Below are 144179 nucleotides of genomic sequence, written 5' to 3'. Positions count from 1 at the left end.
ACCACACCATGACCAGACCACATATTACCACCACAAAGTGACCAAATAATAGCACATACAAGGAAAAAAATACCTCCACACCATGGCCGGACAACATATTACCACCACATTGTGACTGAATAGTACAATACTGATCATTAATAAAAAAAAAATACTATCACCATAAGTGCCATTATACACAGGAGATCTGTACTTAGTATGCAGTGTCTGTGTACAGGTAACCTGTAAAACCTGTGTACAGGTTTTTTCCTAAGTCATATTGCACGACTCATTAAAGGGTTGATTGTGACTTGCAGGATCGCTACTTCCAACAGGTGGCGCTATAGAGTTTAAGTCCTCTTTTTCTCAGAAGAGGCACTTTGCATATTATATTTCCCAGAGGAGCATTGCACGGCGAATAAGCCTCCTTACCTTGACAAGCCAGAGATGGTATGTCACTCTCCATAAGGAGAAACAATACCCCTTAGACCCCAGTCCAGAGCCTCTCACCTAGCCAAATCAGTTCTCATGCTTCGCACTGACGAGGGCCAACAGCCCGAAACACCGTGTCTGCAAATTGAGATATTGATTTGGCTTTTATCCTAAGTCATATTGCACAACTCGTTAAAGGGTTGATTGTGACTTGTAGAATCGCTACTTCCAACAGGTGACGCTATAAATTTTAAGTCCTCTTTTTCTCAGAAGAGGCAATTTGCATATTATGTGTACAGGTAATACAGTGGTCACAAGTGCCATTATACACAGGAGCTCTATATATACAGTAGTGTCAGTGGACAGGTAATACAGGGATCACCAGTGACATTATACACAGGAGCTCTGTATATAGGGTACAGTGTACAGGTAATACAGGGATCACCAGTGACGTTATACACAGGAGCTCTGTATATAGTGTATAGTGTACAGACAATATAGTGATCACCAGTGACATTATACACAGGAGCTCTATATATAGTATACAGTGTTTGGTGTTGTGAATTCTGTTGTCAAGCTCCCTCCTTTGGTCATGAATGGTACTTCGGCTGGTTCTGTCCATGGGCTTCCTCTGGTAGTTGTGAGTGGGGCTGCGGCTTCTGAGGTTACTTCCACAGGTGACGAGGTTAATTCGTTAGCTGGCTGCTCTATTTAACTCCACTTAGATCTTTGCTCCATGCCACCTGTCAATGTTCCAGTATTGGTCTTGTTCACTCCTGGATCGTTCTTGTGACCTGTCTTCCCAGCAGAAGCTAAGTTACTGCTTGTTTTTCTCTGGTTTGCTATTTTTCTGTCCAGCTTGCTATTTTGATTGTTGTCTTGCTTGCTGGAAGCTCTGGGACGCAGAGGGAGCGCCTCCGCACCGTGAGTCGGTGCGGAGGGTCTTTTTGCGCCCTCTGCGTGGTCTTTTTGTAGTTTTTTGTGCTGACCGCAAAGCTGCCTTTCCTATCCTCTGTCTGTTCAGTAAGTCGGGCCTCACTTTGCTAAATCTATTTCATCTCTGTGTTTGTAATTTTCATCTTTACTCACAGTCATTATATGTGGGGGGCTGCCTGTTCCTTTGGGGATTTCTCTGAGGCAAGGTAGGCTTTATTTTTCTATCTTTAGGGCTAGCTAGTTCCTTAGGCTGTGACGACGCGCCTAGGGAGCGTCAGGAGCGCTCCACGGCTATTTCTAGTGTGTGTGATAGGATTAGGGATTGCGGTCAGCAGAGTTCCCACATCTCAGAGCTCGTCCTATATTATTAGTAACTATCAGGTCATTCCGTGTGCTCTTAACCACCAGGTCCATTATTGTCCTGACCACCAGGTCATAACAGTTTGGTGTCAGTGTGCAGGTAACATACTGACTCACCAGTGACTTCTCTAGCTGAAGTCCTTCGTCTTTGCGTTTCTTTTTAATCAAGTGCAGATCGCCATCACTTCTTTCTGCTAGGATTTGTCTCTGCATAAAATAACACAGTTATCTAGAGCACCGCTTCCAGAGCACATTCCCCACGATTTCCCTTTCTTCTACACTACACATCTGAATACAGACGTGCACTCACCATTAATATATAATTGGTTATTATGCAACCCACCGTTCCAAATACAAATTATAATCCGCCACTGTGCCCCCACTATCTGTACATAGCCACTTCCCCATTTAATGTATAAATTAATTAGCACCTCTGCTCTTTCCCCCAATTTATTTCCAATCACTTTATCCTCAACGACCCTACTATATACCTCCCACTCTAACCCTTACCCCGATTCATTATAGTTACATGCCCCTTCTGCCTCAATTCATTGTCATGTCTTCTCTATCTCCCACCCTCTATTCATTATCAACTGCTCTTCCCCATCCTCAAAATTCATTATTTGCTCTCCCCACCTTCAATACGCCATTTGCTCTCCCCACCCCCACCTTCAATTCAATTGCTGTCCATCGTCCCTCACACTCACTTGATGTGCAGTCCCCATCACCCCCCCTTAACTTCATCTGCAGTCCCCCTTACTTCATCATTTGCAGCCCCCTATCATTTCATCATGTGCAGTACCCCCTCAAACACAATTCATCATCTGCAGTCTCCATCACTCCCACATCATCATTTGCAGTCCCCATCACCCCACTTCATCATTTGCAGTCCCCATCATTTGCAATCCCCATCACCACCCCATCCTCATCATTTCCAGTCCCCATCACCCCTGCATCATTTGCAGTCCACATTACCCCCACATCATCATTTGCAGTCAGCATCATCATTTGCAGTCGCCATCATCCCTGCATCATTTGCAGTCCCCATCACCCCCACATCATCATTTGCAGTCCCCATCACCCCCACATCATCATTTGCAGTCCCCATCACCCCCACATCATCATTTGCAGTCCCCATCACCCCCACATCATCATTTGCAGTCCCCTATCCCCCTTCACTTCATCTGCAGTCCCCCTTACTCCATCATTTGCAGCCCCTTATCTTTTCATCATGTGCAGTACCCCCTCAAACACACTTCATCATTTGCAGCCCCCTATCATTTCATCATGTGCAGTACCCCTTCAAACACGCTTCATCATCTGCAGTCTCACTCCCCTCCACCTCACCCATTTAAAAAAACAAAAATGTTTTTTATACTTACCTCAGTCCCGTTTACAGATATGAAACACTTAAAATTGAGGAAACCGTTCCCCAAAAGGATATCCAAACCAATGTTCAGTAACATAATAATGATATGGTAGCTTAAACAAGAACCACAGAAAAGAATACTGGTCAGGAAAGGAATATCTAAAGCTATCAATGAAACCATGTCAAATGAAAATTTTTAAGAAAAAAAGAGAATCACAAATCCTAATAAATTTGCAAGAGATGATAGGTTTAGTAGACAGGGGAGGAGGCATTTTAGCCCAAGGAGATATGCAATCACAATGCTTTATGTATCTTCATGGACAATAAATAGTCTAATAAATTGAATTATAAACTCGTGAACATACATGCCAGGTAATATTTGTCTCTTTACAAGCGTGTTTTGACAATAGACAAATTTCTATTACATGTTTAAAGTGCATAAGGGTAAAAGTAATCCCACAGTTAGACCAATCACTGGATTTTTTTGTTGACTTGCTTTTAAATTTCATAGATCTGTTTCTACAGAAAATTCTAGTCTAATAACTGTTATACTCAGAGACTCAATAGCACTTAATGGTTATAGAAAAAGTGGTGTATGTGAGTACAGTGGGGAAAATAAGATTTTGATACACTGTCCAATTTGCAAGATAATTATCGCCGGTTAGGGTGCCAACTGCTATAAGCGGCGGTAAACAGTTTACCTCCGGTCATAGAAGCATAGGCTAATGAGAGAGTATTACTCCCATCAGCCTATGCCTGCTGATGCTAATAATAGCAGGAGCAGGCACCACTGATGGGAGTATTCATCACCCAGTGCCTGCACTATAAATAATTTTAAAAAAATGGCGTGGGTTCCCCTCTATGTTTGATAACCAGTATGGCAAAACTGACAGCTGCAGGCTACAACCCTTAGCTACAAGCTTTATCATGGCTTGTTATCAAGAATAGAGGGGTTCCATCTGTGATAAGTAATTTTCAACCTGGTTGGTTCCAAGATGCGACCGTCCAGGCTGAAAACCATGGGAGAATGAGAATGAGTAGCATCAGTGACTAGCAGTGACATCATCAATGTTACCACCGGTCACTGAGGCTGCATTCCCAGATCACTTCACTGTGATTCGGGCTGATGAATTGTGGTGACTTCAGGGAGATCACTGCTAATACCATGAGATGAAGTCTCATGGTGCAGTGCTGAGCTCAGTGAGTTCACTGCAGTTCATCTTGAGAAATTTCTTATGACAGCGTGGCAAGCAATGGATGTTTGGGCCCCCCATTCATCCGAATGGGATTCAGTTACTGTTTCGGTGCCTAAACTGAACAACTGAACTTTTTTACACTGTTCGTCTGAATCCGCCGGACCCGAACATACAGGGTTTTGCTCATCACTACCTAGGACCCCAGCACTGCAAGGCTGCAGTGCTAACCACTGAGCCAACGTGCTGCCCATACATGAGGACAACCTAGAAAATGCCTAGAAAATCTGGCATTTATAGAGAACCACAATATTTGTATCTATTATAAAATATTTCAATATCAAATGCAGGGGGTTGTAATGGGGATCCCGATCCCGCATAGTTATGCAAATTTATTCCATATAACAAATACATTGTAAACAACTTGTTTTTCATCAGGAGATGTACCAATAACCCAGCACCAATCTTTGTTAATCACCTCAATGACAATACTTGGGATTTTGTATTCACCTCTGATATGAGCAGATCAATGATATTTCTTGATTTGGGTTTGGGTCGTAAGCGAAAAAAGAAACTATAAAAATAGTCACATAATATTCCATCCAGTCATTACAGAAACATTTATAAATACTGTATCAATACAGCTGAATTGAAATTGCAACTCGGGTTAGTAGATCAATGATTTTCAAAAAATGTATATTCTAGAAAAAAAAATTAAAAGGTGCATTTTGTAAAACCCATCCATAAGTTTAAAAGATTATTTACAAACAATTAGATCAAAAGAAAAAAATTAATATTCTAGACAAACCTTTTGACTTTCAGTAGCGTTTGAATAATTAATAATATCAAAGCCCATAAAGACTGAAAAAGAAAAAATCTCAGAAGTTAAAAGGTTTGTACAAATAAGTACAGAAGTGCTGTCTCTGCTGTCGAACATAAGCAAGGTCTCTGCTGTGATAAAATCACTCATATCAAAAAAGGTATATGTGAGGGGGTGGGCAGGAGTCCTGTCCCCTCATGAAGACGTAGAGGCAAGTTGTGAAATGTTCATTGTTGTGTGTGATTACATTTCTATGCGATAGAAAAAGTATTTTATCCCTATAGCTGGTCTGTGTGTGTCAGGTTCCTGTACAGTTAAACCTCCAGGCCGTCCACCGGCAGAGTAGGAAGGCGGCCCTAGAGGAACCAGTGGGAAGGATATAGGGATATAGGAAATAGTGAGGTAGTGTTGAAGTAGCAGAGGGTGGAGAAAGCTGTGTGCTGGAGAGGAGGTGACAGGAAGGAGGACAGTTGATCAGTTGTGTAACTACAATTCTCAACATGGAAAGCAGCTAGTTTCAGAGGCGGCAGGACATCACAAGCAAGTGGGGTCCCCTGCAGGAAATCTTACAAATCAAGGAAAAGTATGGTCCAGCGGAAAAGGGGGACCTTAGGAAAAGATATCGCCCTGCTGTGAGTACTAAAACAGGGAACATAGCCTCAATGAGTGGCCCCTGGGACAAATATAACTATGGGTATTGGGATTATGGTGTTACACGTGGACCCGTATGATCCTACCTTTAAGAAAACGCAGGCATTTTTAAAACATCTCCCCATGCTCCCTGCATTACCTATTGCCGGGAACAAAGTGCAGACTCTACCTCAGAGAATGGAGCCGGTGTATTGTGTGGAAGATGGAGGAGAATATACAACCTGAAATCCTTTGTTCACCAGTTTGGCCAAATATAAAATGGACATTGTTTTTAAGGACTGGTCTGGCTTATTGAATGAAACGGGTCACTAAGTGCAATGGAACCGACGATGGAAGCAGCAAATCCAGGTGCAATGTCACATACACCCTCCAACAACACAAAATTCTCTGTAGCCGGCCCCAATGTGGAAATGGCTGACCAGTCACATGACTACCACCGGGGGCCAGTTTACAAATACAACAGTACAAAGGAAGAATTCTAGACTAAATTTTTTTCAAACTGTGGTTCATCCTTTTGTTGTGTAACTTACTGTATCAATACAATGGAAAGGGGGCAGTGCCAGGTGAGGGTGTCATGAGCCCAATTCTTAGTTCCCCAACATTTACTGTTAACAGACAGTCGGGGGTCTCCATACACATAAGACTGTTTTTAGATTTACCCAGACTTTGAGACATCCACTACTCATGTTACTTGAGCCATAACTGGGGAGACATTTTGACAATCAAAAGTTGCACAAGCTTCTTTCTAGCTTCAACATCTTTTGGTTAAACAATATACCGTATATACCCGAGTATAAGCCGACTAGAGTATAAGCCGACCCCCCTACTTTTGCCACAAAAAAACTGGGAAAACTTATTGACTCGAATATAAGCCTAGGGTAGGAAATGCAGCAGCTACCGCTGAATTTCAAAAATAAAAATAGATGCTCCATACCGTTCATTATTGCCCCATAAGATGCTCCATATAAAGCTGTGCCACATATAATGCTGCATACCGTTCATTATTGCCCCATAGATGCTCTGTATAAAGCTGTGCCACATATAATGCTCCATATTGTTCATTATTGCCCCATAGATGCTCCATATAAAGCTGTGCCATATATAATGCTCCATACTGTTCATTATTGCCCCATAGATGTGCCATATAAAGCTGTGCCATATAGTGCTCTGCACCGTTCATTATTGCCCCATAGATGTGCCATAGAAAGCTCTGCCATATAGTGTTCTTCTCCTGTTCATTGTTGCCCCATAGATGTGCCATAGAAAGCTGTGCCATATAGTGCTCTGCACCGTTCATTATGGTCCCATAGATGTGCCATAGAAAGCTCTGCCATATAGTGCTCTGCACCGTTCATTATTGCCCCATAGATGTGCCATAGAAAGCTCTGCCATATAGTGCTCTGCACCGTTCATTATTGCCCCATAGATGTGCCATATAAAGCTGTGCTACCGGTATATATAATGCTGCGGCTGCTGCAATAAAAAAAAAAATGCCATACTCACCTCTCTTGCTTGCAGCTCCTCAGCGTCCCGTCCCGGCGTCTCTCCGCACTGACTGTTCAGGCAGAGGGCGGCGCGCACACTATATGCGTCATCGCGCCCTCTGCACAGTCAGTGCGGAGAGACGCTGGGAAGATGGAGCGACGCCCGGCGTGTGGAACGGGGATAGGTGAATATGAAATACTTACCTGCTCCCGGCGTCCCGCTCCTTCTCCCGGACAGCTGGTCTCCGGGTGCCGCAGCCTCTTCCTCTATCAGCGGTCACCGTTACTGCTCATTAGAGAAATGAATATGCGGCTCCACCCCTGTGGGAGTGGAGTCCATATTCATTTCTCTAATGAGCGGTCCCACATGACCGCTGAACAAGGGAAGAGCTGCAGCACCGAAGACCGTGGGACTGCAGGGACAGCGCCAGGATCGCCGGGACTAGGTGAGTATGCCTCAGCCCTCTCTCCCTTACCCGCCGACCCCACCGCCGACCGTGACTCGAGTATAAGCCGAGAGGGGCACTTTCAGCCCAAAAATTTGGGCTGAAAATCTCGGCTTATACTCGAGTATATACGGTAATTATTTGTAGTTTAGTAGAGCTACCTATTGAGATAGCAGAACTGGGTTTGTCACAGGGTCAATGGGAATCTGTCCTCAGGAGCAGCATGGGCTCTAACTTCCTGAATACTCAGATGGCGTGCCACTATCTGAGCTGGCCTATAAGGACCAAGACAACAACCTAATATGAACACATTGGGTTGCAGTTATAAGCCAAAGCACAGGGCCTTCAGACTGTTTGGAATACCTAGAAGAATGATTGCATGGGGAACGAAAGTTGATCGCTGCCATGAGTCCTGGGTCATGCTGTAAGAATCGCAGAAAAGCGGGATGCAGTGACAGACAGGAGGCAAGGCAAGGGTTAACAAGTTTAATAATGGGAATACTCCACGCAGGGAGGTAAAACTGCAGCACCCCAGGTAACCGGTTGCTGCAGTGATGTTGCTTTCCCTTTGGGGAGGGTGGTGTCACTCTTGGAGGCAAGGGAGATTCTATCTAACAGGTGAGGCATTCAATACATCTGAATCTAAGCCAGGAGGGGGAGCTCAGGACCCGGATTCAGGGAAGCGCCCTTACACTTTATGTATCCTGGTCTGGAGGAGGAGCTAGACAGTCTGAGGGAGACAGTGGAGGGAGACAGTTGGTCTCCAGGAGAGGAGAAGGACGTCTGGAGCAGACGTGGGGGCCGAGCAGCTACAAGGGAGCTGCTACCCCTGGAAAGAGAAGCAGAAGGAGAGTTAAATTGTGGAGGAGCTTAGAGGAAAGAAGCACAGAGGAGAAAAGGGCTCAGGAGGGGAACAGCAGAAGGACACCTTCAGAGTCAGAGCCAGAAGCCGGGTACCGGGTCCCGTTCTCCAGGACGCGCGACTGAACCAGAGGGTAAAGTACTGTATGTTAATTGCCTGTAACAAGTCTGAGGTGAAGCAGTGACCGAGAGATCCTATGAACAGGCTCAAACTGCCTATCGTACAGACATATGTCTTAGGACAGGAGAGAGGGGACTTGCACTGAGCTTCAAGCAGCAGGGACCTAATTAACTAAACGGCACTAGCAGGAAAGGCTTACGGACCTCACCTGGTAAAGGGATCTCTTATTGCCTCCAAGCCGGCCAGACCACAGCTACCCTGCACTTGGTACCCTGGACTGAGGACTACTACGACTACCATCAGTATACCAGGTAAAGACTTGCAAACCTGTGTCCTCCTTGTTTGTGCATTCATCGGCTTACACCATCTTGCCATACACCTGGGAAGCCCTGGGGACCCCGCTTCAGCTGTGGGAAGCGTTACCATCTTGCTGCAACACCCGCACCCCAGAGGACCTCTTTAAGCAGTGTCGGTCCCTACTGACCGAATACCACAGGTGGCGTCAAGAACAATAGACTTTATTCACTAATCCCCTTAAAGACCTTTCCCTTTAATTGGGCACCCAGGGCCACGGACCGGGTCGCAGCCACTGTGACATCCCCTTTAAGACCGGACCCGGTACCGAATACCCCGCTGCCCTGGTAGGGCAAACCAAAGGGATAAACAGTATAAAGGGAAAAGGATATTGGGGGTAAAGGGTTAAATAGGAGATTCAACAGTTTAGATGGCAAAGGATAGTGTAAGTATAAGAACGACGGTCCAGATAACGGCCGTTCTTGTCAAGCACTTGTCTCAGGAGTTCCCCCAACTCCTGCTGAGAACTCAATGGTGCCGGCAACGGGCTGGCGCGGTGTCTTTCCCAGAAAAGTCCTGTGGACATTAATTCCCCATCCTCTTGTGGTCTCCGGTACTTTCCACTGGGCCTAGTCCACAAACTGCCATGGCTGACAAGGGTACGAGCCACAATACTGTACGAGCCCAACTTGGCTCTGCAACTATATTCCAGGTGAAGTCAGGTCACAAGTGTCTGGGCAAATATTCGCTATCAAAGTCAGGGTGCAATTGTTAGTCTTGTATGCGGTCCTTCTTATGTGACGCGTGTGCAGTAGTTAAAGACAATTAGCGTGCGGCGCCTTTCTCCTGATTAGCCACCAGGCACACACTGCACGTCCCTCTCGCTCTCTGGTCCCCGCTGCTGTCGGCGGGGCTGCTGTACGGACGCAGGCCTGTGTAATGCTGAAGCTCTGGGGATGGAGCACTTCTCTTCCTGGATGCTGCTGCTGCGCACCCCTGGCTCTGTACACTCTGCAGCGGTCCCTCTCTCTGGATTGCTGTGGGGCACACTGCTTCCCTCAGCGCAGCAGTCCCTGATTCCAGCGATGTGCCACTTATATTACTGGGTGCTGCAGTTCTGATTAAAACCTGTTTTATCTGCTGCAGATCTATTGATTGCTGAGCTCTTTATAACCCCGCCCCCACCACTGATTGGCCATTTTACACTGTACATAGGCAGAAAGCTGCCAATCAGTGTTGGGGGCGGAGTCGGACTACCCTGCAGCAGGTTGACTAGTCCTCTAGTAATAACCTCCTGTTGTAAACCTGTGATTTTATGAAAACTACACTAAGAGGCCCAGTAAGAGACACATCGCAGGAATCAGGATCTCTCCTACTGTAAGAAAAAACCTAAAAGCCGAACCATCATGTAAGATTGTTGGGTTAATTTGGTACATTTTTATTTTTGTAGTAGAGTACTTGGTTTAGAGATATAGAGTAACACTGTCAAACTAAAATCCGAAGGGGAACATCCTACCACTGTATGTCCTACTAGGGTATACAAGAAAGGGATACGCGCAGTAGAGGCCTCTCATAATTGTCATTTGTCACACTGAGGTTGCTTGTTGTTGTTTTTTCAATGTGTTGGTCTATGGGTTCACATCGGGTCCAGAGAACATTTTGTATTTAGTTAGTTGTTCTTTCACAAGAATAGAAACAAGGAAGAGTCAAAAGGAACATTCTGCAGCAAGATGATAGTTTGCAGAACCAGTGAAAAATGATGATGGTACTTACATGGCATGAAGCCTGGCATTGTCTCTGGAAATTTCAGCAAAGCTTTTAAAGAGCAGAGAAGATCAGTCTGTTTACCCATCTATTATAATCCATGCAGTCAGCTGCACAAGCCTCGGATCCTATTCACCATGCAGCTGGCAGCAGCCACAACTTTCCAAACAAGCGCCAAGTAGCGCAGGGGGCACAAAAGAGCGAGCAATTCTACAAATTCATCACCCAGGGTTGTATTAATTGCTACACCGCTGGGCTGAGTATTTGTCATGAACCTGTTTCAATTCATCTTTAATTAAACAGATTTATGACTTGACAAATGCTCTCGATTCCTGAGCCGGAGCTTGAATCACCAGGTAATTAGCACATTTATGTTTAACCTGAGCAGAGACCGAGCGAAAGACTAATATGTCTGTCCATAGACCAACGAATCATCACAGCTGAGAAATCTTTCAATTACAGCGGCCATGTCAGTTCTATGGAGGAGGACGAGATTAGCCATGGCCAGACACTTCCAGAACCAATTATCTTGAATGACAGAATAAAAAAATATAAACTACCGTAATCAAGATTTAGGGAAGGATCTGTAAGCCCAAACCCTCTTAAAGTAAACCTGTCAGCATGATTTTGCTAAGTAAACTACATTTATTGTCAGGTTGGCCCTGTTACACTGATTAAATGATACCTGGGGTGAAAAAAATCCATCTTGTGGTTCTTGTGTAATAATAATAATAATAATAATAATAATCTTTATTTATATAGCGCCAACATATTCCGCAGCGCTTTACAGTTTAACAGTTTCAAACACAACAGTCATAGGTAACAATGTTAACAATCTATTATATAAAGCTGAATGTGTGTATGTGTGTGTGTATGTGTGTGTGTGTGTGTCCGGGATTGGCATCTGCACCGTCGCAGCTACAGCCACAAAATTTTGCACAGTCACATGTCTGAACCCGAGAGCGTCATAGGCTATGTTGTGAGGCGAAATTTTAACCCCGCGCGTTCCAATTCACCAAACAATTTTGCCCCTATCTGCAAAATGGGGAAAAAAGTGAAAGGAAAAGTGTTGGAGGCGTCGCAGCTACAGCCACAAAATTTTGCACAGTCACACGTCTGGACCCTGAGAGCATCATAGGCTATGTTGTGAGGTGAAATTTTAACCCTGCGCTTTCCAATTTACCAAACAATTTTGCCCCTATCTACATAATGGGGAAAAAGAGAAAGGAAAAGTGTTGGAGGCGTCGCAGCTACAGCCACAAAATTTTGCACAGTCAAACGTCTGGACCCGGAGGGCGTCATAGGCTATGTTGTGAGGTGAAATTTTAACCCCGCGCTTTCCAATTCACCAAACAATTTTGCCCCTATCTACATAATGGGGAAAAGTGAAAGGAAAAGTGTTGGAGGCAAATTGACAGCTGCCAGATGTGAACAAGGGGGACTTAAAGAGTGATAGCGATGGCGCCAAAGAGTATATACCATACAGTTGCTAAGGTGGGGCCCCGACATGGGATACTCACCACACACGGGGATATGAACACACACACAAAATGCGCCACACACTACCACGTGCTTGAACACATATTACCCTCAGCACACATTTCACCACACATACACCAACCTCGCCACATAAAAGTCGAAACACAAGAGTCGCCGCTCAAAACTCGCCACGCGCAAATCTCACCACATGCAAAAACTAGACTCACGCAAAACTCGCCACAAGTGCAAAACTCACCTCATGGAAAACTCGCCACACGCAAAACTTGCACACGTGGAAAAATTGCCACATGCACAAAAGTTGCAACACATGCAAAAGTTGCCTGACACAAAACTTGCAAATACTCAAAAGGCACCACACATAAAACTCGCCACGCGCAAAACTCGCCATGCGCAAAACTTGCTGCACACAACTTGCTACACTAACCTGTCACATGCAACTCGACACACAAAAAGTTGCTACACGCATGTTGCCACGCAAAACTCATCTCACAAAAGTCGCTACATGCATGTCGCCACACGCAACTCAACACACACAACTTGACAAACGAAACTCGCCCTAAAACACACACAAGTCTGGTATTATCCTTCAAAAAAAAAATCTGTTTAATAAGCAGACAAACTACAAGAGCAACAAATGTACCATATAGGAAATACGGCAGCTGTCAGTCACATGACCTGTCTATTATGTGTATGTGTGAGCTAATATATACTGCCAGGGGGGGCTTCCTGTTGGCTGGGGATTTATCAGGCTGCCAATTTAGCTTACAAATATTGAGGTAAAAATACTGAGCAAATAACATGTGAACGAGGTCTAATACAGGAGGAGATGACACAGGTACATACTATAGACAGGGGAGATGACACACAGATATATACTATATACAGGAGAGATGACACACAGGTGTATACTATATAGAGGAGATGACATACAGGTACATACTATATACAGGAGGCGATGACATACAGGTATATACTATATACAGGAGGAGATGACACACAGATATATACTATATACAGGGGAGATTACACACAGGTATATAGTATATACAGGAGATTACATACAGGTACATACTATATACAGGAGGAGATGACATACAGGTATATACTATATACAGGAGGAGATGACACACAGATATATACTATATACAGGGGAGATTACACACAGGTATATAGTATACATAGGAGATGACATACAGGTATATACTATATACAGGGGAGATGACACACAGCAGGTATATACTATATACAGGGGAGATGACATACAGGTATATACTATATTCAGGAGATGGCATACAGGTGTATACTGTTGTGAATTCTGTGGTCAGGCTCCCTCCTGTGGTCATGAGTGGTACTTCGGCTGGTTCTGTCCATGAGCTTCCTTTGGTGGATGTGAGTGGGGCTGCGGCTTCTGAGTTTCCTTCCTCAGGTGACAAGGTTAAGTCGTTAGGTGCTGCTCTATTTAACTCCACCTAGTTCTTTGTTCCTGGCCTCCAGTCAATGTTCCAGTATTGGTCTTGCTCTCTCCTGGATCGTTCTTGTGGCCTGTCTGCCCTGCATAAGCTAAGTTCTGCTTGTGTTACTTTTGTTTGCTATTTTTTCTGTCCAGCTTGCTATATTGGTTTGTTTTGCTTGCTGGAAGCTCTGGGACGCAGAGGGAGCACCTCCGTACCGTTAGTCAGTGCGGAGGGTCTTTTTGCGCCCTCTGCGTGGTTGTTTGTAGGTTTTTGTGCTGACCGCAAAGCTATCTTTCCTATCCTCGGTCTATTCAGTAAGTCGGGCCTCACTTTGCTAAATCTATTTCATCTCTGTGTTTGTATTTTCATCTTTACTCACAGTCATTATATGTGGGGGGCTGCCTTTTCCTTTGGGGAATTTCTCTGAGGCAAGGTAGGCTTATTTTTCTATCTTCAGGGCTAGCTAGTTTCTCAGGCTGTGCCCGAGGCGCCCAGGTCTGGTCAGGAGCGCTCCACGGCTATCTCTAGTGTGGTGTGATAGGATTAGGGATTGCGGTCAGCAGAGTTCCCACGTCTCAGAGCTCATCCTATGTTATTAGTAACTATCAGGTCATTTTCAGTGCTCTTAACCACCAGGTCCATTGTGGTTCTAAATCACCAGTTCATAACAGTATACTATATATAAGGGAGATTACAAACGTGTATATACTGAGGTGAAAATGAGAGGTGTGAGGTGAAAATGAAAAGGTGTGAGTGCAAAATGAGAGGAGTGAGGGAAAATAGTGGAGTGATCGGAAAATGACAGATGTGAGGTCGAAATGACAAGTGTTAGGGGGGAATGAGAGGAGGGAGAAAATGAGAGGTGTGAGGGAGAAAATGAGAGATGTGAGGGGGAAAATGAAAGATGTGATTGGGAAAATGAGAGGCGTGATGGGAAAATAAGAGAAGTGAGGTGCTATAACTAACCACAGATATTTACTACGCCCAGGCAACGCCGGGCTCTTCAGCTAGTACAGTAATAAAGCAAAATAAGACGACCCTGCTCGTGAGAGCTTACAATCTACAATGAGGTGGGGAGATACAAAGTACAGGTGTGTATTTACAATGATGTATTTACAATGATGGTCCAGCCATCTTCAGGGGGTGGGGGGTAGATGGAGATAGTGAATGGGCTACACACACACACACAAACATAAAATGACTGATTAGGGAACGTGATAGGCCGCTCTGAACAAATGAGTTTTGAGCGAGCGCCTAAAACTATGCAAGTTGTGGATGGTCCTAATATCTTGGGGTAGAGCATTCCAGAGGATTGGCGCAGCACGGGAGAAGTCTTGGAGTCGGGAGTGGGAGGTACGGATTAGTGCAGAGGTTTGTCGAAAGTCGTTTGCAGAGCACAGCGGTCGGCTAGGCCAATAGACAGAAATGAGGGAGGAGATGTAAGGGGGTGCCGCACTGTGGAGAGCTTTGTGGGTGAGAACAAGTACTTTGAATTGTATCCTGTAATGAATGGGCAGCCAGTGTAACGACTGGCGAAGAGCGGACACATCCGAGTAACGATTAGCCAGATGGACAACCCTGGCTGCTGCATTAAGGATAGACTGGAGAGGGGAAAGTCGCGTGAGGGGGAGGCCAATTAATAGAGAGTTGCAGTAGTCCAGGCGGGAGTGGATTAGGGCGACAGTGAGAGTTTTTGTTGTCTCCATGGTGAGAAAAGGGCGGATTCTAGAGATGTTCTTTAGGTGTAAGCGGCACGAGCGGGCAAGAGATTGTATGTGGGAGGTGAAGGAGAGATCGGAGTCAAACATAACACCCAGACAGCGTGCCTGATGCCTAGGCGTTATTATGGTGCCATCCACGGAGAGGGAAATGTCAGATTTAGGGAGGCTAGTAGAAGGCGGGAGCAGAAGAAGTTCAGTTTTGGAGAGGTTGAGTTTCAGATAGAGAGCGGACATGATGTTAGAGACTGCAGACAGACAGTCAGTGGCGTTCTGTAGTACAGCAGGAGTAAGGTCAGGGGATGACGTGTATAGTTGTGTGTCATCAGCATAAAGATGGTACTGAAAGCCAAATCTGCTGATGGTCTGTCCAATTGGGGCTGTGTAGAGGGAGAAGAGAAGGGGGCCAAGGACTGAGCCCTGAGGTGCCCCGACAGTGAGAGGAAGAGGAGATGAAGTGGAGCCGGAGAACAGAACACTGAAGGAGCGTTCAGAAAGATAGGAAGAGAACCAGGGGAGAGCAGTGTCCTTAATGCCTAGTGACTGGAGCCTAGAGAGTAGGAGAGGGTGGTCAACAGTGTCGAAAGCTGCAGAAAGATCGAGAAGAATGAGCAGAGAGTTGTCACCGTTACATTTTGCTGTCAGAAGGTCATTGGTCACCTTGATGAGTGCAGTTTCTGCTGAATGTAGGGGGCGGAAGCCAGACTGTGAAGGGTCTAGGAGGGAGTGAGTGGAGAGGTAACGGGTAAGGCGGGAGTAGACTAGGCGCTCCAGGAGTTTTGAGATGAAGGGGAGATTGGAGACCGGTCTGTAGTTGTTTGCGCATGATGGGTCAAGGGTGTTTTTTTTTAGTAATTGTGTAATGACAGAGTGTTTGAAGGAGGAGGGGAAAATGCCAGAGGAGAGGTAGAGATTAAAAATTGTAGTTAGGTGAGATGTAACGACTGGAGAGAGAGACTGGAGGAGGTGTGAGGGAATGGGGTCGGTGGTGCATGTAGTCGGACGAGAAGAGGAGAGGAGCTTGGAGACTTCTTCTTCTGTGATGGGATCAAATGCGGAGAGTGAGCCAGGGGAGATGCAGGGAGGAATGTGAGTCACTGAACTTGGTGATTGGGAGCGGATTTCCTGACGGATATTGTCTATTTTCTCTATAAAGTGGGAGGCCAGGTCATCAGCACAAATGTCTGTGATAGGGTCTTGTGCTTTTGGCCTGAGGAGGGAGTGAAAGGTGTTAAAAAGTTTCTTGGGGTTGTTCGATAGTGAGGAGATCAGAGTGGTGAAGTAGGTCTGTTTGGCAAGGTGAAGGGCAGAGTTATAGGTCCATAACATAAATTTGAAGTGTATGAAGTCTTCTGGTGTGCGTGTTTTCCTCCATAAGCATTCAGCACACCTGGAGCATCGCTGGAGAAATCGGGTTTGCGATGTGAGCCAGGGCTGTTTCACTCTTTGTTTGAAGGTTCTGAGGGTGAGGGGAGCTACTTGGTCTAGGGTGCTTCTAAGAGTGTCATTGTAGTGATGTACAGCCAGATCAGGACATGAAAAAGAAGAGATTGGGGACAATGATGAGTGTAAGGAGTCTGAAAGTGTATGAGGGTTAATGGCATATAGATCTCTGAATGTGTGGTAGGTAGGAGGGTGCTGGGGTGGGCGAGGAGTTGTGAGTGTGAAGGAGAGAATGTTGTGGTCAGAGAGGGGAAGCAGTGAGTTATCTAGGCAAGAGATTGAACAGAGCCGGGCAAAGACCAGGTCCAGGGTGTTACCGTCTTTGTGTGTTTCAGAGGTTGAGAGCTGTGAAAGGCCTAGGGAAGTGGTTAGTGATAGAAGCTGGGATGCAGATGTGGAAGTGGGGCTGTTAATGGGAATGTTGAAGTCTCCCAGGATAAGGGTTGGTAGTTCTAATCAATGTTAGACATTTTCAGTTAATGCTATCCCCGTCCTCTGGGGCAGGACTGTAGGCAAAGTCTTTTCTTCTGGCTCTAGGCCAGAGAAACCAAGGAGAAAGCTGCCCACAGGCCGCCCCCAAGCACAAACATGTTCCTCATCATACAGACAGAGAGAGAGAGACAGACTTTGTGCTTCGGGATTGCCCGGTGGGCAGGTCTCTTGGTTTCTCTGGCTTAGAGTAAGAAGATAAGACTCTGCCTACAGTCCCACCCAGTAGCACAGGCATATCATTAACTGTAAACGTCTAACACTGATTACACAAGAACCACAAGACAGATTTCTTCACCCCAGATACCATTTTAATCAGTTTAATATCACCAACGTGTCAATGCCTGTAGTTTACTTTAAAAAATCCTGCTGAGAGGCTCACTTTAAGCGCACATTATAGGATATAAAGTGTGAATAGCTATAGGGGATGCAGAGGTAACAATCCTGCCTGAGCACTGGTGCCAGTGAGTAGAGATTTGTTAGGCCCTGTTCACACGGCATTTTGTATGTGCTCTTAACATACAATACATGTTGTTTATGTAGATACATATATGAATAAAGACACTGATAACCAGGACAGGAGACCTTTTTCAGTATGGAACACTTGCTCATTGCTTAGAGACCTGCAGACTGGACGTCTCAGGCTACACATTCAGAATTTGGTCAGTATTTCACCTCAGTATTTGTAAGCCAAAATATGGAGTGGGTGATAAAAACAGAATTGGTGACCTGTTTCTATTATACTTTTCCTCTAATTGTTCCTCTCCTGGTTTTGGCTTACAAATACTGATGTGAAATACTGAGCAAACACTGCTAGTGTGCACATGGCCTTTCTTGATATACAGTATATGTGGGAAGCATAGCCAGACATATGCCGCAAAATGCCATGAGGAACATATTTCTGCTTTTGAAACCTGTTGCAAAAAGAATGTAATGTGTGAGGTGTAAAAAAGGGAAAAAATCTTCAGCTCACCCAAATGGAGTCCAAATTCCAAGAAGAAATCCGAGCAAGGATCAAGCGTGCAGCCAACAACGTCATGGATGCAGAAGAAACGAGGGAGATCCAGCTCCAGGAAAGAGAAATAGTCTCTGATTAAATCCAAAATAGCTCTATTGTCATGAAAAAATTTAAAATGTGGACTCCAATGACAAGTGGTATAACAAAGGAATCACATAGCAGCTCTCACTGCACTGAACGCGTTTCGAACACAGCTGTGTTCTTAGTCCTCAGTATGCAGAGCATGATTAGACAGATCATTATAAAGAAAATGAACAGGTGAAATGAATAATTACTAAAACAGGCAGGGAAGTACAAAGCCATGAACAGAATTGTTTTCACATAGAAAAAAAAAAAAAAAAAAAAGGGAGAATGTTATTATTTTCAATCTGGTACATTAAAACATGAAAATTTAGTAATGCAGCATCATCTCCTTTCTAAGGTTTAAACCGCCAGGTGCTCGAGTATTGAGGCCTAGAATCCAATAGGCTTCTCTGTCACGTAACAGTCTTTCTCTATTGCCGCCTCGTATGTTTCTGTGAATACGTTCGATAGCATAAACTTTCAGAGAAGAAGTGTTTCTGTCATGAGATTGAATAAAATGGTTAGAGGCATTAGAGACATGTCTGATAGTGGGGTGCACGACATCATATAGGTGTTCACGAAATCTGTCTTTTAATCTGCGTGTGGTGGGTCCGACATAACGCAGATTACAGAATTCACATTCTATAATATAGATTACATTGTCAGAATTACAATTAAAAAAATCCTTAATATTGTGTATTTTGCGTTCATTTGCACCAATGAAGGTTGCAGTTTTTTTTGTGTACAGACACGTTTTACACGGAAAAGAACCACATTTAAAAAAACCTTGTGTGGATAACCAGCTGGCCTTATTTTTTGGAATTTCTGATTGAACAAAACTAGGAGCAAGTAAGGTGCCTAGAGTGGGAGCTTTTCTAGAAACAATTATTATGCCATCCTCTAAAATGAGATCCATCGTGGGATCATCTCGAAGAATGTTTAAATTACGGCGCACAATATTTGAAATAGAATTAAATTGTGCACTATAGGTGAGTATTCATACTGGCTGCTTCTGATAAACATCTTTTGTACATAGATGTTTGTTGCTCTGTGAGTTATCTGAAAAACCCACAAGTTCAGATCTGTTTTTTTCATTAGCTAAATTTAAAGCTCTATCAATAGTCCAAGCAGGATATTTACGTTTACTAAGTCTATGTCGGATATTAGTAATTTCTTTCTGAAAAGTCATTTCATCACTACAATTTCGTTTGGCTCTTATGGCCTCTCCCACTGGGACAGATTTTATGGTGTGAAAAGGATGAAAGCTTTTCACATGTAATATTGTGTTACCTGCAGTAGGTTTACGGAAAGTCTGTGTTTTAATTACCTGTTGCGGAATGCCTGAAAGAGTTAAATCAAGAAAATTAATATATTGAGAATGACAGTGATATGTGAATTTCATATTGAATGGATTGTTATTAATATAAGCAATGAAAGCGGCAACCAAAGATATGTTTCCGTTCCAAACCAATAACAGGTCATCAATGAATCTATGATACCATTGGATTTGTGTGAAAAATGGATTGTCTACATCGAATATATAACTCTCCTCCCACCACCACATTTTAAATTTTTTCATGACAATAGAGCTATTTTGGATTTTATCAGAGACTATTTCTCTTTCCTGGAGCTGGATCTCCCTCGTTTCTAATGTGTGAGGTGTGCAGCTTCTTTTACTGAAGGTTATTGTATTGAAAAGCGTAATTTTTCAATACTTTCTAATACATGATCACTTCCAAGAGAATACTCCAGCACTCCGATATAAACATGATTTCTGATTTTTTTTTTTTTGTTTTTGATTGTGGAGAAAATCTCAGGGCTAGAAGAGAGATTGTACCTTTGCTGTCATCTTTGTTGTGACCCAGTGTTTCCTTAAATGCTTAAACGATTTACTGTTGTTTTTACAAACTTTGCATAATTATTAAAATGTGCTTCTAGCTCCATTTCTCTTGTGCCCCACTACCTCCTGAATCCATTATTTACTTGTGAAAAAAAATCATGATCAAGACAAGATGGACCGCCAGCTCACTGAGCGATCAGATTACAGCTGCCTATCAAAGTCTATGGAGAGGGAAAAGACCCAGAGCGAAAAGCAGAATGAAAGAGAGTCACAGACACACACAGATGGTGATGCTGCTTTCTAGTGTTTCATCTCACCCACAGAAATGGATTCGCAGTTACACTGTGCAGTACTGTTGTATAACTTCCTCTATGCAGCTTCTGCTTTTGAACATGTTCTGAGGAGCAGGAATCCCTCATGTCTCTGCGTGTACTGTATATGTCATAGTGGATGCTTTCCTGAAACGGAAAGTACTTGCAAGCAGCATAATACAAAGAATAGCAGGTTTACCCAGAATCCTTTGCAGTAGGCGAAGCTATGCAAATCATCTCTTTCCACCCCTGTCTAATCCACAGCGCTTGGAACCGCCAAGCGTGCAATGCTGCGGATTAGTTTCTAAATTTACACAGCCAACCAATTCCTACCTGTGGACACGTGTTTCGGGCTTTAGGCCCTCATCAGCACAGGGCTGGAATTGGTTGGCTGTATGGAGTGGGGCTCGGTGAGCAAGCGATACATACATGCTAGCCACCTTAGGGAGAGACCCAAGTTGGGCTAAATGTAGCGGGACGAAAGAGACCGAAAAGCCCTCTACTTAAAGGAAATACATAGTGGATGCTTTCCTGAAACGGAAAGTACTTGCAAGCAGCATAATACAAAGAATAGCAGGTTTACCCAGAATCTTTTGCAGTAGGCGGAGCTATGCAAATCATCTCTTTCCACCCCTGTCTAATCCACAGCGCTTGGAACCGCCAAGCGTGCAATGCTGCGGATTAGTTTCTAAATTTAGCATGTATGTATCGCTTGCTCACCGAGCCCCACTCCATACAGCCAACCAATTCCAGCCCTGTGCTGATGAGGGCCTAAAGCCCGAAACACGTGTCCACAGGTAGGAATTGGTTGGCTGTGTAAATTTAGAAACTAATCCGCAGCATTGCACGCTTGGCGGTTCCAAGCGCTGTGGATTAGACAGGGGTGGAAAGAGATGATTTGCATAGCTCCGCCTACTGCAAAGGATTCTGGGTAAACCTGCTATTCTTTGTATTATGCTGCTTGCAAGTACTTTCCGTTTCAGGAAAGCATCCACTATGTATTTCCTTTAAGTAGAGGGCTTTTCGGTCTCTTTCGTCCCGCTACATTTAGCCCAACTTGGGTCTCTCCCTAAGGTGGCTAGCATGTCTGTATATGTCAGTCATCACAGCAGCTAAGCTCTACCCACTAGCTCAGCTACAACTACAAATTAGTGTTTTCAGAGAGAAAAACTGTAGAAAATGCAGGCTACAGACCAAACACTGGCCAGACATTGCGTTATTCATTCAGTACATACATGACATCTTATTCTAAAATATTGAAATTGCCGTATATAAGATTTAAAAAAAAAATCACACGACTAATTGCTTCTTAAGAAGGTTGTCCAACACTGAATTCTTTTATTTTAGGCATTGATGGTTTGAAAATAATAAATATTGGCATACTAACCTTCCAGCTAGTCAGAAAAACAGAAGACAAACAAGAAAAATGCATCATCAGAGAAATATCCGATGAAGTCCACTTCTAGCCATCTGACCACTGACTTCCAAATGAAGCAGACATAAATATAATATTTTTTATTTCTATTGCTCCAACATAATCCGCAACACTTATCTATGGAGGGGGAACTTTTACATACAAGATATGACATTACAGAGTAACACATAATTCATCACATACCAAGAGGAATGAGGGCCCTGCTCACAAGCTTACAACCTATGAGGAAACAGGGGGGACACAAACGGGTTAAAATAATGTGCTGCTCGTTTAAGATTCAGACTCCAGACATCAGTATAATATATAGGGCCATTCAAATAAAGCGGCATGAACCATTCATCAGCCAGTATGTGTACAAGTACAGATGTAAAGTGCTACTGAATGCATGAAAGAGAGAACAAGGGATAGTTAGATTTGTGAAGTGACGTAAGACTAAAGTGAGACTAGTCTAAAGATTGTCCGGGGTAGTGCATTCCAGAAAACTGGAGCAGCACGAGAAAAGTTTTAGAGACGGGAATGGGAGGTTTGGATTATAGTGAATAATAATAATCTTTATTTATATAGCACCAACTAATTCCGCAGCGCTTTACACTTCAACAGTTCATGTACAACAGTCATAAGTAACAACGTTAAAGATAATACACTACTTAAAGCAAAATAATGACGACCCTGCTCGTAATTTAGAATTAAAACCGGAACGATGTATACAGACTGTGCCCTGCTATCTGCCACCATCGCACTCTAACCAGCATGTCTATTCTTCCTACAGGTATGTTCATGCACCCAGCTCTCCAGCCTTGTCTGTCTATGAAGTGCACATAGTACATCACCCAACTTTCCACACAGACTTTACTCTGCTCCTAGAATTCACATAGTATGTTCATGCACCCAGCTCTCCAGCCTTGTCTGTCTATGAAGTGCACATAGTACATCACCCAACTTTACACACAGACTTTCCTCTGCTCCTAGCATTCACATGGTATGCCTTTCAGCTAACCCCAGCTTACCCCAATGTTATTTATGACCTTGCTTACTCTGGCTTGATTGTATGCATCTGGTCCACTCTTAATTCTCTGACCAAGATGAGCACAGACCACTCCTCTCTGCTTCACACCTGAATGCACTTAGTTGTACATATATTGCATAGAACACGTCTGCATTGACTTTAGTCTGCAGTATGATTCCTATAAGTGTGTCCTAGAATTGTGAAGATTAATTTAGAATTAAAACCAGAATTGAACCAGAAGGGAACTGAAGGTAACTGGACACAGTCACTGTAAACAATGTTTCTGCTTGTTTTCACTTTCACCCCTATAATTTTTCACTTTCTGCAAACTCCCCTAATCCCATTTCCCAGTAAAGAACTGTTCATCTCCTCTTCAATCCTCCCCATCCATCTCACCTCCTCCTCAGAACTGTTCCTTAACATACAATCCTCTGTCTCCAAGCATAGACAGCCACCTCATGCCCTCTCCTGCTCCCACCTACTAACACTTTCTCTGCTCCTTCTCACTGCTGGTGATATCTCTCCAAATCCTGGTCCTCCTCACCACATCCCCACAGTCAGTTCTACCTCCCATCCACGCTCTATCACAAATTTCTGTAACCTCTCTAACCTTATACCCACTCGCCCAGCCCCCACTTCCCCTGTCCGACTAACAGGAGCTCTGTGGAACACTCGCTCCGTCTGCAACAAGCTTTCCTACATCCATGATCTTTTTGTTACTACCAAACTTTCCTTCCTCGCCATCATCGAAACCTGGCTCACCCCTTCTGACACAGCCTCTCCTGCTGCACTATCATATGGTGGCTTCCACCTTTCTCACACACCCCACCCCAGCAGCAAGCATGGCGGGGGAGTTGGTTTTCTCCTGTCAGATAACTGCTCCTTCACCCCAATCCCACTGCCAACCTCTGTTGCCCTCCCTTCCTTTGAGGTGCACTCTGTGCACATCTATGGCCCCACCAACCTCCAACTGGCAGTCATTTACCGCCCCACAGGGCCAGCCATCACCTTCTTTGACCACTTCACCACCTGGCTACTTCATTTCCTTTCTGTGGACATCCCCACTATCATCATGGGTGACTTCAACATACCCATTGACACTTCCCTCTCAGCTGCCACTAAACTTCTATCTCTCACTTCCTCCTTCGGCCTCACTCAATGGTCTTCTGCAGCCACTCACGAAGATGGTCACACATTGAACCTCATCTTCACCCACCTCTGCTCCCTATCTAACCTCTCTAACTCACCTCTTCCTCTTTCTGACCACAATCTACTCATATTGTCTTCCCTCTCCACTCCTTGTCTACAATCCTCACCCCACAAACTTGCACACCCTCACAGAAATCTTAAACACCTTGATATACATCACTCTCTGAATCCCTCCTCCCTCTCACAGACATAAGTTCCCTACACAATGCTGATGACGCTGCCGCTCTATATAACACCACAATAGCTGCAGCTTTGGAATCTCTTGCCCCTCTCACACATACCAAAGCTCGCAAAATCAACAGACAGCCCTGGAACACCAGCCTGACCAAAGAACTGAGGCGAGCTTCCAGGGCTGCAGAGCGGAGATGGAAAAAATCCCACTCCAACAAGCACTTTATCGCATTCAAACAGTATCCTCCTTGTCTCACAACCCTAAACATTTATTCAACACCTTCAACTCTCTCCTCCATCCCCCAGCACCTCCTCCCTCCCCACTCATCTCAGCTGAAGACTTTGCCTCATTTTTCAAGAAAAAGGTTGAGAACATCAGAGACAGTTTTAGTTGACAACCCCCAGAGCACTTCCTCCAAACTACCCAGCCCTCCAGCTCCAAAACCAACTTCTCCACCATTACAGAAGATCGACTCTCCACTCTCCTCTCAAGATTGCATCTCACCACCTGTGCACTTGACCCGATCCCTACCCACTTCATCCCAAACCTCGCCACAGTCTTCATCCCAACCCTAACCCATCTCTTCAACCTATCACTAAGAACTGGTGTTTTCCCCTCAAGCTTTAAACATGCCTCAATCACACCTATCCTCAAAAAGCCCTCTCTTGACCCATCCTCTGTATCTAGCTATCGCCCTATATCACTTCTCCCCTATGCCTCAAAACTACTGGAACAACACGTCCATCTTGAACTGTCCTCCCATCTATCTTCCTGCTCCCTCTTCGACCGCTTACAATCAGGCTTTCGGTCACACCACTCCACTGAAACTGCCCTAACTAAGGTCACCAATGACCTATTAACCGCCAAGAGCAAGGGACACTACTCTATCCTCCTCCTCCAGGACCTGTCCTCTGCCTTTGACACAGTGCACCATTTACTATTACTACAGACCCTCTCATACCTTGGCATCACAGACTTGGCCCTATCCTGGATCTTGTCATACCTAACTGACCGAACATTCAGCATCTCCCATTCACACACCACCTCCTCACCTCGCACCCTATCTGTCGGAGTCCCGCAAGGTTCAGTTCTAGGGCCTCTGCTCTTCTCCATTTACACTTTTGGCCTGGGACAGCTCAGAGGATCTCACGGTTTTCAGTATCATCTCTATGCTGATGACACACAGATCTACATCTCTAGACCAGATATCACCACCCTATTAACTAGAATCCCTCAATGTCTATCCGCTATTTCATCCTTCTTCTCAGCTAGATTTCTAAAACTTAACATGGACAAAACAGAATTCATTGTCTTTACCCATCTCACGTGACCCCCCAATGAACCTATCCATTACAGTAAACGGCTGCCCACTCTCCCCAGTCCCACAAGCTCGCTGTCTCGGGGTAATACTTGACACTGATCTCTCCTTCAAACTGCATATCCAAGCCCTTTCCACTTCCTGCCACCTTCAACTCAAAAATATTTCACTGATCCGTACATTCCTCAACCAAGAATCTGCAAAAACCCTAGTCCATGCCCTCATCATCTCCCGCCTCGACTACTGTAAATTCCTGCTCTGTGGCCTCCCCTCTAACACTCTCGCACCCCTCCAATCTATTTTAAACTCAGCTGCCCGACTAATCCACCTGTCCCCCCGCTATTCCCCAGCCTCTCCCCTCTGTCAATCCCTTTACTGGCTCCCTATTACCCAGGGACTCCAGTACAAAAGCTAACCATGACATACAAAGCCATCCACAACCTGTCTCCTCCATACATCTGTGACCTCATCTCCCGGTACTTTCCTGCACGCAACCTCCAATCCTCTCTGCTCCCCTCTTATCTCCTCTTCCCACAATCGCATACAAGATTTCTCTCGCGCATCAGCCCTACTCTGGAACTCTCTACCACAACATATTAGACTCTCACCTACCATCGAAATCTTCAAAAAGAACCTGAAGACCTACCTCTTCCGGCAAGCCTACAACCTGCAGTAACCACCGATCGACCAAACCACTGCACGACCAGCTCTATCCTCACCTACTGTATCCTCACCCATCCCTTGTAGATTGTGAGCCCTCGTGGGCAGGGTCCTCTCTCCTCCTGTACCAGTTGCGACATGTATTGTTCAAGATTATTGTACCTGTTTTTATTATGTATACCCCTCCTCACATGTAAAGCGCCATGGAATAAATGGCGCTATAATAATAAATAATAATAATAATCAACAACGAGGTGGAGGAGACGCAAAGTACAGCTGCTTACTTACAATGATAGTCCAACCATCTTGAGGGAATGGGGGATAGATAAAGGCTGCATAAGTTAGTCACCAGGCAATATTTGTGGTGCTTTTGGGTGCGGTGGAGTTTGATGGAGAGTTGTGTTAGGAGAAATAGTGAATGGGCTATTTATAAAAGGACTTCAATTAGGGAATGTAATAGGCCACTCTAAACAGATGTGTTTTTAGGGAGCGCCTAAAACTGTATAAGTTGTGGTTGGTCCTAATTTATTGGAGTAGAGCATTACAGAGTATTGGCGCAACTCAGGAGAAGTCTTGGAGCCGGGAGTGGGAGGTACAGATTAGTGCGGATGTTAGTTGAAAGTCGCTTGCGAACCATAACAAGCGGGTAGGCTGATAAACAGCAATGAGGGAGGAGATGTAGGAGGTACCACACTGTGGAGAGCTTTGTGGGTGAGAGAAAGCATTTAAACTGGATCCTATAAAGTATGGGCAGCCAGTGCAATGACCGGCACAGAGCGGACGCATCCGAGTAACGATTAGTCAGATATATCACCTTGGCTACTGCATTAAGGATGGACTGGAGAGGGAAAAGTTGAGTGAGGGGGAGGCCAATTAATAGAGAATTACAGTAGCCAAGGAGGGAGTGGATCAGGGCAACAGTGAGGGTTTTTGTTGTTTCCATGGTGAGAAAGGGGCAGATTCTAGAGATGTTCGTCAGGTGCAAGTGATAAGAGATTGTACTACCCCTGGCAAAAATTATGGAATCACCGGCCTTAGAGGATGCTCATTCAGTTGTTTAATTTTGGAAACAGGAACACATGGGCTACTTGCACAGTGAACAAGTCTGTATGATCATGTTCACACACCACCAAGAAACCTGAAGACACAAAAGAGAATAGTAAAACCAAAAACACTCAGTTTGAAAAAATGTTGCAGTAATCCGCAAGTGCTAGTAAAAGATGTAAAAAACAGGGTATTTGGTTGATACGTTTTTTGCAAAAAATGTATACTAAGCTGCTCTACCAATCTTCACGGTATACCCTTATCAGAGCATTCCTAACTAATGTATGCAATCCCTATCTGATGTATTTAAAAACCTGATCATCTGTATATAACCTGTGTGAACAGGGTTCAGAGAGGAAAAATCCATGTGTGCATACAGGGTAGAACAGCTTTTGTGCAGATAGCCCAAGAGGAGTGGTGGAACTCCCCAGTCTTGTAGACACAAGAGAACAATTATGGAAACAGGAACACATGGGCTACTTGCACAGTGAACAAGTCTGTATGATCATGTTCACACACCACCAAGAAACCTGAAGACACAAAAGAGAATAGTAAAACCAAAAACACTCAGTTTGAAAAAATGTTGCAGTAATCCGCAAGTGCTAGTAAAAGATGTAAAAAACAGGGTATTTGGTTGATACGTTTTTTGCAAAAAATGTATACTAAGCTGCTCTACCAATCTTCACGGTATACCCTTATCAGAGCAGTCCTAACTAATGTATGCAATCCCTATCTGATTTATTTAAAAACCTGATCATCTGTATATAACCTGTGTGAACAGGGTTCAGAGAGGAAAAATCCATGTGTGCATACAGGGTAGAACAGCTTTTGTGCAGATAGCCCAAGAGGAGTGGTGGAACTCCCCAGTCTTGTAGACACAAGAGAACAATTATGGAAACAGGAACACATGGGCTACTTGCACAGTGAACAAGTCTGTATGATCATGTTCACACACCACCAAGAAACCTGAAGACACAAAAGAGAATAGTAAAACCAAAAACACTCAGTTTGAAAAAATGTTGCAGTAATCCGCAAGTGCTAGTAAAAGATGTAAAAAACAGGGTATTTGGTTGATACGTTTTTTGCAAAAAATGTATACTAAGCTGCTCTACCAATCTTCACGGTATACCCTTATCAGAGCAGTCCTAACTAATGTATGCAATCCCTATCTGATGTATTTAAAAACCTGATCATCTGTATATAACCTGTGTGAACAGGGTTCAGAGAGGAAAAATCCATGTGTGCATACAGGGTAGAACAGCTTTTGTGCAGATAGCCCAAGAGGAGTGGTGGAACTCCCCAGTCTTGTAGACACAAGAGAACAATTATGGAAACAGGAACACATGGGCTACTTGCACAGTGAACAAGTCTGTATGATCATGTTCACACACCACCAAGAAACCTGAAGACACAAAAGAGAATAGTAAAACCAAAAACACTCAGTTTGAAAAAATGTTGCAGTAATCCGCAAGTGCTAGTAAAAGATGTAAAAAACAGGGTATTTGGTTGATACGTTTTTTGCAAAAAATGTATACTAAGCTGCTCTACCAATCTTCACGGTATACCCTTATCAGAGCAGTCCTAACTAATGTATGCAATCCCTATCTGATGTATTTAAAAACCTGATCATCTGTATATAACCTGTGTGAACAGGGTTCAGAGAGGAAAAATCCATGTGTGCATACAGGGTAGAACAGCTTTTGTGCAGATAGCCCAAGAGGAGTGGTGGAACTCCCCAGTCTTGTAGACACAAGAGAACAATTATGGAAACAGGAACACATGGGCTACTTGCACAGTGAACAAGTCTGTATGATCATGTTCACACACCACCAAGAAACCTGAAGACACAAAAGAGAATAGTAAAACCAAAAACACTCAGTTTGAAAAAATGTTGCAGTAATCCGCAAGTGCTAGTAAAAGATGTAAAAAACAGGGTATTTGGTTGATACGTTTTTTGCAAAAAATGTATACTAAGCTGCTCTACCAATCTTCACGGTATACCCTTATCAGAGCAGTCCTAACTAATGTATGCAATCCCTATCAGTTTGAAAAAATGTTCTACCCTGTATGCACACATGGATTTTTCCTCTCTGAACCCTGTTCACACAGGTTATATACAGATGATCAGGTTTTTAAATACATCAGATAGGGATTGCATACATTAGTTAGGACTGCTCTGATAAGGGTATACCGTGAAGATTGGTAGAGCAGCTTAGTATACATTTTTTGCAAAAAACGTATCAACCAAATACCCTGTTTTTTACATCTTTTACTAGCACTTGCGGATTACTGCAACATTTTTTCAAACTGAGTGTTTTTGGTTTTACTATTCTCTTTTGTGTCTTCAGGTTTCTTGGTGGTGTGTGAACATGATCATACAGACTTGTTCACTGTGCAAGTAGCCCATGTGTTCCTGTTTCCATAATTGTTCTCTTGTGTCTACAAGACTGGGGAGTTCCACCACTCCTCTTGGGCTATCTGCACAAAAGCTGTTCTACCCTGTATGCACACATGGATTTTTCCTCTCTGAACCCTGTTCACACAGGTTATATACAGATGATCAGGTTTTTAAATACATCAGATAGGGATTGCATACATTAGTTAGGACTGCTCTGATAAGGGTATACCGTGAAGATTGGTAGAGCAGCTTAGTATACATTTTTTGCAAAAAACGTATCAACCAAATACCCTGTTTTTTACATCTTTTACTAGCACTTGCGGATTACTGCAACATTTTTTCAAACTGAGTGTTTTTGGTTTTACTATTCTCTTTTGTGTCTTCAGGTTTCTTGGTGGTGTGTGAACATGATCATACAGACTTGTTCACTGTGCAAGTAGCCCATGTGTTCCTGTTTCCATAATTGTTCTCTTGTGTCTACAAGACTGGGGAGTTCCACCACTCCTCTTGGGCTATCTGCACAAAAGCTGTTCTACCCTGTATGCACACATGGATTTTTCCTCTCTGAACCCTGTTCACACAGGTTATATACAGATGATCAGGTTTTTAAATACATCAGATAGGGATTGCATACATTAGCTAGGACTGCTCTGATAAGGGTATACCGTGAAGATTGGTAGAGCAGCTTAGTATACATTTTTTGCAAAAAACGTATCAACCAAATACCCTGTTTTTTACATCTTTTACTAGCACTTGCGGATTACTGCAACATTTTTTCAAACTGAGTGTTTTTGGTTTTACTATTCTCTTTTGTGTCTTCAAGTTGTTTAATTTTGTAGAGAAAAAGCAGATCACAGACATGGCACAAAACTAAACTCATTTCAAATGGCAACTTTCTAGCTTTAAGAAACACTAAAAGAAATCAAGAACAAAAAATGTGGTAGTCAGTAATCGTTACTTTTTTTTAACCAAGCATAAGGGAAAAATTATGGAGTCACTCAATTCTGAGGAAAAAATTATGGAATCATGAAAAACAAACAAACAAAAAAACACTCCAAAATATCACTAGTATTTTGTTGCACCACCTCTGGCTTTTATTACAGCTTGCAGTCTCTGAGGCATGGACTTAATGAGTGTCAAACAGTTCTCTTCATGAATCTGGCTCCAACTTTTTCTGATTGCTGTTGCCAGATCAGCTTTGCAGGTTGGATCCTTGTCATGGACCATTTTCTTCAACTTCCACCAAAGATTTTCAATTGGATTGAGATCCGGACTATTTGCTGGCCATGACATTGACCTTATGTGTCTTTTTTCAAGGAATGCTTGCAGTTTTTGCTCTATGGCAGGATGCATTATGATCTTGAAAAATGATTTCATCATCCCCAAACATCCTTTCAATTGATGGGATAAGAAAAGTGTCCAAAATATCAACATAAACTTTTATTATTATTATTATACATTTTTATAGCGCCATTTATTCCATGGCGCTTTACATGTGAATACGGGGCAAATATAGACAAATACATTAAACATGAGCAGATAACAAGGCACACGAGTACATAAGGAGGGAGGACCCTGCCCGCGAGGGCTCACAGTCTGCAGGGGGTGGGTGAGGATACACTAGGATTGTGCATTTATTGAAGATGTAATGACAGCCATCTCCCCAGTGCCTTTACCTGACATGCAGCCCCATATCATCAATGACTGTGGAAATTTGCATGTTCTCTTCAGGCAGTCATCTTTATAAATCTCACTGTAACGGCACCAAACAAAAGTTCCAGCATCATCACCTTGCCCAAAGCAGATTTGTGATTCATCACTGAATATGACTTTCATCCAGTCATCCATAGTCCACGATTGCTTTTCCTCAGCCCATTGTAACCTTGTTTTTTTCTGTTTAGGTGTTAATGATGGCTTTCGTTTAGCTTTTCTGTATGTAAATCCCATTTCCTTTAGGCGGTTTCTTAGGCTATGTGCACACGCTGCGGATTTTGCTGCGGATCTGCAGCGTTTCCGCAGCTGAGGGTCCGCAGCAGTTTCCCATGAGTTTACAGTACAATGTAAACCTATGGGAAACGCAATCCACAGTGCACATGCTGCGGAAAAAAACGTGCGGAAATGCAGCGGTTTACATTTCGCAGCATGTCAATTCTTTGTGCGGAATCCGAAGCAGTTTTACACCTGCTCCATAATGGAAAACCGCAGGTGTAAAACCGCAGTGGAATCCGCACAAAAAACGCTGTTAATCCGCAGTAAATCCGCAATAAATCCGCAGGAAAACACGCAGTTTTTGCCCTGCGGATTTTTCAAATCCGCTGCAGAAAAATCCGCAGAGGATCATTCTACGTGTGCACATACCCTTACAGTTCGGTCACAGACGCTGACTCCAGTTTCCACCCATTCGTTCCTCATTTGTTTTGTTGTGCATTTCCTGTTTTGGAGACATATTGCTTTAAGTTTCTGGTCTTGACGCTTTGATGTCTTCCTTGGTTTACCAGTATGTTTGCCTTTAACAACCTTCCCATGTTGTTTGTATTTGGTCCAGATTTTAGACACAGCTGACTGTGAACAACCAACATCTTTTGCAACATTGCGAGATGATTTACCCTCTTTTAAGAGTTTGATAGTCCTTTCCTTTGTTTCAATTGACATCTCTAGTGTTGGAGCCATGATTCATGTCAGTCCACTTGGTGCAACAGCTCTCCGAAGTGTGATCACTCCTTTTCAGATGCAGACTAACGAGCAGAATTAATTTGATGCAGGTGTTATTTTTGGGAATGAAAATTTACAGGGTGATTCCATAATTTTTTCCTCAGAAATAAATGATTCCATAATTTTTCCCCTATGCTTGGTTTAAAAAAGTAATCATTACTGACTACCACATTTTTTGTTCTTGATTTCTTTTAGTGTTTTTTAAAGCCAGAAAGTTTCCATGAAATGACTTTAGTTTTGTGCCATGTCTGTGATCTGCTTTTTTTCTACAAAATTAAACAACTGAATGAACATCCTCCAAGGCCGGTGATTCCATAATTTTTGCCAGGGGTTATATACAGTATATGGAAGGTGAAGGAAAGGTTGGTCTCAAACATAACCCTTAGACAGCACGCCCGCTGCCTGGGCGTTATTGTGGTACCACACATGGAGAGGCATATGTCACATTTAGAGAGGTCAGTAGACGGCGGAAACAGAAAAAGTTCAGTTTTGGAAAGGTTGAGTTTCAGCTAGAGAGCAGTCATGATGTTGGAGACTGTGGACAGACAGTTACTGGTGTTCTGTAGTACAGCGGGGGTAAGGTCAGGGGATGACGTGTATAGTTGTGTGTCATCAGCATAAAGATGGTACTGAAAGCCATATTTGCTGATGGTCTGTGCAAATGGGGCCATGTAGAGAGAGAAGAGGGCCAAGGACTGAGCCCTGAGGGACCCCAGCAGTGAGAGGAAAAGGACAAGAAGTGGAGCCAGCGAATGACACACTGAAGGAGCGGTCAGCAAGATAGGAAGAGAAGAGAACCAGAGATATTGCATATTGCTTGAAAATACCTACTGTATATAGTTGAAACGTTGCATTTAGCACAATAAAGGACTTTTTATACTTCACCTGGATTGGATGCTGTCCTTCACTTTGCTGTGGTATGTACTTTTCCATTTGGGTCCAGTGGAACTAGGACGGGCATCCCTATATCAGTTGTGCTGTCGGCTATTTTCTAATATTTGGTACTGAAAATCAAATCTACTGATGGTTTGTCCAATTGGGTTGGTGTATATAGAGAAGAGGATAGGGCCTGAGGAACTCCGAGGAGAACTAAGAGAGAACAGCCATCAATTCCAGACGCAGCATAGACTTTCTGAGCAACCTGCGCAGGATCCTGAAGGACACTTGAAGGCGAGTTTATTATTTAAAACAATTGATGCTTAAAAAAAACCCAACATTTTAGCTCAGTACCTGACAACCCCTTAAAGTTAAACTTTTTGTCCTCAAATAAAATTTGACCTCTAATATTATATTCTTTAATCCTCAAGACTGAAACTTCCACATTGTGCTTTTATTATCAGGTCGACAATATATTCTGTCATTCAATCTAACATTACATAAGACAAGGAAGAGCATGAAGTCGCCAGACAGGAATAGAGAACACTGCTGACACCGAGACTTTCAGAAGGGGGCGAGAGGTCAGTCATCTCTGGGTCACTGCTAGCACGTTTCCTGGCCGAGCACTGCTCCCACTCACTGGTCGGAGGTGAATGTTCTGTACTGCACTTTCCTTCCTTTATTTGTTCTAGATATCGCATACCTTGTGTCTTGCTATAGAAGAAGCGAATATTATTAGAGTGAAGGTCTTACGGGTTGGACATATAATGCTGTTTGCATAAATACTGTCTAAACTATTCATTGCTGTGGCAATTCATATGTCATGCATATGGCAGAGTCCTGGCCACTCGGCCTCAGTTGTCTGATATGTAAGTGGTGTGTGTGTGCTGTATAGCGTGTAAGCGATGTATGTGCTGTATACGCCTAATGTGTAAGGCTATGTTCACATTTACACTCTGGGAGTTCTGCTTGTCTGTTCTATTTTAAGGAATGGACAGAGTTCATGCCCAAAATGGATCCATTGTATAAGTAATACAGACGGAAGCAGAGGGGCCCGTGTGATCATTGTGGGATCTGTGATGTTTCCGTTTTTAGAACAGAAGAAAAAGTTTTACAGGCTGCTCTTTGTCTTCCATTCTAAAAAGTGACACCAAACAGAAACCAGACAGACCACATGATTATTTTTTGTAAATAATCCATTTTGTGCATGAGTTCCATCTGTCTGTTCCAAAAATGGAACCCTCCTATACATTTCTGCATGTGTCAGAAATGTGAGCGGTGTGTGCTGCATGTATCTAATGTGGAGGTGCTGTGTGTACAATGTGTGTAATATAGCAGTGATGTGGTTGCTGTATGTATCTGAAATGTGAGCGGTGTGATACATGTATCAGTACGTGAGTGGGGTGTGTGCTGTATGTGTCTGATACGTGCGCAGTGTGCTGTATGTGTCTGATATGTGAGCAGTGTGCTGTATGTGTCTGATATGTGAATGCTATGTGTGTTGTATGTGTCTGATATGTGAGCAGTGTGCTGTATGTGTCTGATATGTGAGCACTATGCTGTATGTGTCTGATATGTGAGCAGTGTGCTGTATGTGTCTGATATGTGAGCAGTGTGCTGTATGTGTCTGATATGTGCGCAGTGTGCTGTATGTGTCTGATATGTGAGCAGTGTGCTGTATGTGTCTGATATGTGAGCAGTGTGCTGTATGTGTCTGATATGTGAGCAGTGTGCTGTATGTGTCTGATATGTGAGCAGTGTGCTGTATGTGTCTGATATGTGAGCAGTGTGCTGTATGTGTCTGATATGTGCGCAGTGTGCTGTATGTGTCTGATATGTGAGCAGTGTGTGCTGTATGTGTGTGATATGTGAATGCTATGTGTGCTGTATGTGTCTGATATGTGAGCAGTGTGCTGTATGTGTCTGATATGTGAGCAGTGTGCTGTATGTGTCTGATATGTGAGCAGTGTGCTGTATGTGTCTGATATGTGAGCAGTGTGCTGTATGTGTCTGATATGTGAGCAGTGTGTGCTGTATGTGTGTGATATGTGAATGCTATGTGTGCTGTATGTGTCTGATATGTGAGCAGTGTGCTGTATGTGTCTGATATGTGAGCAGTGTCCTGTATGTGTCTGATATGTGAGCACTATGCTGTATGTGTCTGATATGTGAGTAGTGTGCTGTATGTGTCTGATATGTGAGCAGTGTGCTGTATGTGTCTGATATGTGAGCAGTGTGCTGTATGTGTCTGATATGTGAGTAGTGTGCTGTATGTGTCTGATATGTGAGCAGTGTGCTGTATGTGTCTGATATGTGAGCAGTGTGCTGTATGTGTCTGATATGTGAGCAGTGTGCTGTATGTGTCTGATATGTGAGCAGTGTGCTGTATGTGTCTGATATGTGTGCAGTGTGCTGTATGTGTCTGATATGTGAGCAGTGTGTGCTGTATGTGTGTGATATGTGAATGCTATGTGTGCTGTATGTGTCTGATATGTGAGCAGGGTGCTGTATGTGTCTGATATGTGAGCAGTGTGCTGTATGTGTCTGATATGTGAGCAGTGTGCTGTATGTGTCTGATATGTGAGCAGTGTGCTGTATGTGTCTGATATGTGCGCAGTGTGCTGTATGTGTCTGATATGTGAGCAGTGTGTGCTGTATGTGTGTGATATGTGAATGCTATGTGTGCTGTATGTGTCTGATATGTGAGCAGTGTGCTGTATGTGTCTGATATGTGAGCAGTGTGCTGTATGTGTCTGATATGTGAGCAGTGTGCTGTATGTGTCTGATATGTGAGCAGTGTCCTGTATGTGTCTGATATGTGAGCACTATGCTGTATGTGTCTGATATGTGAGCAGTGTGCTGTATGTGTCTGATATGTGAGCAGTGTGCTGTATGTGTCTGATATGTGAGCAGTGTGCTGTATGTGTCTGATATGTGAATGTTATGTGTGCTGTATGTGTCTGATATGTGAGCAGTGTGCTGTATGTGTCTGATATATGAGCAGTGTGCTGTATGTGTCTGATATGTGAGCAGTGTGCTGTATGTGTCTGATATGTGAATGCTATGTGTGCTGTATGTGTCTGATATGTGAGCAGTGTGCTGTCTGTGTCTGATATGTGAGCAGTGTGCTATATGTGTCTGATATGTGAGCAGTGTGCTGTATGTGTCTGATACGTGCGCAGTGTGCTGTATGTGTCTGATATGTGAGCAGTGTGCTGTATGTGTCTGATATGTGAATGCTATGTGTGTTGTATGTGTCTGATATGTGAGCAGTGTGCTGTAAGTGACTGATATGTGAATTCTATGTGTGTTGTATGTGTCTGATATGTGAGCAGTGTGCTGTATGTGTCTGATATGTGAGCAGTGTGCTGTATGTGTCTGATATGTGAATGCTATGTGTGCTGTATGTGTCTGATATGTGAGCAGTGTGCTGTATATGTCTGATATGTGAATGCTATGTGTGTTGTATGTGTCTGATATGTGAGCAGTGTGCTGTATGTGTCTGATATGTGAGCAGTGTGCTGTCTGTGTCTGATATGTGAGCAGTGTGCTATATGTGTCTGATATGTGAGCAGTGTGCTGTATGTGTCTGATACGTGCGCAGTGTGCTGTATGTGTCTGATATGTGAGCAGTGTGCTGTATGTGTCTGATATGTGAGCGGTGTGTGCTGTATGTGTCTGATATGTGAGTAGTGTGCTGTATGTGTCTGATATGTGAGCGGTGTGTGCTGTATGTGTCTGATATGTGAGCAGTGTGCTGTATGTGTCTGATATGTGAGCGGTGTGTGCTGTATGTGTCTGATATGTGAGCAGTGTGCTGTATGTGTCTGATATGTGAATGCTATGTGTGTTGTATGTGTCTGATATGTGAGCAGTGTGCTGTATGTGTCTGATATGTGAGCAGTGTGCTGTCTGTGTCTGATATGTGAGCAGTGTGCTATATGTGTCTGATATGTGAGCAGTGTGCTGTATGTGTCTGATACGTGCGCAGTGTGCTGTATGTGTCTGATATGTGAGCAGTGTGCTGTATGTGTCTGATATGTGAGCGGTGTGTGCTGTATGTGTCTGATATGTGAGTAGTGTGCTGTATGTGTCTGATATGTGAGCAGTGTGCTGTATGTGTCTGATATGTGAGCAGTGTGCTGTATGTGTCTGATATGTGAATGCTATGTGTGTTGTATGTGTCTGATATGTGAGCGGTGTGTGTTGTATGTGTCTGATATGTGAGCAGTGTGTGCTGTATGTGTCTGATATGTGAGTAGTGTGCTGTATGTGTCTGATACATGAGCAGTGTGCTGTATGTGTCTGATATGTGAGCAGTGTGTGCTGTATGTGTCTGATATGTGAATGCTATGTGTGTTGTATGTGTCTGATATGTGAGCAGTGTGCTGTCTGTGTCTGATATGTGAGCAGTGTGCTATATGTGTCTGATATGTGAGCAGTGTGTGCTGTATGTGTCTGATATGTGAATGGTATGTGTGCTGTATGTTTCTGATACGTGAGCAGTGTGCTGTTTGTGTCTGATATGTGAATGGTATGTGTGCTGCATATGTCTGATATCTGATATGTGAGCAGTGTGTGTATTACATATGTCTAATATACGAGTGGTGTGTGCTGCATGAGTCTAATCCATGTGTGGTTTATGCAATGTAGAGCCATGACAGTGTAATATGCTTGCAACCATATTTCTGGAAAAAAAAAACACATAAGCACCATTTTCCCTATTAACCCCTCTCTGACCTTAGACGTACTATCCCGTCGAGGTGCCCTGGGCCTATCTGACCCTCGACGGGATAGTACGTCATAGCCATCGGCCGCGCTCACGGGGGGAGCGCTGCCGATCGCGGCACAATGTGCCAAGAGTGGTCACGGACCGCCCCCAGCACATTAACCCCCGGCACACCGCGATCAAACATGACCCTGCGGGCTTCCCTGGGTCTCCTACCTCCTTCCTCGCTGCAGGCCCCGGATCCAAGATGGCCGAGGCATCTGGGTCCTGCAGGGAGGGAGGTGGCTTCACAGAGCCTGCTCAGAGCAGGCACTGTGAAGCCTGTACTGCTCTAAGTCAGATCGGTGATCTGACAGAGTGCTGTGCAAACTGTCAGATCACCGATCTGTGATGTGTCCCCCTGGGACAAAGTAAAAAAGTTTAAAAAAAAATTTCCAAATGTGTAAAAAAAAAATATATATATTATTCCCATAAATACATTTCTTTATCTAAATTTAAAAAAAACAATAAAAGTACACATATTTAGTATCGCCGCGTCCATAACGACCCAACCTATAAAACTGGCCCACTAGTTAACCCCTTCAGTAAACACCGTAAGAAAAAAAAAAACGAGGCAAAAAACGCTTTATTATCATACCGCCGAACAAAAAGTGGAATAACACGCGATCAAAAAGACAGATATAAATAACCATGGTACCGCTGAAAATATCATCTTGTTCCGCAAAAAACGAACCGCCATACAGCATGATCACCTCAGAATAAAGCGATGCCAAAACATAAAAAAAATATAAATGAGGTGTCGCTGTAATCGTACTGACCCGAAGAATAAAACTGCTTTATCCATTTTACCAAACGCGGAACGGTATAAACGCCTCCCCCAAAAGAAATTCATGAATAGCTGGTTTTCGGTCATTCTGCCTCACAAAAATCGGAATAAAAAGCGATCAAAAAATGTCACGTGCCCGAAAATATTACCAATAGAAATGTCAACTCGTCCCGCAAAAAACAAGACCTCACATGACTCTGTGGACTTAAATATGGAAAAATTATAGCTCTCAAAATGTGGTAACACAAAAAATATTTTTTGCAATAAAAAGCGTCTTTCAGTGTGTGACGGCTGCCAATCATAAAAATCCGCTAAAAAATCCCGCTATAAAAGTAAATCAAACCCCCCTTCATCACCCCCTTAGTTAGGGAAAATTAAAAAAATTTATTTATTTCCATTTTCCCATTAGGGTTAGGGCTAGGGTTAGGGTTAGGGCTAGGGCTAGGATTAGGGCTAGGGTTAGGGTTAGGGCTAGGGTTAGGGTTAGGGCTAGGCCTAGGGTTAGGGCTAGGGTTAGGGCTAGGGTTAGGGCTAGGGTTAAGGCTAGGGCTAGGGTTAGGGTTAAGGCTAGGGTTAGGGTTAGAGCTAGGGATAGGGCTAGGGTTAGGGCTAGGGTTAGGGTTAGGGTTAGGGTTAAGGCTACAGTTAGGGTTGGGGCTAAAGTTAGGGTTGGGATTAGGGTTAGGGGTGTGTCTGGGTTACAGGTGTGGTTAGGGTTACCGTTGGGATTAGGGTTAGGGGTGTGTTTGCATTAGGGTTTCAGTTATAATTGGGGGGTTTCCACTGTTTAGGCACATCAGGGGTTCTCCAAACGCGAAATGGCGTCCGATCTCAATTCCAGCCAATTCTGCGTAAGAAATTAAAAAATTATAGTGTTGGCCCCCTTAAAAATAGTCTGGGTGAGATGGTGGATGAGGATGAGGAAAAAGCCAATATGCTAAATGACTTTTTTTCATCAGTATTTACACAAGAAAATCCCATGGCAGACAAAATGTCTAGTGATAAAAATTCCCAATTAAATGTCACCTGCTTAACCCAGCAGGAAGTGCGGCGGCGTCTAAAAATCACTAAAATTGACAAATCTCCGGGCCCGGATGGGATATACCCTCGAGTACTGCAGGAATTAAGTACAGTCATTGATAGACCATTATTTTTAATCTTTAAAGACTCCATAATAACAGGGTCTGTGCCGCAGGACTGGCGTATAGCAAATGTGGTGTGTCATGATCCCAATGGCAGGGGATCACAAAAGGACAAGCACAAAAACAAAACAAGCTCTAGGGTGATGGAACCTGAGCTGACCGCGATCCTGAACCTAAACACACAACTAGCAGTAGCCGGGGAACGTGCCTACGATGACTCCTAGACGTCTCGCGCCAGCCGAAGGATTAACTTCCCCTATTAGAAGAAACACAGACCTCACTTGCCTCCAGAGAAACACCCCACAGAAATAGCAGCCCCCACATGTAATAACGGTGAAATGAGAGGAAAGCACATACGTAGTTATGAAAATAGAATCAGCAAAAATGAGGCCCGCTAAAGCTAGATAGCAGAGGATACAAAAGTGAACTGCGCGGTCAGCGAAAAACACTTCAAAAAACCATCCTGAAATGACTTGAACTCATGTGCCAACTCATGGAACATGAGGAGTAATTTCAGCCCACTAGAGCAACCAGCAGCAAGGAATCACATATCTGCAAGCTGGACTAAGACAAAAATTAAGCAAAACGTGGAACAGGAAAATCAAAACTTAGCTTGTCCTGAAGATAACAGACGCAGGGAGCAGAGGTAAAAAGACACGCTGATTACATTGATAGCCGGCGAGGAAATGACAAAAAAGCCAGGTTAAATAGGAAACTCCCATAACCTGATGGAACAGGTGGACACCAGAGACTGCAGAGAACACAAGTCACCCAGTACCATCAGTAACCACCAGAGGGAGCCCAAAAACAGAACTCACAACAGTACCCCCCCCTTGAGGAGGGGTCACCGAACCCTCACGAGAACCACCAGGGCGACCAGGATGAGCCCTATGAAAAGCACGGACCAAATCGGCAGCATGAACATCAGAGGCAATCACCCAAGAATTATCCTCCTGACCATAACCCTTCCACTTGACCAAATACTGGAGTTTCCGTCTGGAAACACGAGAATCCAAGATCTTCTCCACAACATACTCCAATTCACCCTCCACCAGCACCGGAGCAGGAGGCTCAAGCGAAGGAACGACAGGTACCTCATACTTCCGCAACAACGACCGATGGAACACATTATGAATAGCAAACGATGCCGGGAGATCCAAACGAAACGACACAGGGTTAAGAATTTCCAAGATCCTATAGGGACCGATGAACCGAGGCTTGAACTTAGGAGAAGAGACCTTCATAGGAACAAAACGAGAAGACAACCACACCAAGTCCCCAACAAGAAGTCGAGGACCCACGCGGCGACGACGATTAGCAAACTGCTGAGCCCTCTCCTGAGACAACTTCAAATTGTCCACCACATGACTCCAAATCCGATGCAACCTATCCACCACCATGTCCACTCCAGGACAATCAGAAGGCTCCACCTGACCAGAGGAAAAACGAGGATGAAACCCCGAATTACAAAAGAAAGGAGAAACCAAGGTAGCAGAACTAGCCCGATTATTAAGGGCAAACTCGGCAAGCGGCAAAAAGGAAACCCAGTCATCTTGATCAGCAGAAACAAAACACCTTAAATAAGTTTCTAAAGTCTGATTAGTTCGTTCCGTCTGGCCATTCGTCTGGGGATGGAATGCAGACGAAAAGGACAAATCAATGCCCATCTTAGCACAGAACGTCCGCCAAAATCTAGACACAAACTGGGATCCCCTGTCAGAAACGATGTTCTCCGGAATGCCATGCAAACGGACCACGTTTTGAAAAAACAGAGGGACCAACTCAGAGGAGGAAGGTAACTTAGGCAAGGGTACCAGATGAACCATCTTAGAAAAGCGGTCACACACAACCCATATGACGGACATTTTTTGAGAGACAGGGAGATCCGAAATAAAGTCCATGGAAATGTGCGTCCAAGGCCTCTTCGGGATAGGCAAAGGTGACAACAATCCACTGGCCCGAGAACAGCAAGGCTTAGCCCGAGCGCAAACTCCACAAGACTGCACGAAAGAACGCACATCCCTCGACAAGGAAGGCCACCAAAAAGACCTGGCCACCAAGTCTCTAGTACCAAATATTCCAGGATGACCTGCCAACACAGAAGAATGGACCTCAGAGATGACTCTACTGGTCCAATTATCCGGAACAAACAGTCTTTCCGGCGGACAACGATCAGGTTTATCTGCCTGAAACTCCTGCAAAGCACGTCGCAAGTCTGGGGAGACAGCCGACAAAATCACCTCATCCCTAAGAATACCAGTGGGCTCAGAATTTCCAGGGGAGTCAGGCACAAAACTCCTAGAAAGAGCATCCGCCTTCACATTCTTTGAACCTGGCAGGTATGAAACCACAAAATGGAAACGGGAGAAAAACAGTGACCAACGAGCCTGTCTAGGATTCAGACGCTTGGCAGACTCAAGGTACATCAGATTTTTGTGATCAGTCAAGACCACCACACGATGTCTAGCACCCTCAAGCCAATGACGCCACTCCTCAAATGCCCACTTCATGGCCAAAAGCTCCCAATTACCAACATCATAATTCCGTTCAGCGGGCGAAAATTTTCTAGAAAAGAACGCACATGGCATCATCACTGAGCCATCGGAGCTTCTCTGTGACAAAACCGCCCCCGCTCCGATCTCGGAAGCATCAACCTCAACCTGAAAAGGAAGCGACGTATCTGGCTGACGCAACACAGGAGCAGAAGAAAACCGGCGCTTAAGTTCCTGAAAGGCCTCCACAGCCGCAGGAGACCAATCAGTAACATCAGCACCCTTTTTAGTCAAATCCGTCAAAGGCTTAACAACACTAGAAAAATTAGTTATGAAGCGACGATAAAAATTAGCAAAGCCCAAGAACTTCTGTAGACTCTTAAGAGATGTAGGCTGCGTCCAGTCACAAATAGCCTGAACCTTGACGGGATCCATCTCAATAGTAGAAGGGGAAAAAATATACCCCAAAAAAGAAATCTTCTGGACTCCAAAGAGACATTTAGAACCCTTTACAAACAAAGAATTGGCCCGCAGGACCTGAAACACCTTCTTGACCTGCTGAACATGAGACTCCCAGTCATCAGAAAAAAACAAAACATCATCCAAATACACGATAATAAATTTATCCAGATATTCACGGAATATATCATGCATAAAAGACTGGAAGACAGAAGGAGCATTAGAAAGTCCAAAAGGCATCACCAAATACTCGAAATGGCCCTCAGGCGTATTAAATGCGGTTTTCCACTCATCACCCTGCCTTATCCGCACAAGATTATACGCACCCCGAAGATCAATCTTAGTGAACCATTTAGCCCCCTTAATGCGAGCGAACAAATCAGTCAACAATGGCAAAGGATACTGATATTTGACTGTAATCTTATTCAAAAGACGATAATCTATGCAAGGCCTCAAGGAACCATCTTTTTTGGCCACAAAAAAAAAACCTGCTCCCAAAGGGGACGAAGATGGACGGATATGTCCCTTTTCCAAGGACTCCTTAACATAATTCCGCATAGCAGTATGCTCTGGCACTGACAGATTGAACAAACGACCTTTAGGGAATTTACTGCCAGGAATCAAATCTATAGCACAATCGCAATCCCTGTGAGGAGGAAGCGAACTGAGCTTAGGCTCCTCAAAAACCTCCCGATAATCAGACAAAAATACCGGAACCTCAGAAGGAGTAGATGAAGCGATAGAAATCGGAGATGCATCATCATGAACCCCCTGACATCCACAGCTTAACACAGACATTGTTTTCCAGTCCAGGACTGGGTTATGAGTTTGTAACCATGGCAGACCAAGCACTAAGACATCATGTAAATTATACAGTACCAGGAAGCGAATCACCTCCTGATGAACGGGAGTCATACGCATGGTCACTTGTGTCCAGTACTGAGGTTTATTCATAGCCAAAGGTGTAGAGTCAATTCCTTTCAAAGGAATAGGAACTTCCAGAAGTTCCAGACTAAACCCACAGCGATTGGCAAATGACCAATCCATAAGACTCAGGGCAGCGCCTGAATCCACATAGGCATCGACGGAAATGGATGATAATGAACAAATCAGCGTCACAGACAGAATGAACTTAGACTGTAAAGTACCAATGGCAACAGACTTATCAACCTTTTTTGTGCGTTTAGAGCATGCTGATATAACATGAGCTGAATCACCACAATAAAAACACAATCCATTTTTCCGCCTATAATTTTGCCGTTCACTTCTGGACTGAATTCTATCACATTGCATTATCTCAGGTGCCTGTTCAGAAGACACCGCCAAATGGTGCACAGGTTTGCGCTCCCGTAAACGCCGATCAATCTGAATAGCCATAGTCATGGACTCATTCAGACCTGTAGGCGCCGGGAACCCCACCATAACATCTTTAATGGCCTCAGAAAGGCCATCTCTGAATTTTGCAGCCAGAGCGCACTCATTCCACTGAGTAAGCACCGACCATTTCCGAAATTTTTGACAATATATTTCTGCTTCATCTTGCCCCTGAGAGAGAGCCAATAAAGCTTTTTCAGCCTGAATCTCTAGGTTAGGTTCCTCATAGAGCAAACCCAATGCCAGAAAAAACGCATCCACATTGAGCAACGCAGGATCCCCTGGTGCCAATGCAAATGCCCAATTCTGAGGGTCACCCTGCAGGAAAGATATAACAATCTTGACCTGCTGAGCAGGGTCTCCAGAGGAGCGAGATTTCAAGGAAAGAAACAACTTGCAATTGTTCCTAAAATTCAGAAAACTAGATCTATCTCCAGAAAAAAACTCTGGGATAGGAATTCTAGGTTCAGACATAGGCGTATGTACAACAAAATCTTGTATATTTTGAACCTTAGCAGCAAGATTATTCAGGCTGGAAGCCAAACTCTGGACGTCCATGATAAACAGCTGAGGTCAGAGCCATTCAAGGATTAAGAGGAGGAAAGAAGCAGTCAAGCTGCAAAAAAAAAACAAAAAAAAAACTTCCTCAGACTACTTTTCCTCCTACTTCAGCCAAAACGATGACCAATTTTTTTTAGGCCGGCTATACTGTCATGATCCCAATGGCAGGGGATCACAAAAGGACAAGCACAAAAACAAAACAAGCTCTAGGGTGATGGAACCTGAGCTGACCGCGATCCTGAACCTAAACACACAACTAGCAGTAGCCGGGGAACGTGCCTACGATGACTCCTAGACGTCTCGCGCCAGCCGAAGGATTAACTTCCCCTATTAGAAGAAACACAGACCTCACTTGCCTCCAGAGAAACACCCCACAGAAATAGCAGCCCCCCACATGTAATAACGGTGAAATGAGAGGAAAGCACATACGTAGTTATGAAAATAGAATCAGCAAAAATGAGGCCCGCTAAAGCTAGATAGCAGAGGATACAAAAGTGAACTGCGCGGTCAGCGAAAAACCCTTCAAAAAACCATTCTGAAATGACTTGAACTCATGTGCCAACTCATGGAACATGAGGAGTAATTTCAGCCCACTAGAGCAACCAGCAGCAAGGAATCACATATCTGCAAGCTGGACTAAGACAAAAATTAAGCAAAACGTGGAACAGGAAAATCAAAACTTAGCTTGTCCTGAAGATAACAGACGCAGGGAGCAGAGGTAAAAAGACACGCTGATTACATTGATAGCCGGCGAGGAAATGACAAAAAAGCCAGGTTAAATAGGAAACTCCCATAACCTGATGGAACAGGTGGACACCAGAGACTGCAGAGAACACAAGTCACCCAGTACCATCAGTAACCACCAGAGGGAGCCCAAAAACAGAACTCACAACAGTGGTGCCAATATTCAAAAAGGGAACAAAAACTGAACTCGGAAATTATAGGCCAGTAAGCCTAACCTCTACTGTGGGTAAAATCCTGGAGGGCATTCTAAGGGACGCTATACTGGAGTATCTGAAGAGGAATAACCTCATGACCCAGTATCAGCACGGGTTTACTAGGGACCGTTCATGTCAGACTAATTTGATCAGTTTCTATGAAGAGGTAAGTTCCGGATTGGACCAAGGGAACCCAGTGGATGTAGTGTATATGGATTTTCAAAAGTTTTTGATACGGTGCCACACAAAAGGTTGATACATAAAATGAGAATAATGGGGATAGGGGAAAATATCTGCAAGTGGGTTGAGAGCTGGCTCAGGGATAGGAAACAAAGGGTGGTTATTAATGGAGCACACTCGGACTGGGTAGCGGTTAGCAGTGGGGTACCACAGGGGTCAGTATTGGGCCCTCTACTTTTTAACATATTTATTAATGACCTTGTAGGGGGCATTCAGAGTAGAATTTCAATATTTGCAGATGACACTAAACTCTGCAGGGTAATCAATACAGAGGAGGACAATTTTATATTACAGGATGATTTATGTAAACTAGAAGCTTGGGCTGATAAATGGCAAATGAGCTTTAATGGGGATAAATGTAAGGTCATGCACTTGGGTAGAAGTAATAAGATGTATAATTATCTGCTTAATTCTAAAACTCTGGGCAAAACCGTCAATGAAAAAGACCTGGGTGTATGGGTGGATGACAAACTTAAATTCAGTGGCCAGTGTCAGGCAGCGGCTACAAAGGCAAATAAAATAATGGGATGCATTAAAAGAGGCATAGATGCTCATGAGGAGAACATAATTTTACCTCTATACAAGTCACTAGTTCGACCACACTTAGAATACTGTGCACAGTTCTGGTCTCCGGTGTTTAAGAAAGACATAGCTGAACTGGAGCGGGTGCAGAGAAGAGCGACCAAGGTTATTAGAGGACTGGGGGGTCTGCAATACCAAGATAGGTTATTACACTTGGGGCTATTTAGTTTGGAAAAACGAAGACTAAGGGGTGATCTTATTTTAATGTATAAATATAGGAGGGGACAGTACAAAGACCTTTCTGATTATCTTTTTAATCATAGACCTGAAACAGGGACAAGGGGGCATCCTCTGCGGTTGGAGGAAAAAAGGTTTAAGCATAATAACAGACGCGGATTCTTTACTGTAAGAGCAGTGAGACTATGGAACTCTCTGCCGTATGATGTTGTAATGAGTGATTCATTACTTAAATTTAAGAGGGGACTGGATACCTTTCTGGAAAAGTATAATGTTACAGGGTATATACACTAGATTCCTTGATAGGGCGTTGATCCAGGGAACTAGTCTGATTGCCGTATGTGGAGTCGGGAAGGAATTTTTTTCCCCAATGTGGAGCTTACTCTTTGCCACATGGTTTTTTTTTGCCTTCCTCTGGATCAACATGTTAGGGCATGTTAGGTTAGGCTATGGGTTGAACTAGATGGACATATAGTCTTCCTTCAACCTTAATAACTATGTAACTATGTAACTTGTGGGGGGTTTCAATGTTTAGGCACATCAGTGGCTCTCCAAATGCAACATGGCGTCCCATCTCAATTCCTGTCAATTTTGCATTGAAAAGTCAAACGGTGCTCCTTCCCTTCCGAGCTCTACCATGTGCCCAAACAGTGGTTTACCCCCACATATGGGGTATCAGCATACTCAGGACAAATTGTACAACAACTTTTGGGGTCCAATTTCTTCTCTTACCCTTTGGAAAATAAAAAATTGGGGGCAAAAATATAATTTTTGTGAAAAAAAATGATTTTTTATTTTTACGGTTCTGCATTATAAACTTCTGTAAAGCACTTGGTGGGTCAAAGTGCTCACCACACCTCTAGATAAGTTCCTTAGGGGGTCTACTTTCCAAAATGGTGTCACTTGTGGGCGGTTTCAATGTTTAGGCACATCAGTGGCTCTCCAAACGCAACATGGTGTCCCATCTCAATTCCTGTCAATTTTGCATTGAAAAGTCAAATTGCCCTCCTTCGCTTCCGAGCTCTGTCATGCGCCCAAACAGTGGTTTACCCCCACATATGGGGTATCTGTGTACTCAGGACAAATTGTACAACAATTTTTGGGGTCCATTTTCTCCTGTTACCCTTGGTAAAATAAAACAAATTGGAGCTGAAGTAAATTTTTTGTGAAAAAAAGTTAAATGTTCATTTTTATTTAAACATTCCAAAAATTCCTGTGAAACACCTGAAGGGTTAATAAACTTCTTGAATGTGGTTTTGAGCATCTTTAGGGGTGCAGTTTTTAGAATGGTGTCACACTTGGGTATTTTCTATCACATAGACCCCTCAAAATGACTTCAAATGAGATGTGGTCCCTAAAAAAAATGGTGTTCTAAAAATGAGAAATTGCTGGTCAACTTTTAACCCTTATAACTCCCTAACAAAAAAAAATTTTGGTTACAAAATTGTGCTGTTGTAAAGTAGATATGTGGGAAATATTACTTATTAAGTATTTTGTGTGACATATCTCTGTGATTTAATTGCATAAAAATTCAAAGTTGGAAAATTGCTAAATTTTCAAAATTTTTGCCAAATTTCCGTTTTTTTCACAAATAAATGCAGGTATTATCAAAGAAATTTTACCACTATCATGAAGTACAATATGTCACGAGAAAACAATGTCAGAATCACCGCGATCCGTTGAAGCGTTCCAGAGTTATAACCTCATAAAGGGACAGTGGTCAGAATTGTAAAAATTGGCCTGGTCATTAACGTGCAAACCACCCTTGGGGGTAAAGGGGTTAAAATTATTTTATGTAATAAAATAATTAATATAGGCCAGATAATTGTTATCAATACATCTATAATCCCCCATTTATTAAAGTAGTGGACACCATAAAAATAAAAATTAATTATCAGAATTTCAACATGGTTCAAGTCTCAATTTTGAATTCCTTTTTGGATCTGAATTAATTTTGCATATTTTTTCTTCGTGGCACTACTTTCTTTTGCCCCTATTCCCAGTTATGGGTGACCAGGGGCCCAGGAATTGCTAATGGCTACCCTGTATTGGTGACCTATAATATACTTAGGATAGGTCATCAATATCAGATCAATGAGGCCCGTCACCCGTCACCCCCACTAATTAGCTACTATCATCTCCAGCGGCGGCTGGTTATACACAGTGTATAGAAAAGAGTAGGGTTGAGCGAAACGGATCGGTCATTTTCATAAGTCGCCGACTTTTGGCAAAGTTGGGTTTCATGAAACCCGACCCGATCCCTGTGTGGGGTCGGCCACGCAGTACGCGACTTTCGCGCCAAAGTCGCGTTTCAATTATGTGAAAAGCGCCATTTCTCAGCCAATGAAGATGGACGCAGAGTGTGGGCAGCGTGATGACATAGGTCTCAGTCCCCACCATCTTAGAGAAGGGCATTACAGTGATTGGCTTGCTTTCTGCGGCGTCACAGGGGCTATAAAGGGGCGTTCCCGCCGACCGCCATCTTACTGCTGCTGATCTGAGCATAGGGAGAGGTTGCTGCCGCTTCGTCAGAAGCAGGGATAGCGTTAGTCAGGGTCCATTAACCACCAAACCGCTTGTGCTGTAGCAATTTCCACTGTCCAACACCACCTTTTGTTTGCAGGGACAGTGGAGGCTACTTTTTTTTTTCCTCAGCGCTGTAGCTCATTGGGCTGCCCTAGAAGGCTCCCTGATAGCAGCATTGCTGTTTGTACGCCGCTGTGCAAACCAACTGCTTTTTTCAAAGCACAAATCCTGTTGCTCCTTCCTTTCTGCACAGCTATCTTGTTTGTCCACACTTTTGACTTTTTTTGTGCAGCAGTCCACTCCTTGTTATTGCTGCCTGCCATACTTTGCTGAGATTACTGCAGGGAGATAGTAATTGTAGGACAGTCGTTATATCTCTTGAAGCCACTTTCTGCCACATAAAATATACTCTAATACAGTGGCCCAGATTTATTCACTAGTCTCCCTGAAGAAAAAAAAAAAGGTGCAGATTAAAATTGGCAAATCTGCATCAGTGGCAGTCCTGTGTGTGGCATCTGTGTCTCATTTTCTGGCACAGAAAACATACAGTCTAACAGTGGGCCTGATTTCTTGCTAATTCTCCCATAAATAAAAATAAAATAGTGGGAGATTAAGATTGGCAATTCTGCCCAGTGCCATTCGTGTGTGTGGCATCTGACTTTAATTTTGTGCCACAGAAAACCTAGTGTGTAATACTGGGCCAGATTTTTTTAAAATTCTCCCAGAAAAAAAAAATAGTGGGAGATTAAGATTGGCCATTTTGCCTCTGTGCCAGTCATGTGTGTGGCATCTGTCTCTCATTTTGTGCCACAGAAAACCTAGTGTGTAACACTGGGCCTGATTTCTTGACAATTCTCCCACAATAAAGTTACAAAAAAAGTGGGAGATTAAGATTGGCATTTCTGCCTCAGTGCCAGTCCTGTGTGTGGCATCTGTCTCTCATTGTGTGCCACAGAAAACATACAGTCTAACAGTGGGCCTGATTTCTTGCCAATTCTCCCATAAATAAAAAAAATAGTGGGAGATTAAGATTGCCAATTCTGCTTCAGTGCCAGTCGTGGGTGTGGCATCTGTCTTTAATTTTGTGCCACAGAAAACCTAGTGTGTAATACTGGGCCAGATTTTTTTTTAATTCTCCCAGAAAAAAAAAATAGTGGGAGATTAAGATTGGCAATTCTGCCTCAGTGCCAGTCGTGTGTGTGGCATCTGTCTCTCATTTTGTGCCACAGAAAACATACAGTCTAACAGTGGGCCTGATTTCTTGCCAATTCTCCAATAAATAAATAAAAAATAGTGGGAGATTAAGATTGGCAATTCTGCCTCAGTGCCAGTCGGGTGTGTGGCATCTGTCTTTCATTTTATGCCACAGAACATATACTGTATAAGAGTGGGCCACATTTCTTCAATATTCTCCCAGAAAAAATAAAAAGGGGGAGATTATTATTGGTAGTGTCTGCATCTGCGTCAGTCCTGTTAGTGGCATATCTGTCTGCCACTGAAGCTGTGTACTGTTATACATTGGGCCTGATTGTCCCTGCAGTCTCACCCACCTATAAAAGGATATATAAATCCAACAGAAGTTTGAGTTCACCTTGTAACTGGTTTTACAGTAACAAATACCGTTAGTTTGGTTACGTTTTTCAAACAATGAGGAAGTCTGGTGGAAGAGGTCGTGGCCGTGGGCGGTCATTGCCAGCTGGTAATGATGGTAGTGGTGGTGGAGCATCAGGTGGTCGTGGGAAAAGCAATATAGCACCTAAGTCTCGAGTTGTTGAGCCAGGTTCGTCGTCTGGCTACACAAGGCCTCGAACGCTCCCTTTTCTGGGAGTAGGAAAACCGCTTTTAAAGCTGGAGCAGCAAGAACAAGTTTCGGCTTTCCTTGCTGACTCAGCCTCTAGCTCTTTTGCCTCCTCTTCTGAAACTGTTAAATGTAAAAGCAGCGCGTCGTTAGTGGATGTTCACGGTCAGGGACAAGTCGCTTCCTTGTCTTCTTCACCAAGAACAACAGAGAAGGATGCGTCAGGAAACACTCCATGGAACTCTTTACACATACCGTTCCTGGGTTAGAAAGTGAAATAGTTAACAGGCCATGCCCATTACAAGTTGAATCGGACATGGAGTGAACAGATGCACAGCCACAGCCAGATTACTATGCTGTTCCTTTGACTCAGACCAGAACATTGCCCTCGCAGTATACTGATCCAGAATCAGACCCTGATGAGACTATGGTGCCCCGTCACGAACGCTATACCACCGGCTTACACGGTGACACAGACGAAGTTGCACACGAGATAGAAGAGGAGGTCATAGATGACCCAGTTGTTGACCCCGATTGGCAGCCATTGGGGGAACAGGGTGCAGGCGCAGTAGCTCTGAAGCGGAGGAGGAGGAGCCGCAGCAGGCATCAACATCGCAACAGGTTCCATCTGCCAGGCCCGTATCTGGCCAAAAACGCGTGGCAAAACCAAAACCAGTTGTAGGACAGCGTGGCCATCCGGTTAAAGAAGCTCAGTCTGCAATGCCTGAAAAGGTATCCGATAGTAGAAAGAGGGCAGTCTGGCATTTTTTTAAACAACATCCAAATGATCAGCGCAAAGTCATCTGTCAAAAATGTTCAACTACCGTAAGCAGAGGTCAGAATCTTAAAAGTCTAAATACAAGTTGCATGCGTAGACATTTAACCACCATGCATTTGCAAGCCTGGACTAACTACCAAACGTCCCTTAAGGTTGTAGCACCCTTGGCCAATGAAGCTAGTCAGCAACGCTACATCCATTCCCTCACAGTAAGCCCACCATTTCCCGCACCACCTGCAGTAAATGTGCAGGTTTCATCACCAGGCCAAAGCAGTCAGGGAATCACCAGGTTCATGGTAGGAAACACTGCAAGTAGGGCACCAGCAAGAATACCATCTCCAACCCTCTGTCAGTCTGCCATGTCCACCGGCACCCCCGCTAGTTCCACGATCTGCAGCTCTCCAGTCCGGCTCACCCTACATGAGACTCTCGTTAGGAAAAGGAAGTACTCATCCTCGCATCCGCGTACACAGGGTTTGAACGCCCACATTGCTAGACTAATCTCATTAGAGATGATGCCCTACCGGTTAGTTGAAAGCAAAGCTTTCAAAGCCCTGATGGACTACGCTGTACCACGCTACGAGCTACCCAGTCGACAATTCTTTTCGAGAAAAGCCATCCCAGCCCTCCACCAGCATGTAAAAGACCGCATCGTCCATGCACTCAGGCAATCTGTGAGTACAAAGGTGCACCTGACAACAGATGCATGGACCAGTAGGCATGGCCAGGGACGTTACGTGTCCATCACGGCACACTGGGTTAATGTGGTGGATGCAGGGTCCACACGGGACAGCAATATTGGGACAGTTCTGCCTAGCCCACGGTCTAGGAAACAGTTGGCTGTAGGCGTTCGCCCCCCTCCTCGTCCTCCTGCAGAAGCGAGAGCTCGTCCACAGACCGCAGTCGCACGAGCACTCCATCCGCAGCTGCCACTGTTGCACACGAGGTGTCCCATTATGGGACAGCTAGTGGCAAGCGTCAGCAGGCTGTATTGGCAATGAAGTGTTTGGGCGACAACAGACACACCGCAGAAGTTCTGTCCGAGTTCTTGCAGCAAGAAACTCAGTCATGGCTGGGCAGTGTACATCTTGAGGTAGGCAAGGTAGTGAGTGATAACGGAAGGAATTTTATGGCTGACATAGCCCTTTCACAACTGAAACACATTCCTTACCTGGCTCACACCTTAAACCTGGTGGTGCAGTGCTTCCTGAAAAGTTATCCGGGGTTACCCGACCTGCTCCTCAAAGTGCGCAGACTTTGCTCACATATCCGCCGTTCGCCCGTACACTCCAGCCGTATGCAGAACCATCAGCGGTTTTTGAACCTTCCCCAGCATCGCCTAATCATCGACGTTGCAACAAGGTGGAACTCCACAATGCACATGCTTCAGAGACTGTGCGAACAGAGGAGTGCTGTTATGTATTTGTGGGAGGATACACATACATGGGCAGGCAGTTGGATGGCAGACATGGAGTTGTCAGGTGTGCAGTGGTCGCAGGTACAAGACCTGTGTCAAGTCCTTCAGTGTTTTGAGGAATGCACACGGCTGGTTAGTGCAGACAACGCCATAATAAGCATGAGCATCCCCCTAATGCGTCTGCTGATGCAAAGTTTGACGCACATAAAGGAGCAGGCGTCTGCAGCCGAGGAAGAGGGAAGCCTTGATGACAGTCAGCCATTGTCTGGTCAGGGCAGTCTACAGGACGAGGTAGCGGGCGAAGAGGAGGAGGACGAGGAGGATGATGGGGATGAGTATTTTTTGAATGAGGAAGCTTCTCCGGGGCCAATAGAAACTGGTGGCGTTGCAAGGCCGGGTTCAGGTTTTTTGAGGGAGACAAGTGACATAGATTTGCCTGAAACTGCCCCTCAACCCAGCACAAGCGCAGATTTGACAACTGGAACTTTGGCCCACATGGCGGATTATGCCTTACGTATCCTCAAAAGGGACCCACGCATTATTAAAATGATGACCGATGACGATTACTGGTTGGCCTGCCTCCTTGATCCTCGCTATAAAGGCAAATTGCAAAATATCATGCCACATGAGAACCTCGAACAAATATTAGCAACCAAACCAGCAACTCTTGTAGACCGTTTGATTCAGGCATTCCCAGCACACAGCGCCGGTGATGGTTCTCACACGAGCTGCAGGGGGCAACAGGGCAGAGGTGTTAGAGGTGCACAAATCAGGAGTGGCGTTGGACAGAGGGGTTTTCTGACCAGGTTGTGGAGTGATTTCGCAATGACCGCAGACAGAACATGTACTGCAGCATCAATTAAAAGTGACAGGAGACAACATTTGTCCAGTATGGTTACTAACTATTTTTCATCCCTTATCGATGTTCTCCCTCAACCGTCATTCCCATTTGATTACTGGGCATCCAAAATAGACACCTGGCCTGAATTGGCAGAATATGCATTGCAGGAGCTTGCTTGCCCAGCAGCTAGTGTGCTATCAGAAAGAGTAAAAAGGACTCGTCTGGCTACCCAAAATGTTGATGATCTAACCTTCATTAAAATGAACCACTCATGGATTTCGAATTATTTTGCCCCACCTTTCCCGGCTGACACCTAGCTTTCCTATAAAAAGGTCTTGCTTGTGGACTGGTCTTACTGACTGTTCCAATCTCTTAATTTGCAGCAGCTGTTTGTCCAGAATACGACATGTTTACACCTCCCTAAATGGGCTAACTCCCCCCACGGGTCTGTGGTCTCGCCACTTGGCGCAAGCACCCGTGAGAGTGCCGTTTGTCTGAAGAGGTGGGTGTGCCCACTTTTGGTCGACGGCACTGCCACTGGGTCCCTCATAGTACAATAAAGTGTCTCTGGCGGTGGTGGCGCGCACCCAACGTCAGACACACCGTTGTAACATGAGGGGCCCTGGGCCTGTACCGCCGGCTGCAAGAGAGTCCCCCCCCAGCTCAAACAGTGCTCTACCACTTGCAAAATTATCTCTCACAGCTCCACCAATGTTTAGTTTATGCGCTGACATCCTTCAATGCCTGGCACTGACAATACCAATTTGTTGACATGTATGATGCTAGTTAAAATAGTCTGGGTCAGTGTCCTATATTGACACCAGTAAATACTTAGCGTCAAATTACTATGTCTGAAACTCAGCAGAGGAGCCCACCCCTGTACCTAAGTATGCCACCCTTTTTTTGTTTGGTTTTGTTGTTTTGCAAGATCTATTTTTTTGGGGGGAGTACTAACTGTGTCAGACACTCTTTCCAATCGTCCTCCGCTGACCAAACCAATGCTGCCTGTGTACCCCTGCCACATAATCGAAGGTGCTTTGAGCCTATTTTTTTTAATTTTAGGCCTACTAAGTGTGTCTGCGGTCCCTCCTTCAAATTGTCCTCCGCTGACCATACCAATGCTGCCTGTGTACCCCTGCAAGATAATTCAAACTGCTCTGAGCATATTTTTTAAAATTTTAGGCCTACTAAGTGTGTCTGCGGTCCCTCCTTCAAATTGTCCTCCGCTGACCACACCAATGCTGCCTGTGTACCCCTGCAAGATAATTCAAACTGCTTTCAGCCTATTTTTTAAAATGTTAGGCCTACTAAGTGTGTCTGCGGTCCCTCCTTTCAATTGTCCTCCACTGAGCACACCAATGCAGACTGTGTACCCATGTAACCTTTTTTAAACCTGCGTCGAGCCAACTTTGTGGTGTAAGGCTTACTAACAGTGTCTGGCAGCGCCACTCAATACAGCTGTCCTCTTTAAAAAAATTACCTGCAATTATCAGGTTTTCAGCCTATCGGAATTTTACAACTGCAGTGGGGCTACTAGTTTGGTTGGGGCCTACTAACAGTGTCTGCCGCTCCAAGGTGTTCTCCTGGTTGCCTCTCCCTAGCTTCTATCTTGAAGCTCTTGTTAAGTAGTTGTTGAAACAACACTGTATTAGGCCTACAAGTTGGGTCTGGGTTCTACAAACGGTGTCTGCCGCTCCTTGCTGTTCTCCAGGTTGCCACATAATCGAAGCTGCATAGAGCCTATTTTGTTATTTTAGGCCTACTAAGTCTGTCTGTGGTCCCTCCTTCCAATAGTCCTCCACTGACCACACCAATGCTGCGTGTGTACCACTGGAACCTATTTTAAAGTGCATAGAGCCTATTTTGTTATTTTAGGCCTACTAAGTCTGTCTGCGGTCCCTCCTTCCAATAGTCCTCGACTGACCACACTAATGCTGCCTGTGTACCCCTGGAACCTATTTAAAAGTGCATAGAGCCTACTTTTTTTATTTTAGGCCTACTAAGTGTTTCTGCGGTCCCTCCTTCCAATTGTCCTCCACTGAGTACACCAATGCAGAAGGTGTACCCATGTAACCTTTTTTAAACCTGCGTCGAGCCAAATTTGTGGTGTAAGGCCTACTAACAGTGTCTGGCAGCGCCACTCAATACAGCTGTCCTCTTTAAAAAAAATACCTGCAATTATCAGGTTTTCAGCCTATCAGAATTTTACAACTGCAGTGGGGCTACTAGTTTGGTTGGGGCCTACTAACAGTGTCTGCCGCTCCAAGGTGTTCTCCTGGTTGCCTTTCCTGAGCTTCTATCTTCAGGCTCTGGTTAAATAGTTGTTAAATGGAACAACTGCATTTGGCCTACTAGTTGGGTTGGGGCCTACTAACGGTGTCTGCCGCTCCTTGCTGTTCTCCTGGTTTCCTGTCCTGAACTTCCATTTTCAGGCTCTCGTTAAGTATTTGTTAATATTACCCTGCATTTGGCCTACTAGTTGGGTTGGGGCCTACTAACGGTGTATGCCGCTCCATGCTGTTCTCCTGGTTTCCTGTTCTGAACTTCCATTTTCAGGCTCTCGTTAAGTAGTTGTTATTAGTTAATATTACACAGAATTTGGCCTACTAGTGTGGTTGGGGCCTACTAACGGTGTATGCCGCTTCGTGCTGTTCTCCTGGTTTCCTGTCCTGAAATTCCATTTTCAGACTCTCGTTAAGTAGTTGTTGAAACAACACTGCATTAGGCCTACAAGTTGGGTCTTGGTTGTAGAGACAGTGTCTGCCGCTCCAAGGTGTTCTCCAGGTTGCCTCTCCCTAGCTTCTATCTTCAAGCTCTCGTTAAGTAGTTGTTGAAACAACACTGCATTAGGCCTACAAGTTGGGTCTGGGATGTAGAGACGGTGTCTGCCGCCCAAAGGTGTTCTCCAGGTTGCCTCTCCCTAGCTTCTATCTTCAAGCTCTCGTTAAGTAGTTGTTGAAACAACACTGCATTAGGCCTACAAGTTGGGTCTGGGTTGTAGAGACGGTGTCTGCCGCTCCAAGGTGTTCTCCATGTTGCCTCTCCCTAGCTTCTATCTTCAGGCTCTCGTTAAATTGTTTTTAATATAACACTGCATTTGGCCTACTTGTTTTGTTGGCCCTACTAACGGTGTCTGCCGCTCCTTGATGTTCTCCTACACTGAACAAACCAGTGCCGCCTGTTTACTTCTGTTACCAATTTTGAACTGCATTTAGCCTACTTACTGATTTGGGCCTACTCACTGTGTCAGCCTCTCATTACAGTTGTACTCCACTGAACAAACCAATGCCCCCTGGTTAGTCCTGTTACCAATTTTGAACTGCATTTAGCCCACTTTATTCTTTGGCCCTATATCTGTGTTTCCTCCTCAGCCTGCCCATTGCCCAATTGCCCAGCCAGTTATAGATGAGTCAGCTGGTACATTGACCCATAATGCTACATTCCCCGTGCACGCTACACAGCAAGAATGTGACCCTGCTGAAAGTCAGGTTCCCCTTCCCGCATACCATACCACCTTACACGGGGATAAAGAGGAAGGTGCAGATGAAAGTGCAGGTTCCTTCATCAGGTGGGGGGGGGAAACTCGTTGGCGACGTCACTGGCACAGGGCCCCTCATAGTACGCAAAAGTGTCGCTGCCGGTGGGAGGCGCCCCCGCCGTGCAAACACACTGCCGTACTTTGAGGGGCCCTGTGCCAGTGCCAATGCCGACGAGTGGCCCCCCCCCCCTGCTTGCTCAGGATCACAGCACTTGCAAAGTTGAAATACTTACCTCTCCCTGCTCCACTGCCGTGATGTGGTCCAGATTTCCTGGCCCCACTAAATACTTGAACCAGCCCTACCCACCACAACTTTAGCCAAATAACCCCCAATTTCCAATGCCTTACTATTATTGTAAGGTAAATTAAGATTAACAAGCTTCAGTAACAAGAATGGATGTTTTTGCCATTAAAATGGGCACTGTACGTGTTTTCCTGGCCTCCACTCACTGCCGACTATGCTTCCCCATTGACTTACATTGGGTTTCGTGTTTCGGTCGATCCCCGACTTTTTGCGATAATCGGCCGATTTCACTCGACTCGACTTTTGAGATAGTCGGGTTTCGCGAAACCCGACTCGACCCTAAAAAACTAAATGTCGCCCAACCCTAGAAAAGAGCATAACCATTCACTGTGTAGTGGCCATTCCTGAGTACTGCAGTTCAGCTTCTCTTCACTTTAGTGAGAACTGAGCTGCAGTACCAGGGAACGACCACTATGAAGTGTACTGGGCTGTTTACATCCATTCACTTTTTACATCCCATTCCCAATGCTTCTGGAAGTGAAAACAGCAGATCGATAGGGGGATATGGACCCCATCAATCTGTTATTGATGACCTAGCCCATGGATAGGTCATCAGTATCACAGTACTGGATAAGCCCTTTGAGGCTGGGGTCACACTTGCATCTGCAATGCGAGAAACTCGCGCGAGTCTCTCGCCTCAATACCAGGCACTGCCACCGGCGGTTCGTACTGGAGCGTTCAGCTGCATAGAAATACATGCAGCCACACACTCCGGTCCCGAGTGCCGGCGGCAGTGCCGGGTATTGAGGTGAGAGACTTGCGCGAGTTTCTCGCATTGCACTTGCAAGTGTGACCCCGGCCTAAATCTCTCACTCATAGTGTATTTTCTGTAATTTGCAGGACTTTGTAGCTAGCTATTATCTTCTAAATCCCTATAAAATGCTTAGAATTCTATCCTAGTTTATTCTCTCTATCTCTTATATTATCTCTTAGATAATAAACAGCATAAAACCTTCAGTGTTTAGTTCTCGAGGACAAATAATAAATAAATAATCTTTATTTTTATATAGCGCTAACATATTCCGCAGCGCTTTACAGGTTGCACACATTATCATCGCTGTCCCCGTTGGGGCTCACAATCTAAATTCCCTATCAGTATGTCTTTGGAAGTGTGAATATATACACATCCTACATCTGCAATCTTCATTACACTCATTGGCGCATGACATGCTCATTTGCAGAACAGTCTTTGTGCTATAATGGCTCTCATATTCTTGAAGTGTTTACATTGTTTGTAGAGGAAGTGATTTAGTCTTTATATATCTTTCCTTTGTTGATCATGATGATCATGAATTCTCTATAGAACCAGGGCTTGAATCCACAATGCGCGTGAAAAACATGACTCAGACACCGGATCTGTTGTTTTCTGATGGATTGGGTAGAAGTTAGTGAGCGTGTATAATAAATATTCAAAATAGTTCTCCATCTAATGTCAGACCCTTTAATAAGAATTGCAACATGACATAAGATGCATTTTGATGAACCGACAATTGACTACTAAGTAAGGAAGCACTTGTAAACGACTGATTGGATCATTTAATCAGTTATGCCGGCATAGGCGATGTGATGCCAATTATATGAAGCTGTATGGGGACAGAACAATCATGTTAACAATAGTTTTGTTCTCATCAGTATAAGTCGGCCTGTGCACCGATTGACTTGTATATACGCTCGTTAAGGGTAGTTTAACATTTGCGTTTAAATCCGCAGCGTTTAAAACGCATCCGCAGGTGGTGAAAAAAACGCATGTAAACGCGTACAAGCGCTGCGTTTTTTAGACGCATGCGTTGTCGCATGCGGTTAAAAAAATGCCGCGTTTGTACGTGTTTTAGTCCGCTAAGGCTACGTTCACATTAGCGTCATGCGATGGAGCGTCGTCGACGCACGACAACGCATGCGTCATGCGCCCCTATCTTTATCATTGGGGACGCATGCGTTGCATTTTTGCAGCGTCCAAAAAACGCACGCATCGCACTTGCGTCGCTCGTGCGTCGTCAGTGCGTTACAATTTCCCATTGAAACCTATTGACAACGCACTTGCGTCGCGTGTGTGCGTCGTGCGTGCGTTGTGCGACGCATGCGTCGTTAGATAAAATTAAACAAAAAAGTGTCTAGACAGTGTCTAGACAGTGCAAACAGTGATAAAAACATCCCCCATATATAAAGAAAATGTTTGGATTGTTTGTCACTTCTGCTGCAGGCTACACATGAGACTAGACACTACTAGACACACTACAAGATTGTCTTTTCATCTGCTGTCCAGAGATGTAAGTATAGAATGATTCTGTGCATTTTCTACATGTTTTTTAAAATTGTTTTTGCAAGTTGTGTATTATATTCTGCACTGTGGTTTTTTAAAGATATTGTTGTATTTTTAGTCTGGTTGTGATGTATGGCGTTGTATAGGATGGCGTTTCATTGTCTGCGGCCTTGATTATTGTTCTTTCCAGGATAGATTTTTCTTTTCCATTTATTGGTTTGGTGGTGTTTTTTGTATTCAGTTGTGATGTTTTCTTGCGTTATATGATGGCGTTTAATAGTCTCCGGCCCTGTCGGTTTTATTGTAAAGTATCGTAGTATAGAATGATTCTGCGCCCTTTTATTACATTTAATAATTTTTTATTGCAAGTTGTGTATTATGTTCAGCACTGTGGTTGTGTAAAGACATTGTTGTATGTTTCTGGTTGTGATGTATGGCGTTGTATGGCCTTTTATATTGTATCCGTCGCTGTTGGATTTATTGTAAAGTATGGTGTGTTATTAATGTTTCTGCCCTTAATTTTTGGGGGTTGTTAATTTTTACCTTTCAAAAATCTATTGTGTTTTTTGGGTTGCTCCGTGCATACTGTACTTTTTAAAAAAAAAAAACTCTTTTGGGATTACTACATAGGGTCTGTTGTAGATTAGTTTTCTTATCTTTAGGCTTTTGTTTACTCTGGCATTGGGTTGTCTCTGCCATTGTTTCTTTTATCAATGTGGCAGTGTTGTTTGCTCAGCGTTAGTTCAGTTGGAGTGCAATGTTCTTTGTGGTTGAAATTAAAATGTTTTTTTTTTTTTTTATATTGCTGGATTGTGCATAGGAGCATAGGATCAATGTTATTTTGTTCTTTTTTTCAGAATCAGAATTGCATTATGGCCAGCGATTCCAGCAACACCCCACCGCTGACGAGTCCGGTGAGTACATGATCTACTATTGCTTACTATATTCGCTGTCATTTGTAGATGGGTCACTCAACTTTTTGGTGAACTATTTTGCAGGCTTCTTCAAGTGAGGAGGAGAACCAGGAGGAACAGAGGGAGCAGGAGCAGGGACCACGGGGCCAAGCTGTGGTTGCAGGACGGAGAGTAAGTTTTTATTTCAAACCTATTCATTTTTTTTCTGTAATTTTTTTGTTTGTGCGGGTATGGGGGGTGGTGGGAGGTGGTGGTGGTGTTTGTGGTAGGTGGCGGTGGAGGAGGTAGGGACAACTTTTTTTTTTGTATCTTGCAAACATTAATATTTTCCATTTATTCTAGGTTTCACAACGGGCCCTGGATGAACCACTGGATATCGACATGATGGTGGACAGCCGTGACCCCCGGCACGCGGACCAGGGCATATTGCGGCGTCTGTGGTTAGAGGTGGCACAATCGCTGTGGGATGGCTTCGACAGCGCTTCCCCCAAGGCCAAAGCTAAATTTCGTAAGTATTTCCAAAATGCTGCTGTGACCCATCATGCCAGGATTACACAACCGTCTGTGATGTCTTCTATTGGTATTGCACACGGTTGCGTAATCGTTTTCAATATATTCTCTAAAACATTTTTTATTTTTTTAATTTATACACAGTTAAACAATTGAGGACCAGATGGCGCTCCATGAAGGACCGCTTCAGGAGGGGCCTGAAAAAGGAGGGACAGACCCGTAGTGGTGCTGCAGCTTCAAGGACCTCGGTGTACAAGTACAACCGTATATTGCAGTTCTTGCGACCGGTCCTTGAAAGCAGAGAGTAAGTATAGTACCTATGCACACACCTAGTTTTTACAACATGCATATTCACCTACTATATTCCAGCCACGTAGCTTATTGCCCAGCCAGTTATTTTGGCAAATACAAAGTATAGAAATGAAGAAAAAAAGGCAAGCTCACCGAGGCGTGAATAGTAAAAAATACATACTTTTATCCTCTTCAATAATAAGCAGAGGATGAAACATCAGCACAATACAATAGACACTATCTACGCGTTTCAGGTGACAGGGAACATCCGACCTGAAACGCGTAGATAGTGTTTTTATTGTATTGTGCAGATGTTTCATCCTCTGCTTCTGATTGAAGTGAATAAAGTATTTAGTTTTTACTTTTCACGCCTCGTTGACCTCGAATTTTTTATTCATTTCTGGTCTTCTCACACTTGACACAGCGGCTCCCTTCTGGGATTACTACAATGGAGAGCTTGACTTACTAGTAATTTCCCTGAAATCATAAGTATACAGAAAACAGAAAGATAGTAGATTGGCCATGCCCAGGCAATATTTCATAGTGGAGTAGTATAGTGCCCATCCAGGTGTATCCCAGTTTTTTTATACACCAAAGATTAAAATATAATAGACACGGCATACCTTCAACTGCAATGCAGGTTATGTTCCCATGGTTGCTCAGCTCGCAGGACCTGTGATGACGTCTCGGTCACATGACCGTGACGTCATGGCAGTTCCAACGTAAGCATAATTGTCTGGCGTTACAAACCGCAACCATGGGTGACTATTTGTAATTAAATAAATGCATTTTTTTTTAATATTGATGGTGCATATGCAGTGTCAATATTAAAAATAGGTTAATATTAATGGCGGCAATGAATACCTGGCGGTAAAGTTAATTAATGACGCATGTGAAATGTGATATTTAGTATACTAATGGTTTCCTTATGTTTTCACAGAACACACAGCAGCACCCGCGAGGCTGTCCGACCCTCTGGAGCGGTCCTTTGTGAAGCGCCATCTGAACTGTCGCAGCCATCCCACAGCGAGAGCAGGTCTGCACCACCACAATCTGGCGAACCGGCAGCCGGTCCATCAGATGTTCCCCTGGCCGAGGCCTCTGTTGCTCCTTCCTTCGGGTCTTCCCGACAGCGTCAGCGGGCCTCGGACAGGGCGGTCATGCCCGAATTTTTACATTTGAGCACCGTATTTCAGAATGGTTTCAAGGCGCTGTGCGATAAAATGTCCAATATCGAACGGCGTCTTGAAAACATCGAAACGGATCTCTCGAGGCTGGCCAAACATTTTTTTAGTGCCATTCACAAGGGCATGGTTGAACATCTTACGCCGGAACTCCAGATTTCGGTCATGCAGGGCTGCAACAATGCATATGTCACTGCTCTGCAGCAGGCTCGGGTCATGCAGTCAGCGACAAATGTGCCCGCAGTACCATCGCTGGCTGCCATGACTCCGACTCCTGCTGCAGAGCACCACCACAGAGCTCTGAGTGCCGAGGGCCACCGCCACCGCCACCGCCACCACAGAACAGAGCCCCAAAGTTCAGAGCATGCCAGGCCTTCAAGGGCACACAGACGGGAAGCCGACCCACACCCAGAGGGAGAGAGGAGGAAAAAAAAGAAGAAGACGACGACGACAAGCACTACGACCTTGGCTATGGCTGCTCCCAAAACTACCACCAGAACACAGCCTGGGTCGACCCGGAGCACACCAAGTACCCAGGCTGGGTCTACACGGAGTACACCCAGTACCCAGCCTGGGTCTACAAGGAGTACACCTACACAGCCTGGGTCTACCCGGAGCCGGAGTAGCCAGCCAAGGACACTGGTCGTCCCTCCTCCTCCCTCACCTCCTGCTTTGGCAGTCTCGCCACCATCAACTGGCTGGGTTGATGTCGGCATCCCGTCTAGTGTCATAGACTATGCTGCTTCCTCCCCCTCGTCCTCCTCCTCGGTCTCCTCAACACCCCCAAAAAGTGGGGGATATCAATCCCCTTTAATCGCTGATGTTGATACCCCCTAACATTTCCCATTTCTTTTTTTTTGTTTCCCTAAATAAAATTGTTATTTTATTTTTTTTAAATTAGTTTTTATTGTCTCAAATAAAGTTTGCACCAAATCACACCTTGCGCCGTATACACAAATCTTGTCTTTGTAACACCTGATGTGCAATGTCTGACAATATTTTATCAATTTTTTTTTTCATTTTTTTATAGGGCTGTCGCTCATTGTACTATCAGATGTTACAAACACAAACAGCATTGCTCAATATGTCAAGTTTAAAATGTACCATCACACAACGATTTCATTATCGATAAAGTTGGTTTTTGTGTGTAACCAACGTTATCTTTTCTGAAATCGTAAAACGATTAGGCACCTTCTGTGAGATTTTTGGTGTCAGCGAATGATTTGGAATTTTTTGGGGTAACTGGTCACACGCTGTCATTGTTGGATCGGCGAGTTAGACACCGATCCAGCGATGTCTTTGTTTTAAACAAGGGAATATTGGGTTACTAGCGCAGTGTTTTAAACACTCAAATAAAAAGTGAACAATACCCCACAAATATAAAAAGGTGTCAACCACGTCCCTCGCCGTCATCTTTCCGCACTGACTGACACTGTGATTCCCGCCCGTAAAGCAGAGCACACCGTTGACTTAATAATAAACGCTGTGCTGTGCTTTAGGGCTGGCACAGTACGGAAAGCTGACGGCGATGGACGTGTCACACACCGGAATGTAAGGGTTTTTTGTATTTTTTAAAATTACATTTACAATGGTAAACATCGTGAGTGCGGCCATAACACGGGGACTTGCTCTTTTTTGGTCGCTGGAGAGCTGTCTGTGTGACAGCTCTCCAGCAACCACGCGACAAATAAACAACGATCACGGTCCGGTCGTATCACTGGTCGGTCTCGTTGGATAATAGTTTTATTAATGTACCTTAAGAATTTTGGTCAGGTGAGGTGGTAGCAATGTTCACAGTGTCGCCACTATTTGACTCTGGACGATTTCTAGCATCCTGAGTACAATAGTGTTAACTCTGTAGAGTTTTGCAAACATGATCGTCTCCCTCCTTGTCAAGCCAGGTTCCATATGCAAATAGTCTGCAGGATTAAAAATGGTTGACAAGGTGGGAGCCGATCATGTTATACGTCAAAACTATGGAACACACAAATTTTGTGGGACACACATTACTTTCAATAAAATTGGATTTTACAATTCTATTACTATGGAAAAACGTATGGGAGATTTGTTTTTTGAAAACGGAAAGGCACAAGAACTTTATTTCAAAACACAACGCATTAGACAATCAGGGGACATTATAACAATAACCTTACATAGGATGGTTAAATGACATGGACTCCACAGTGTTTACATGACATCATAATAACAAGAAGAATTAAACCATTTGATCTTGCCATGAAACACGGCCAACATCTGAAACAAAGTATGCAGCAAATTGGTCCCTCATATGAGCAATCTCCACAGTTGTCCGCAGAGGATGATCTTGATAATCAGGCAATGGATTTTGTATGGGTTCATCGAGTTCCACGTTGACTCTCTCTTTATCAATAATAAAATTGTGGAGAACCACACACGCCTTCACCACCTCATCCACTGTCTCAATTTTCAAATTTATAGCGGATCCTAAGATACGCCACTTCGAGACCAGGATGCCAAAGGCGCACTCCACAGTTCTTCTGGCCCTGGACAGTCTATAATTAAAAATACTTTTGGTGCGGTCCAACCCCCGACTGGAGTACGGTTTAAGTAGGTTGCCACTCATTTGAAAAGCCTCATCCCCAACCACAACAAATGGCAGGGCCGGGCCTTCGGTGTTGGGAAGAGGTCGTGGCTGGGGGAAATTAAAATTGTTCTCGTATAATCTTCGGCCCATGTCTGACTCCTTAAATGTCCGTGAATCATTTGCACGGCCAAACGCTCCAATGTCCACAGCGAGAAACCTGCAGTCCGCACCTGCAATTGCCATGAGCACGGTGGAAAAGTATTTTTTATAATTAAAAAAAAGAGATCCACTTCTTGAAGGCTTGGTAATCCTAATGTGCTTCCCATCCACGGCTCCAATACAGTTAGGGAAAGAACACACTTGTTCGAATTTTTGGGCGTTGGCCTGCCATATTTGTCTTGTAGGGATGGGTAAAAATTCCTCCCGGAGGTTGTCCCACAATGCGCGGCATGTGTCGGCAATAATACCAGACAGTGTGGAGACTCCAATCCGAAACTGGAAATGCAGTGATCTCAATGTCTCTCCGGTAACAAGGAAATTGACAAGAAGAAAAATAAATAAATGTAATTAATTAAATTGATTTGAAAAAATTTTTCATTCTTAATTACAATCCCCCACCCCACAATAGCAAAACACATTACTTTAAAAAATGGCAAGAACATATAAATCCTTCACATTGCATTACGTACCGTAGAGTCACCAGCAGACGTTCCTCGGGGGAAATCGATTTACGGAGCTGCGTGTCCTGCCTGGAAATGCTTCCTTCCACCAGACGCAGCAGATATCGGAAGCTGTTTTGTGACATCCTGGTGTATTCAAAGTATTTCTCCTGGTTCTCATTTAATTCACCAAACAGACAATGGTAGGCTCCACGACTCTCTCGGACTTCCACTATAGGGTGTAGCCAAAAACGCCGACGACTCCTTCTCCGTAGTTTGTCTCTTTTCCTCTGTTCATGACAGGCAATAGCATAAGCAATAGCAAGGGCTAATTCCAGCTCAAAATTGAGGTAGATACTCTCCATGGGACGATCCATCTTGATGCTGTATGGTTGGAAATAATCTATGTCGGGGTATATATACCACTATTACATTAATACCCACCCTCATCTACCCATTGGTGGCATTATCTATTGTTTAGACACTAGACCCACCCTCTTCTACTCATTGGTGGTGTTATCTAGTGTCTAGACACTAAATTGTGTGTAAAGATATAATCATTGTTTGACAACGCATGCGTCGTAAAACGCTGCGTTTTTTGTAAAAACGCAACAAAAACGCACAAAAAACGCTGCGTTTTACGACGCATCCGTCCGACGCTTGCGTCAAAAAAGGTGCGTTTTTGCGTGCGTTTCCGATCCGTTGTGCGTTGCGTCGGCGCCGCAGCGTCGCATGACGCTAATGTGAACGTAGCCTAAGGCCAATGTTAAGCTATGGGGCAGCTCCCAGCAGCCAACTTTTTGTTGGCCGTTTTCCTCGGTCCGAGACAATCGCAGCATCCTGCGATTGTCTTGGACCGAGGAAAACTCTCGGCTCACTCGAGAGACAGCGCACACCACTCGGATATCATCTGAGTGATGTGCGTTATAAGCGGACCCCAGCAATGGAGGAAATCAGGGCCGGACTGGCCATCGGGCCGTTCTGGCAAATGCCAGAAGGGCCGGTGGCAGTAGTGGGCCGCTCAAGTGTGCCGCTGTCGGCACACTCCCCCCGCTGTCGGCACACTCCCGGCCCCGCAATCAACTATACTGGCGTCATAGACGCTGGTACAGTTGAATGCAATGATGGAGGAGAGAGAGCGTCTGCTCCCTCTCCCATCATTCCCCGCTCTGCCTGCCGCTGACACTGCTGTGTGACCGGGCGGGCAGACTGCAGCTGCTGAGACCGGAGCCAGGAGCAGCGCGGGGCAAGAGGAAAGGTGAGTAGAGTGTTTTTAATTTATTATTATTATATATTAATGAGTGATAACTGGATTGTGGGGCTATTGGGGGGGCTGCATTACATTCTATAGGGCTGGGCTGCATTATATTGTATGGTGGCTGGGCTGCATTACATCCTATGGGAACTGGCTGCATTACATTCTATGGGGGCTGTGCTGCATTACATTCTATGGGGCTGTGCTGCATTACATCCTATGGGAACTGGCTGCATTACATTCTATGGGGGCTGTGCTGCATTACATTCTATGGGGGCTGTGCTGCATTACATTCTATGGGGGCTGTGCTGCATTACATTCTATGGGGGCTGTGCTGCATTACATTCTATGGGGGCTGTGCTGCATTACATCCTATGGGGCTGTGCTGCATTACATTCTATGGGGCTGTGCTGCATTACATTCTATGGGGGCTGTGCTGCATTACATTCTATGGGGCTGTGCTGCATTACATTTTATGGGGGCTGTGCTGCATTACATTCTATGGGGGTTGTGCTGCATTACATTCTATGGGGACTGGCTGCATTACATTCTATGGGGTCAGTGCTGTATTACATTCTATGGGGGCTGTGCTGTATTACATTCTATGGGGGCTGTGCTGTATTACATTCTATGAGGCCTGTGCTGTATTACATTCTATGGGGGCTGTGCTGCATTACATTCTATGGGGGCTGTGTTGCATTACATTCTATGGAGACTGGCTGCATTACATTCTATGGGGCTGTGCTGCATTACATTCTATGGGAGCTGTGCTGCATTACATTCTATGGGGGCTGTGCTGCATTACATTCTATGGAGACTGGCTGCATTACATTCTATGGGGCTGTGCTGCATTACATTCAATGGGGGCTGTGCTGCATTACATTCTATGGGGGCTGTGCTGCATTACATTCTATGGAGACTGGCTGCATTACATTCTATGGGGCTGTGCTGCATTACATTCTATGGGGGCTGTGCTGCATTACATTCTATGGGGCTGTGCTGCATTACATTCTATGGGTGCTGGCTGCATTACATTCTATGGGGACTGGCTGCATTACATTCTATGGAGACTGAGCTGTAATGCTGGATACAGCTGTAATTATGTTATATAGTCGTGTTACACTCCCCTCACTTCTTGTAACCTACAAGTGTACAAAGATATTATACAGTCACCATGTGACAAGTGGGCCTGTGTGACTTCAAATGCCAGGGCTGAATTTTAGTCCCAGTCCGGCCCTGGAGGAGATTAATTTCTCCGCCTCCTCCGCAGCTGTGCTCCGATCCTCCCTGTGCGAGAGAATCAGAGCACAGACGAATGACACTCGGCTCCTGCTCTGCTGCGAGCAGGAGCCGAGTGTCATTAGCATATCGCATCCGATGATCTCGCATCGGATGCAATACGCCAGTGTGACGCCGGCCTAACAGTCTTCACAAGGAGAATCAATACCCTCTAGAGTAGACCTTGATACAAGCCTTGTAACTTGTCCAACCAGCAAATTGCAAAATAACCACCCAGTTTTAGTGCATGGTAATGCAACTGAACAGAAGGAGCCAATGCTTGTGCTGATACTAGTGTTCATGGAGAAAGAAGTGGTTCGTTCTGAATGTCCAAAATGATAAGAACAACCCAAACTGGCCCCATTCTCTCCAGGGACACTTGAAGGCCTTGTCCAGTGACTTCATAGTTGATAGGGACCACAAACACTGCCCCTTCAAATTAAGGAACAATTAAATGGCAACGAAGACACAGCTCGTACATAGCTTGGTCTTTTCTGTGGTAACATATGCATATGAAACCTGGATGATAAAGAAACAAGACAGACGAAGAATTGACGCCTTCGAAATGTGGTTCTGGAGAAGGATGCTATCAATACCATGGATGGAAAGAAGAACAAACAAATCAATTCTGTAACAAATCTATCCAGACATGTCACTCGAAGCAAGGATCACCAAGCTACGACTTGTCTACTTTGAACGCATCATACAAAAAGATCTACCACTAGAGAAGGACATCATGGTTTGAAGAATAGAAGGAACAAGGCGAAAAGGAAGCCCAGCAACCCAATGGCTTGATGCTGGCAAGATGATGGCAGAGAAGACCCTGGTGGACCTATCTAGGATTGCACAAGATTGATCTTCCTACAGATCATTTTCCATCAAGTTGCCATTGTTTGAGATTGAACTAAAGGTCATTAAAAAAAATGCTATGGATTCTTTTGGTACTGACTTTACTAGGACTCTCTTTCCCAGGGCCGGCTCCAGGTTTTTGAGGGCCCCGGGCAAAAGAGTCTCAGTGGGCCCCCCCTTTAACACATATGATCGCATATAAACACAGCCATGTAGTATATAACACTGCCCACGTAGTATATAGCAGCCCATGTAGTATATAGCAGCCCACGTAGCATATAGCAGCCCACGTAGTATATAGCAGCGCAGCCCACATAGTATATAGCAGCCCACGTAGTATATAGCAGCGCAGCCCACGTAGTATATAGCAGCGCAGCCCACGTAGTATATAGCAGCGCAGCCCACGTAGTATATATCAGCGCAGCCCACGTAGTATATAGCAGCGCAGCCCACGTAGTATATAGCAGCGCCACTCACTCAGGCACTGGTAGGACTAGGAGCTCCTCCTGAATCTGCCTCATAACTTCAGCAGCAGGGCAGCCAGCCAGGGGCGGAGATCAGAGCAGAGAACGTGCTCTCTCCGCCCACAAACAATGTCACACTGGCTGCCTTCTCTTAACCCCTATGTTTGCCTGCCTGGCTGCACTGACTGAGTGAGAAGATGCTTTTGTCAGAGCTGTCACATAGGGGTTAAGAGAACGCAGCCAGCAGTGACTTTGTGGGCAGAGAGAGCACTTTATCTCCCGCTCTGCTCTCCCAGCTGTATTTATGACAGCGTGAGTGGGCCCCCCTCTCTCCCCAGGGCCCCGGCATTTGCCCAGGTGCGCCGGGTGCTGACGCCGGCCCTGCTCTTTCCAATATGTCTATTGTATAGAAACACTAATCTTCATGGTCAAAAGAGAAGAAAATAGGATGTGCCATCCCTGTGTTCTATAATCGCTAGCCCCAACACTTAAGGTCAGCGACTTCCTTAAGATGTAGCACTCAGGGAGCTCCTCTGATTTTCTGCCAAGTGGTTACTGCTCTCAATGGCGCCAGACGTCCTTCACCTATTAATCTTATCCCTGCCGATAGATACCTTTTGTCTGTAGGTGTGGTACTTCCTTCTAGCACAGAATAATACATTTTTTTACGTATTCGGGTGATTAGTGGGTATCTCTAACAAATCATGTAAAGATTTATAGAAAGGTCTGCTCATGGCTCACTGACCTATGTGTGACACGAGGAAGCGCTGCCCCGAAGGTCACACTTTTACATTGTCTTAAGATATGCTGAGGAATAATAACCGCATGACATATAATCTAAGATTGTATTTGCATAGGAACTTTCTGGGTTAGCAGATTCTTATATCTCTTTTTGTACAGGGTGTTCTACTTTTGGACAATAATTAGCAATCTTGACAATTTAATTTACCTTAACCCCTTCATGACCACAGCTTTTGTCAGTTTTGCATTTTTGTTTTTTGCTCCCCTCTTTCCCAGAGCCATAACTTTTTTAGTTTTCCATCAATATGGCATATGAGTGCAGCGCCCCAGAGACCTGGTCTTTGCAGTATGACACTCTGCCACTAAGGGGAGTGATGGTACATCTGATAGCACTAAAGGAGTTCATCTGACCAGGTATCACCAGCACACATTATACTTCACACTCCGGCCACTAGGGGGAGCAAAGGATTTTATTTATTAGGCCACTCCTTACACTGGTAAAACTAGGGGTTGGATAGGAAGTTAGTCAGAAGCTGACTGGGTTTTGTCCAGGCAACATCCCGTGGCAGGGGGTGTTGCGGGGGAAGATTCAGGGGGGTCCCTGTCAGGCGTGGGAACCTGACAGGCACCTAGCGACAAGGATAGAACGTTACGGAGCCGCGCCTGCGCTATCTGCGGCGGCATCCAAAGAAAGGACACAAAGCGAAGGATATTGTGGACAGTGAGAAACGAGATCAAGCACAAAGGAGAGCCAGTAGGAGTCGTGCCCGGAGAACGGCAACATCCTACTACGCGCCGGTGCCCGGAACCCAGAACACCGAGGAAGTAACTGACTTTATGCCTTACTTCAAATACCGCAGGACAGTTAATTATAGGTTGGCTGTCTACCTTACATCACCTAAGCAGACATAGGGGGCAACGCGTGGAGAGGGGCATCTCTAGGGTCCCGGAAGAGCTCCGAGCCTTCCCGTCAAACAGGTGCGTCCTAGCCATAACAAACCTGGGGGACGGAGAATAGAAAGAACTAGAAAGAACTAGAAAGAACTAGAAAGAAATGGAACGAACGAGAACAGAAGTTGTGAGGACTATCCCGAATGCTCAGCAGGGTAGGACTACAACACACAGGCGCTAGTGGTAGGCCACGATTTCCACCTGCAAAGGGAACTCTGGATGTGCCCATCGGACCGGCCGGTCTCAGGCAGCTGTTATGAACAGGTAATTCAGAACCACAATGGACCTTGAAGTTCAGAGCACACAAAGTGATCTGACATTTACCAAAAACATAGGACGAGCTCTGAGACGTGGAAACTCTGCTGACCGCAATCCCTAATCCTATCACACCACACTAGAGGTAGCCGTGGATTGCGCCTAACGCTCCCTATGCAACTCGGCACAGCCTGAGAAACTAACTAGCCCTGAAGATAGAAAAATAAGCCTACCTTGCCTCAGAGAAATTCCCCAAAGGAAAAGGCAGCCCCCCACATATAATGACTGTGAGTAAAGATGAAATACAAACACAGAGATGAAATAGATTTAGCAAAGTGAGGCCCGACTTACTGAATAGACCGAGGATAGGAAAGATAGCTTTGTGGTCAACACAAAAACCTACAAACAACCACGCAGAGGGGCAAAAAGACCCTCCGCACCGACTAACGGTACGGAGGTGCTCCCTCTGCGTCTCAGAGCTTCCAGCAAGCAAGAAAAACCAAAATAGCAAGCTGGACAGAATATATAGCAACAAAAATAACACGAGCAGAACTTAGCTTATGCAGGATAGACAGGCCACAGGAACGATCCAGGAAGAAGCAAGACCAATACTAGAACATTGACTGGAGGCCAGGATCAAAGCACCAGGTGGAGTTAAATAGAGCAGCACCTAACGACCTAACCTCATCACCTGAGGAAGGAAACTCAGAAGCCGCAGTACCACTCTCATCCACCAAAGGAAGCTCATAGACAGAACCAGCCGCAGTACCACTCACGACCACAGGAGGGAGCTTGGCCACAGAATTCACAACAGTACCCCCCCCTTGAGGAGGGGTCACCGAACCCTCACCAGAGCCCCCAGGCCGACCAGGATGAGCCACATGAAATGCACGAACCAGATCGGCAGCATGGACATCAGAGGCAAAGACCCAGGAATTATCTTCCTGACCATAACCTTTCCACTTAACCAGATACTGGAGTTTCCGTCTCGAAACACGAGAATCCAAAATCTTCTCCACAATATACTCCAATTCCCCTTCAACCAAAACCGGAGCAGGAGGATCAATAGATGGAACCACAGGTGCTACGTATCTCCGCAACAATGACCTATGGAACGCGTTATGGATGGAAAAAGAAGCTGGAAGAGTCAAACGAAAAGACACAGGATTAAGAACCTCAGAAACCCTATATGGACCAATGAAACGAGGCTTAAATTTAGGAGAGGAAACCTTCATAGGAATATAACGAGATGACAACCAAACCAAATCCCCAACACGAAGTCGGGGACCCACACAGCGCCTGCGGTTAGCGAAACGTTGAGCCTTCTCCTGGGACAAGGTCAAATTGTCCACTACATGAGTCCAAATCTGCTGCAACCTATCCACCACAGTATCCACACCAGGACAGTCCGAAGACTCAACCTGCCCTGAAGAGAAACGAGGGTGGAACCCAGAATTGCAGAAAAACGGCGAAACCAAAGTAGCCGAGCTGGCCCGATTATTAAGGGCAAACTCGGCCAAAGGCAAAAAGGACACCCAATCATCCTGATCAGCAGAAACAAAACATCTCAGATATGTTTCCAAGGTCTGATTGGTTCGTTCAGTCTGGCCATTTGTCTGAGGATGGAAAGCCGAGGAAAAAGACAAATCAATGCCCATCCTAGCACAAAAGGCTCGCCAAAACCTCGAAACAAACTGGGAACCTCTGTCAGAAACGATGTTCTCTGGAATGCCATGTAAACGAACCACATGCTGGAAAAACAATGGCACCAAATCAGAGGAGGAAGGCAATTTAGACAAGGGCACCAAATGGACCATCTTAGAGAAGCGATCACAAACCACCCAAATGACCGACATTCTTTGAGAGACGGGGAGATCCGAAATAAAATCCATAGAGATATGTGTCCAAGGCCTCTTCGGGACCGGCAAGGGCAAAAGCAACCCACTGGCACGAGAACAGCAGGGCTTAGCCCGAGCACAAATCCCACAGGACTGCACAAAAGAACGTACAACCCGCGACAGAGACGGCCACCAAAAGGATCTAGCCACCAAATCTCTGGTACCAAAGATTCCAGGATGACCAGCCAACACCGAACAATGAACCTCAGAGATAACTTTATTCGTCCACCTATCAGGGACAAACAGTTTCTCCGCTGGGCAACGGTCAGGTCTATTAGCCTGAAATTTTTGCAGCACCCGCCGCAAATCAGGGGAGATGGCAGACAAAATTACCCCCTCTTTGAGAATACCCGCCGGCTCAGGCAAACCCGGAGAATCGGGCACAAAACTCCTAGACAGGGCATCCACCTTCACATTTTTAGAGCCCGGAAGGTACGAAACCACAAAGTCAAAACGGGAGAAAAACAGCGACCAACGAGCATGTCTAGGATTCAACCGTTTGGCAGACTCGAGATAAGTCAAGTTTTTGTGATCAGTCAAGACCACCACGCGATGCTTTGCTCCTTCAAGCCAACGACGCCACTCCTCGAATGCCCACTTCATGGCTAGCAACTCTCGATTGCCAACATCATAATTTCGCTCAGCAGACGAAAATTTCCTGGAAAAGAAGGCGCATGGTTTCATCACCGAGCAATCAGAACTTCTCTGCGACAAAACAGCCCCTGCTCCAATTTCAGAAGCATCAACCTCGACCTGGAACGGAAGCGAAACATCTGGTTGGCACAACACAGGGGCAGAAGAAAAACGACGCTTCAACTCCTGAAAAGCTTCCACAGCAGCAGAAGACCAATTGACCACATCAGCACCCTTCTTGGTTAAATCAGTCAATGGTTTAGCAATACTAGAAAAATTATTGATGAAGCGACGATAAAAATTAGCAAAGCCCAGGAACTTCTGCAGACTCTTCAGGGATGTTGGCTGAGTCCAATCATTAATGGCCTGAACTTGAACAGGGTCCATCTCGATAGTAGAAGGAGAAAAAATGAACCCCAAAAATGAAATCTTCTGAACACCAAAGAGACACTTTGACCCCTTCACAAACAAAGAATTAGCACGCAGGACCTGGAACACCATTCTGACCTGCTTCACATGAGACTCCCAATCATCCGAGAAGACCAAAATATCATCCAAGTATACAATCAGGAATTTATCCAGGTACTCTCGGAAGATGTCATGCATAAAGGACTGAAACACTGATGGAGCATTAGAAAGCCCGAATGGCATAACCAGGTACTCAAAATGGCCTTCGGGCGTATTAAATGCTGTTTTCCATTCATCGCCCCGTTTAATACGTACAAGATTATACACACCACGAAGATCTATCTTGGTGAACCAACTAGCCCCCTTAATCCGAGCAAACAAATCAGACAGCAGCGGCAAGGGGTACTGAAATTTGACCGTAATTTTATTTAGAAGGCGGTAATCAATACAAGGTCTCAGCGAACCATCCTTCTTGGCCACAAAAAAGAACCCCGCTCCCAATGGCGACGATGACGGGCGAATATGACCCTTCTCCAAATACTCCTTCACGTAACTCCGCATAGCGGCGTGCTCAGGTACAGATAAATTAAACAGTCGACCCTTAGGAAACTTACTACCAGGAATCAAATCGATAGCACAATCACAATCCCTATGCGGAGGTAGGGCATTGGACTTGGGCTCATCGAATACATCCCGGTAATCAGACAAGAACTCTGGGACCTCAGAAGGGGTGGATGATGAGATAGACAGAAATGGAACATCACCATGTACCCCCTGACAACCCCAGCTGGACACAGACATAGATTTCCAATCTAATACTGGGTTATGGACTTGTAGCCATGGCAACCCCAACACGACCACATCATGCAGATTATGCAACACCAGAAAGCGAATATCCTCCTGGTGCACAGGAGCCATGCACATGGTCAGCTGAGTCCAATACTGAGGCTTATTCTTGGCCAAAGGCGTAGCATCAATTCCTCTCAATGGAATAAGACACTGCAAGGGCTCCAAGACAAACCCACAGCGCCTAGCAAACTCCAAGTCCATCAAATTCAGGGCAGCGCCTGAATCCACAAATGCCATGACAGAATAGGAAGACAAAGAGCAGATCAAAGTAACGGACAAAAGAAATTTCGACTGTACCGTACTAATGGTGGCGGACCTAGCGAACCGCTTAGTGCGCTTAGGACAATTGGAAATAGCATGAGTGGAATCACCACAGTAGAAACACAGCCCATTCTGACGTCTGTGTTCTTGCCTTTCAGCTCTGGTCAAAGTCCTATCGCACTGCATAGGCTCAGGTTTATGCTCAGATAATACCGCCAAATGGTGCACAGATTTACGCTCACGCAAGCGTCGACCGATCTGAATGGCCAAAGACATAGACTCATTCAGACCAGCAGGCATAGGAAATCCCACCATGACATCCTTAAGGGCTTCAGGTAGACCCTTTCTGAAAATAGCTGCCAGCGCACATTCATTCCATTGAGTGAGCACGGACCACTTTCTAAACTTCTGACAATAAATCTCTATCTCATCCTGACCCTGACACAGAGCCAGCAAATTTTTCTCTGCCTGATCCACTGAATTAGGTTCGTCGTACAGCAATCCGAGCGCCAGAAAAAACGCATCAATATTACATAATGCAGGATCTCCTGGCGCAAGGGAAAATGCCCAGTCTTGAGGGTCGCCACGTAATAAAGAAATAATGATCTTAACTTGTTGAACTGGGTCACCAGAGGAGCGGGGTTTCAAAGCCAGAAATAGTTTACAATTATTTTTAAAATTCAAAAACTTAGCTCTATCTCCAGAAAATAACTCAGGAATAGGAATTTTAGGTTCTAACATAGGATTCTGAACCACTAAATCTTGAATGTTCTGTACTCTTATAGTGAGATTATCCATCAAAGAGGACAGACCCTGAATGTCCATGTCCACACCTGTGTTCTGAACCACCCTGATGTAAAGGGGAAAAGAAAGACAGAACACAGTGCAAAGAAAAAAAAATGGTCTCAGAACTTCTCTTTTCCCTCTTTTGAGAAGCATTAGTACTTTGGGCCTCCAGTACTGTTATGAACAGGTAATTCAGAACCACAATGGACCTTGAAGTTCAGAGCACACAAAGTGATCTGACATTTACCAAAAACATAGGACGAGCTCTGAGACGTGGAAACTCTGCTGACCGCAATCCCTAATCCTATCACACCACACTAGAGGTAGCCGTGGATTGCGCCTAACGCTCCCTATGCAACTCGGCACAGCCTGAGAAACTAACTAGCCCTGAAGATAGAAAAATAAGCCTACCTTGCCTCAGAGAAATTCCCCAAAGGAAAAGGCAGCCCCCCACATATAATGACTGTGAGTAAAGATGAAATACAAACACAGAGATGAAATAGATTTAGCAAAGTGAGGCCCGACTTACTGAATAGACCGAGGATAGGAAAGATAGCTTTGCGGTCAACACAAAAACCTACAAACAACCACGCAGAGGGGCAAAAAGACCCTCCGCACCGACTAACGGTACGGAGGTGCTCCCTCTGCGTCTCAGAGCTTCCAGCAAGCAAGAAAAACCAAAATAGCAAGCTGGACAGAAAATATAGCAACAAAAATAACACAAGCAGAACTTAGCTTATGCAGGATAGACAGGCCACAGGAACGATCCAGGAAGAAGCAAGACCAATACTAGAACATTGACTGGAGGCCAGGATCAAAGCACCAGGTGGAGTTAAATAGAGCAGCACCTAACGACCTAACCTCATCACCTGAGGAAGGAAACTCAGAAGCCGCAGTACCACTCTCATCCACCAAAGGAAGCTCATAGACAGAACCAGCCGCAGTACCACTCACGACCACAGGAGGGATCTTGGCCACAGAATTCACAACAGGCAGCCCTGTTAATCATGCTCTGGATTGCGGATCCTGAAGTCTTCAGTAAAGAGGTAAAGAGACTGCAACCTTGTGTCCTCGTTATTGACTGCACCTCACACCATCGCCATCTACATTATCGGGAAGCCCTGGGGACATACTTCACCTGTGGGAAGGTATACCATCTAGCTGCCATCACATCACCCCAGTGGACCCCAAGCAGCGTCGGTCTCACTGGCCGAATACCACAGGTGGCGTCACAAACCTTGACAAACAACTATCACCCCTTTTATTGGACGCCCCTTAGCAGGGTCACGGACCGGGTCCAGCCACCGTGACAACCCCAGAACTGAGACAGAGAGGACCGGTACCGAGTAACCTGTGGCCCTGTGTCTGGGGGCGCTCCATGAGGGCTTACTTCTTGCACGATAAGCTGTACTTTTGAACGACATTATTGGTTTTAGCATGTTTTATACTAGAAAAAGGGGAAAAAATTCCACATGCAGTGAAATTACAAAAAAAGTGCAATCCCACACTTGTTTTTGTTTGGCTTTTTTGCTAGGTTCACTAAATGCTAAACTGACCTGCCAATTTGATTTTCCAGGTCATTACGAGTTCATAGACACCAAACATTTCTAGATTATTTTTTATTTAAGAGGTAGCGTCTCCATTTTTCGTGATCTGGTGTTGGGTGAGGGCTTATTTTTTGCGCTCCGAGCTGACTTTTTTAATCATACCATTTTGGTACAGATATGTTCTTTTGATCGCCCGTTATTGAATGTTAATGCAATGTCGCGGCGACCAAAAAAAACGTTATTCTGGCATTTCAAATTTATTTCTTGCTACGCCGTTTAACGATCAGGTTAATCCTTTTTTTATTGATAGATCGGGCGATTCTGAACGCGGCGATACCAAATCAAATATGTGTAGGTTTGATTTTTTTTTATTGTTTTATTTTGAATGGGGCGAAAGGGGGGTGATTTAAATTTTAAACTTTTATTTTTTCATATTTTTTAAAACATTTTTCTTTTTTTACTTTTGCCATGTTTCAATAGCCTGGGGTGATAGTTTGTGGGGTTGATGTCACCTTTGTATTGTCAGGTGACATCAAGCCCCGAGGTTAGTAATGGAGAGGCATCACTAAAACGCCCCCATTACTAACCCCATAGTTACATTGTAAGAAAACACAGACACCCAGAAAAAAGTCCTCTAATTGAAAGAATGACACAAACTCCTTTAATATTCGTAATTAAACCATACTTACGACCTCACCTAGTCACCCGATGCCCTCGTCATCTGCAAAAGAGGCAAACAAAAACCCACAACAATATTCCTCACCTTTCCGCAGAGATGCTTTTAATACATTTGTCCCACAACGGGTCCAGCTCTGCTACATCTAGATGGCAGGCTGCATGGATGCATGATGCATCCATACAGACTGTCATCTAGCAGACACTGAGCACTGTGTGCTCAGTGTCTGCCTGTGAACTGCTATTCCCTGTCTGAGGGCACTGCGAGCGTGAGAAAATTTGCCTGCTCGCGATGCCGTCTGACAGGTACTGTGAGTTCACAGCCAATGAACTCACTTCACCTCTCTAACATCAGCGCGAGTGCCGAGGGAAATATATACAGTTAGGGCCAGAAATATTTGGACAGTGACACAAGTTTTGTTATTTTAGCTATTTACAAAAACATGTTCAGAAATACAATTATATATATAATATGGGCTGAAAGTGCACACTCCCAGCTGCAATATGATAGTTTCCACATCCAAATCGGAGAAAGGGTTTAGGAATCATAGCTCTGTAATGCATAGCGTCCTCTTTTTCAAGGGACCAAAAGTAATTGGACAATGGACTCTAAGGGCTGCAATTAACTCTGAAGGCGTCTCCCTCGTTAACCTGTAATCAATGAAGTAGTTAAAAGGTCAGGGGTGGATTCCAGGTGTGTGGATTTGCATTTGGAAGCTGTTGCTGTGAGCAGACAACATGCGGTCAAAGGAACTCTCAATTGAGGTGAAGCAGAACATCCTGAGGCTGAAAAAAAAGAAAAAATCCATCAGAGAGATAGCAGACATGCTTGGAGTAGCAAAATCAACAGTTGGGTACATTCTGAGAAAAAAGGAATTGACTGGTGAGCTTGGGAACTCAAAAAGGCCTGGGCGTCCACGGATGACAACAGTGGTGGATGATCGCCGCATACTTAATTTGGTGAAGAAGAACCCGTTCACAACATCAACTGAAGTCCAGAACACTCTCAGTGAAGTAGGTGTATCTGTCTCTAAGTCAACAGTAAAGAGAAGACTCCATGACAGTAAATACAAAGGGTTCACATCTAGATGCAAACCATTCATCAATACCAAAAATAGACATGCCAGAGTTAAATTTGCAGAAAAACACCTCAAGAAGCCAGCTCAGCTCTGGAAAAGTATTCTATGGACAGATGAGACAAAGATCAACCTGTACCAGAATGATGGGAAGAAAAAAGTTTGGAGAAGAAAGGGAACGGCACATGATCCAAGGCACACCACATCCTCTGTAAAACATGGTGGAGGCAACGTGATGGCATGGGCATGCATGGCTTTCAATGGCACTGGGTCACTTGTGTTTATTGATGACATAAGAGCAGACAAGAGTAGCCGGATGAATTCTGAAGTGTACCGGGATATACTTTCAGCCCAGATTCAGCCAAATGCTGCAAAGTTGATTGGACGGCGCTTCATAGTACAGATGGACAATGACCCCAAGCATACAGCCAAAGCTACCCAGGAGTTCATGAGTGCCAAAAAGTGGAACATTCTGCAATGGCCAAGTCAATCTCCAGATCTAAACCCAATTGAGCATGCATTTCACTTGCTCAAATCCAGACTTAAGACGGAAAGACCCACAAACAAGCAAGACCTGAAGGCTGCGGCTGTAAAGGCCTGGCAAAGCATTAAGAAGGAGGAAACCCAGCGTTTGGTGATGTCCATGGGTTCCAGACTTAAGGCAGTGATTGCCTCCAAAGGATTTGCAACAAAATATTGAAAATAAAAATATTTTGTTTGGGTTATGTTTATTTGTCCAATTACTTTTGACCTCCTAAAATGTGGAGTGTTTGTAAAGAAATGTGTACAATTCCTACATTTTCTATCAGATATTTTTGTTCAACCCTTCAAATTAAACGTTACAATCTGCACTTGAATTCTGTTGTAGAGGTTTCATTTCAAATCCAATGTGGTGGCATGCAGAGCCCAAATCGCGAAAATTGTGTCACTGTCCAAATATTTCTGGCCCTAACTGTATATTTTTTATTCAGTGTAAACTGACCTACGGTGCTTGTTTTAAATCTGCAGCATATCACGCTGAGTTTTACGTGTAGATTTTCCTCATAGACTTACATTAGATGCGGAAAATCCACAAGTAAAAAATGCACAATCATTTTAATAATAATAATAATAATCTTTATTTATATAGCGCCAACATATTCCACAGCGCTTTACAGTTTAACAGTTCATAAACAAGTCATACGTAACAACGTTAACAATAATACAATGATTAAAGCAAAATAAGACGACCCTGCTCATGAGAGCTTACAATCTACAATGAGGTGGGGGGAGACACAAAGTACAGGTGCGTATTTACAATGATGGTCCAGCCATCTTGAGGGAGTGGGGGATAGATAAAGGCCACATGAGCTGGTCACCAGCCAGTATTTGTGGTGCCGTTGGGTACGGTGGAGTTTGATGGAGGATTATTCTCGGATAGTGAATGGGCTACACACACACTTATACATAAAATGACTTTGATTAGGGACGTGATAGGCAGCTCTGAACAGATGCCTTTTGAGGTAGCGTCTAAGAAGACTGTGCAAGTTGTGGATAGTCCTAATTTTATGGGGTAGAGCATTCTAAAGGATTGGCGCAACGCGGAAGAAGTCTTGGAGCCGGGAGTGGGAGGTACGGAATAGTGCGGAGGTTAGTCGAAAGTTGTTTGCAGAATGTAATGAGTGGGTAGGCTGATAAACAGCAATGAGGGAGGAGATGTAGGATGGGGCCGCACTGTGGAGAGCTTTGTGGGTGAGAACAAGCAGTTTGAATTGGATCCTATACTGAATGGGCAGCCAGTGCAATGACTGGCGAAGAGCAGATGCGTCCGTACCGATTAGCCAGATGGACGACGCTGGCTGCTGCATTAAGGATGGACTGGAGAGTGTAAAGTCAAGTGAGGGGGAGGCCAATTAATAGAGCAATACAGGAGTCCAGGCGGGAGTGGATCAGGGCAACAGTTAGTGTTTTTGTTGTTTCCATGGTGAGAAAAGTTCAGATTCTAGAGATGGTCTTTAGGTGTAAGCGGCAAGAGCGGGCAAGAGATTGTATATGGGAGGTGAAGGAAAGCTTGGTATCAAACATAACACTCAGACAGCATGCCTGCTACCTGGACATTATTGTGGTGCCACACACGGAGAGGGAAATGTCAGATTTAGGGAGGTTAGTAGACAGCGGGAGCAGAAGTTCAGTTTTGGAAAGGTTGAGTTTCAGATAGAGAGTGGACACGATGTTGGAGACTGTGGGTAGACAGTCACTGGTGTTCTGTAGTACAGCGGGGGTTAGATCAGGGGATGACGTGTATAGTTTTGTGTCATTGGCACAAATATGATACTGAAAGCCAAATCTGCCGATGGTCTGTCCAATTGGGTCCATGTAGAGAGAGAAGAGAAGAGGTCCAAGGACTGAGCCCTGAGGAACCCCAACAGTGAGAGGAAGAGGAGACGAAGTGGAGCCAGCAAACGATACACTGAAGGAGCGGTCAGGAAAATAACCAGGAGAGAGCAGTGTCCTTTATACCTATTGATTGGACCATAGAGCATATGAGATAGTGGTCAACAGTGTTGAAAGCTGCAGAGAGGTCGAAAAGAATGAGCAGAGAGTGGTCACCTTTAAATTTTGCTGTCGGGTCATTGGTCACTTTGATGAGTGCAGTTTCTGTCTAATGAAGGGGGCAGAAGCCGGATTCAGATAGATCTAGGAGAGAGTGAGTGGAAAGGTAACGGGTAAGACGGGAGTAGACCAGGCACTCCAACAGTTTGGAGATGAAAGGGAGATTGGAGACCGGTCTGTAGTTATTTGTGCAGGATGGATTGAGAGAAGGTTTTTTTTTAATAATGGAGTAATGATAGAGTGTTTGAAGGAGGAGGGAAAAATGCCAGAGGAGAGGGAGATTAAAGATTGTAGTTAGGTGAGTAGTGACAGCTGGAGAGAGAGACTAGAGAAGATGATAGGGAATGGGGTCGGTAGTGCATGTAGTCGGACAAGAAGAAGAGAGGAGCCTGGAGACTTCTGTGATGGGATCAAATGTGGAGAGTGAGCCTGGGGGGATGGGAGTCACAGCACTTGGTGGCTGGGAGCGGATTTCCTGACGGATATTTCTATTTCTATTTTCCCTACAAAGTGGGAGGCGAGGTCATCAGCACAAATGTCTGTGATAGGGGCTTGTGGTTTCGGACTGAGGAGGGAGTGAAATGTGTCAAAAAGTTTTTTTGGGTTGTTAGATAGTGAGGCTATCAGGGTGGTATAGTAGGTCTATTTGGCGAGGTGAAGGGCAGAGTTACAGGTCCTTAACATAAATTTGTAGTGGATGAAGTTTTCTGGTGTGTGAGTTTTCCTCCATAGGCGTTCAGCACTCCTAGAGCATCGCTGGATAAATCGAGTTTGCGATGAGAGCCAGGGCTGTCTTACTCTGTGTTTGGAGGTTCTGAGGATGAGGGGCGCTACTTAATCAGAGGTGCTTCTGAGAGTGTCATTGTAGTGATGCACAGCCGAATCAGGACAGGAAAAAGAGGAATTTGGGGACAGTGATAAGTGTAGAGAGTCTGTAAGTGAATGAGGGTTAACGGCTTGTAAATTTCTGCAAGTGCGGTAGGTAGGTGTGTGCTGGGGTGGACGAGGATTTGTGAGAGTGAAGGAGAGAATGTTGTGGTCAGAGAGGGGAAGCGGTGAGTTATCTAGGTAGGAGATTGAACAGAGCCGGACAAAGACCAGGTCCAGGGTGTTACCGTCTCTGTGTGTCTCAGAGGTTGAGAGCTGTGAGAGGTCAAGAGAAGTGGTTAGTGATAGAAGCTGGGATGCAGATGTGGAAGTGGGGCTGTTGATTGGGAAGTCTTGCAAGGTAAGGGTTGGTAGTTCTCAGGACATGAAGTGTGGCAGCCAGGCAGAAAAATGGTCAAGCAAGTGGGTGGGTGAGCCTGGTGGACGGTATATGACCACTACTCTGAGGGAGAGGGGATAGAACACCCTGATGGTGTGGACCTCAAAAGAAGGGAATGAGAGTGAAGGAACTAAGGGGATGACCTGGAAAGTGCAGTGTGGGGACAGGAGTATGCCTACTCCACCACCAAGTCTGTTTTCGGGTCTCGGGGAATGGGAGAATAATAAGCCAACATGGGAAATGGCAGCAGGGAAGACAGTGTCAGAATCCTGGATCCAGGTTTCAGTGAGGGCTAGTGAGTTTTTAGTACGTTTCCACAGCAAAAGAGCATCAAAAACTCATGCAATCTGCACGTGACTGTATTAATAAAGTTTTGTCAAAGCCAAATACCAGGAAGTATCAAAAGCAAAGCAGCTTTAGTTAAAACATGACACCAAAATGAGGCAAAAAAATGCAGCATCATAAACGCAATAAAAACTCATGTAAAAATAACACAAGTAACCTTAATTTACTTAAATCAAAAACTAAGTGGGAATGTAGCCCTTTGTCAAAAATCTACACCTAAAACTCAGCGTACCAGCAAGAAAAATTGGCATGTTTCAGATTTCTATAAATCCCATCCACTTTGATGAAGCCATAAGACTGATGCATTTTTAAAATAGCGAAAATATTCATCATCAAAAACTCACCAAAATGTCATTGTGGGCACACAGTAGAAATCTAGGCCATTTAATTTAACGCTGATTTTTTGTTTTTTTAGCAAGAGGGTGTGGCTCACTGGATCCTCTGGGGCGTGTCTTTAGGCTGCTCACCAGATCTTGGTAAAGACCATAAAAATTAGCACCAAATAATTTTATTTAATTTATGGACATGACAATACTATATATGCTTTTTATTTCTAACGCAATAAAAGTTATGTGATGTTGTATTTTTTTCTTATATATTTTCAAATCTTTTTTTTTCTGTTTACACCTTAGATTCTAATTTTTAACTTGTCGTTGTTTGATCGCTTGTTCGATATGCCATAAGACTGCAGTATAATTCTTAAAATGATGGTCTATAAATCTCAACTTCACAGGAGTACCAAAATGGTGGCTACGAGGGGCCTTCATTAGGCCCCCAACTGACATGGCAGCCAATCAGCTCCATACGAATGAATTTCAGGGGGCCGGTCAGAACCAGAACGGAGCTCTTGCCAAGTGAGCACCATTTAAATATCATGGTCAGTAATTGACTGCAGCATTTAAATGTCTAATCAGCATTGATCGGGTCCAGTCGCTGCTGTTAGAGGATGTTTTCTGACCCCTCTGCATACATCCGCACCCCTCCACACACACATGTGACATTCTGGTACATCATGGTGATGGAGGGGGTTAAATATTTTTAGATTCAATATTTTGAATGTGTTTGCTGCTACCAGGGAGCAATACATTGTGTCACAGCGTATTCAGACTGTCCCATAAAAAGATCGATATCTCTTGGGAGAAGTTAGTGCACATGGAGTTTTGGAAATGTTCCTAGAACAAACAATTCTATCCAAATACAGAAAGTATAATAAATGCCATGAAAGGCCATGATGTTTAGAGATTAAAAAAAAAAAAAATTAAGCATACCCCGAAAACTTCAGGTTATAGTCACACATGCAATTTTTTTTTTTTTCAAAAGTAACCAAAAGGAAGAAGACGTTTAAAGAAAAACTCATTATGTTCTCCATTCTTCTGTATCTAATCCTGGCTTTGGCTCCAAAAAGTGCATAAAAAATTGTAACTTAGGTTGGATTCACACATTTGCGTGCTTTTTAGCGTTTTTATGAGCTTTTCTTCGTTTCTTAGGTCGGTTTCACACGTCCTGATTAGTGACGAGCGAGTGTACTCGTTGCTCGGGTGGTTTCCGAGTATTTCTGACTGCTCGGAGATTTCGTTTTCCTCGCAGCAGCTGGATGACTTGCGACTGTTAGACAGTTTGATTACATGTATGGATTCCCTAGCAACCAGGCAACCCCCACATGTACTCAGGCTGTCTAGTAGCTGTAAATCATTCAGCTGAGGTCATGAAAACTAAATCTCCGAACACTAACAAATACTCGGAGGTCACCCGAGCGTGCTCGGGAAAACCCGAGCAACGAGTACACTCGCTCATCACTAGTCCTGATATTTCCGGTACCGGAGATGTCAGTGTCCGTGTGTCTGTGTGTGTAATACTTGCGGCACATGTGTGCCAACCGTTTGCAGCATCAATACCACAAGGACGGGCGCCAGGGAAGAAGCGCTACAGTGAGCGATGTTCCCCGGTGCCAAGTGGTGAAAAAAGCTCTCAAAATCCTCCCCTGCTCTGCCGGCAATCAGCACGAGCAGGGGAGAATGATGAGAGTTGTATTCAAGTGAGAACAATGACAGCAGGTGGCGGCTGATGGGACTGATACTCCCATCAGCCTACACCTGCTGCTGCTAATGACAGTGACAAGGGGACGTCTGATGGGAGTATTCAACAGCCTGCTCCTGCACTGTAAATAAATAGTTTAAAAAAAAAGGCATGGGTTCTCCTGTATTTTCTATAACCAGCCAGAAAAAACTGGCTGCAACTCTCTGCTGTAAGCATCAGCAAGGCTGGTTATCAAGAGTAGAGGGGTCCTGTGCTGTTTTTTAAATTATTTAAATAAATAATGAACAAATAAGTGGGGTACCCCCCCTTTCCAATTTTGACAACCAGCCTTGCTAAAGCTGACAGCTGGGGGCTGGTATTCTTAGGCTGTTAAGGGGCCATTGATATAGGCCCCCCCAGAATAAAAATAGCAGCCCGCAGCTGCCCAGAAAAGGCACATCTGATAGTTGCGCTTTGCCTGGCTCTTCTCACTTGCCCTGTGGCGGTGGCAATGAGGTTCATATTTGTGGGATTGATGTCACCTTTGTATTGTTGGTTGACATCAAGCCCATGGCTTGGTAATCTAAAGGTGTCTATAAGGCTACTTTCACACTAGCGTCGGAATGTCCCCGTCGCAATGAGTCGGGGAGAGATTCCGACGCTAGCGTTCAACGTACTGCACAATGGAGGCAGCGGATGCATTTCTCCGGCGCATCCGCTGCCCCATTGTAAGGTGCGGGGAGGTGGGGGCCGAGTTCCGGCCGTGCATGCGCGGTCGGAAAAAGCGGTCCGTCAGGAGCAAAAAACGTTACATGTAGCGTTTTTTGCTCCCGACGGTCCGCAAAAGCACGACGCATCCGTCGCTCGACGGATGCGACGTGTGGCAATCCGTCGCAAATGCGTCATCAATACAAGTCTATGGGGAAAAAACGCATCCTGCAAGCACTTTTGCAGGATGCGTTTTTTCTGCAAAACGACGCATTGTCACGGATTGCAGAAAATGCTAGTGTGAAAGTACCCTCAGACACCTTTACTAATCCTATAGTTACATGGTAAATAAAGACACAGCCAAGATGTGACTGTCCAGGCTGAGAACCACTGGTGAATGAGATGCTGTGAGCGCAGCATCATTGATCAGCAGTGACTAGTGTTGAGCGATACCTTCCGATATTCAAAGGTATCGGATGGTATCGGCCGATATCCAAAAAATATCGGATATCGCCGATACTGATACCCGATACCAATGCAAGTCAATGGGACACAAATATCGGAAGGTATCCTGGATGGTTCCCAGGGTCTGAAGGAGAGGAAACTCCCCTTCAGGCCCTGGGATCCATATTCATGTAAAAAATAAAGAATAAAAATAAAAAATATGGATATACTCACTCCTCCGACGAACCCTGGCTGTCACCGCTGCGAGCGTCTGCCTCCGTTCCTGAGAATGCAGTGAGTGAAGGACCTTCGATGATGTCGCGGTCAGGTGACCGGTCACCTGACCGCTCATGTGACCGTGACGTCATCGAAGGTCCTTCACTCACGGCATTCTTAGGAACGGAGGCAGACGCTAGCAGCGGTGACAGCCAGGGTTCGCCGGAGGGGTGAGTATATCCATATTTTTTATTTTTATTCTTTATTTTTTACATGAATATGGATCCCAGGGCCTGAAGGAGAGTCTGCTCTCCTCCAGACCCTTGGAACCATACGCACCGCACACGCCGATTCCGATTTCCGATATCGCAAAAATATCGGAACTCGGTATCGGAATTCCGATACAGCAAATATCGGCCGATACCCAATACTTGCAGTATCGGAATGCTCAACACTAGCAGTGACATCATTGTGGTTACCGCCGGTCAGTGAGGCTGTGTTTCCAGCAGGGCTGAACTGCGGTGACCTCAGCCCTGTGGGAAAAAGTCAGTGATGAGGTCACCACAGTTCAAGTTCAGTGAGAATTTTTCACAGCGATCTGCTATGAAGACACTGAGCTTGAACTGCGGTGACCTCATCACTGACTTTTCCCACGGTGCTGAGGTATCTGCAATTCAGCCGCATCTTGGCCCCGTCCAGGTTGAAAACTTTTCATTCCCCAAACATGGTTGGGACAGAACAACGGAGAGCTGTCTTCAGCACCCGGCACTGGGGAAAGTCGCTTACTGTACCGCTTCTTCTCAGGCGTCGGGACATGTCACACAGATGACATCCATGTGTGTTCTCCGTGTGCACGTGTGCAGGACGTTTTGCGGCACGGTAAAAACGGACATGTCAGCGTGTTTGGCCTATGGGCACACGGTCCATGGAAACACACTGACATGTGCACAGACCCATTCACTTGAATAGGTCTACATGTGTCAGTGTCTCGGCTGCGTGTGAAAACTGTCACCACACGTACCGGAGACAAAGACTTGTGAAAGAACCCTTAGACTGTTTTTTAGATCATGGACTCTGTAACCAGATGTTACTTTAACTCCTTTGCGACCAAATAATGTGAAGTCTAGAGATAATAGAACATTTTAAAATTCACCAGATTCAATTAGTTTTTTAAAAAAATAGATCCGAATCATTCTTTGCATTGCTACAAAGCCTACAATTGACCTGAAAAGACACATGTAACACTCAGAGGTCTAATAAAACTGCATCCAACCGCTTGTAACACAAGCACAGTCTTAGTAATATTAAAGTGACCTCACAATAGAAACGGATAGTATCCTGGTAGTAACTAGTGATGAGCGAGTGTACTCGTTGCTCGGGTTTTCCCGAGCACGCTCGGGTGGTCTCCGAGTATTTATAAGTGTTCGGAGATTTAGTTTTCATCACCGCAGCTGAATGATTTACAGCTACTAGACAGCTTGATTACATGTGGGGATTCCCTAGCAACCAGGCAACCCCCACATGTACTTAGGCTGGATAGCAGCAGTAAATCATTCAACTGTGGTGATGAAAACTAAATCTCCGAACACTAACAAATACTCGGAGACCACCCGAGCGTGCTCGGGAAAACCCGAGCAACGAGTAGACTCGCTCATCACTAGTAGTAACTAACTGTTGTGAATTCTGTGGCAGAGCTCCCTCCTGTGGTCACGAGTGGTACTGCGGCTTCTGAGTTTCCTTCCTCAGGCGATGTGGTGAAGTCGTTAGGTGCTGCTCTATTTAACTCCACCTAGTGCTTTGCTCCTGGCCTCCAGTCAATGTTCTAGTATTGGTCTTGCTTCCTCCTGGATCATTCCTGTGGCCGTCTGTGCTGCATAAGCTAAGTTTTGCTTGTGTTATTTTTGTTTTGCTATTTTTTCTGTCCAGCTTGCTTAATTGGTTTTTCTTGCTTGCTGGAAGCTCTGGGACGCAGAGGGAGCACCTCCGTACCGTTAGTCGGTGCGGAGGGTCTTTTTGCCCCTCTGCGTGGTTGTTTGTAGGGTTTGTGTTTTGTGTTGACCGCAAATTTATCTTTCCTATCTTCGGTCTGTTCAGTAAGTCGGGCCTCACTTTGCTAAATCTATTTCATCTCTGTGTTTGTATCTTCATCTTATCTCACAGTCATTATATGTGGGGGGCTGCCTTTTCCTTTGGGGTATTTCTCTGAGGCAAGGTAGGCTTATTTTTCTATCTTAGGCCTAGCTAGTTTCTCAGGCTGTGCCGAGTTGCATAGGGAGCGTTAGGCGCAATCCACGGCTGCCTCTAGTGTGGTTGGATAGGATTAGGAATTGCGGTCAGCAGAGTTCCCACGTCTCAGAGCTTGTCCTATGTCTTTTGGTTATTGTCAGGTCACTTTGTGTGCTCTGAACTTCAAGGTCCATTGTGGTTCTGAATTACCTAATCATAACACTAACAGCCCATTTAATGACATGATGCACTGACAGAATTTTTTATTTTTCATATTAAAAAGTTGCCCAAAGTTACCCCTATTAAGCATTTGTGATCAGGCAGGCAATTTTGTGCAGAACATTGATTCAAACTGATGGTGTCGCTGTCAGACGATACATCATCCTGCTGTGACAGAGACAAATGATGTGCCATCTATTCTGTAATGCCTTCCTCTCCTTCCTCACTCCGGAGGCAAAGGAGGCCAACTGTGAAATATATTTGGTAGTACTACTTCCCAGAAGGCTGGTGCCAGTTGTCATGATGGTAACTCACATGCTCCCTCAGCACCGCCCAACTCACCGAGGTCGGCTCGCTGAGTTTGCCTCTTGCCGCACTCCTCAGCACTGCTGCACCAGCATGTTGTTTCAATCTGGCTTTAGGGAAGCATGGCTGGTCTCTGCAGAAATTGAATCCAGCTGTGTGCTGCAGAGATTAGGTTCCCTGGCCTATCCCGTGCCCACTACTGTTTGCCCGAACATTGGTTCCTAATCTGCTGGCACCTCATTTAAGCAAATCTTCATAATTTGACTCCCGTTACCGACCCAGCCTGTTTACCCGCTTTGTTTGACTTCTCTATCCCTGACTCCAGCTTTGTTAAGTGAACATGTGCTGCCTACCCCGACCTTGGACTATTTGGCTGCGCTTTTGTCTTACCCTCCTGTACCTCGTATCAGGGTCTCTGATCCTCTGGGCAGTAGCTGCAGTCCCGTGGACAGCTCTGGAGTGGTACCTGGTATCTACCAGCTGCCTAACCTATCCTCACAATCGGAGGCCCTAGTGAAGACCCAGTACACACTAAGTCATACCCCTCCAGGGAAAGCCTGGCCCATTTCTTTAACACTACCCCACTTATTGATATTGCCACTTTTTCTTGTACCATTCATTACACCACTGTAATTAACTTTTGACAATCTTTTCAACCCAATTATTCAAATCTTGCAAAAAAAGGTTGGACTAATAACACAGTTGTGTAATAATAGACATGCGCAGCTAACTGAAACCAGTTTTAACTTTGCTAGCTGGCCATATTTTTCTAAGCTGACATGTGTCACTTTATGTGATAATAACTTTGGAATTAGAGCTGAGAGAATAAATGTGAGTGGAATTGAATTCTACTTGAATTTCCTAAAAATCCACATGTGCCAAAATATAGATGTAACGCTGGCATCCCTGCACGCTGCTTCCCCCTCACCCCCGGCAGGGACGTTGACATACTCACTATAGTGTTCCCTGCTCCGAGTCTAGCTATGCCTTAAGTCTCCTGGCAGCGCACTTGGGGAGCGCTCTCCCTGATTGTTAAAGGACTAGCGGACTCCTAATGTATCCCCAGCCAATAGCTTCCTATCTCTATTGCAGGGCTGTGTACTCTGAAGTCCTTTCTCTATCCTATGGCCCTAAAATAGCTACTGCATTCTCTGCCTCGGCTTTTATACAGGCTTTGATAGTTCCTCCTGATTGACTGTTCAATATCATGTGATAGCTGCCTAGCATTGTGGGGAGGCTCGAATGACAAATTGTTTGAATTTGCTGGGACCTGAAAACTTGGTAAAATTCATCACAAATTCACATGAAATCTCAGTCATCTCTAGTAATTTTACATCATATGTCTGCCCAGGGTGTTTGGGACATTCTTAGGTACATTCTGTGGTTCAGGCTGCATGAATCAGATGACAGGTTACCTTTAAAGGGAATATGTCACCAGGTTTTTACTACCTAATCTGGGAGCAGCATAATGTAAGAACAGAGACCCTGATTCCATTGATGTGTCACTTACTGGGCTCTCCGCTGTAGTTTTAATAAAATAACTGTTTTATCAGAAGGAGGTTATCACTAGAGATCTAGCAAACCTGCTGGTATGTAGTCCTCCATATTCTTGAGCTCTATGTAACCCCACCCACATCACTGATTGGCAGATTTCTGCCTATGCACAGTGAACACAGAAAGCTGTCTATCGGTGGTGTGGGCAAGGTTATAGAGAACTTAGCTTTCCGAGAACTGGTAGATCTGCAGAAGAAAAAAAATAATTGTTTTTAATTAAAAGCTGCAGAACCCAATTAGACATCTGTGGAATCAGGGTATCTGCCGATTCATCATGCTGCTCTCAGTCAGGGTGGCAAAAACACGGTGACAGATTACCTTTAAGTATGTGCACACGACATCAGAAAACACTCAAATAATGATCTATTTGTATCTATGTAAAAACGACTTCCTGTTCATATGTTCAGGCTCTCGAACGGCTTTGAACCTTTTTAGGTTTTTAAAAAGTCAACTGATAAAAAGAAGTGATCTGACCATTCTTCTACCATTTTCTGCTCAGAAGACGCTCAGTACTTTACAAGTTTTGCTATTGTTTTTGAGTAAAAAAAAATGCTAGCGCTTTTGTTCAATTGAGTGAAAAAGAAACAATCGGAAAATGAGAGCAACCATGGGGAAAAAACCTTCAAAAAACCATAAGCGGCCAAAACTGGCTTTGTGTGCACAGTATTTCGAGGAGTTTTTGGAGCAGAAACTTTCCAAATCTCAAAACTCCTCAACAAATTTGCAACTCCACAAGAACAAAAGCTTAGATGAATTGGGCCCAAAGATGCTGGAAAGTTTTGAGGTTAAATGCAGGATTTGCAAAGTTTCTGTTCCAAATCACAAAACTCCTCAACAACTTTGGGCCGAATTCATCAAAGCTTTCATGTCAGAATTCTGGTATAAAAAGCTTTGAAAAGTCACATATTTTTGAGCAACAGGAGGCTGTGGTAAAATTATGCCGCTCTTGGCATTCTTGGACCAGTTTTGCATAGCTCCGACAAAGTAAAAAGAGCTGGGGGATGGGATGGTGGCGTGGTGATGGCTGCTCATCAAATCCATGGCTGGTGGCGGTGTTTGCTATGCATAAATCTTACTACAGGAGAGGCTAGAGTAGGATTTGTGGCAAGGTGCACACAGAAGTGTACACCACTTGTCCATTGCTCCTGATTCATAAAGAGACATATGCCTCTTCATTAATCAGAGTCTTCTGACTCCAGCACACTACATCATGGAATCATAGAATGTTAGTGTTGGAAGGGACCTCCGGAGTCATCGTGTCCAACCCCCTGCTCAATGCAGGATTCACTAAACCATCTCAGACAGATGCCTGTCCAGCCTCTGATTGAAGACTTCCATTGAAGAAGAACTCGCCACCTCTCGTGGCAGCCTGTTCCACTCATTGATCGCCCTGACTGTCAACATTTTTTTTTCTAATATCTATTGTGTTTCTACTCCCAGTCAGTTTCATCCCATTGATTCTCATATTTTCTTGTGCAAATGAGAATAAAACTGATCCCTCTACAGTGTAACAGCCTTTGAGATATTAGTTATGTGAAAAAGTGTTTGCCCCCTCTATTCTATAGCATGTGTGTCACACTTAAATATTTCACATCGCCAAACAAATTTAAATCTTAAACAAAGATTACACAAATAAACACAAAATGCGTTGTTTTTTTTAAATGAAGGTCTTTATTAACAAGGGGAATAGAAATCCAAACCTACAGGGCCCTGTGTGAGAAAGTGATTGCCCCACCTCCCCCCTTAAAACATAAATTAATTGTGATTCATCAAATCTTTGGGAAGCTGAGTTCAAATTCCCTAGCCACACCCAGGCCTGATAACTGCCACACCTGTTCTCAACCCAGGGGCGGACTGGCCATCGGGCATTTCTGGCAAATGCCAGAATGGCCGGTCCCTGTAGTGGGCCGCTCGATCTATTGCTCCTTCCTGCTGTCAGCTTCTGAAGTCAGCAGCGCGCTTCTGTTAAAATCACTGCCGCTGTATGGGATGAAGTTTGCGGCTGCCCTCTGATGTCCTGGTCACCAGCTGCAGTGAGGTAACTGAGACAGGCAGGGGGGAGGGGGAGGCGCGCTGTGCTCTTCTGTGCTGCTCCGACCCTGCTGCCACTTACTGCAGCTGGTGATCAGGACATCAGACCGCCCACTTCCTCCTGTCCAGCGAGGCGGCAGGGACAGAAAAGATTTAGGAGCTGTTGTCTGATAACCTTAACGTGAGTGTCCTAAGCAGAAGCCCAGGAAGCCCCGGAGACGGAGTTGTACCTAGGAAAAAAGAAGCTGCTAAAAGGCAAGCATTAATAGAATTAAGAAAAAAAAAAAAAAGCTGTGTCCACTCTGCTCCAATGCCACTGGGTTCACACTTTGTTATGGGCGTCCATTAGACGGACTACGTTACACCGCGGTGTGACGTAGTCCGTTAACGCCGCCATTAATTCCTATGTCGGACGCATCGCTAGCGCACACCCACAATGGGCGTGCACTAGCGATGTGCCGTCATTGAGTGACGGACCCTGGGACGCGGGCTGCAGCGTTTCCGGGTCCATCACTGCTAGCGCAGATAGAGCATCTGCTATCTCTATCTGCGCTAGTGCGAAGACACATTGGTACTTGCAGTAACAGCAGCCTGTTAACACGTGTTGAACAAGCTGCTGTTAACGCAATGTGAACCTGGCCTAAGGCTATGTTTCTACCGTCAGTATTGGCAGCGCTTTGGACGCAGCACATTCCCATCGTACGCGCTGCCGGCTTTTGTTAGTGCGGTGACTCCGCATGTGTTCATTGAACCTTGCGGAATCACCGCATCTTAAACATTGGACTGTGATATTTATCTGGCAGAGACTGAGCGTCTCCGCCAGATAAATAGACATGCTGCGGTCTAGAAAGACGCACCGCATGTGTGTATACGCAGGGAAGCTGCGGGTGTCCCTGCACGCATAGTGTACATGGGATTTCATAAAATCCCTCCTCCATTCTGTAACATCTTTACGCTGTGGATTGGACGCTGCGGCTTTACGCAGCGTCCAATCCACAGCATTTACTGACCGTGGAAACATAACCTAACTCAAAAGAAAATCACCACTCCAGTGGTGAACTAGAACTCCCAACATGCCATGGGAGCTTCTGCACATGCTGGGAGTTATAGTTCTCCTCAAAGGCATAAGGATAATAGTCAAGCATGTGACATAAATGTCACCTATGGGATCTTAAAGGGAATCTGATGGCTGACATATGCTGCTCGTTCCGCAGGCTGCATGTATCAGACATTGACTGTATGATTCCAGAAATGCTGCTGCTGTTTCAGTGAAAACACACTTTAAAAGAAGCCGAGAACCAAGGCCACACGGGTGACTAGTCAGACATGTCAATTCTTTGTGTGGATCCCGCAGCGCTTTACATCTGTTCCTTTATAGGAATCCGCAGGTGTAAAATGCAGGTGAAATCTGCACAAAAACACTAGAAATCCGCTGTAAATCCGTGGGTAATCTGCAGGTAAAACGCAGAAACTGAGCTGAAAAATCTGCACAGAAATCTGCAACGTGTGCACATAGCCTTAGGCAGCACTTTGGACACCGCACATGTCCGCTGTGTCCAAAATGCTGTCGGCTTCTCAGATTTTGGTGTGTTTTTGGCGCTACATATTTTTGTTGCATCAAAAAGGCAGCATCTTACAGTTCATCAATGTGGATGGGATTTACCGTATAAAAATCTCCTGCCTACTGGGTTTTTTTATGCAGTGTAAACTAACCTGCAGTGCGTGCTTCAAATTTCCAACATGTCCATTTTTCTTGCAGATATGCTATATTTTTTGTGCACATTTTTCCCATAGAAGCAAAATATAGCTAATGTGGTCACTTTGGACCAGACCATAGCACTATGGAGAGCGCAGCTTCATCTTCATTGTCTACGAGACCCTGCTCTGTGTGTAAAGTAGCAACTTTTCTTGGTACTGCAACTAAGGCTGGAATCACACATAGGCTACTTTCACACTAGTGTTAACTGCAATCCGTCACAATGCATCGTTTTGCAGAAAAAACGCATCCTGCAAAAGTGCTTGCAGGATGCGTTTTTTCCCCATAGACTTGTATTGACGACGCATTGCGACAGATTACCACACGTCGCATCCGTCGTGCGACGGATGCGTCGTGCTTTGGCGGACCGTCGGGAGCAAAAAACGCTACATGTAACGTTTTTTGCTCCTGACGGACCGCTTTTTCCGACCGCGCATGCGCAGCCAGAACTCCGCCCCCACCTCCCCGCACCTCACAATGGGGCAGCGGATGCGCCGGAGAAATGCATCCGCTGCCTCCGTTGTGCAGTGCGTTAAACGCTAGCGTCGGAATCTCTGCCCGACGCATTGCGACGGAGAGATTCCGACGCTAGTGTGAAAGTAGCCTAAGCATGTGAACATCAGATACGAGAGCAATGGATGTAATATGCCAATGACCCTCGGCTCCAGCTCTGATGTGAGTGTCTGTGCTCTGCTCTGATCCTCTCACGTGGGAGAATCAGAGCACAGCTGCGGAGGAGACGGAGAAAGTAATTTCTCCATCTCCTCCATTACCTGTCTCTGCGTAAATCGGACTGCACTGGAATGCCATCGGAGTGCAGTCCGATGTTTCACATGCACCCATAGATGTGTGTGGGTGCGAGTGAGCCAAGTGTCGCTGCCTATCGCAGCATGCCGCGATTGTTCTCTCATGCCGAATCGACATGTGAAAATAATCGCAGTCCTGAGCTGCACCAAAGGATAACACTGGGCTGAGTTATACGCTCATGTGACCCCAGCTTTGGAGCAATAAATAAGACTGAGCTGTAATACTGGACCATCTGGGACTGTATGTTATATAGTCTTGTTAAACGCACATCACATCTCATGACATACGGGTGCACAAATATATTATATATTCACCATGCGACAAGTGGGCCTGTGTAACTTCAAATGCCAGGGCTGAATTTTAGTCCCAGTCCGGCCCTGTCTCAATCTATAAGTCTGAAAAATGTTATAAAACCATTTCTAAAGCTTTGGGATTTCAGTGTTTAGCAGTGAGAGCCATTATCCACAAATGGTGAAAATATGGAACAGTGGTGACTCTTCCCAGGAGTGGCGGGCTGACCAAAATTACCCCAAGAGTGCAGCGAAGACTCATTCAAGAGGTCACAAAAGACCCCACAACAACATTCAAAGAACTGCGGGCCTCTCTTGCCTCAGTTAAGGTCAGTGTTCATAACTCCACCATAAGAAAGAGACTGGATAAAAATGGCCTGCATGGCAGAGTTCTGAGACGAAAACCACTGGTGAGGTGAGTAATAAGAACAAGGCTCGTCTCAATGTTAACAATGATCCAAAACACAACAGTAAGTCCAACTCTGAATGGCTTAAGAAAAACAAAATTAAGACTTTGGAGTGGCCGAGTTCTGACCTAAATCAGATTGAGATGCTTTGGCATGACCTCACTCAAGAAGGAGTTTCATGCTCAGAAACCCTCCAATGTGGCAGAATTACAATTCTGCAAAGTTGAGTGGGCCCAAATTCCTCATTGTAAAAGACTCATTGCCAGTTATCGCAAAAGCTTGATTGCAGTTGTTGCTGCTAAGGGTGGCCCAACCAGTTATTAGGTTTAGGGGCAATCACTTTTACACACTGGGCCCTGTAGGTTTGGATTTCTTTTTCCCTTAATAATAAAGATCTTCATTTGTAAACTGCATTTTGTGATTACTTGTGTTATCTTAGTCTAATATTTAAATTTGTTTTTTGATCTGAAACATTTAAGTGCGACGAAAGTGCAAAACAATAGGAAATGAAGAAGGGGCGAACACTTTTTCACACAACTGTATTTGTAAACCACTATCAAAGGGGTTTTCCCACAAACAAAGGTTAATTTTAATGAATAGATCTTTGAATAATAATAACTTCCACAATTGGATGTGTTTCAATAAAATGTTCCTTTGCTGAGATAATCTTATAAATGTGTCCCTGCTATGTACTGTGAAAATGGCCGTGTCTAACCATGCTGGAACATGGTCTGTTCATACCACAGATCCTGGGCAGGGGAGGAATGAAAAACGAGTATAAAGATAGCACAGCAGGGGATCACAGTTGTTTCTTTTCGTGAGGTAAAACATTTCATTGCCTGTTTTTAAACAATGTTTTACTTCAAAGTAAGAATTATTTAAGATCTGCTGTCCTGTCTGTATACTCTTTTTTGCTTCCTCCCCCGCCCAGGAGCTGTGGTATGATCAGACCATGTTCCTGTATGGTGAGACACAGCCATTACACAGTACACAGTAGGGGCACATTTATAAGATTATCTCAGCACAGGAACATTTAAAAAAAAACACATCCAATTGTGGAACTTATATTATTCCAAGATCTATTGATTAAAATGAACCTTTGTTTGTGGGGAAAACCTCTTTAAGTCTCCTCTCAGCCTTCTCTTTTGAAAGCTAAATATTCCTAACACATCTAACTGTTCCTCATAGGACATTGTTAGCAGACTGGTGACCATCCTGTTAGCTCTTCTCTGAACTTGCTCCAGTTTTTAAATCCTCACACAGTATTCCAGTTGAGGATTGACCAAGGAGGAGTAGAGGGGGACAACTACTTCATCTGATCTAGACTTTATGCTTCTGCTAATACATCACAGAATTGTGTTTGCCTTTTTTGCTGCTGCATCACACTGTTGACTCATGTTCGACCTGTAATCTATTAGTATACCCAAGTCTTTCTCACATGTGCTGTTGCTTAGACCTATTCTTCCAATTCTGTTTACGCATTTTTCTTGCACAAATGTAGGACTTTACATTTCTCCCTGTTAAAAACCATTCTGTTAGTTACTGCCCACAGTTTGTTTGTTTAGATCTTTTTGAATCCTCTCATACTCTCTCTCTCTTCTCTAGTATTAGCTATCCCTCCTAGCTTTGTGTCATCAGCAAATTTAATGAGTTTACCCTCAGTTCCTTCATTTAAATCATTGATAAAGATGTTAACCAACACTGGGCCCAGGACACAGCCTTGTGGTACCCCACTTGAAACACTCTTCCAGCTGGATGTGCAGCCATTTATGACCACTCTTTGGGTCCGATCACTAAGCCAGTTATGAATCCATCTAACCACAGCCTTGTCCATTCCAAAGTCATTTTTTCAAGAAGGATAGTATTAGATACTTTGTCAAATGCTTTGTTGATGTCAAGCTATACTATATCTACTGCAATTCCCTGACCCACCCAGTTAGTGGATCTGTCATAGAAGGAAATTAAGTTAGTCTGACATGATTTATTAGTTACAAACCCATGCTGGCTCTGGTCAACCACTTAATTCTCATCCAGGTACTTGCAAACATGTTATTTAATAATGTGTTCAAAGATCTTTCCTTTAATTGAAGGAAGGCTCACATTCCTATAGTTCCCTGGGTCCACCTTCTTTCCCTTTTTGAAGATAGCGACAACATTTTCCCTTCTCCAGTCTTCTGGGACTTCTCCTGTTCTCCAAGAATTTTCAGAGATTATGGAGAGTGGTTCAATAATTTCCTCTGCTCTCTCCTTCAGTACCCTAGGATGTAATTCATCCAGACTTGGAAACTTGAATTCATTTATGTTAGCTAAGTGTTTGCCCAACATCTCTCTGTTTATAGATATTGATTCTTCTTTTCCTTCAATAGTTCAGTGAAGATCACTTCATGTTACATTTACTTTCTGAGAGAAAACAGATGCAAAATAGAAATCACCAAAACCAGAGTGAACAACGCCCATCTTTATGTATCGGGGTCCTTTAAGTTTCTTCTCAGTTTCTGCTCCAAAAACTCAGCCAAAGCTCTGTGTGCACATAGCTACTGGTGGAAAAAGACAACCTAAAAATTGTGACAAATGACTCTTCAGGATAAAAACAAAAAACCAGAGTTCCCTGAAGTGACTTCTGATGGAAAAACTTGGTGGGTTCGTCGGAGTTTAACCCCTCTGTGACCTTAGACGTACTATCCCGTCGAGGTGCCCTGGGCTTATCTGACCCTGGACGGGATAGTACGTCATAGCCGATCGGCCGCGCTCACGGGGGGAGCGCGGCCGATCGCGGCCGGGTGTCAGCTGCTTATCGCAGCTGACATCCGGCACTATGTGCCAGGAGCGGTCACGGACCGCCCCCGGCACATTAACCCCTGGCACACCGCGATCAAAGATGATCGCGATGTGCCGGCGGTGCAGGGAAGCACCGCGCAGGGAGGGGGCTCCCTGCGGGCTTCCCTGACACCCCCGGAGCAACGCGATGTGATCGCGTTGCTGCGAGGGTCTCACCTCCCTCCCTGCTCCCTCCAGCCCCGGATCCAAGATGGCTGCGGATCCGGGTCCTGCAGGGAGGGAGGTGGCTTCACAGAGCCTGCTCAGAGCAGGCACTGTGAAGCCTGCAGCGCTGCATGTCAGATCAGTGATCTGACAGAGTGCTGTGCAAACTGTCAGATCACTGATCTGTGATGTCCCCCCCTGGGACAAAGTAAAAAAGTAAAAAAAAATTTTTCCAAATGTGTAAAAAAAATAAAAAAAAATATTCCAAAATAATGAAAAAAAAAAAAAATATTATTCCCATAAATACATTTCTTCATCTAAATAAAAAAAAAACCAATAAAAGTACACATATTTAGTATCACCGCGTCCGTAACGACCCGACCTATAAAACTGTCCCACTAGTTAACCCCTTCAGTAAACACCGTAAGAAAAAAAAAAAAAAAACGAGGCAAAAAACAACGCTTTATTATCATACCGCCGAACAAAAAGTGGAATAACACGCGATCAAAAGGACAGATATAAATAACCATGGTACCGCTGAAAGCGTCATATTGTCCCGCAAAAAAAGAGCCGCCATACAGCATCATCAGCAAAAAAATAAAAAAGTTATAGTCCTGAGAATAAAGCGATGCAAAAATAATTATTTTTTTCTGTAAAATAGTTTTTATCGTATAAAAGCACCAAACCATAAAAAAATGATATAAATGAGGTATCGCTGTAATCGTACTGACCCGAAGAATAAAACTGATTTATCAATTTTACCAAACGCGGAACGGTATAAACGCCTTCCCCAATAGAAATTCATGAATAGCTGGCTTTTGGTCATTCTTCCTCACAAAAATCGGAATAAAAAGCGATAAAAAAAGTCACGTGCCCAAAAATGTTTTCAATAAAAACGTCAACTCGTCCCGCAAAAAACAAGACCTCACATGACTCTGTGGACCAAAATATGGAAAAATTATAGCTCTTAAAATGTGGTATTGCAAAAAATATTTTTTGCAATAAAAAGGGTCTTTCAGTGTGTGACGGCTGCCAATCATAAAAATCCGCTAAAAAACTCGCTATAAAAGTAAATCAAACCCCCCTTCATCACCCCCTTAGTTAGGGAAAAATAAAAAAAAATGTATTTATTTCCATTTTCCCATTAGGGCTAGGGTTAGGGCTAGGGTTAGGGCTAGGGTTAGGGCTAGGGTTAGGGCTAGGGCTAGGGTTAGGGCTAGGGTTAGGGCTAGGGTTAGGGCTAGGGTTAGGGCTAGGGTTAGGGCTATGGTTAGGGTTAGGGCTAGGGTTAGGGTTAGGGCTAGGGTTAGGATTAGGGTTAGGGCTAGGGTTAGGGTTGGGGCTACAGTTAGGGTTGGGGCTAAAGTTAGGGTTAGGGTTTAGATTACATTTACAGTTGGGAATAGGGTTGGGATTAGGGTTAGGGGTGTGTCAGGGTTAGAGGTGTGGTTAGGGTTACCGTTGGAATTAGGGTTAGGGGTGTGTTTAGATTAGGGTTTCAGTTATAATTGGGGGGTTTCCACTGTTTCGGCACATCAGGGGCTCTCCAAACACGACATGGCGTCCGATCTCAATTCCAGCCAATTCTGCGTTGAAAAAGTAAAACAGTGCTCCTTCCCTTCCGAGCTCTCCTGTGTGCCCAAACAGGGGTTTACCCCAACATATGGGGTATCAGCGTACTCAGGACAAATTGGACAACAACTTTTGTGGACCAATTCCTCCTGTTACCCTTGGGAAAATACAAAACTGGGGGCTAAAAAATAATTTTTGTGGGAAAACAAAAAGATTTTTTATTTTCACGGCTCTGCGTTATAAACTGTAGTGAAACACTTGGGGGTTCAAAGTTCTCACAACACATCTAGATAAGTTCATTGAGGGGTCTAGTTTCCAATATGGGGTCACTTGTGGGGGGTTTCTACTGTTTAGGTACATTAGGGGCTCTGCAAACGCAATGTGACGCCTGCAGACCAATCCATCTAAGTCTGCATTCCAAATGATGCTCCTTCCCTTCCGAGCCCTCCCATGCGCCCAAACGGTGGTTCCCCCCCACATATCGGGTATCAGCGTACTCAGGACAAATTGGACAACAACATTTAGGGTCCAATTTCTCCTGCTAACCTTGGAAAAATACAAAACTGGGGGCTAAAATATAATTTTTGTGGAAAAAAAATATTTTTTATTTGCATGGCTCTGCGTTATAAACTGTAGTGAAATACTTGGGGGTTCAAAGCTCTCACAACACATCAAGATGAGTTCCTTAGGGGGTCTACTTTCCAAAATGGTGTCACTTGTGGGGGGTTTCTACTGTTTAGGTACATTAGGGGCTCTGCAAACGCAATGTGACGCCTGCAGACCATTCCATCTAAGTCTGCATTCCAAATGGCGCTCCTTCCCTTCCGAACCCTCCCATGCGCCCAAACGGTGGTTCCCCCCCACATATGGGGTATCAGCGTACTCAGGACAAATTGGACAACAACTTTTGGGGTCCAATTTCTCCTGTTACCCTAGGGAAAATACAAAACTGGGGGCTAAAAAATAATTTTTGTGGGAAAAAAATGTTGTTTTATTTTTATGGCTCTGCATTATAAACTTCTGTGAAGCCCTTGGTGGGTCAAAGTGCTCACCACACATCCAGATAAGTTCCTTAGGGGGTCTACTTTCCAAAATGGTGTCACTTGTGGGGGGTTTCAATGTTTAGGCACATCAGTGGCTCTCCAAACGCAACATGGCGTCCCATCTCAATTCCTGTCAATTTTGCATTGAAAAGTCAAACGGCGCTCCTTCCCTTCCGAGCTCTCCCATGCGCCCAAACAGTGGTTTACTGCCACATATGGGGTATCAGCGTACTCGGGACAAATTGGACAACAACTTTTGAGGTCCAATTTCTTCTCTTACCCTTGGAAAAATAAAAAATTGGGGGCAAAAATATAATTTTTGTGAAAAAATATGATTTTTTATTTTTACGGTTCTGCATTATAAACTTCTGTGAAGCACTTGGTGGGTCAAAGTGCTCACCACACCTCTAGATAAGTTCCTTAGGGGGTCTACTTTCCAAAATGGTGTCACTTGTGGGCGGTTTCAATGTTTAGGCACATCAGTGGCTCTCCAAACGCAACATGGCGTCCCATCTCAATTTCTGTCAATTTTGCATTGAAAAGTCAAACTGCGCTCCTTCCCTTCCGAGCTCTCCCATGCGCCCAAACAGTGGTTTACTGCCACATATGGGGTATCAGCGTACTCAGGACAAATTGGACAACAACTTTTGAGGTCCAATTTCTTCTCTTACCCTTGGAAAAATAAAAAATTGGGGGCAAAAATATAATTTTTGTGAAAAAATATGATTTTTTATTTTTACGGTTCTGCATTATAAACTTCTGTGAAGCACTTGGTGGGTCAAAGTGCTCACCACACATCCAGATAAGTTCCTTAGGGGGTCTACTTTCCAAAATGGTGTCACTTGTGGGGGGTTTCAATGTTTAGGCACATCAATGGCTCTCCAAACGCAACATGGCGTCCCATCTCAATTCCTGTCAATTTTGCATTGAAAAGTCAAATAGCGCTCCTTCCCTTCCGAGCTCTCCCATGCGCCCAAACAGTGGTTTACTGCTGGGGTATCAGCGTACTCAGGACAAATTGGACAACAACTTTTTGGGTCCAATTTCTCCTGTTACCCTTGGTAAAATAAAACAAATTGGAGCTGAAGTAAATTTCTTGTGTAAAAAAGTTAAATGTTCATTTTTATTTAAACATTCCAAAAATTCCTATTAAACACCTGAAGGGTTAATAAACTTCTTGAATGTGGTTTTGAGCACCTTGAGGGGTGCAGTTTTTAGAATGGTGTCACACTTGGGCATTTTCTATCATATAGACCCCTCAAAATGACTTCAAATGAGACGTGGTCCCTAAAAAAAAATGGTGTTGTAAAAATGAGAAATTGCTGGTCAACTTTTAACCCTTATAACTCCCTAACAAAAAAAAAAATTGGTTCCAAAATTATGCTGATGTAAAGGAGACATGTGGGAAATGTTACTTATTAAGTATTTTGTGTGACATATCTCTGTGATTTAATTGCATAAAAATTCAAAGTTTGAAAATTGCGAAATTTTCAAAATTTTCGCCAAATTTCCGTTTTTTTCACAAATAAACGCAGGTACTATCAAAGAAATTTTACCACTATCATGAAGTACAATATGTCACGAGAAAACAATGTCAGAATCACCAGGATCCGTTGAAGCGTTTCGGAGTTATAACCTCATAAAGGGACAGTGGTCAGAATTGTAAAAATTGGCCTGGTCATTAACGTGCAAACCACCCTTGGGGGTAAAGGGGTTAAAAGACATTCGTTCACATAGTCTAAGTCATCTGAATAAAAATGTCTGTCTTACATAAAACTTGATGCTGCAATTAACCATGAAATCAGGATTAATCACTGTAATCATCCATGGTCATGAAATATATTTTGCGCACAAACGGACTATTGTCCTTAATGCCGTTCCCAGTAGTTTTCCTCTGGTAATCCAGCCATAACTACTGCAGAGAGCTTAGATAACATGTATGACCAGAAGGAATGAGTGGCGCACATTCCAAGCTAGCCAAGTTATTATGTGTGATGCCAGACAAGTTATTTTTGTGCAGCAAAACAATAATAAATTTAACCCCGTAATTACCTAGGTGTTTTTTTTTTGCACTTTTGTTTTTTTCTTCTCTTCTTCCAAGAGTCATAACTGTTTTTTTGTTTCAATCATATAATGTACTGAAAAAAATCCAAGTGGAATGCAATTCAGGCATTGTTTTGGGGTTTTATTTTTACAGTGTCCTTTGTGCGGCAAAAACATGACCTGAAATAAGATTTTACAGAGCAGTATGGTTACGTCAATACTAAAACTTTTAGCAGAAAGGTGTTAGATTCTGAAATGTGCCCTGGTGTCTGGCCCACACTACTAGCACAAACGATTTAGATTCTGAAATGTGGTCTGGTATATGGTCCACAGTATTAGCAGAAAGGATTTAGATTTAGAAATGTGGACATCTTGCAAGACCATACTATTAGCACAAACGATTTAGATTCTGAAATGTGGCCAACACTTTTAGCAGAAAGGTGTTAGAAATGTGCCCTGGAGTCTGGCCCACACTACTAGCACAAACTATTTAGATTCTGAAATGTGGCCTGCTGTATTACCTACACTATAAGGCTACGTTCACATTTGCAGCGCAGCGCCGTCGACGCAACGTAAAACGCATGTCAAACGCATACACAACGCAGTGTTTTTTGACGCATGCGTTGTCCTATAGAATTGAAGATCAAAAACGGTAAAAAAAACCTCATCACTTGCATTATACTCAAAAGGCGCATGCGTCGACCAACGCCGGTCAACGCAGGCACCTGCGCCCTATGCGTTTTACACAGCCACTAATGTGGTTTTTTTACGCAAATGTGACGCATGAAAAATGCTACCTGTAGCGTCGTCCGTGCCCTGTCTGGTGCGTCAAAATGACGCATGCGTCGTAAAACGCATGACAACGCATACCGGCGCATTTCCATGCGCCCCCCATGTAAAAGATAGGGGCGCATGACGCATGCGTCGGTATCCGCCGATGACGCTGCGCCCAAAGACGCAAATGTGAACGTAGCCTTAGCAGTAAGGATTTAGGTTCAGAAATGTGGTTTGGTGTATGGCCCATACTATTAACATAAACAATTTAGATTATAAAATGTGGCCTGATTTATGACCCACACTATTCGCACAAACGACTTAGATTCCAAAATATGGCCTGGTCTCTGGCCCACACTATTGGCACAAACAATTTAGATGCTGGAGGGTCGATTTCACACAAGATCCTATCTATCTGAACTAACTGACTACTTGCAACTGCAGGAGCAGCCTCTCTGCGCTGTTACACTGACAAAATGGCGCAAAAACAACATGTCCGCTTTTTATATGGAGAGTGACATGTGACTTCGACAGCCAATGGCAGAAGCCCTTGTGTCTGGACATTGTGGATGGTTCCAGTGCCCCGATTGGCTGCTGGAATCTCCACACATTAAGTTAATTTTTAAAAAATACAGTCCGTGGCTACTCTGACCTCTCCCCACCCCCTCCCCTTATCAAACACATCCCCTTGGCTCATCATACACTATCCTAGCCAAAGTCCTAGCAAAAGCATTAGTGAAAACTTGATCATTTTCTGAACTTTGGCCGATTTTGCCAATTTTGAGGAAACGGCTCAGGAATCCATACACGAATCCGAATGTGCAACACTCATGCCAAATTTGAGATTGGCGAACGTTTTCTGAACAAGTTCGCTCATCTCTAATTGTGAGTGACTGAGCTTGTAAGTTTACTATGGTAGGTAAAGAGGAATAAGGTGCTGCTAATCTACTCTGTCAACTATTGTGCACATTTTGCTGAGGACAAAGGATCAGATATATCAAAATCCATAAGGTCCTTTCTCCCCCCCCAACATGCAATGAAAGTTGGGTGACCCCTAAGGACAATAGCAGATTCTGCCAAAAATGGTGAGATTGACTGAGTTTAATCTAAAGTATATGGGCACCATAAGTCATTATCATAAGTATTTGTACAAATTGGGAACATTTAGTAAATGGGTCGATCAAATCTTCTATACAAAATAGTCTTTGGACAAACAGAAATGTGTTTAATGATGTTGCCATTTTACAAAGATTCTGGTAAAACCTAGATGTTTTCATGTTCTTCTTACATAATCCCGTAGTTGGCCGCAGACATAATCTTTAATAGTGTGTATTGTTTTAGGAAGATTATAACAATACTGGATTAAAAAGGCTTAATTTATTATGTAACAGTGTTGTTACATAATCCTTGCAAGAATGGATGTAAGATGAGAGGTGACAAGGACCAGGAGGAATCTGCTGTTCAACAACGGAAAACAAAAAATGTGCAAAAATGTGTCTCTATATTAAGGGCATCTTAAGTATCTGCACAATGATCGTTGCACAGGATGGATCGGCATGGGTTGCCCCAAACCACTTACCAATCTACTGAGCCAATCAGTGAACTCATCGGCCCTGAGCGCTTTGTGCAGTCAACTCTGAGCTCACTGATTGGCTGCAGCGTTGCCGAAGTCACAAGTACTGCAGGAAATAACAGACATTAGGAGCAGCTGCGGACATTCAGCGTTGGACCCATGGATGGTGAGTAAAGCCTAGTTTGTTTTTTCTTTTAAAGAAAAGGTAGCCACGGGGACAGGACGTTTCCAAAACCAGAGATCCCCTGTAATGAGGAGAGGAGAACACGTTGCTGCTAGACCCCTATAGGCATTGAGTCCATATTCTCTGAGAGATAATTATTAGTCATGTTAAGATCTAACATCACAATGGAGGAAAACATTAGATGTTGGTCAGTCACGGACAGATTTGGCCAACATCATTCTAATGGGTATGGCCACATTACATTAGCCTTAGATAACTAGGTTTTTCAAGTTTAGTTTTAGTTTTTTTAGTCTTTTCATAAAACACGTGTAAATATCACAAAAGCATTTTATCATGTTTACAGTGCCTTGAAAAAGTATTCACACCTAGAGAACTCTTATACATTTTTTCCACGTTACACCCACAAACATAAATGGTTTTTTTTAATTGGCATTTTTGTGGTATACCAACAAAAAGTACTACCAAGTATTTGTGAAGTGTAAAGAAAATGATACATGGTTTTCTAACTACTGTATTTAAAAATATAAATCTAAAAATTGTGATGTGCATCTGCATTTAGTCCCCTTTAGTCAATTCTTTGTTGGACCACCTTTCGCTGCAATTACTGCTGCAAGTCTTTTGGGGTCTGTTTCTACCAGCTTTACACATCTAGAGGTGACATTTTTGCACATTCTTCTTTGCGCACTCGCTCAGTGAGATTGGATGGAGACATCTGTGAACAGAAATTTTCAAGTCATATCACAGATTCTCCATGGGATTTAGGTCTGGATTGTCACTGGGCCATTCACACACATGAATATGCTTTGATCTAAACCATTTATTTCATTCATTCATTTTTAGCTCTGGCAGGATGTTTAGGGTCGTTGTCAGGCTGGAAAGTGAACCTACACCCCAGTCTCAAGTCTTTTGCAGCCCCTAACAGGTTTTCCTCCAGGATTGCCCTGTATTTAGATCTCTCCATATTTTCCATCAACTTTGAGCAGCTTCCCTGTCTCTCCTGAAAAAAGTACCAAACAGCATAGTGCTGCCACCACCATGATTGACAGTGGGGACTGTGTTTTCAGGGTGATGTGAAGTCACAATTATCTTCTGTATATAGCATTTTTCACTTAGCCCAAAAGGTTCTACTTTGGTCTCATCTGATCAGAGTGACTTCTTCCACATGCTGGCTGTTTCCCCTACATGGCTTTTTGCAAACTGCAAACAGGACTTCTTTTGGCTTGCTGTGAATGATGTACAATAACAAATTGTATTGTGGTACCGTGTTAGCCAGAAAAATCGATGTGAATACTTTTCTGCCCAATGATGACAGAAGTATTCTGGAAATTATACCTTTATTGGATAACCAGAAAATAATATGTTTGCAAGCTTTCAGAGCACAGAGGCTGCTTCTTCAGGCAAGATTACTGATCCTGCCTGAAGAAGGAGCCTCTGTGCTCTGAAAGCTTGCAAACATATTATTTTCTCGTTAGCCAATAAAGGTATCATTCCCAGAATACTTCTGTCATCATTGGGCAGAAAAGTATTCACATCGGATGCTTTGAAAAATGTCTTTCTTCTTGCCACTCTTAGTTATAAACTCCACAGATCTGGATTTTAATTAATAGTTGTTCTGTGGAAAGATTTTCCCACCTGAGCTGTGGATCTCTGCAGCTCCTCGAGTGACCATGGGCCTCTTGGCTGCTTCTCTAATTTATGCTCTCCTTGCTTGGGATGTAAGTTTCAATGAACGGCCATGTCTTGGTAAGTTGGCAGTTGTGCCATACGCCTTCCTTGTTTGGATGATGGACTGAACAGCGCTATTTATTATTTTAGAACCTAACGCTACTTTACTCTTCTCCCTGACCTAAACCATAAAGAAACAGGAGTCCAGAGTCCAAAATAAAATCTGAATCCTTGTAGACTTTTCAAAAATTAATTTAAAAATAATATAAAATAGAGAAATGTCAGACAGAGGGAGGGACCACACAGGATGAATTGGCAAATTGTTTGCCTATGAAGAAGATAATATGCAAACATGTTGGCATATAAAAATATCTACATGCACACTTGACATAAAGGTGCCTAATGCAGACAGACCCTCCAAAAATATATATAATTAACAAATGAAACACCATAGCATATAGTCAATGAATAAAGGAGGTGACAAACTGCTAAACTATTTAAATAGGCAGACAAATAAATATAGGAATGATTTTACAGTGGGTAAATTATTAAATAATGATAGACATGCATCAATTGCAAACATAAAAAGTGTAATACATCCTACATATAGGGGCTATAAATGTCACTAAGACGATATGTTCATCAATGCATGTGCATCAAGAAAATAAGTATTTAGACACCGCATGCATTTGGAGTAAAAAAAACTAACCACATATAGACCATACACAAATAATAATACAGACATAGTCAAGTTTGCAACCTGTATGAAGCCTTAAAGAAACACCCCTGACACGCATTTCGTGTTTTCGCTTCTTTTTGAGTCCTCGGAAGAAGCAAGAAAATGAAACGCTATGCTTACATATTTATTTTCTTCATAGGCAAACAATTTGCCAAGACATTCTGTGTTGTCCCCGCCTCTGTCTGACGTTTCTCTGTTTTATATTGTTTTTAAATTAAATTTTTAATAGTGTAATAAATAAAGGATTCAGACTTTATCTTGGGCTTTGTACTTATGTTTTTTGTAGGTTTAGTATATGATTTATGAGAGCCAATTACATTATTGGTCTATGATATGTATTTATCCCTGACCTGTCCAGTGTGTTCCCTGGTTTTCATGATGCTGTTTAATCCCTAATGGTCTCAAAAAAACCTCTGAGGCCTTAGAAGAACAGCTGTAGCTATACTGAGAATAAATTACACACAGGTGGACTCAATTTATTAATTATTTCACTTCTGGAGGCAATTGGTCACTCAAGGAACTATTCTAATTAGTGATGGGCGAATGTTCTCGGATAACGTCTTATCCGAGTATGCTCAGGTGTTATCCGAGTATCTTGGACATACTCGTATATTATGCTCGAGTTTCTGTGGCTGCATGATTTGCAGCTGTTAGGTAATCCCCACTTGTTCAGGCTGTCTAACTGTCAATCACCACATGTGTTCCAGTCCTGAGCTCCATGTGGAAACTTTATATTCTTATATTTCTATTGTGTTTCCATTATCAACTTGAAGGGACTTTTTTGTCAGACATTGTTTTTATGGTACATGTATTTTTTTTTCATTTTTGATTTTTTTTGTGTGATCTGTATTAAAAAAATAGTAAACTTGCGATTTTCACTATGGCCACTGGGGCATTTTTAGATTCCTACTTTCTGTTATTTCAGGAAACAACACATGTCCTTTCAGAAAGAGTTGTCGTTCAGCTCCTTATGAGCAGAGGCAGAATCTCAATGATTTATAACACTTACATACACATCTATTAACACAGGATCCACCAATCAAAATAGTTGATGCCGCACCAGACCCTGCTCTACCTGCCTTCATAATGACCTTTGCAACCTCACATCAGATGCTTCAGTACAAAAGATAGGGTCTAAGTCTGTTTGTTGTAGCTATATACATGTGTTGTTTCCTGAAATTAAAGAAAGTTGGAGTCTAAAAACGCCTCTCTGACAGTGTAAAAATTGAAAGATTTCTAGTAGTTTTTTTTTAGTAAAGATTATGATACATAAAAAATGGCAAAAATAAAAATGCATTTAATGAAAAAACCTGATTTAAAAAAAAGGTAATTTTCTGATGACACATTCCTTTTAAAGAGGTTATCCACATTGGACAAACCCTTTTCGTTATGGCCCATTTAGAAAAATCAATAAATCAGGAAATGAGTATTCATAGGAATGGTTGTTCTCAATGATTGACCCATCTAAATAGCCCAGTAATCACATGATGGCCAAGCAAAATGCTCGCTTGTTGCATGTGATGATTTTTAAGCTGGCATCAGATCGCCCCACATTGAAATTGATGTCCTGTCTACGTAATGCATGGATGTGTTGGGTGCTCACAGCAGAGGTGTTATACTAGACTGTGAAGCCCAGGAATACTGTCAAATGGTGTAGTGTAAAGCCCCCATACACTTTAGATAGATTTTGGATAAAAGATGGTTTAGGCGATTGCTCGGCCAGAAGCAACCTCACCCGACTCTTCCATACTCCTGAATGCTTGATCTGCCGATCCTCGAGCCACTACTAGACATCTCTGGCTGTGACATATGTATCTCTAGAGAACAAAAGGATCAACTGTACAAAATCGGACATGCCAGATCCTTATCTTCCATGACATCATCTGTTTGTGTGGCCCCTATACACATTTCCTCACAATGTCGATGGGTTGGTCCGACATTACTATGGAGTATGGAGTCTTGAATCTTAATCACAATGCTCGAAGACGTCCTGTTCTTTTTTTTTTGTTTTACTCAGAATGAACAGAAGCAGTGGGATGTGAATGGCTTCTTTCCAAAATTATAAATAAGCAGAAGCAAAAACAACGGCACATTGTTATCACGTGACGGTGATTTCATGCCGTCTAGAACATCGTGTCACATAATTGAGGCTGTAACAATTGACACACTTGTACAAAGGTCAGATCATAAATACTTATATGCCTGGTAATAAGGTAAAGTCCAGAAAATGTTGGCTTCCCTAAAATGTCCCATCTCTAGCTGTAAAATGTTAGTTTTAACCACCGGCAATTCTTCACACAGTTGTGGCTGCGTCATACAAATGAGATCTAACTTATTTCTCTGTTCACTTTACAATTCCTCCCCAAGTTTTGCTCTTGGGCAGAGATGGTCCACCACCACCACTATATTGATCTGCTTCCACACTTTTACTCTGGCATGATTTTTTGTGCATTTGTATTATTTCAGTGAGAGACGACTTATAGAAGCCCATGAAACACATAGAGTATAGTCTATAACACAAGGTAACAAAACAACAATATTGCTTGTAATGAAATGGTAGTCACTCAGAAGAAAGTCAATTGGTCGCGACTTGCAAGTCAACTTACAGCCCAAAAAAACACTAAGAGAAATACAAGAACAGATATATACATGCGTTCTGTAATTACATGTAATACTAATTAAATACTGGGCAAATATATAACACACAGGACGGACTCCGGACTTACACTTTAAAGGTGTATTCCCATTTGCTAGCATATGCCAAAATAAATGAGGATTTTGATCAATTAGTATAAGGGACATACTGTACATATTATATTGCAACATGGGGGCAAGGTAGGTACAGAAAAGGCCAATACAACCTCAAAAGCAGCTTTCACTGACTATTAATTTCTGTGTAAAGACCTAAGATTATCCATTTTTTGACTCTCAATTTATCCTGAATATTAAGAAATAAATGGGTCCATGTATTGTTCTTGTACGGAGGCCTTCAGCTGTGTCGCTTCCTGATGAAGATCAGACCTTTGGGACCCCCTGCTGATTGAATTAATGGATTTTTGTTGTTTCCTGCAAAGGATTGGTCTGATGATATGTCCTCGTAATATGCCATCACCGGTTTTCTGGACTTAGGGTACAAGCCTGCGGTCACTCTATGTGACTGCAGACTTGTGAATCCTCATAGTATTATTATTATTTATTGTTATAGCGCCATTTATTCGATGGCGCATTACATGTGAGGAGGGGTATACATAATAAAAACAAGTACAATAATCTTGAACAATACAAGTCAAAACTGGTACAGGAGGAGAGAGGACCCTGCCCGCGAAGGCTAACAATCTACAAGAGATGGGTGAGAATACAGTAGGCGAGGATAGAGCTGGTCATGCAGCGGTTTGGTCGATCGGTGGTTACTGCAGGTTGTAGGCTTGTCGGAAGAGGTGGGTCTTCAGGCTCTTTTTGAAGGTTTCGATGGTAGGCGAGAGTCTGATGTGTTGTGGTAGAGGGTTCCAGAGTAGGGGTGATGCGCGAGAGAAATCTTGCATACGATTGTGGGAAGAGGAGATAAAAGGGGAATAGAGGAGATCTTGTGAGGATCGGAGGTTGCGTGTAGGTAAGTACCGGGAGACGAGGTCACAGATGTATGGATGAGTGTTATAACCTGGTGGTCAGGACAATAATGGACCTGGTGGTTAAGAGCATACGGAATGACCTGATAGTTACTGATATTATAGGACGAGCTCTGGGACGTGGGAACTCTGCTGACCGCAATCCCTAATCCTATCAACCACACTAGAAATAGCCGTGGATTGCTCCTAACGCTCCCTATGCAACTCGGCACAGCCTAAGGAACTAGCTAGCCCTAAAGATAGAAAAATAAAGCCTACCTTGCCTCAGAGAAATTCCCCAAAGGAAAAGGCAGCCCCCCACATATAATGACTGTGAGTAAAGATGAAAATACAAACACAGAGATGAAATAGATTAAGCAAAGTGAGGCCCGACTTACTGAACAGACTGAGGATAGGAAAGGTAGCTTTGCGGTCAGCACAAAAACCTACAAAAAGACCACGCAGAGGGCGCAAAAAGACCCTCCGCACCGACTCACGGTGCGGAGGCGCTCCCTCTGCGTCCCAGAGCTTCCAGCAAGCAAGAAAACAATCAAAATAGCAAGCTGGACAGAAAAATAGCAAACCAGAGAAAAACAAGCAGTCACTTAGCTTCTGCTGGGAAGACAGGTCACAAGAACGATCCAGGAGTGAACTAGACCAATACTGGAACATTGACAGGTGGCATGGAGCAAAGATCTAAGTGGAGTTAAATAGAGCAGCCAGCTAACGAATTAACCTCGTCACCTGTGGAAGGAAACTCAGAAACACCCACAGCCACCAGAGAAAGTCCATGGACAGAACCAGCCGAAGTACCATTCATGACCACAGGAGGGAGCCCGACAACAGAATTCACAACAGATGAGACAGGTTGCGGATGGCTTTGTATGTCATGGTTAGGGTTTTGTACTGGAGTCTCTGGGCAATCGAGAGCCAGTGAAGGGATTGACAGAGGGGAGAGGCCTGGGAATAGCGGGGGGACAGGTGGATTAGTCGGGCAGCAGAGTTTAGAATAGATTGGAGGGGAGCGAGAGTGTTAGAGGGGAGGCCACAGAGCAGGAGATTGCAGTAGTCAAGGCGAGAGATGATGAGGGCATGGACTAGGGTTTTTGCAGATTCTTGATTGAGGAATGAACGGATTCGTGAAATATTTTTGAGTTGAAGTCGGCAGGAAGTGGAAAGGGCTTGGATATGTGGTTTGAAGGAGAGATCAGCGTCAAGGATTACCCCGAGGCACCGAGCTTGTGGGACTGGGGAGAGTGGGCAGCCATTTACTGTAATGGATAGGTTCGTTGGGGGGTCGCGTGAGATGGGGGAAAGATGATAAATTCTGCTTTGTCCATGTTAAGTTTCAGAAATCTAGCGGAGAAGAAGGAAGAAATAGTGGACAGACATTGAGGGATTCTGGTTAGTAGGGAGGTGATATCTGGTCCAGAGATATAGATCTGTGTGTCGTCAGCATAGAGGTGATACTGAAAACTGTGAGATTCTATGAGCTGTCTCAGGCCAAAGTTGTAAATGGAGAAGAGCAGGGGCCCTAGGACTGAACCTTGTGGGACTCCGACAGATAGTGGGCGAGGTGAGGAGGTGGTTTGTGAGTGGGAGACGCTGAATGTCCGGTCTGTTAGGTATGATGAGATCCAGGATAGGGCCAAGTCTGTGATGCCAAGGGATGAGAGGGTCTGTGATAATAGGGAATGGTCCACTGTGTCAAAAGCAGCCGACAGGTCGAGGAGGAGGACAGAGTAGTGTTGCTTGCTCTTGGCGGTTAATAGGTCATTGGTGACCTTAGTTAGAGCAGTATGCACAACTGTGCTCTGTGAGGATTCTCTGTTGCCAGCACCGGGAGATGAAGGCACATAAAGCAAGTATGCAATTTGCATATTTGCAGTCACATGCCAAATAGACATGCACAGCAAACTCTCAATGCAAATGAATTGAGCAAGGCCAGACACGTCTAGTCGGAATGTTGCCAAAAGTTTTCACATCACATACTTGCAGTCACATGACTTCCGCTCCTGGCACCGACACTGGAGAATCCTCACAGCGAGTATTGCGCGCTCTGTGAGGATTCACAAGTCTGCAGTTACTGTAAGTATATACCCCAAAACCGTACAACCCTTTCAAGGTTGATAGCAGTAATTGACCATGGTGAATGAAGGAAAACATCAACTCCAAATGATAAAATTCTATTTTTTTTTTATTGATCCCTAATAATTGTACTGACTTATACGAAGATAAATATAAATGTCAGTTACAGTCACATTTACAGCAGCATTGCTGCTGGGCGTGTTATTTCAGCAGGTGTTAGTATGAAACAATTATTCTCCTTGTCCAGCTCCGAACTGGAAGAAAATTATCCCCAAGGAAATGAGACCCATTAAAACCTAATCGATGGTTTTCCAAACCACTGATCATTCATCAAGAGCTTCAAAGTCATTGCCTGTAAAGAGATCTTTAGGTTTTTCTTAGTATATCCAGAAAATTTTTTGGATTTATTGGTACAGCTTATACTGTATATAGAATCATACAAATTGAAATGACGATTTGTCCGATATTTATTAAATGAGATTGACCAGCTGTAAAATCTAAAACCTATCTATGTTGGGAAAGTGAAGCATATATTGCCTCCAGGTTTACTTTGATTATCCAAAAGACATGCTGATAGGAGATTTAGATTGTGAGCCCCAATGGGTACAATGAATGATAGCAACATAAGTATAGCATGCCCATAAACGGTGCCTGTAAAACATAAAAAGTAAAAGGTGCCCTAAAAAATAAGCGCAAAGGTGGACAAACCCATCAATTTTTGCATTATCGCCAGCTATTTTATGTGTATAATTTGCTGATTTAGATTTAAACATGGCTGACCCTTTGAATTGCTTATGTAGCATAAGAACAATGAACAATGAGGACACATACACATTCGGTTACACAAGGAAATTAACTGCCAACTCCAAACACTGACCTTTCTCCTTCACCTCCAAACCAGGAAGTGGTAACTATCACTGGCAAGTCCCACGTGCCAGTGGTGAGCATATATACCAGAGGGGAGTGGCCAACTCTGAACAGCTGAGACAATTCAGGATGGAGCGCTCCAGGAGATCAACTAAACTTATTAACCCTTGCCATGACAGCAAGGAGACCTGCACTGTTTAATAGGATGGTGAAGCAGTTCTAATAAGTGCAGGAGTTCGTGAAACCAGATGTCGCAACCATCTGGTCTCTCTGTGTTGAGGCTTCCCCATGACACCACCCCAAAAAAAATAGAATATAATATATGGTACTCATTGCCAGAATTACTATTACAGGAGCTTGGAAGACTCCTTAGATTAATGTTGCTCAAAGTTATATTGAAACCCTCATGGATCATAATTAACGATAAGCTCTCTAGCGTCCTTCTAGATAAGGTGTCCTTATTTGAGAACACCTGGCTACCATGGATCTAATACCAAGAGGATATGAGATTACATAGCATAACTGATGGACCAAAAAGGAGTTTTCCCCTTTCTCAACTTCCCTTCTTGCTACTTAGTCTTGTCTTCTTTTTTACTTCTGTTCTCTCGCACCTCTATCCTGTGCTTTCAGTTTGTTGTTTTGTGACCCCCCTATGGGGAAAAACAGTGGGGATGAGGAGATATTAAGTAAGTGGTTTTTGGGTCGTGGAGTTTTGTTTTAGTTAAGTTCTCATATATGGACCTGACAAAGTCGCATTTCAGGGCATGGGGCCTTATGTCCTCATTTCATTTGCTTTTATTTCTTTCCACTGTATAATGGTAAAATAAAACTGGGAAGATTATGTTAGCGCTATATAAAAAAAATAAAGATTGGAATATTTAGCATCAAACAGCATTTGAGACAGTAGGGTTGCATCTTCAGTAAACGAGGAACGAGCATGCCTAGACAGCCTGTCTAAACAGGCTGAAAATTACCTGACAAAACCAGCAAAACTCTTGTTCATCGGATTAAATGATTTTTAAGTTTGTTCAGGCAAGAGATATGCTGCCGAAGGCAATAATACTCTATCCACACAGATGATCCGTATTAACAATCATTCCGTGTCCATGAAAGTGCAATTGCTTTGTCTAAACACAGACTATTAGACCCATTGGCTTCATTGAATGGCCCTAGTGGCCAAAATAAATTCTCTGTGCACATAGGGCATTATGATCTCAGCAGCACGTCTTTTTATACTGGACAATGCTCTGCTAAGGATGATGATTTTTAACCCCCTTTTCTACATAAAATGTACATTTATGTCATATTTTGTGTACCTGAATTTGATGCAGGCTGTTATTCAGCCATTGTCCGCCTCTAACAGCCATGGGTGGAGCTCTGCTCCACCAGTGGTTGTTAACCTGTCAGATGTTGAAAGGGGGCATGTCATTCTATGCACTTATCAGCCCACCTTTGAGGCAATCGCAAGGAGTTGATGGGTTGTCATGACAGCCGGGGGTCTGCATAAGACCCTTGCTTGTCATGACTGTACTCCTGTGAAAGCCAGGCTGTAGCTGGCATTCATAGGGGATCATGAGTTTTGTTATACATAGTGTCATAGAAAAATTAAAATCCGTAAGGCATCTCTAGGGAGGAGGCATTCAATATCCCCCATCCCATTCTCACACAGAATCTCCAGAATGGGAAAGAGCTTACAATCTAAATCTCTTTTTGTAATATTGACACAAGTTTAACATATGAGAAGAGAGCAAATTACATATATCTAGAGTGTAGTGAGAACAGCTAATGAAGCTACAAAGAGCTAACCATTCAATTTCCCTTTGAAGCCAAGAATCCCTAATGTGAACAGGTGATTAAAACATGATATATATGGCGGTCTCTAAGATTATTATTATTATTATTTATTTATATAGCACCATTGATTCCATGGTGCTGTACATGAGAAGGGGTTACATACAAGTTACAGATATCACTTACAGTAAACAAACTAACAATGACGGACTGATACAGAGGGGCGAGGACCCTGCCCTTGCGGGCTTACATTCTACAGGATTATGGGGAAGGAGACAGTAGGTTGAGGGTTGCAGGAGCTCCAGTGTTGGTGAGGCGGTAGCTCCGGTGTTGGTGAGGCGGTAGCTCCGGTGTTGGTGAGGCGGTAGCTTCGATAGTGATGAGGCAGCAGCGGTGTCAGTGCAGGCTGTAGGCTTTCCTGAAGAGATGAGTTTTCAGGTTCCGTCTGAAGGATCCGACTGTGGTTGATAGTCGGACGTGTTGGGGCAGAGAGTTCCAGAGGATGGGGGATATTCGGGAGAAGTCTTGGAGGCGATTGGATGAGGAGCGAATAAGTGTGGAGGAGAGAAGGAGGTCTTGGGAGGACCGGAGGTCACGTGAGGGAAGATATCAGGAGATTAGTTCAGAGATATATGGAGGAGACAGGTTATGGATGGCTTTGTAGGTCAGTATTAGCAATTTGAACTGGATACGCTGAGGGAATGGGAGCCAGTGAAGAGATTTGCAGAGGGGGGGAAGCGGAGGAGTAGCGAGGAGAGAGATGGATTAGTCGGGCAGCAGAGTTAAGGATGGACTGGAGAGGTGCAAGGGTGTTAGCAGGGAGGCCACAGAAAAGGATGTTGCAGTAGTCAAGGCGGGAAATGATGAGGGCGTGCACAAGCATTTTAGTAGATTGGGGGTTGAGGAAAGGACGGATCCTGGAGATATTTTTGAGCTGGAGGCGACAGGAGGTGGAAAGAGCTTGGATGTGTGGTTTGAAGGACAGGGCAGAGTCGAAGGTTACTCCGAGGCAGCGGACTTCGGGTACAGGGGAAAGCATGATGTCATTGACTGTGATAGATAGGTCAAGTAAGGAAGATTTGTGGGATGGAGGAAAGATGATGAGTTCAGATTTGTCCACATTGAGTTTGAGGAAGCGAGAGGAGAAGAAGGAGGATATGGCTGATAGGCACTCTGGGATTCTGGACAGCAGAGCGGTGACATCTGGGCCAGAGAGGTAGATCTGAGTGTCGTCAGCATAGAGGTGGTACTGGAATCCATGGGACTTTATGAGTTGTCCCAAGCCAAGTGTATAGATTGAGAAGAGTAGGGGTCCTAGAACAGAGCCTTGGGGGACTCCAACAGAGAGAGGGTGGGATGAGAAGGTAGTATGGGAGTGGGAGACGCTGAATGTGCGGTTGGAAAGGTACGAGGCGATCCAGGATAGGGCGAGGTCTTTGATGCCAAAGGAGGAGAGCATCTGCAGTAGGAGGCAGTGGTCAACTGTGTCGAAAGATGAGGTTCATTTCATCAAAAGATCTTTTGTAATCAGCCTGGCTCAGGGTCCAGATAGAAATATTGGGGTTCGTAACGACCCAGTAGCAAGGGTATGGATGTGACACACTCGCTCACATCACTGTGGGTTCGCTAAAATCCCTATAATGAAATAACCACCTGATGGATGGGGTGAACCGGGTCATGTTTGGTCTCTGGGTAACAATAAAATCATGTTAAAAAATATGACGGTAATATATCCCACCTGTGACCCCGAGGGGTGGAGATATCCTGGAAAGTGGAAATCTCATAATTTTCTGAAACTGAAACCACATCCCATGACCACCCCATTTATAAGTCATCAAGGGGAGGTATGAAGGTGTAACTTGGGAGCTTATAATAGGCAAATGTTAAGTTTTGTACCTTATCAGTACCGAGGAAGACACAGCTCGCTGTGAAAGTTCTGTCCATTTCCCAAATAGATTGCTTCCGTCCACTAAGCTCTGAGCCACATCTGTGACCACTATTTAGTAAGTTCTTTTGTAAATCCTTTTTATTTTATGTAATTGTATATGCTGTATTGTTTTGTCCCTTTTGTAATATATTTTGTATATTTTTTTTATAAACACTGCATATCTTTCTGGATTAAATATGTCATTTAATAGTTCTGTTCCTTTTATTCTGCAAACCACACTCCTGAATGCTATAAGCTACCTGTACGGGTGTCCAATAAATTGGTGGTGGCAGAGAGTAGTTCGTTTTCCTATTTCGGAGCTGGAAGTGACCGTATTGGGGGTAAATATATACATTTCATGCGCTGGAATCGGATGTGTATATATCATATGCTTACTGTTAGTTCTTCAATAACCGGTCTATTAGTGGAAACAGCCTGCAACCTCCTCCATTAATCGATGGTAAATTTTGCAATTGACCCCCCAAGTATGATCTTTAAAACATAGTAAAACTATGGTATTGCTGTGCATACTGTAGTACAAGTGATCAGATGATCGCAGGTTCAAGTCCCCAAGAACTAACAAATTCAGTAGAGAGTGGAAAACATATGAAAATGTGAAAAAAATAAAAAAAATACAAAAGTTCAAGTCAGACTCCCCGTCCCCGTTTCTCCCTTTAAAAATAAATTTAAAATAATGAAGTAATACACATATTTGGTATTGTTAGGTTCTTAAAAGTCTGATCTATCAAAATATAAAATAGATTGATCCTAACGTTAAACAGTGTAATGAGAAAAAAAATAAATACAAAAGAAGTACAGTTTTTCAGTTGCCGCAACACATCAATAAAGTGCAATAAGAAGAGATAAATACATTGTATCTGCCCCAAAATTACATTAGTAACAGCGTCAGCTCAGGGAACGAGCAACAAGCCCTCATACAGCTCCATCAACAAAAAACTGAAAACGTTACGAGTCTCGATAAAATGGCGACACAAGTGAAATTATTTTATTTTATTTTTTTACAAAAACTTATAGTTCTTGGAAGAAGGGAAGGATAAAATGAAAGTGCAAAAATTGAAAAAATGCCAGGTTGGGAAGGGGTTAATCTTGCCTGGGCATTTTCTAGGTTCATGAACAAGTTGTGTGTCTCAACCAGTGATATTAGCTAGAGTGAGTCATGCATACTCCCATTTATACTGGAGCAAAACTCAGAGCATAGGGGAGGAAGAGTATGGTCATGTATGTATTGGGTGCTCTGGAGCATTAGAAAAACAATACATTAATCAATGGTCCATTGGGCAATAAAAAAAATTCTAGAAAAAATGACATCACGTATGAAAAAATAATGAGTACTCTTAGGCTTTACTCCCCTTCCCCTTTTTTGTTACAATGGGATGAAGTTTTCTCATAGGCAAAAAAATATGGATGCTTCCAAGCTTTACCAGCCCACTAGACAGAGAAAAGCGACAACACGAATGACAATCAAAAATGCCCATAGGCTATAATAGGTACGTGTTCTATCCCCCCAAAAAAGGATAGAATATGACCAGGAAAATATCTGCATGAATTTTGCAATGTGTCCATTCGGGTTTCCTTTGCTGATTTCTAATTTGTCCGATGGTCCAAAAAAGAATTTCAAAATGTCAGGTTGGTTTCTTAAAATTTGCCATATGGTTTGTAAATATTCATCAATGAAGCTCAGATTGGAGACCAACTGGAGAAGGACTAATGCGACCAAGCACAGAAGTAACGTGAAACTCAGCGGCCTCAAAGCAAACTCAAACATCCCAAGCCATTGACTACTGTTCTCTTATAACTCCATAGGGTTACTCTATAGATGGAGTTGGATCCTTTGGTTTCGCCAATGAGAGCATGTACGCTGCCTGTATAGAGCAATGGAAAATATTTTGGTGCAATATGAAAAAGATGAGCCATTTAATGTTTTATTGCTTGGGTTCACTAAAGAATGCCCTGGTACATTGGTTAATCTGACACTAAGAAGCCCAAGGTAATATTAAAAAAAGAAAAACGTACACAAAAATAGAAATTTTCGTAGTGAGAATGATATTACTTTTATATCTGTAATCTGATTTAATTGTTGAGGTTTTGTAAGAGAATATTGAATAAATAAAGATTTTCATATTTTGCAATTGAAAAAAATGAGCAAATATTAACGTGGAGATCTGCTGGTGTAATAAGTCTGTGCTGGGTGAAGAGAGGGGCTCGGTGACAAGGGTTAGATAAGGACACAGAACGAGGCAGCTGGCAGCTTCGGAGACTGATAGAGACAGGGAGAGACAGTGCTGTTTGTTATGTGTGGTATTACTATTCGCAGCAATAATATTGCACAATGCGGATGTTAGAAAAAGTGCGAAACTAGTAGAGAATTAAGTGGAAATGTATATTTTTTATTTATTCTAGTATTTTTATATTTTGGCAGTTCTACACTTCCCAAGATTGAAACGGAAACACTAAGAAGGAAAAGTTGTGAAATTATGGAAATCACAGGATGGATAGACATGGTAATGATATCTGAATAATGAAAAATCAGAAACAAAATTTTCAAAACCTCTCAATTTATTCAGTGTTGACTATGAGCACCACTTATGCACCTTGGCTGCTATCAATGAGGTTATTAATGATCATTAATGGTTGAGGAATGTTCTGTCTCGCTGAATGCACTTGAACAAACCATCAAGATACGCTGCTGGCAGCTTCCTTTGCAACTGCCAATCAATGATGTTCCAGATGTGCTCAATGGGAGACAAGTCTGGAGACGCTGCAGGCCATGGCAGTAAGTTTAGGACATGCAGAATGCTCACAGTAGCACCAGCAACATGTGGCCTGGCCTTGTCTGGTTGAAAAATGAAAATGTCAAAAAGGCACTCTGGTGTCTGGGGGCCTATGGATGCTTAACAGTACAACGTGTGGGACTCGAGATTCCTCCTGTAAGAAACATGACAGAATGTATTAACACATCAGCTTGATGATTACAAACACATGGAGTGGCAAACACCTGGTGGTTGCTGGCCAAATATGGTGGGACTACACACTTGAACATTGCAAAACTTTATTCACTTTTCAGTGGGTATTTACTAGGGCCAAGAAACTTTAAGATTCTATCATTCAGATTGTGCCTACAGTGACTACAGAATTTCATCTGTTCAAAAGTGCCAATTTGTGTCTCCGGGTTCCTACCCCATCTCACAGCATGGCCAACCTAGTCCTTTCTTTTGATGTCACACCAATCCCTTTATTTTCTGTGCATTCTCTTTCAATACCTTTCACATAATTTGCTTCCATTCATCTATAGTTGTTAAACGTGTAAACATGCACACCACCAAGCTCTCTGCACAATAGGGAACAGTCTCAGACTACACAGCTTCAGTACAAGTGCTAGTTAGTACAAGAGTACCATCTCATCAAGGACCGCTCACTTCTGTCTTGAAACAACAGCAATACAGGTGCACATATACAATGATCATTTATATAGAACAATATTATCTTCACACAGGTCACTGTTACTTGCGAGACGAGTTCTATGCTGCATATGAGAGGTTTACCTTTAGCAACTTGTTTTATCTTTCAAGAGCTCTTAAGCCCAACTCTTTTCCTAGGTTTCTCTGGTCTGATATATGCAGGCAACAGGGCATCTGGTCTCTCCCTTTCTTACTGGGTCACTCGTTCTCCCACTCAACGCTGAAGTTCCACACAACCCACAGTGACCCAACTATAGTTACTCAATGGACCAACACAAACACATTCTTCAGCCACTCACAGATTTTTCTTTAATAACAGCACTTCTAGACTAATGAGAGTATGTACCAACTTCAGCAGACCCACTGTGCAGCTTCATTTGCTGTTGACAGATCTGTTTTTCCGCATCTCGTTTTTTACCTCGATATGCAATTAACACAGCAGGAATAAACAAAGGTACAAAGTTTTCAGTGATAATAAAACCTGCCCTACAGTTATCGGTCAACTTTGCACATGGAATGAAATTAGATGCTGAAGCTCAGTTAGTAATCTTTTATCTCTAGTTTCAAGGTAATACTTCAGAAAATCACACTATAAGCATTTCCCTAAGGGCGCTTTCACATTGCGTTTTGTCACGTGTGCAGTGTCCCCGTTGGGGTTTACGTCCGAACCCCCTGCAAAACAGGATTTGGACATATGCGCCAACAGGGCCAGAGACTATAATGGTGCTGACAGAGCACATGTGGGCTCTGATGTGCAGCATTTATGTCTACAGGAGGTGAACACCCAAGGTGATAACCGAAATGCATGTTGGGGTGGGTGCCACACTATCTGGTTGAACCTATCATAGTAACATAGTAACATAGTAACATAGTTAGTAAGGCCGAAAAAAAACATTTGTCCATCCAGTTCAGCCTATATTCCATCATAATAAATCCCCAGATCTACGTCCTTCTACAGAACCTAATAATTGTATGATACAATATTGTTCTGCTCCAGGAAGACATCCAGGCCTCTCTTGAACCCCTCGACTGAGTTCGCCATCACCACCTCCTCAGGCAAGCAATTCCAGATTCTCACTGCCCTAACAGTAAAGAATCCTCTTCTATGTTGGTGGAAAAACCTTCTCTCCTCCAGACGCAAAGAATGCCCCCTTGTGCCCGTCACCTTCCTTGGTATAAACAGATCCTCAGCGAGATATTTGTATTGTCCCCTTATATACTTATACATGGTTATTAGATCGCCCCTCAGTCGTCTTTTTTCTAGACTAAATAATCCTAATTTCGCTAATCTATCTGGGTATTGTAGTTCTCCCATCCCCTTTATTAATTAATTAATTAATGTTGCCCTCCTTTGTACTCTCTCTAGTTCCATTATATCCTTCCTGAGCACCGGTGCCCAAAACTGGACACAGTACTCCATGTGCGGTCTAACTAGGGATTTGTACAGAGGCAGTATAATGCTCTCATCATGTGTATCCTGACCTCTTTTAATGCACCCCATGATCCTGTTTGCCTTGGCAGCTGCTGCCTGGCACTGGCTGCTCCAGGTAAGTTTATCATTAACTAGGATCCCCAAGTCCTTCTCCCTGTCAGATTTACCCAGTGGTTTCCCATTCAGTGTGCAATGGTGATATTGATTCCTTCTTCCCATGTGTATAACCTTACATTTATCATTGTTAAACCTCATCATGGTATGTTGTATCTTTCACTTATAATGTATACTTGTTATATGTGTATATTATCATGTTTATTATATGTGCTAATGGTCTATCAAGCATATATAGTATCTATCCCTCTGTATTGAGACACACATACTTTTTCTATAACTTTGGGACAGAGACTTTGTCATATGGAATTCTGCGAGTTTACCATTTTATTCCATTGCCATTAACTCCATTAGTGGTGTTGTACAGGTTTCATTGTTTATAATCTACATTCTCTCTAGGCATATTAGTTACATCATTCGTGAGTTGACTATTTTTCCAACTACATTGTCATGACACATTTATCTTTCTGTAGGCTACCTACCGTGAGCTGATTATTATACCTCCTGATTGTCTCCTGCTACCTTCTTGGCTCAGATTAGTGTTTTTTCCTCTTTCGCCTAAGAAGGCAGGCACAGTGGAATAAGAAGTCTAGCGCTAAGTCTGAGACACGCCTCCACAGCGCGGGAAGGCGGGGTTTAAACTTACCGCTATACTGCTTGTGCCACTGGGTCTTGAAAGCAGCAGAAGGGGCAGCAATAGAATAATAGAGTCCCAAGTTTGGTGACTCATCACTTTTCAATGAAGATAATAAACTCCGGCACTCACCTTTTCTCCACAGCACCTATATTGTGCAGTGAGCACCCCTTTATATTGATTTCATCACTTTTCAGTCTGGTGATGCTTTGAGATATTTGAACTCAAAATACAGGGGGAAAATATTCTATCATAAAGATTTAAGGATCTTCTATAATAAGGTCTATTTCCATCACAATTTAAAAATCCATGACAATCTGGTAGTTTAATACTTCTAGGGATTAGATGTTAATTTTGAAGGACCTAGAGTGAATCGATCTGCAGGACCCTGGACCAGGATCTAGGTCAGTATTCCGTGGCTGCCAGACGCCCTGTGAACAGCCTCCTACCTGTTGGCATCCATGACGCCTCTTTAATTTAGACCTTACGTGTGTGTCACGGTGTAATGATGATGTTGCAACAGGCCGGATAATCAAAAGTTAAGCTGGGGATACTATGAAGTAGGAGACGGTTCACAGGAGACACATCCGGCAGCCACGGAATTCTGACCTAGATCCTGGACCAGGATCCTACAAATCTATTCGCTCTAATACTTTTTGAAAATGTTCCCGTTGGATGAGGCTGGACGTACTATAGACTGGAAAACTTTAAGGACTATACAGCCAACCTGAAATGTTTTATACAGTAGGTACATCAGATCTAAGAGATCTAGTTCATAAAACATGTTTTTGTGCCAAATATCTGACCCAGCATGGCCCTCTGTGAAAAATTTTCAGACTGTTCAGTATTTTGCACTGTCTAAATATTGCACAGGATTAGTTCAATGTGCAGTGTTCCAATGTGTTTATCTTTCTCGCCTCTTTCTAATTTTTCTCCGCAGGGATTCATTTCTGCTTGCCTAGGTATTTTTTGCCTCACTTTTGAAAACAATAACCCAGGAAAACGTCTCCTTTCCCACAGGTATTGATTATTCCCAGCCACAATATTCTCCACCTTCACCACTTTCTTCTTAGATTACGCTCACACTGGCGTATGTTATCTTATGCGAGAGAATCGGGCCGATGACATCCGAGTGAGGGCCAATGCTTCACACTCACCCATAAACATGTATAACCTAACCAAAACAAAACCATAAAAATACACTTTACTCACCCTACATGTTGTTTGCAGCTGGGAGAGGTTTTTTTTTCTGAAACCGGAAGCCCCCTTTAAACAATCCTTTTGCAGGGGTTAAACCTATTTCAACCGACAAAAATCATGCGTCGCTTGCAAGCAGCCGCTTGCTTTGCATGTCTAAGAGCTCTTGCCCTTCAAAATCAAGCAGTTGTGAAAAGTACCGCTTGCAGTAGCCGCATTATGTCAGCTTCCTCCAGCCTTTTTTAGTTTTTGCTAGTACACATCATATAAGTATATAGTGAAGGTCATTCAGTGACGTACCAGTAACACATCCAAATGAAGTCATTCAATTTTGGTTTTCTTCTTCATCCGGTGCTGACCGCTATGACTTCTTCCAGCCAGGACATGTTTCTGCAGAAAGTTACACTCATTCATCTACACTTTTCCCCAACTTCTACACTGCGCGAGAAGAAGAAGGAAATTCTCAAGGCTTAAGAGAAGTTCCACTAATTGGATATGAACTAATAAAGGCACCGTATTTTTTTTACTTATTGGAAGACTGAGGAGTGCTAACGTTTTCCGATATTATCTACTGTAGACCTGGTTGAGGCCCGACTTAGATTTTGCACCTATAGGCTACTGTCACGCCGTAAGCGGCGATAAAGGGGCAGGACGGCGTACTGGGACCCGCACCTGTCCTTACCACTTTAATGTGGCCCTGGCTTTCCCTTATCTCGGGGGTACCTTTGATGGTTAGGAGGCCCGAGCCACCAGCGTATCCCTGTCTCCTGTGCAGGCCCTATCAGTGGCTCCCTCTCCCCCCAAAGGAGGTGGCCTGCACCAGTGTGATAATACAACAAATAACAGGGTATACAGACAAGATAACTAAAAGTCTCAAACTCACCAAATTCTCACACAACCACAGACGAAACACAGAGAAGGGAAGAGAAGGAATAAACTTAGGAAGGAAAACAGGTTTAACATGCAACCAAAACAGCAGACACCAATCTCTGTAAATAAATCTCCAACACCAACACCACGCTCCTTCAACCTCCAAGCCAGGCAGTAGAACTGATCACTGACAATAGCTGAAGTCAGGACTGGGTCTATATAGAGGATCAGATTACAAAATCCACTTCAGCTGAGAGAGACCCAGCTCACAGCAATAAGGTTAACTCCTGCACTGCTGGCACAAAGCAGCCAGGTCAGAATACAAGTGAAGAGCTTCTGTTCACTGTGTATGAACGAGGCCCACAGCGCTGCGGTTCTCTGGAACCTCTCTGTCGCGGTAGCCCCGTGACAGCTGCATTGAGCAGGGGGTTGGACACGATGATCCCGAAGGTCCCTTCAAACTCTAACATTCAATGATTTGTGAGGCAGTGAAAGGACTCATATACGAGGGCTGGTTGTTGTCCCCCAGGATGCATATAGAGACATATTGAACCCGCTGGAGCGCATGGCGAATACAGCAATTTCTGTGATTACAAGGCAGCATAAAAGTGAGTGTGGATTTGATCAAATTAGCTGACGAAGTCTTATTTTAGGAAAACCCGACAAGGGATTTTATTTTTCGGAAGATTTGCAGGTTTGGTAGTGGGGCGAATCTCTCCCTCCACTCCAGGTTTTGATAGTAGCCCATGTCCACGAAACCTATTTAAACTTTCAGTTTTGTCTTCGGTGTGTGGGTGATTTTTTTTGTAAGCTACAGAGCAGGAAGCTCTATGCAACCCCAACCTGTGTGAGGTTGAACACAGAGCCTGGGACAACAAAGCTGCTGACACACCCAAGAGGTGTTCGGCGATGCAGAGGCCCTCAGCAATAGGATGAACACGGACTGTTTTGAGGACCCGTGTTGTGAGTTCTGTTTTTGGGCTCCCTCTGGTGGTTACTGATGGTACTGGGTGACTTGTCTTTCCTGGGTCTCTGGGTTCCACCTGTTCCATCAGGATATGGGAGTTTCCTATTTAACCTGGCTTTGCTGGCATTTCCTCGCCGGTTATCAATGTATCCAGTGTGTCTTGTTACCTCTGCTCCCTGCTCCTAGAACCTTCTGGTCAAGCTAAGTTTGGATTTTCCTGTTTTGGTGTTTTGCTTTATTTGGTTTTTAGTCCAGCCTGCAGATATGTGATTCTCTGCTGCTGGTTGCTCTAGTGGGCTGAAATTGCTCCTCATGTACCATGAGTTGGCACATGAGTTCAAGTAATTTCAGGATGGTTTTTTGAAGGGTTTTTCGCTGACCGCGCAGTTCACTTTTGTATCCTCTGCTATCTAGCTTTAGCGGGCCTCATTTTGCTGAAACTGTTTTCATACTGCGTATGTGCTTTCCTTTCATTTCACCGTCATTATATGTGGGGGGCTGCTATTCCTGTGGGGTATTTCTCTGGAGGCAAGAGAGGTCTGTGTTTCTTCTAATAGGGGTAGCTAGATCTTCGGCTGGAGCGAGACGTCTAGGATCATCGTAGGCACGTTCCCCGGCTACTTTTATTTGTGTGTTAGGTTCAGGGTCGCGGTCAGCTCAGGTTCCATCACCCTAGAGCTTGTTTGTATCTGTGCTTGTCCTTTAGTGATCCCCTGCCATTGGGATCATGACAGTATAACCGGCCCACAAAGTGTTAATTGTATTGGCTGAAGTAGGAGGATAAGTAGTCTGAGGAAGTTTTTTTTTTTTTTTTTTTTTTTCCCTCTTTCCCTCAGAGTTTGCTGCCTAGCCTTATTGCAGCCTGGCTACTTCCTCCTCCTCTTAATCTTTGAATGGCTCTGATCTCAGCTGTTTATCATGGACGTCCAGAGTTTGGCTTCCAGCCTGAATAATCTTGCCGCTAAGGTTCAAAATATACAGGATTTTGTTGTACATGCTCCTATGTCTGAACCTAGAATTCCTGTCCCAGAGTTTTTTTCTGGAGATAGATCTCGTTTTCTGAATTTTAGGAACAATTGCAAGTTGTTTCTTTCTTTGAAATCTCGCTCCTCGGGAGACCCTGCTCAGCAAGTCAAGATTATTATATCTTTCCTGCGGGGTGACCCTCAGGATTGGGCATTTGCATTGGCACCAGGGGACCCTGCGTTGCTTAATGCGGATGCGTTTTTTCTGGCATTGGGTTTGCTCTATGAGGAACCTAACCAAGAGATTCAGGCTGAAAAAGCTTTGTTGGCCCTCTCTCAGGGGCAAGATGAAGCAGAAATTTATTGTCAAAAATTTCGGAAGTGGTCGGTGCTTACTCAGTGGAATGAGTGCGCTCTGGCTGCAAAATTCAGAGATGGCCTTTCTGAGGCCATTAAAGATGTTATGGTGGGGTTCCCTGCGCCTACTGGTCTGAATGAGTCTATGACTATGGCTATTCAGATTGATCGGCGTTTACGGGAGCGCAAACCTGTGCATCATTTGGCGGTGTCGTCTGAACCGTCACCTGAGATAATGCAATGTGATAGAATTCAGTCCAGAAGTGAACGGCAAAAGTATAGGCGGAAAAAAGGGTTGTGCTTTTATTGTGGTGATTCAGCTCATGTTATATCAGCATGCTCTAAACGCACAAAAAAGGTTGATAAGTCTGTTGCCATTAGTACTTTACAGTCTAAGTTCATTCTGTCTGTGACTCTGATTTGTTCATTATCATCCATTTCCGTCGATGCCTATGTGGATTCAGGCGCTGCCCTGAGTCTTATGGATTGGTCATTTGCCAATCGCTGTGGGTTTAGTCTGGAGCCTCTGGAAGTCCCTATTCCTTTGAAGGGAATTGACTCTACACCTTTGGCTATGAATAAACCTCAGTACTGGACACAAGTGACCATGCGTATGACTCCCGTTCATCAGGAGGTGATTCGCTTCCTGGTACTGTATAATTTGCATGATGTCCTAGTGCTTGGTCTGCCATGGTTACAAACTCATAATCCAGTCCTTGACTGGAAATCAATGTCTGTGTTAAGCTGGGGTTGTCAGGGGGTTCATGATGATGCACCTCCAATTTCTATCGCTTCATCTACTCCTTCTGAGATTCCTGTGTTTTTGTCTGATTATCGGGATGTTTTTGAGGAGCCTAAGCTCAGTTCGCTTCCTCCTCACAGGGATTGCGATTGTGCTATAAATTTAATTCCAGGCAGTAAATTTCCTAAAGGTCGTTTGTTCAATCTGTCAGTGCCAGAGCATACTGCTATGCGGGATTATGTTAAGGAGTCCTTGGAAAAGGGACATATCCGTCCATCTTTGTCCCCTTTGGGAGCAGGTTTTTTTTTCGTGGCCAAAAAAGATGGTTCCTTGAGGCCTTGTATAGATTATCGTCTTTTGAATAAGATTACCGTAAAATATCAGTATCCTTTGCCATTGTTGACTGATTTGTTTGCTCGCATTAAGGGGGCTAAATGGTTCACTAAGATTGATCTTCGGGGTGCGTATAATCTTATACGAATAAAGCAAGGTGATGAGTGGAAAACCGCATTTAATACGCCTGAGGGCCATTTTGAGTATTTGGTAATGCCTTTCGGACTTTCTAATGCTCCTTCAGTCTTCCAGTCCTTTATGCACGATATTTTCCGTGAATATCTGGATAAATTTATGATTGTGTATTTGGATGATATTTTGGTTTTTTCTGATGACTGGGAGTCTCATGTTCAGCAGGTCAGGAAGGTGTTTCAGGTCCTGCGGGCCAATTCCTTGTTTGTAAAAGGCTCGAAGTGTCTCTTTGGAGTCCAGAAGATTTCTTTCTTGGGGTATATTTTTTCCCCTTCTACTATTGAGATGGATCCCGTCAAGGTTCAGGCTATTTGTGACTGGACGCAGCCTACATCTCTTAAGAGTCTACAGAAGTTCTTGGGCTTTGCTAATTTCTATCGTCGTTTTATAACTAATTTTTCTAGTGTTGTTAAGCCTTTGACGGATTTGACTAAGAAGGGTGCTGATGTTGCTGATTGGTCTCCTGCGGCTGTGGAGGCCTTTCAGGAACTTAAGCGCCGGTTTTCTTCTGCTCCTGTGTTGCGTCAGCCAGATGTTTCGCTCCCTTTTCAGGTTGAGGTTGATGCTTCCGAGATTGGAGCGGGGGCGGTTTTGTCACAGAGAAGCTCCGATTGCTCAGTGATGAAGCCATGCGCGTTTTTTTCTAGAAAGTTTTCGCCGGCTGAGCGGAATTATGATGTTGGTAATCGGGAACTTTTGGCCATGAAGTGGGCATTTGAGGAGTGGCGTCATTGGCTAGAGGGTGCTAGACATCGTGTTGTGGTCTTGACTGATCACAAAAATTTGATTTACCTTGAGTCTGCCAGGCGTCTGAATCCTAGACAGGCTCGTTGGTCACTGTTTTTCTCTCGTTTCAATTTTGTGGTTTCATACCTGCCAGGTTCAAAGAATGTGAAGGCGGATGCTCTTTCTAGGAGTTTTGTGCCTGACTCCCTTGGAAATTCTGAACCCACTGGTATCCTTAGGGATGGGGTGATTTTGTCTGCTGTCTCCCCAGACTTGCGACGTGCTTTGCAGGAGTTTCAGACGGGTAAACCTGATCGTTGTCCGCCTGAGAGACTGTTTGTTCCGGATAATTGGACCAGTAGAGTCATCTCCGAGGTCCATTCTTCTGCGTTGGCAGGTCATCCTGGAATATTTGGTACTAGAGACTTGGTGGCCAGGTCTTTTTGGTGGCCTTCCTTGTCGAGGGATGTGCGTTCTTTTGTGCAGTCTTGTGAGGTTTGTGCTCGGGCTAAGCCTTGCTGTTCTCGGGCCAGTGGATTGTTGTCACCTTTGCCTATCCCGAAGAGGCCTTGGACGCACATTTCCATGGACTTTATTTCGGATCTCCCTGTCTCTCAAAAAATGTCCGTCATCTGGGTTGTGTGTGATCGCTTTTCTAAAATGGTTCATCTGGTCCCCTTGCCTAAGTTACCTTCCTCCTCTGAGTTGGTCCCTCTGTTTTTTCAGAACGTGGTTCGTTTGCATGGGATTCCTGAGAACATCGTTTCTGACAGGGGATCCCAGTTTGTGTCTAGATTTTGGCGGACGTTCTGTGCTAAGATGGGCATTGATTTGTCCTTTTCGTCTGCATTCCATCCTCAGACGAATGGCCAGACTGAACGAACTAATCAGACCTTGGAAACTTATTTAAGGTGTTTTGTTTCTGCTGATCAGGATGACTGGGTTACCTTTTTGCCGCTGGCCGAGTTTGCCCTTAATAATCGGGCTAGTTCTGCTACCTTGGTTTCTCCTTTCTTTTGTAATTGGGGGTTTCATCCTCGATTTTCCTCTGGTCAGGTGGAACCTTCTGATTGTCCTGGAGTGGACATGGTGGTGGATAGGTTGCATCGGATTTGGAGTCATGTGGTGGACAATTTGAAGTTGTCCCAGGAGAAGGCTCAGCAGTTTGCTAATCGCCGTCGCCGCGTGGGTCCTCGACTTCTTGTTGGGGACTTGGTGTGGTTGTCTTCTCGTTTTGTTCCTATGAAGGTCTCTTCTCCTAAGTTCAAGCCTCGGTTCATCGGTCCCTATAGGATCTTGGAAATTCTTAACCCTGTGTCGTTTCGTTTGGATCTCCCGGCATCGTTTGCTATTCATAATGTGTTCCATCGGTCGTTGTTGCGGAAGTATGAGGTACCTGTTGTTCCTTCGCTTGAGCCTCCTGCTCCAGTGCTGGTGGAGGGAGAATTGGAGTATGTTGTGGAGAAGATCTTGGATTCTCGTGTTTCCAGACGGAAACTCCAGTATTTGGTCAAGTGGAAGGGTTATGGTCAGGAGGATAATTCTTGGGTGGTTGCCTCTGATGTTCATGCTGATGATTTGGTTCGCGCTTTTCATAGGGCTCATCCTGGTCGCCCTGGTGGTTCTCGTGAGGGTTCGGTGACCCCTCCTCAAGGGGGGGTACTGTTGTGAGTTCTGTTTTTGGGCTCCCTCTGGTGGTTACTGATGGTACTGGGTGACTTGTCTTTCCTGGGTCTCTGGGTTCCACCTGTTCCATCAGGATATGGGAGTTTCCTATTTAACCTGGCTTTGCTGGCATTTCCTCGCCGGTTATCAATGTATCCAGTGTGTCTTGTTACCTCTGCTCCCTGCTCCTAGAACCTTCTGGTCAAGCTAAGTTTGGATTTTCATGTTTTGGTGTTTTGCTTTATTTGGTTTTTAGTCCAGCCTGCAGATATGTGATTCTCTGCTGCTGGTTGCTCTAGTGGGCTGAAATTGCTCCTCATGTACCATGAGTTGGCACATGAGTTCAAGTAATTTCAGGATGGTTTTTTGAAGGGTTTTTCGCTGACCGCGCAGTTCACTTTTGTATCCTCTGCTATCTAGCTTTAGCGGGCCTCATTTTGCTGAAACTGTTTTCATACTGCGTATGTGCTTTCCTCTCATTTCACCGTCATTATATGTGGGGGGCTGCTATTTCTGTGGGGTATTTCTCTGGAGGCAAGAGAGGTCTGTGTTTCTTCTAATAGGGGTAGTTAGATCTTCGGCTGGAGCGAGACGTCTAGGATCATCGTAGGCACGTTCCCCGGCTACTTTTATTTGTGTGTTAGGTTCAGGGTCGCGGTCAGCTCAGGTTCCATCGCCCTAGAGCTTGTTTGTATCTGTGCTTGTCCTTTAGTGATCCCCTGCCATTGGGATCATGACAGACCCGGCTGCGAACCAGAGTATACCGCTTACCTTGTTTTGTGAGATTTTTGAATAAACATGTTTTATCTTGAACTGTGTGTAACCACCGCTGCACAACAGATTCTATGATTCTATGAAAATACTATATATGGTACTTTATATACTATATGTACAAAGGCATGTAAAAGTTTGGGCACCCATGGTCACAATTACTGTTATTGTGAACAATTATCACGTTTTTTGGCACAAGGTTAGAGGAGGCTGGAATTTTATAAAACTGGGAAATTTACATCACCTCACCTTTCCTAGCGATGATGGTGAACAAGCCATAACCCTAACATGCTAATTAACCCCTTAACCACCAAGGGTGGTTTGCATGTTAATGACCAGGCCAATTTTTACAATTCTGACCACTGTCCCTTTATGAGGTAAAAACTCTGCAATGCTTCCATCGATCCCGGTGATTCTGACATAGTTTTCTCGAGACATATTTTACTTCACGTTAGAGGTAGAATTTCTTTGATATGACTTGCGTTTATTTGTTAAAAAAAAAATGGAAATTTGGTGAAAATTTTGAAATTTTCCAACTTTTAATTTTCATGCCCTTAAATCACAGAGATATGTCTTACACAATACTTAATAAGTAATATTTCCCACATGTTTTCTTTACATCAGCACAATTTTGGAAGCAAAATTTTTTTGTTAGGAAGTTTAAAGTTGACCAGCAATTTCTCATTTTTACAACACCATTTTTTTTTCAGGGACCACATCACATTTGAAGTCACTTTGAGGGGTCTATATGATAGAAAATGCCAAAAAGTGACACCATTCTAAAAACTGCACCCCTCAAGGTGCTCAAAACCACATTCAAGAAGTTTATTAACCCTTCAGGTGCTTCACAGGAATGTTTGGAATGTTTAAAAAAATTAACATTTAACTTTTTTTCACAAAAATTTACTTCAGGTTCAATTTTTTTTATTTTACCAAGGGTAACAGGAAAAATTAGATCCCAAAAGTTGTTATCAATTTGTCCTGAGTACGCAGATACCACATATGTGGGGGGGAACCACTGTTTAGGCGCATGGCAGAGCTCGGAAGGGAAGGAGCGCCGTTTAACTTCTTCAAACTAAAATTGGCTGGAATTGAGATTGGACACCATATCATGTTTGGTGAGCCCCTGATGTGCCTAAACAGTGGAAACCCCCACAAGTGATCCAATTTTGGAAAGTAGACCCCCTAAAGAACTTACAGTATCTAGATGTGTGGTGAGTACTTTGAAGAGCCGTAAAAATGAAAAGTCATATTTTTTTCACAAAAATGATCTTTTCGCCCCCAATTTTTTATTTTCACAAGGGTAACAGGAGAAATTGGACCCCAATTTGTTTTCCAATTTTTCCTGAGTACGCCAATCCCCTGTATGTGAGGGTAAATCACTGTTTGGGTGCACAGCAGAGCTCGGAAAGGAGGGAGCACCGTTTGACTTTTTCAACGCAGAATTGGCTGGAATTGAGATCGGACACCATGTCATGTTTGGAGAGCCCCTGATGTGCCTAAACAGTGGAAACCCCCAATTCTAACTCCAACCCTAACCCCAACACACCCCTAACCCTAATCCCAGCCCTAACCATAACTCTAACTACAAACCTAACTCAAATACATCCCTAACCCTAATCCCAACCCTAACCCTAATCCAAACCCTAACATTAGCCACAACCCTAGCCCTAACTTTAGCCCAACCCTAACCCTAACTTTAGCTCTAACCCTAACCCTAACTGTAGCCCCAACCTTTACCCTAACTTTAGCCCCAACCCTAACCCTAACGTTAGCCCAACCCTAACCCTAATGAGAAAATGGAAATAAATATTTTTTTTATTTTATTATTTTTCCCTAACTAAGGGGATGATAAAGGGGGTTTGATTTACTATTTATACCGGGTTTTTATGTTTGGCAGCTGTCACACGCTAAAAGATGCTTTTTATTGCAAAAAATAGTTTTTGCATCACCACATTTGGAGAGCTATAATTTTTCCATATTTTGGCCCACAGAGTCATGTGGGGACTTGTTTTTTGCGGGACGAGTTGACGTTTTTATTGGTACCATTTTCGGGTATGTGACATTTTTTATTGCTTTTTATTTCAATTTTTGTGAGGCGGAATGAACAAAAACCAGCAATTCATCAATTTCTTTTTTTTTGGGGGGGGAGGGGGGGGGCGTTTATACCATTTTGCATGTGGTAAAATTAATAAAGAAGTTTTATTTTTCGGGTTAGTACGATTACAGCGATACCTCATTTATATCATTTTTGTTATGTTTTGGCGTTTCTATACAGAAAAAATAATTATTTTTGCATCACTTTATTCTGAGGGCTGTAACTTTTTTATTTTTTTGCTGATGATGCTGTATGGCGGCTTGTTTTTTGCGGGACAAGATGACGTTTTCAGCGGTACCAGTTTATATCTGTCTTTTTGATCGCGTGTTATTCCACTTTTTGTTTAGCGGTATAATGATACAGCATTGTTTTTTACCTCATTTTTTATTTATTTTTCACTGTGTTTCAGTGTTCACTGAAGGGGTTAATTAGTGGGAGAGTTTTATAGGTCGAGGTCGTTACGGACGCAGCGATAGTAAATATGTGTACTTTTATTTTTTTACATAAAGAAATGTATTTATTGGAACAATATTTTTTTTCTTTATTTAGGAATTTAAACAAATATATTTTTACACAGTATAATATTTTTTTTAACTTTTTTACATTGTCCCAGGATGGGACATCACTGTATAATGTCAGATAGCTGATTTAACACTTTGCACAGCACTGTGTCAGATCAGCGATCTGACAGGCAGTGAAGGAGGCTTCTCAGGTCCTGCTCTCAGTAGGCCCTGACAAGCCACCTTCCTGCACGACCAGGAAGGACCCCGAAACCAACTTGGATCCGAGGGTCTGCAGGCAGGGAGAACCTCAGAACAACGCAATCACATCGCGCTGTTCTGAGAGTCTGAGGGAAGCACGCAGGGAGCCCACTCCCTGTGCGATGCTTCTCTATGTCACCGAAACGCTGCGATCTTGTTTGATCGCAGTGTACCGGGGGTTAAAGTGCCAGTCCGTGACCGCTCCTGGCACTTAGTGCAGGGTGTCAAGCTGTGAGAATCAGCTGACACCCGGCCGCGATCGTCCTCGCTCCCTCCGTGAACGTGGCTGATCGCCTATGACGTACTATTCCGTCCATGGGAATTAAGTCCCAGGTCACATGGACAGAACTGTACGTCCAATGGCAGAAAGGGGCTAAGGTCTGAAACCCTGGGCAAAGTTACAAATCTCCAAGGGTGCCCAAACTTTTGCATATATATGTACTGTATATTAATGTTAGACCTTTTAGAGATCATTTCATTTTCAACTTGCTTAACTGTTCACAATAACAGTAATTTTGACCAGGGGTGCCCAAACTTTTACATGCCACTGTATATATAGTATGTAAAATACCATATATATATATATATAGTATATTGTACACATATACTGTACATGCAAAAATTTTAATGAAACCCACTTTTAAAAATTATTTTTAGCCCCAGATATATTTAAAGTACTTGGGTAATAGAAATAGGAAGATTTCCTATTAAATAAACAGATAAATAACTTAAAAAAAACACATAATGCCTCTCTAACTTCACTTACAGTTCAGAGTCAAACTTTTTTTCAGGAAAGTAGAGGTTATATAGGTGCAAAGGGAGAATGTACAATGCTGACTTGTTATTGACCTTGAAAAGGGCCTAATCTTTCACTGTTTTTTGCGCGTCATGGAAACAGTGATATTGGATTCTGAACTATTTATTATTTAATGGATAATTCATAAGCCTGAAATCGATGGCAAAGGTGCTGAGTAAAACTTAGATGAGGTGCATTTCCTCCTAATTAGTAGTGTACACAGAGGATAAGCAAAAATAAAAAATGGCCCCTTCAAGATTCAGCTTGCCCCCAATACACTACTAACCACTTGCAATAGTAATCCAACTGCACCCCTCCCCATTATACATTATATTTAAAGGGGTTCTCCACGAAAAGAAAAAAATATACAAAATGTTTCATAAATAATAATAAACACTTAAGCACCAAAATGCCTAAAGCTCATTTTATCTAAGAGGGGCAATGACTGTTGTGAATGAGACTGGCGACTGACCTAGTGGACTAGAATATAAACATGAAGGGTTGTGTGCTCCCCTAATCAAGGCCTTCACGTCTGCCACCTTTATGTTTGGTTCTGCCAGAGGCGGGGTATAATAAGTTGCAGACAACATTTCAATGTATTATAAAAATGTATGAAAAGACAGCATAATGGGGATATAAATAAATAATAGTAAAATTAAAATCAGTGAAGTTATGTAGGAAAAAAATGTTTAAGTAGAAAACAGATTTTTTTTCTTTTCGAAAATGCTTAATAATATGGTAAAGTAAATAAACATATATATATATATATATATATATATATATTGTGATGCAGCGGTAGGACCAAACACAGTGAAACGGCAGTGACCCAAGCAAGTTCAAACAAAACGTTCTTTTATTGTGTTACTTCACACAGTCAATATTGTAAACAGCTTCTTCATACAGTCCATTAATAATGCATGGCTATATGACGCAGTCAATACACAAGCCGAACTTCCCTCTGTCCAGTTTCAATGGGTGACCGCACGCCGGTAACAAGTCTCTGTACTCACTCAGCGCACTGCACTCTTTATCCTCTGGAGTGCAGCCAGGTACACATAAGACAGCCCAAGACGCAGGGTGTCAGTCTCTCTGGTTCCTTTAGCCTCTGTGCTGCTCCACACAGAGAGAGCTCTGCAGACAACTGCCCTGTCTGCTTCCAAGAACACACTGACACACCTCCCCCAGTACTACAGGGCTTTTTAATCAGTCACTGCTTCACTATTCTAATTACAGCCACACCTGTGTCTGTAGTACGCCCTCATGGCCTCAATACGCTTCCTTGCACATTCTGGAGAGCACATACAGCACCCCCTAGCTGTAACAGGGGTCACTGCCTCACAATATATATATATTGGAGGGGGTTCAAACTTTTTGGTAACCACTGAGGCCCACACAGGTACGAGTTTCAGTATCAAACTAGTTAAAGTTTAGTTTCTTGCATAAACTTTCAACATAACGTAAACAGCTTTTCTCCAGCCAAAACATTCACAGTCCATTCTCAGAGAAGGCAAAATAAAGTAACACGGTCTCACCCATACAGCAATTCAGGCACCGCTTCTCTCTGTTCTCTCCGATTAGCCCCTCTTAGTCCCATATGTACTAAAGCATTACTTCAGGTTTATCTCCCATCCACTAGATGCCCTACAGGCACCTTATAAACTGCACCTCCCCTTTCTGCCTAAAGCAGTGACCTTAAAAACAATGTCCACCGCACACTCAAAAATCAATTTTGCAAAATGATTATCTTCCGAATAATTTTATTTAATAGTGTGTATACATTAAAGCAAGGTGAATCAGAGTAATGAGCAACAAAAATAACAACATTTCAAATCATCCCAGGTCTTTGCCATGTATACATGACAACACTGGTCTACAAAAAAAAAAATTTCTGGCATGGACTTTAAGAACAGTTTTAGACTAATTTGAAGGTGCTGAATTCAAATCTGATCTTATAATTTCTCTATCACATCACGTTTTTGCGCTACAGGTATATAGCCCATTTTCAAGAAGTGCATGTTAAATATAAGTAGTGTATGAAAAGTGCCGGTTTATACGGTTCATTAAGGTAAATTTAGTTTTCATTTAGTCTCCCAATAAATGTGAGAATATCTTTGTTTTCTTTGAACATGCATAATTCCCATTTGTTTTAATAACACCCTTGTTTTCTGTGATACTGGGACAGTAGAGCTACAGCAGAGCATTGGGTGAAAACTGAATGGCCTCAGCGACAGAGTTTGGCATCTGGCGATAAGAATGTCATCCATGATCCTCTAGTGGATAGGAAGGACATTGTCTTTCCTCCCTTACACATAAAACTTGGATTGATGAAGCAGTTCGTCAAAGCTCTCAATCACAGCGGAGAATGCTTTAACTATATATGTTCAACTTTTCCTGGTCTTAGTGAAGAGAAGAAAAAGGCTGGAATATTTGATGGACCTCAAATAAGAACACTTATGAGAAATCCAAATTTTATCACATCAATGAATGAGACATAAGAAAGAGCTTGGAATGCATTTTGGAATGTGGTGCAGAATTTTCTAGGGAATAAGAAAGCAGACAACTATGAAGAGATTGTGGAAGAGCCACTAATGAGTCTGCGAAATCTTGGTTGTAGAATGAGTATCAAGATTCAATATTTACGCTTGAGCGCGTCCTCTCTGGTGGTATTACGCCACCCACGCTACATATCTTCACTCCGAATATGGGCCACAGTATTCCTTAGCGGCATTCCAAGAGCCCCTACACCCATACATTGCAACGCCTCACAGCTGTAACCCAGAAGGTGCCTCTTCCTTCTATTTATATGGTCCAAACCAGCAACCCAGATAAATTGGAATTGTTCTGAAGAAGGTCAACTTAAGACCGAAAACGTTTAACCATTGAATCTGTGTCTGGACATGCAATAAAAAAACACAATTTTCACCTTACAACTGATTTGAGTGCCAAGTTATTGTTACTAATTGGTTACCGGGTTGGATACCCTACTTGAGCACCAACTCTTACTTTCTCACACAGTGCCGTGTTTTTGTACAATATATGTAGTTGTGACTTTTCCATGTGTTTGTTGTGTCTTCTGAACAGTTTGTCAGCTTTTGGACACCTTTTAAGGTGTTTTCTATGTATTTTCTATGTGTTTGTATGTGTTTGTGTTTGCATGCAATTGGTTTCAATGGGGTTCAACGGTGTTCGTCGAACGTTCGACGAACAGTTCGTCAAACACCTCCCTGTTCGATGAACCGAACCCGAACATTAGGGAGGTGGCTCAACACTAGTCTTTACCTAAGCATAACTGCACTTTCCTCATGAAGTAAGGTGGTGGGAGGGGGATTGAGTCCGGTGCTGTAGCTCTCTGACTTCTATCTTGAGGTAATAAATTTGCTCCTAGCTGTCCTGACAGCTTCAATGATTACAGCAATTGCTTCCCAGGAAGAACTGGTCTGTACAGCTTGTCTGATTTCAGTCTGACATGAGTCTCTCTAGCACACACGTTACTCTTGGATGTCCAGGACACAATAATAACTTTTATAATATCCCCTGGGGCTGAGCTAACCACTCCCTGCTAAAACCATTGAGTCCCGTATAGTTGCTGGATGATTCTAAATCAACAGTGCAGCTTCTATCTGTTACACTAACTAAGGAAGATGAAATGCTACTTGAGCCACGGATAATCTATGCAAAATTAGTATGGGTATATCAGATGGTACCATAACATTAAATGTGCCACTTGAGAAATCTCTTTCGGCATAAAGAAAATATTAATTAACTTGTGGGCATCATAATAAGCATATTATGTCAGAGTGGATAGAAAGTGATGCCAGTACATACCAAGCTAAAGAGCAATAGGACAGAGTTGATATATGGTCCCATTAGTACATAACTGTAAGATGAAATATTGTAATAGGAATTGCATTAGATACACAGTAATAATAAACATATGAATGTGTTTAGAAAAAATTCTACGAGGTAAGATCAGTGACCTATGGAGACTAAGTGTCAATAGGAACAGTTAAATTGTAAAGCTCATAAATAAAGATCAAGGAGGAAAGATAAAGGGTGATGAAAATAGAATCAGAGCCAGCGCACTTACCATAACTGGAACCTTCTTATTAATGGGTCTGAAATATAGAAACAACATAAGAGAGTATTATAAATCATAGTAATGGTATATCGAATGTCCTATTAAGTCACTTGGGGGCTAGAGTCTCAAGTGTAAAAATCGTGTATACTTCCCTGGATTTGAGATGTTTAATATGATTACCTCCCCGTCTTGGCCTTGACACTTGCTCAATTATTTGAAAGCGTAGATGTGAGACCGAATGACCCACTGCTAGAAAATGATGAGGTGAGGGAAGCTATATCTTGCCACTTCTAATTGTAGATTCATGACTCGCTACGTGGTCTCTTACATGTTGGGTAGACTCAGTGACATATAAGAGCCCACACGGGCACTTAATCATGTACACCACATTATGACTATTAATAGGGTAAGATTTAATAATGTTCTGGTGTTTAGAAACTGCTGTACAGGTACGCGGGAAAAGCTACCAATGTCCGCCCAGATTAGGTGATCCCTGATATCATATGGGCATTTTGTGCATATTAGTGTTGATAATTGAAAAGTTTCCACATTACGATAGGCTTTAGTCAATGAAGGCCAGTGCCTACAGATGATGATATAAATTTTTGGCATCAACGGATGGTAAGCTGTGAACAAGCGTAATACGTTCCAGTTGGGGTTTTGGTTCAATAGATGAGATTCTGGTAGCGCTATTTACTTTTCTAGTTCAAGTATGGAGTATGGATTAGCCTTATTAAGGACTTATTTAGACATTTCATCTAACCTGGTAAAGCGACCTATTTGTTTTGATACAATATGAAATTGATATCGAAGGAGGCTATATTTTGTTGATTTTATGTGACTACTACTATAATGAAGAATTGTAAATGAACGAGAGAAAGGAGCAAAAAAAATCCCAAATAAAATGTATCAAAAATGTCATTAAGAAAAAGTAATATAGTCCAACAAACTAAATTACATAAATCACATACAAAAAGACAAAGTGGATAGTTAATTAACACAGGTGTAAAGCGAATGATCCCAAAGGAAAAGTAAAATGGAATGGGAGAACCAAAAAATAGCACCGAATCATATAAAGTGCCAATGCAGATGAAGTGATTACTCCCACCTAGTAAAGGAAGTATAAGTCCAAGTACCCCAGTTATGTACCAAATAATGGGGTTTATGCCGCTTTAAGGGAGCAAGGACCGCAAATAGTCAAGCTACATTCAGTTCTTACCCTTAGTATCCATTAGGGACCAGACTCTCAGCCCCAGTTCTCAGTTTGGCTTGACGGCCAGGTCTAGGAAGCCTTCTGGTGGTCCCAAAGTTCTTCCATGTAAGGATTATGTAGCCCACTGTGCTCGTAGGACCCTTGAGTACTGCAGAAATTCTGTTGTAACTTTGGCCAGATCTGTGCCTTGCCACAATTCTGTCTCTGAGCTTCTTAGCCAGTTCCTTTTGACCTCATGATTCTCATTTGGTCTGACATGCACTGTGAGCTGTGAGGTCTTATATAGACCGGTGTGTGCCTTTCCAAATCAAGTCCTATCAGTTTAATTAAACACAGCTGGACTCCAG

General features: G+C 43.7%; 1 long non-coding RNA gene across 1 annotated transcript; it reads left to right on the top strand.

Annotated features, from left to right (window-relative positions):
• Positions 1-33977: 33977 nt before the first annotated feature.
• Positions 33978-141458, top strand: LOC138641500 (uncharacterized). The gene is made up of 3 exons (XR_011313880.1): positions 33978-34025; positions 122883-122964; positions 140727-141458. It is a non-coding gene; the product is annotated as an uncharacterized lncRNA (long non-coding RNA).
• The last annotated feature ends 2721 nt before the right edge of the window (positions 141459-144179 follow it).

This window comes from Ranitomeya imitator, chromosome 6, assembly GCF_032444005.1.
Source record: "Ranitomeya imitator isolate aRanImi1 chromosome 6, aRanImi1.pri, whole genome shotgun sequence".
NCBI classification, from domain to species: domain Eukaryota; kingdom Metazoa; phylum Chordata; class Amphibia; order Anura; family Dendrobatidae; genus Ranitomeya; species Ranitomeya imitator.
The sequence above is the reverse complement of the archived record's forward strand: the minus strand, read 5'-3'. Positions and strand labels throughout refer to the sequence as shown.